We start from the raw sequence: 138826 nt of genomic DNA, 5'->3' as shown, positions 1-138826 counted from the left end.
TTCCCAAGGTTTCCAAGTCAAGAAATAAGTGTCATCTTGCTACCCATGTGTTAGGCACGATCATAGCTAGCCTTCCCTAACCCGGATCGCTCCCACATTTTTAGCAATCAATAACTTTTAACTATCTTCAATTGAGTTCTTGAAATTTTTTTAAGATTTTGTTTTCATTTAGCTATGTCGTTCATGCCTTTAAATGGAACATTTATATGATATTATATGCTCATTTAGTACATGTTTACTATTTGTCACATCATACGAATTCAACCAAAATTATTTAATGTACATGTCATGTTGTTAATGGCATTAATGAAATATTTTATAGAGTAATTTTCTTCAATTTTAAACTAATTAGGTTTTAGGGATTAAATTGTTCACCTCATTAATGCCAACATGGTCAATAATATATCAACATTTTTATCAATAACATTGTCCATAATAGTTGTTATACGCAAAATATATAAATATATATATATATAAGCAAAAAATAATTGTCAATAATATATCAATTCGAGCATATAGCTTAGTAAATAAGACACCAATTAGCAATTACAATCCTTGAGAGTTTGTTCAATCTCTGAACCCATATTTGTTATAGTAGTAATAATAAATAATAAATTTTTATTTTTAAAAAATATATTTGGCTCCATATTCAATTCGAGCATATAGTTTAGTGAATAAGACACCAATTAGCAATTACAATCCTTGAGAGTTTGTTCGATCTCTAAACCCATATTTGTTACAGTAGTAATAATAAATAATAAATTTTTGTTTTTAAAAAATATATTTGGCTCCATGCGATAAGTAAAAAGAAAATGCTAACATTTTACTTTTAATTAATTATAATGTAGGTTTAACCGTTTTAAATTTAGTTTAAATATATTAAGTACTTTAAATTAATTTAAATTATATTGGTATATAGAGAGAAAAAGAAATAAAAGAGAGAAGAAAACCCAAGCATGGGAGAAAACCCACATATATTTGAGAGGGGCATACAATAGTCTTACCAATGGGTAATATGAAATGCTACGAAATGAGTTATTTCTCATCCCAAACTTACAAACCTTGTTTTCAAACGAAGCAATAGCAAACTTATTGTTGAATAACTCGAGTGGATAAGATGCTTATTATTATTATTATGAGTGTTCGGGTAGGAGCCGTTTTTTCTATCATAGGTATATATATGACGAACTGATGGAAAAAAATCTCCTACTTCTACTATAGGAATAAACATAAAATAACTAAGAAATTCAAGAATAATTAACGTGGAAAACTCCACGACCTACAAAGGTAAAAATTATTACAATCACATATATTTCTCTCATCGACCCCAATTACACAAAACACTCTGTCAAAGTAAATACCGTTCAGTTACCTAGAGCTGATATACCAGGCTTAAATATTTCAATTGGATTATTAAAACCCAAGTCATGAGCTCCTTTTATAGTAGTTGGAATACACATTTTCCTTGTACTTTTCGATGTGGGACAACTTCTAGTACTTATAAATCATTTTTGTACTCTTCCAACGTGGGACAACTTTCATTTCAATAATTTACCAAAACCCAACAAGGACAATATATCTTGGTGAGAGTCTTTCAGGTGAAATAAAAAAAAAAAAGAAAAAAGGCCATGAGGGGTCCCTTGTCTAGATAGACTCACAACAGATTCATTCTTCATGTCAATATTGAATCCGTGGTGATGAAAATAACTGAGACATCCACCAAAATTTTGATACCTTATATATCAAACCGCTCCTAACATACAGGTAGAACGGGAGAGCTCAGTAGAATGCTAAAGGGAGCATGTGCTGAAGTTGAAAACAAAATAGAGCATTAAATAACACAAATAATCCATCTGTCAACTTAATAGAATTTAAAGAACACAAACCCATCAATTTCTTCAGATCTGCAGACACTTTTAGTTGGGGTGTACATCCATATTTAAAACCCAACCATATTTCTGTCTCAAAATCGAATAGAGAGTATGGTTTTTGTAAATCCATTTAATTTTCTTTCACTATTTTTATAAAATTTTACCTTTTTGTAAAGCTAATTGAATTTGTTCTTTCACCTTCTTTAAAGTGAGAAATTGTTTTTCAATTTGGTTTGCAACGCTTTTAAGAGTTTTGATTCTACTTTAAAGTACTATAGTTTTTCGCGCAAAATTTTACCTTCCATGACATGGTTGAAATTGAATAAGATAATGGTACTTTGATATTTAAAAAATATTATTTCTTACGAACTGAGCTTTTCAAACTAATCATTCATGCTAACTATGTTAGACAAATAAATAAATTAATTAATTAATTAGAGTTTAGAGATGGAATTGTACATGATCACATTCAAGTGATAAATTAAAAATTGAAGTCTCATCATTTTCTTTTCTTTTGAATATATTGAAGTCTCATCGTAATTATTTCTTCCAATAATATTATGATTTTGGGTCTATCTAAATTCTAGAAAATTCATATGCTCTATGGACAGGTAAAAAGTGGAGTCCTAGTCAAAGCGAGCCGCCCTATAGATCTATTATCAGGTATAATTGAAAAAAGTTCATTGGAAACTCGAGCTAGAAACGCCACATTTTGAATTTTTACAAAACTTTGAAATTAGCTATAAAAATTTACTACACTACATGTTTCTGTCGAACTTCCCAACGGTCTTCTTTAAAAAGTGAGTTGAAATAATTAAAAGGCCGTCAAAAAGTAGATTTGAAAATTTGAAAATTTTAAGGGTAAATTTTTAAAATGGATCCATAATTATATTAAACAACACTATAAACTTAGCCTGATTTCTGTGCCCTGAAATTTTCCCACCCCACATGGTAGGTGGATATGGATCAAATATTTTCTCTCTCTTTTGTTGGTAGATGGACCATCTGAACAATCTCTTTGATTAGATATCTCAATTTTCCATTTTAAGAAGTTAGGCCATATTGATTGAAATTAATTGGCGAAGAAAAATCACCTCATTTAGCTTCAATTAAAAATGAATCCGTCAAATCGAACTAACGTTAAGTGGTTAAGACACTTATCTCTAATAAAAAAGTCATTAATTCAAATCTCACCTCTTATATCTAAAAATAAAAATTAAATTAAATTATAAATGAAGCCTTTTGAGTAATGATTAAAAGAAATATTTAAAAAATAAAAGTAAACCGCCATGTTCAATTCTGGTTCGCTTAAGAATTTCATGGGACAAAATTTTTGAAAGTAGTGTATCAAATCAGCTATTTGTAGCCCTATATTTTGGTTGTGTTCGGGGATGGTCGGGCAATGGCAATGGCAATGGCTGATTTGATTGGAATAAATTAAAGGATCAGCTGTCAATTTAATATCTATCCTCTTACCAGTCCGTGGCTCTGTGAGCTATTAGATAGCAATTAATTATTAAGGCCTTTATTGTCATAAATGTCAAACCAATCAAATTTTTTTCCTTCCTACTAGATTCTCTTAATTAATAAGGTAAACTACTGTTCATCGATATTAGGAATATAAAATTCCAAATTTAAATCCAAGAGGGATGCGTATCATCGTAAGATTATACTATAAGTTTCATTTCAAAATCAATTAATAATGAAAGAAGTACTTATTTATATTATAAATATTTGAGCGACTCTCGTTGATTCTTTGTAACTCGATCAAATATTCCGACGAGTGTATCAAAGAATATTTTGACTTCAAGTCCAAAGTAATGGCCTCGGGTCAACAGCTTTCAGATTTTTACCTAGGATCATTTTTGTCATTTACACTTTAAAGTACTTCAGTTTAATTTTAGTGTTTTTTAAGAAAAATCTATTTTGAAATAACCAAATTGGTCTAGTTTAAGAAGGAACCTTTTATAGTTAATTCTACAAAAAGGTGAGGGGTGATCTTGAATCACTTTAGAATTACATTCTAGTAATTTAACTTTTTTAAAGAATCATTTTAGGAAGTAATATTAACTAGAAGTACATTATCAAAATCACATTTAAAAAAAAACATTTTTATTAAAATTGTTTTAGGAAAAGTATGTTTGAAAAAAAAATCCTAAACTAAAAGACATGTAAAACTCACCTTTGGTTAACAAAGAAGATAGGCCAGTCTCATGCCTCTCTTCATCTCCTCGATCTCCATTCTACCACAAACACAATCAAGCGCCTCTCTTCGTCGCTCCCCTCTCTATTGTCGTGTCGTTTGTATTTCGTTCAATATGACACCAAACCGTAAAATTGAACCAAACAAATAGCCGATTTTGTTGATCTATACTGTAGTTCAGTTTCCAAAAATTTGGCAATTCGATATGGTTTAATCTTTTTCTTTTTGAAAAATACACTTCAATTTCAGTTTGACAGTAAAACCAATCAAAATCGAACATCAACACCCCTACATAAAGATTTACCTTACCAAATTTAAATTAGGCTAAAAAATAGGGATAAACTTTGTTTATGCAAAGATTTGCACAACAGTGTGTTTCTGGTTGTAGTCGAACCCGGCCTCCGGACCGACCTGACCACTTGGGCGGACCTGCACAAAAAGGTGAGCACTCCGACGATCAAGTCAGTATAGGTCGGATTCCAAGTCTAGTTTGAAGCCAGAAATCATCGTACCTGATCGGGGGGTGAGGTTCTCTACTTATGGGTGGTAGTCCCGCTAATCTCGCGACCGTTACATTCGGTAATCTCGGGACCGTCGGTTACATCTGGTAATCTCGGGACCGACGGTTACGCCCGATAATCACGCCGCAGACAGTTGCGCATCTCGGCCCATACCGGGCTCCCCGGTGGGTCGGACCTGAGCCGGGCTCACCTCGGCCCTCACACTTGGCATTTGTCGGCGTTGGTGGCGGGCATCTCGGCCTTCCGAGCTGGGCGTGATTCATGAGTCATCTTGGGGCACCAATAGGGGTCTTCCACGTGTCCCGAGTATACCCTTCCCCAAACATTGGCCCCCTCTCTGTCTGGTCCGATCTCGACCTGGCAGAGAAGTTCATTCGACCTGCTTTGGACACGTGGCGACTTCCTATTCGTGGGAAAATACAACCGTTGCGGAAGATTTATCGTCGGAATATTCAAATATTCCGACGCTTCGGGTCTCAGAGGAGATCTCAGCCACTCGTTGATTACACGTGTACGGTGGGGAAGTTCCTCCGACGGGCTATAAATGCTCCCAATCCTTCAGGTCATACCTTGCATTCTTGGAGTTCGATCTGAAGGCAGCTCGAACCCTTGGTAGGTCGGTCTCTTCCCTCTCTCTTTCGAACATAATTGCCATGTCGTCCTCTATTAGCAACAACCTAGGATCCGATCTAGCTCGTAGGTTAGAGGCCGAGCTCGAGGAGATAGAACACTTCAGAATCTCCGATGACGGGGAGGATAGCGATGCCTCCACTTCAGGTCAGGGTTTGGAATATCCTTCCAGGATACCTGAGCACTACCTCGGATCCCTTCGTAGGGGATTCGCTATTCCTGAGAACATCCTCCTCAGGCTTCCGGAGGAGGGGGAGAGAGTTGATCATCCTCCAGAGGGATGGGTCACTCTCTACTTCAAGATGTTTGAGTACGGCCTCAGACTTCCCCTTCACCCTTTTGTCCAAGAATTTCTCTTCCGGACTGGGTTGGCTCCGGTTCAAGTGGCCCCCAATGGGTGGGGTGTCATTTTCGCTTTGGCCATCCTCTTTTGGCTTCGAGCTCGGGATAGTGAGGAGGCCGAGCTGCTGGACGTAGACCAGCTCCTCGCGTGCTTCGAGGCGAAAAGGATAGCTAAGAAGCCTGGTCGGTTCTATATGTACGCAAGGAAAGGCGCAGGTGGTATAGTTAAGGGGCCGACCTCCATCAAGGGATGGGTGAGGAAGTGGTTCTACGCTTCGGGGGAATGGCTCGCAAAGGACGAGTCAGGTCGTTCCTTCTTTGACGTCCCCACTAGGTTTGGGAACCTAGGTACGGAGTAGCTCTTACTTTTCGTAATTTTCTTCTGTCATTCAGGTCTAACTCGGATTTTGTCTTCGTGCAGTTTCAATCCGACCAGTCCCCGAGCTTATGCAGGCCTCCTTCGATACTCTGAAATACTACAAGGAGCGCTTTCCGAGGGGTAGGAAGGTCGGAACCCTGGTGACTGACGAACTGCTGCTCGAGTCCGGGCTGCTAGATTACAACCCTGCAGTTCGTCCCATCGAATCCTCTAGGCCGAACTCTGAACTCGGTATGCCGAACTTGCCTCCCCCCTTTTTCCTCTAACCTTGTGTTGACCCTTGTTTTATCTTGTAGCCATGGTTTGCGGATTTGCAAGCGGCGTGAAGCGCAAGTCCAAGGGCCGAGCCCATGCTCTTGAGGCTGCCCAGAGTTCGAAACCGCCCACCCCTGCCGTGGCAGGGCCTGCCTCGGAAGATCCAGCCCCGGTGATCGAGCTGGAGTCTTCCGGGGGTCCCTCGAGGGAGAAGCGCCCCAGGGATCAGGCCGAGGCGGTGGACGCCCAGACCGAGGCGGCGGACGCCCCGCCTTTGGGCGAGGAGGCGAGGGAGGAAGCCCCTCTAAAGCGAAGAAGGAAGAAAAAGAAGGCGATCTCTCCCTCGGAGGTCGGAGCTTGCAGGGTCTTGCCTGCAAGTTGGGCTGATCGGGTGGACGATCCTGCGGCCAGGATGGGCGGGACTTCCGATGTGACGGCGCGGTTCAGAATTGAGCCGTCAAGTCTCGGGGTGAGGGAGCAGGTGACCCGCATCTCAGCTGCGAGTTTGGACCGCTGCATAAGGAGGGCGTCCAAATTTGTGAGCGCTCCTGGGTCCGTTCTGCAGAGGACCATTGACTACGCTGCCGAGTAAGACTAGTGCCCCATTTTTTTTTGCTTGATTTCGCCCAACAGATAGTTCGACCTTACTGTTTCCTTGTACCATTTCTCAGGCGTTTGTTGCTTCCATTCAATCGGCTCTGGTTATAAAGGCCGAGCTGGATGGGAGAGAAGCTTTGGCAGCGAGGGAGAAAGAGGAGTTCTCCGCTGCCTTGGAGGCTGCTTCCTCCACCATGAAGGATGAGCTGCTGAAGGCTCACTCCGAGGTGGAGACTTTGAAGGCCGAAGTGGAGTCTCAGGCCGAGCTACTGAAGAAGGAGGAGGACAGACGCAAGGCTCAACTCCGAGCTGCCCACGCCATCACCAGGGGCTTGGAGAGGGAGAAGTTCCAGCTCCTGAAGGAGAAGGACGACATGCTCCAGGCGCTCGAAGCGAAGGATAAGGAGTTGGAGCATGCGACTGCCGAGCTGGAGACGGCGAAGGAGCGCCTCAACAATGGAGTCCTGCTGGAAGAATCGTTCAGGCAACATCCTGACTTCGATGGATTTGCCAAAGACATTTCTGACGCGGGCTTCAAGTTCCTCATGAAGGGCATTGCTTCCGACATGCCCGACCTTCAGATCGATTTAAGTGGTCTGAAAAGAAGGTATGCCGAGAAGTGGGCGTCTGGGCCTAGCGGCACCCCTGGCCCCCAAGCGTTGGTGGATCGGTATGTCAGGGATCTGGATTCTGACTACTCCGATCCCGAAGAGGACCAGGTCGACTCCACTCAGGAGGGCGCTCCCCCAGCAGGCTCTTAGGCGACCACCCTTCATGAGGCTTTTCGCTGTTCTCCCTCCCTTTTTCTTTTTGTTTGTAAGTGTCAGGGCAGAGCTGCAAGGTCTATAAGCCTTGGCTCTGTTCTTCATTCAATAAAGAGACTCTCATTCGCTTCTACTTTGTTGTTAGTGACCTTTTCCTTCGCTTTTCCTTTGAACTGCAGCTAATGTCACCTCGCACCTCTTTACTTTTGAGGTCGCACCTTTAATTAAAATAATTTGAAAGCTTGAGTTTGAATCTCTTAATGTTTAATCACATTGCACCAACTCTGGATTGTAACATTCCACCCTTAACTTAAAAAGGTAAAAAGGCCAAAATCCTAAGTCCGTAGCTGTTTTTCATATCATTCCTCGTACCCCCAAGTTCGGAGGCTTGATCACCTTGAACTTTCCACATCGCCCCTTTGCCTTAAAGGTTTGAATTTTAAGTTCGTTAATGGTTTCGGCATCGCACCTCGTACCCTTAGGCTTCGAAGGATTGAATTTGAACCAACTGCTGGAACGCGATCGCGTGGGAGTCCGTGGCCCCCATTTAATTTCTGGTCGAACTCGGAAGCACGAAATTAAATCATCACATTTATTCCGATCATAATGCTTTTGGAACAGCCGTTACAAATTCATTGAAAACCCTTTTGGCATTTCAAGGATAATAACGCTTCAGGTGTTTCGCGTTCCACGGGTGCGCGAGGACATCTCCTTCCAGATCGGCCAATACGTACGTCCCAAGTCGGACTATGCCCTTGATCTCAAATGGGCCTTCCCAGGCCGGATCGAGGGCCCCCACATGCGTTTGGACCCTCCTTAAGACCAGATGGCCGACCTGAAAGTCCCGAGGTCGAACGCGGGCACTGTAATGTCTGGCCATCCTGCCCTGATATTCCGCCAGGCGTAGCTGGGCCAGTGCTCTTCTTTCTTCCAACAAGTCGAGGTTGAGGAGCAGCTCTTCCTCATTCGTCAAAGGCTCGTAACGCTCTACTCTATCAGATGGCATGCCGATCTCAACCGGGACCACAGCTTCGGAGCCGAAGGCCAGGGAGAATGAGGTCTCACCCGTCGACCCCCGTTGGGTGGTCCGGTACGACCATAGGACTTCTGGTAACTCCTCGGCCCACCTGCCTTTCTTGGAGTCCAATCTAAGTTTGATGCCTCGCTTGATGATCTTGTTGACCGCCTCCACCTGCCCATTCGCTTGCGGATGTGCGGGGGACGAGCTGAGGTGACTTATGCCAAGTTTGCTGCAAAAGTCTTTGAACTTGGCGTTGTCAAACTGCTTCCCATTGTCTGTCACTATGGCCTGTGGTATACCAAAGCGACATATAATGCTTGTCCATACGAAGGACGTGACCCTGGATTCCGTTATGTGGGAGAGCGCTTCGGCCTCGGCCCACTTGGTGAAGTAATCCACAGCAACCACCGCGAACTTGGTCTGGCCCTTGCCCAAAGGGAAAGGGCCAATGATATCCACCCCCCACTGCGCGAATGGCCACGGGGCCGAGATGGGGGTGAGCAGCTCGGGAGGTTGGTGGATTATGGTTCCGTAGCGTTGGCAATTGTCGCAAGTTCTAACGAACTTCTTGGCGTCCTGGCTGAGGGTCGGCCAATAGTATCCTTGTCGGATCACTTTGGCTGACAGCGACCGGGCGCCTGAGTGATTGCCGCACACTCCTTCGTGGATCTCTCTGAGGACGTACAGGCCCTCTTCAGAGGTTAGGCATTTCAACAGAGGCAGGGAAAAGCCACGTCGGTACAATGCCCCATCTCGGATCACGAACCGAGCTGCCCTTCTTGCCAACTTTCTGCGCTCCTTGGGGTCTTGTGGTGAGTTGCCCCTAATGAAGTCCGCGATCGGGTCCATCCATGAGGGTTCTGGAGCGCTGATCTCCATCAGATCTGGCTCTAAGATCGAGGGATTATCTAGGATCTCGACGGGGACCGACCTGGCCAAGTCGGTCTCGTACGCCGATGCTAACTTGGCCAAGGCGTCAGCATTAGAATTTTCCGCCCGCGGAATCCGGCTTACTTCGTAAGTTCGGAACTGGGCGAGGTATGATCTGACCTTGCCCAAATACTTCTCCATTCGGGTGTCTTTGGCTTGGTATTCCTCCTTGATCTGGCTCACAACCAGCTGGGAGTCACTGAAGACCTTAACACAAGAGGCCCCCAATGCTCGAGCGATTCGCAGGCCAGCAATAAATGCTTCATACTCAGCCTCGTTGTTAGAAGTCCGGAAGTTGAACCGCAAGGCATACTCAAATCGTTCACCCCCTGGTCCGAGCAAGAGGACCCCGGCTTCGCACCCCTTCTCATTGGAGGATCCGTCGACGTAGACTGTCCAAGGCAGGTCGGACCCGCTCAGCTCGGAAGGTGGTGTGAGCTCGGCTATGAAATCTGCCGCTGCTTGCCCTTTCAACGCAGTTCTGGGTTCGAATTGGATGTCGTACTCACTTAGCTCTATCACCCACTTCATTAGGCATCCGGAAGCTTCCGGCTTGTGGAAGATACTTTTAAGGGGCGAGTTAGTGAGCACCACCACCGAATGGGCTTGGAAGTATGGTCTAAGTCGTCGGGCCGAGGTGACCAAAGCGAGAGCCAACTTCTCCATCTGAGGGTATCTAGCCTCGGCTTCGGTCATAGCCTTGCTTTTGTAGTAGACCGGGTTTTGCTGCGCTTCCTCTTACCGGACTAGGGCCGAGCTGACGGCACTGTCAGACACTGCTAGGTATAATTGGAGCTTGTCCCCCGGCATAGGCTTGGCAAGCAAGGGTGCCGAACAGAGGTAGTTCTTCAATTGCTGAAACGCTTGCTCGCACTCCGCCGTCCATTCAAACGGCCCTTTCTTTCGTAAGACCTTGAAGAAAGGGATGCACTTGTCCGTTGCCCTTGAAACAAACCGGTTCAGGGCCGCAATCCTGCCATTGAGGCTCTGAAGCTGTTTCAGCGTTTTAGGTGCCTCCATCTCGATCACGGCTTTAATCTTTTCGGGGTTGGCCTCGATTCCCCGGTTGTTTACCATGAAGCCAAGGAATTTTCCCGAAGAGACTCCAAAGGCACACTTAGCAGGGTTGAGCTTCATTTGATATGTCCTCAGAACCTCGAAGGCTTCGGCCAGGTCGGAGAGATGCGACTTAGACTGCTTGCTCTTGACAAGCATGTCGTCCACATACACTTCCATATTCCGGCCGATCTGCTTGGCGAACATTTTGTTCACCATTCTCTGGTAGGTCGCTCCTGCGTTTTTTAACCCGAAGGGCATGACCTTGTAGCAATACAGACCTTGGTCTGTTATGAAAGCGGTATGACCTTCATCTGGGACATGCATCTTGATTTGGTTATACCCAGAGTAGGCGTCCATGAAAGTGAGCAGTTCGTGCCCGGCTGTGGCGTCCACGAGCTGATCGATCCTCGGCAGTGGGAAGCAATCTTTCGGGCATGCCTTATTTAAGTTCGTAAAATCTACGCACATTCTCCACTTGCCGTTAGATTTTTTAACTAATACAACATTGGAGAGCCACTCGGGATACAAAATTTCTCTTATGTATTCAGCTTTCAAAAGTTTGTTAACTTCCTCAATAATTACATCACTCCTCTCCTTGTTTATAGGTCTTCTCTTTTGTTTCACAGGTCGGAATGATGGATCTATGCTGAGGCGATGCGTCATAATTCGCGGGTCGATGCCAGGCATGTCCTCATGGGACCATTCAAAGACGTCCGAGTTGGATCTGAGGAAGTGGATTAGCTCCTCTCTGTCGGTGGCCCCCAGCTTGGTTCCTATGCTTACCTGCTTCTCGGGACTAAGCAGAGGAACAAGCTCGAGCTCCTCAGTGGGTGCGGCAAACTCCTTCCTCGGCAGGTCGGCCTCGAACTCGAGCGTCCCATCCCTGAGAGTTTCGAGGGCGCAGACCGATGGGCCTTTGAGGGCGGCGGCATAACACTCCCTCGAAGCGGCTTGTTCTCCTCGGACCGTGCCCACGCCGTTGGGGGTGGGATACTTCAAAACTTGATGAAGTGTTGAAGGAATGGCCCGAAAGGAGTGGATGATGGGTCTCCCAAAGATGGCGTTATAGGCCGACCTACCGTCGACTACCACGAACTCGGCCATTTGAGTGATCCGGGTTTGGTTCTGCCCCAGCGTGACCGGTAAGTCGATGCAACCCTCTGGGATGACCGACTCTCCAGAGAACCCAACCAGCGGCGTCGGGCTTCTCTTCAATTGCGACCTCGTCCAGCCCAAGGCGAGGTAGGTCGGTAAGGACAGGATGTTGGCGGATGCGCCCCCGTCTACCAGCACTCTCCTGACCACCACATGATCAATCAAGGGAGCAATCACAAGGGCATCATTGTGGGGCAGGTGTACCTCCTCCAAGTCTACACCGTCGAAGGTGATTGGGCAGGTCGGCCCCTGCTCCCTGATGACGCACACCTCGCGTCTGGCTGCACGGGCTAACTCCTTTCTTTTATGTCCGGATTGACCCCCGCTTGGCCCTCCAAAGATGGTATTAATGACCGCAGGTCGGTCGGTGCGCCGGGGTGGCGTCCTTGAACGCTTTCGCTCCTCCTTTTTCTCTGCTGAGCCGGTCCCGGGCTTTCCCACAAACTTCTTGAAGTAGCCGTCTTGAATCAGATCTTCAATTTGGCGCTTTAATTCCCAGCAGTCCGACGTGTTGTGGCCGTGCTCCCGATGAAAGCGGCAATACTTGTCCTTGCTGCGCCTCTCCGGGGCTCCCCGAAGTTTCTCCGGACGCTTGAGTAGTTTTTCCATTCCAGAATCCTCGATTTTCGTTAGGATCTCGGAGATTGGAATCGTTCTTGGGGTGAAGCGCTCGTAGGGTCGGCTCCTGGTAGGTCCGTTCTCCGCCCTTCGATACTCAGCTCGGCCGCTGGAGAAGGATCCCTTGTCCTTGGACTTGGGATCTGCCCTTTCATCTTTTCCACTTCTGCCCCGGCCGATCTTTCGTTCAGGTCGGCCGGTTTTGGTTCGGAGGAGCTCCTGTCCATCGATGACTTTCTTTGCCTTCTGGAGCACCTCGGCGAAGGTGGTCGGGGCCTCCTCTCCAAGTTTCACCGTGAGGGCCTCATCGGCTAGACCTGTGAGGAAATAGCACATGGCCGAGTCATCGGAGCAGTGTGCGACCTTCAATTGCTCCTCCTGGAATCTGGTGACATACTCCCGCAGCGTCTCCCCCTCCTTCTGCCTGATGGTGGCGAGATGGGTCGCTGTCTTTTTGTCGTAGTGCCGAGAAGAGAACTGGGCAAAGAACTCCCTTCTCAGCTGGGAGTAGGTCGAGATCGACCTGGCTGGCAGTCTCTGGTACCACAATCGCGCGCTGCCAGTAAGCGCGATCTGGTAGGCGCGACATTTGATTGCGTCTGATGCCGCTTGGAAGTCCATGAGGCCTTCAAAGACTTCAACATAGTCCTTGGGGTCCTTCGTCCCGTCATAAGGCTTCACGGTAGGAGCTTTGAACTTCGGGGGGATCGGTGCTTCCAAAACGTCCGAGGTGAAAGGCGATTCTCCCAAGTCGCCATCGTTCAGTGAATCGTCTTTCTGCTCACATTTGGCCTTTAAGGCCTCCACTTGAGCATCGAGCTCCCCCTTCAGCTGGTCGAACTCCTCCCTTGTGATTATCCCTGCGGGGTTGTGAGAGGATTCAGCCTGCTGGTTGGAGCTCATGTGGGAGCGGGATGGCGACTGCCCTTTTTGGAGAGACGAGCCTCTCTTTCAGTTGAGATGCTCGCGGAGGTCTCCCCTCTGGCGAGTGTACCCCTCACTCCCGTTGTCTTCGGGACGTTCCTCCTCGGCCGGGCCCATATCGGGCTCCCCGGTGGGTCGGACCTGAGCCGAGCTCACCTCGGCCCTCACACTTGGCATTTGTCGACGTTGGTGGCGGGCATCTCGGCCTTCCGAGCTGGGCGTGATTCATGAGTCATCTTGGGGCACCAATAGGGGTCTTCTACGTGTCCCGAGTATACCCTTCCCCAAACAAACTTGGTAATTTAATCTAAATTTTTATTAAAGAAATAAAAACAATAACTTAAATTACCAACTCTAATCGCTAATCATTTAAATTCTACACATGAATTTAGCCACCTCACACTTTCGGTTAAATCTAACTAATTTTTAATCACAGTGACTAATTTATAAGAAATTTTAAAGCATAAATCACATAACTAAATTATTATTTGAAAGTCTAGGGACAAATGTATGTTAATTCAATTATTATTTATTGAACCACGGCCACGTGGAGTACATGACGAAGAGGACGGCGTCACCTCAAACTCCAATATATGAGGAGGCGAAACCGGTGGGACCATTGGGGACGTGAATTCCACGCGCGCGAAAGCCAGAAAAGGTAGCCAATGGTACCTCGCCACGTTTACGGCGTCCACAGCCTCCCTTTAGAAACCACCGCCACAGTCACCGGCACAGTTCTTGGACATTCTTGCAATTTAGTCTTCACTAGCACCTGCCGGCGGAAAAATCTCCGCCTAAAGCCGGTGGCGATCGCATGCCATTGGAGAATCGGAGATGAGATTTCTTTTGCGATAAAATTATTTCCGTCGGACTTGGGACTGGAGGAGGTAGAGGAGGGTATAAGTGTAATTCCATCAATCATGGAGGGTTCGCGAATAAAAAATTCTTTCTTAAGCTTAATTTGTCACGTTCAGTCCCTCTATTTCTTAAATTTTCATTTTAGTATATCTTTTCAAATCTGACCAATAGCATCTTTTTAATGTGCACTTTTTGCTAAGGGAAGGGGTTGGTTACATAATATTTATTTTGCCAACTTGTTAAATAATTATTTGGAAAATATGGAGCCATGGATCAAATATTTTATCCCAGTTTAAGATGTGGCAAGATTATGGCCACTAGATTATATACTTTTTTTTTTCAAATTCAAGATGTGTCAAATTTATGACCATGAAATCTTACCCTTTGTCCAAGATCGACACATGGCAAAAGTGTGGCCATTAGATCTTACTAAGACCTTTAATATGTGGTAAATTTGTGGCTATACAAATTTACCTTATAGATAAATATTTTTGGACTATAAATAGGTGAGGACCCATAATTTGAAATCTATCCCACAATTCTTAAGTACGAGATTTTCTGTGATAAAAATAAAAAGAGTTTCTTCTCTCGAGAGATTTTGTTTTAGATAGATTTAATGTTAACTAATCAAAACATTGTTAGAAGAAAAACCTTGGTGTGAAGATAAAAATAAAAAATAAAAGAAAACACTTTTATTTAATATATTTAAAGACCATGATATTTAAATGTGTTCCCATATAAACTTTATTTTGAAATCTTGAAATAACAAAGGCGAGTCTAGGTTGGGTTGGGCCGCTTGTGGTCCAGTGGTAGAGGCCCCTGCTTCTCTATCTATTGTGAGCATATAATTCAATTCTTTAAAAACTCTACCAATTTTTATTGTACTAAAAATTAATAAAATTATAAAAATAAAATAACCATTGCACTTTTTATATTTTTCTTGGAAGATCACAACAAATAATTGTAACTCATACTTTTATGGTAAAAAAAATATGATTTATTGAATTCAACAAATTTAAAAGGTAGGACTTGTTAGACCCTTTTTCTTTTGTTTTTTTCAATTTATGGACCTATTTGACAATTAATTAAAAGCTTAGAAAACTATACAATCGTTTTAAAATTTAGAGACCTTACCAGACAAAGACATAATATTGGAAGTATAATGATAAAACTCGTAATATAACCTATTTAACATCAAAACATATGTAGTAATTACATACCAATTTGTTCAAAATGACGCTTATACAACCTCTAACATAAAATTTAGATCCATACAACAAATAGTTTTCGATATATCCCTAGTCCTATTAGGCTCCTAGCAAAAATAAAAAATAAAAATAATAATTAGAGAAGTAGTTCTAAATAATTATTTAAAAGAACACACATTTAGGATACTTAAAAGAACGTTGTCAAAGTCCAAGACACTAATGGAAAAGTTTCCATTGATGGGGCTCTAGGGTGTAGCCTAATCTGTCCTTTTTGGGTTAAGCAATTAAGCAAAAGTTTTAGGTAACTGAGTATCAAGGTTCTTGGAGTTCTGTGTGGCTTCATAGTGTCCGGCAAGGGAATCGAAAAGAATTCCGGCGCCAACGCCGACGGCCAAGTCAATGGTGTAGTGACCTCTGGTACCCAACAACCTAATAGCTTGGAGGAGGTTGAGGAAGTCGAATGTCCAGGCGAGCCCCCACCGCTGCATCCGCCGCATGTCCAACGATGCTATCACCGATCCGGCCACGTGCCCGGAGAAGAATAAGAAGAAGGATACGTTACCGACCGGAAAATCCATCTCCGATCCCAAAAAACCCTAAAAAGGTCATAGGAGCTAGCTCATTCAGAAAACTCAAATCATGCCAACAAGTAGAAGGTGAAAGGGCTGCACCTGAGGGAGTGGAAGTTGAGTGGAATAGCCAAGAATGCCACGGCAAGTGAACATGAACAAGGCGGAGATGGTGGCCCGTGGTCTCCCTTCGATGAGCCATGCCCATAATATGTAGCTCGTTTGCATTCCCACGAATACCTACAATTTTTCACTTCTTTTATTACCATTCAAACAACACTCAACATTCCAAACTACATGTAATATGTTAACTATTGAGCATGCTCCATCTGGCGGATTCTCTTTTGGTCGCTCATTTTTTGGTTCATTGGTTTGCCTACATTTCAAAATGGTGCATTTTTGCTCTTGAATTTTCAGAAATAAGTTTAAATGGTAGATATGTTATTTTCGATAGATTCTGAACCTGAATTGATTCATGTAACTGAACAAAGATGTAGAAATAGGTTGTTTTCGTGATTTTGGATGGGTGGTGTTCTTGAGTAGCCATTACTACGACAAGGTTTTATATCGCAGTGTTCATCACATAATGCAACATGAGAATGAACACCATGATATATCCTATTTCGGTTATACTATAAATCAAAATCACAGTGTTCACAAGGCAATAACATTACTATGGTCAATGCATAACCAATTGTAGATTAACCAGGATCTTAAATCCTATCTTGATATTATCCGAATAAAAGATCTTAGTGTAACTCGATCGAATGGAAAAACATCATGATGCTATTGTAAGATCACAATTTTATCCATCCGATTGTATTACACGATAGTCACGGTCTTGTAACTCATATTTGTCACATCAATCTAATCAGGTCAGTTGGTGGAGAGGTTATTTAAACCTATTTTTGAAAATTCAAGAACAAAAAATGCACAATTTTGAAATATATGGAACAAATGAAACTATAGCTGAAAATTCAAGAAACAGAACAGTTTTTATTTTTCAAAATACAAATAAAAGGCCAACAATAACTAAAGAAAAGAAACTTTATTTTTTTTTGGGAAAATGAGAAATAGTAAAGAAAGTTCGTTATTTAATGGGTCTTGATGATTGAGATTTTTGTTTTCTGAACACAGTAGTTGGATGATTGAGAAAGTAGAACGTTAACAAATTCCCTTTGTCATATAACTAATTCCTAGCCAATAAAAAATAAAAGTACAAATTTATTTCCTGGTTTTGTATATACATACTTTATTTTAGTACAATATATGAGGGAGGGTAGAAGATCGAACTCACAACCTCTTGGTTGGAGGTATATGTCGATTATCACTGAGCTAAATTCTCTTTGGCCTGGTGTTGGATATACTAATTATTTTTTTTGACACATATAAAAAAAATACTTTTGATCAATTAAAAACACTCTGTAAACTTTTTATTATGTTAAAAATAGCATTTTTGAATTAAGACGACAATGTTTGAATAATGTGATAGAATTTAAGAAAAATTTTGAAAATTTTTAAATAAACCTTTTCCAATTTCAAAAGGTTAAGTCCAAAAGCAAATAATAATAATAATAATAATAATAAAAGGTCATACATATTAGAGAAAATTAAATTGAGAATTTCTCCCCAAAAAATAATTAAAATTGCATAGTAATCAAGACCGATGAACTTCTATATACATATTCTCATTCTCACTAAAAAAATCATAATAATTGATAAAATGGCTTCATATGCCGTGATTTATTCAATATTTCAAGGGCACAAATGTCAAAATAAAAAATTTTACCCAACTAATTAATTTTCATTTATAAGAGTTGTAAGTCTAATTTAAAGACCTCATTTAATAAATTACTTCTTTTAAGAAAATATAATAAATGCGAAGTATCATCATTTATTATCCCTATATGTTATATATATAGACATCATCATTTTTATAATTAGGGATGAATTGTGGAGCTTAATGAAATTTATAATAGTAAAAGGATCCAAACAAAAAAGCCTACAAATGTTTGCAACTAAAATTAAAAGCTTATTCGAAAATCGATTAAAAAAAGTATTTTAGCAGGTTAAATTAACTTTAATTTCTAAACTTATAAATTTGGTGCAATAAGTTTTTCATCCTCTAATAAATTCTTAAACTTTTAGTTTTGTATCTAACAAGTTGCACAATTTTAAAACTTTTAGTTTTGTATCTAACAAGTTGCACAATTTTAAAAGTGTCTAATAAATTCATAAGGACTAATTTAGTAACCATTTTTTTTCAAAGATTATGCTGGTTTGTTTTCACCTTTTAAAAAAATCCATTTAAACTCTTGGTCAAATTTCTGAAAACTACTATTTTTTTTTAATTCTCAAAATTTGGATTAGATTTTGAAAATAGTTTCTAAAAGCAAAGGCCAAACAACAAATACATGGATAAAGGAGTGTTTACAAATTTAATTTTCAAAAATAGAAAATCAAATAACTGAAAAATTCATCTCTCACTAGTCTTAACTTTTAAATTTGCGTCCAATTTAGACTGATTGAAAATTTAGAAAACTTATTAAACATGTCAGTCACAGAATTAAAAATTTAGAAATTTATTCAAATATCTTTTAAAAATCAAAAACTTATTAAAAAAGAATTTGATGGGTCCTCGATTCAATTTTTTATCTAATAAATTTTACGCCTAGGATTCTTACCTTTTAATTTCGTGTGGTTACTAAATTTCAAAAAGAAAAAATTGTGTGGTTGTTTATTTTTCAAAAAAAAATGTCTGACACAAAATAAAAAATTCGTGGGGGAAAAAAAAACTGTCAAGTTCCAGAAATAATTAAAAAAATGAATTCAGATAAACAATAAACCTACGCTGAGAGTATTCATTGGAGGAGTAAAGTTGGGAAGAAGTTACCGTATTGAGAGCGGCCAGCAGCGTGTTGAGCTGGGGCCAGGAGGAGAGCACGCGATGGAGCGGGCGCGTCATCACAAACCCCAAATCGAACGGTGGAGAAGCCGGCGGAACCATCCGGAGCGTGTACTCCACGCCCATAAAAAACAGCAAACCCATGGCGAATACGCAGGGTATCCAATGGTACCTCGCCACGTGCACCACATCCTCCGCCGTCCATCTCATACACGACGCCTTCCCGATCCCTTGGTAGCAGTAGCCACGGCCGCCGCCGCTGCCGCACTCCTTCTTCGCCATCTTTCCTCCGTCGTCGCCGTGTCTACGCCTGAGATTGCCGGATAAGGTAGCGGCACCGTCGAATGCCATCGGAGAGACGCATTAGAGGAAGGATCGGAGCGGAGGAGGCCGGAGAGAAGTTTAGCGGCGGAGATTTCGATGAACGGCGATGAAGATTTTTCAGAGATCTGAGATTTTGCAGTGTGTGGTGTAAAACGTGAAGGAAAACGAAAAGAAAAAAAAGGGATCCTTAATGACAGAGTAGGTGGGGCGATGGTTGCTCTGTGGTTGAGCGATGTATACCTAAAATAAGCGCTTCACAAAAAAATCAATTAAATTTTAATTTCGTATTAAACTATTTAATTAATAAATATAAGTGGTCATTTTAACTTAACTTTGGTGGGGTATGGATTTAATCCCTCGACTTTTAAATAGGTAAAAATTAAGTCCATGAACTTTATTATGTAACAATTTAGTCTGTGTTGTTAAAAATTTGTAACAATTTAATCTATATTGTAAAAAATTTTGTTAAATTTTAATAAAATTTCTTATACGTGTAGATCAAGTTAATGAGAGACTAAATGTGTTTATAAATTACAAATACTAAATCCTTATGCGATAGAAATCAACACTTAGTTTTGATGAGACTTTTTACAGGACTAAATTTTTACAAATTTTAAAATTAGAAGAACTAAATCAAGATACTGAAGTTCAGAACCTACTCTTACCAATTTGAAATTTTAAGGACTAAAGCGTTACAAAGTTAAGTTTAAGGACTAAATTGTTACTCTAATAAAAAAGAGTAGAAACTAAATTTTCTTTTTTTCACTTGGATATAAATTACTAACTATACGTTTTAATGTCTATTATTTAGAAGTTTTTCTTTTCATTTTAGTCCCCCAAATTATTCAAAAAAAAAAAAAGGACAAAATAGACGTCTAAAATTTTGATTAAAACTGAGATGAAATAAAAAGAACAAACAGTCACTTAAAAAAAATTGCAAAAATCAAAATGAACCAAAATTGAAAATACATTAACCAAAATGAATGTTCTAAAAGCACGACCACAAAAATGAGCAAACTATATTAATTTCTATTAGATAACTATTTTATTTTTGATTTTCTATTTTTAAAATATTAATTTATAACTACTACTTCCATCTACATGTTTTTTACTTTTGTTATCTTTACTTCAAAAAAATCTAATTTAAAAAATAAAAAGAAAAAATAGTAATCATTGAAAAATAGTTTTTTTTTTCTTTACTATGCTAAGAATTAAAATTTGTGTTGAAACCAGGTGAAAAACATACCAAAAATGTTGAGAAGAAGTGGATATAACTTTCAAAAGCAAAAATTAATAATAAAGTCATCCAAATCCTTTAGTAATCATTTTGTAATGCTTATATTATTAATTCTGCACAATTTTAGAAACGTTTCTTAAAAGTAAAAAATGAGGAACATAAATAATTATAAGATACTTAAATTTTTTAAAAACTATAAATAATAAACAAAAATAATAGACTTTAAATTCTTGTAAACGTGATTTAACTTTTCATTTGGGGTCCCCATCCTCAAAATTAAAATGTAAAAGAAAATTATTCGTTGGCTTTATTCTTCCTCTTTTCTTTTGGTGATTTTATGTGGTGTTTGGAATTGGAGGGCTCCACCGGCCACCACACGGAAGAAAAATGACATTCAAAATAGTGAATTGTAGTACGGAAAAAACTTTATCATAATGTGGGAATATTTATGACACCTCATACGCTGATATATACATGTGGAATTTTTGTACTTTTCCATTTCTCTGAAATTTAAAGATAAAAAATTTAATTCAAAACAATCTTCATAATTTTAAGAAAAATGTTCAATTTTAACCACTTAATTAGGGTGGATGAATGAATTTTAACCTTAAAACTTCCCATTTCATTAATCTAAACCCCAGACCAAGCTCAATTGTTTAAGATATATATTTCGACTAAAAAATTTGAGGTTCGAATCTCCATCACCCTGTATTATTAGGCTAATAAAATAAAAACAAACTTGATCGATAATTATAGTTTAAACACTATACTTAAATAAGTAATGCAATTAATACCTCAACTTTTGAAGATTAAGCTTATAACATTAGTTCCAATTCCATAGTGTGTTTTTTTATTTTATCATTACTTCATTAAAAACGTTAGTAAAATCTAAGTTAAATTTTGAAAACTAAACGAAGTTATTTCTTTTTCAAAATTTTGTTAGAAATTAAAATGTGTTCTTAATGTTAAGGATTCCACATTAAAAAGAAAAGGATCTAACAATGGTTTATAATAGACTGAACTACTCCTCCCATTGTGAATTGATTTTGAGATAGAACCTCTAGTATTATAGTCCAACAAACTCAGAACCAAAAAAATCATGACAACACAAGCATAGCATAATTAACATTAGTTGGATGAGCCCATTTTTGTGGCCTGTGGGTATTAATTTTTTCTAATGGTGTTAAATGCTTTTATTAAAGTTAGATTTTGGACATTTTGTTGTTAAGTTTTATTTATTTATTATTATTTTCTGCTTGATTTTGTGACTGAATTTGGACATTTCTTTACCATGATTTTAAGTATTTTGAGGGTTGAATTTTATATGATTTATTGGTAGATAATTTTTAATATTAGTACTAAAGAATTATAAATTTTGACACTGATTCAAGTTGCAGAAGTTTTGAATGGAATAATCCAGGGGCAAAATTGAACTTCTCTGAAATATTAAAAATTATCTGTAAATTAAGAATCAAAATATTATTCCAATTTAATGGGCGGACATTCCGAAGGGTGCACGTGACAAATAAATTATTATTATATGATTTCTTTGTTTTTTTCCTTTTTTTTTAATAAAAAATGGATCATTTCTTTGTATTGCTTGGCATACAACTTCCCCTCAAATTACGCTTCTATCCGATTTTGGATAACACACTACTATTTCTTTTTTCTATTTGTTGTGTGTGTAATTCTATCTTTTTCTGGTGCCATAGTATTTCTTAAGAAAATGAAACAAAACAAAAAGAAAAAAATCTAGTCATTGTGGATACATGTTGGGATTTTCATTCCTTTCCATTTTTCATAGGTACTTCCAAATTTTAGAAAATAAAAATTGAAGTCGAAATAACTTTAGCAACATATATAACTATATAATAATGACTTTTCTAGAAAAATAACAAAAATTTATTGGTTTTACTAATACTTTGGTCTATGTATTTTTGCTTTGATTTATTTTAATTCTTATAATTTCCGCTTCAAAAAAAATCTTATAATTTTAAAATGTTCGATTTTTTCCTTTATTTTCAACTTTTGTTCATTTTAATGTCTTGGTACCTATACTTTTTGAATATTTGAGATTAAAATATTCTTCTATGTATTTCATATGTATACACACATGTGGTACACTTAACTAGCCACACTAACAGAATTAATAAAACTTAAATACATCTAATAATACTCTTAAATAAGCGATTATTTTAATCCATTCATTTTTATTTTTATCTATCTTTCATTCCATCGTAGTTTTAAATTGATACTTCACTCATTAAATTTCTTGAAATGTAATTATAAATTTATATTTAAGAGTTTCTTTCTATGTATAAAATATTGTAAATTTTGCAAAGATTGATTAAACTGGTTACTTTTTTTAGAAATAATAGATTTAAAATTGATGTTTTAAAGTAGAAAAACTAAAATCAACACAATAATTTTTTTAAAAAGTATAGCAACTGCACTAAATCAAGCTTTCAGAAACTTAGTATTTAAATTTATAATATTGCTCCTTATAAAAACTATTTGTGAATTATTGTCCAAATATATATATTTTGTGAAATGGGCATCAAATATATTATTCCAATCTAATGGGTGGGCACTTCAAAGCTCAGAGAGTGCACGTGAAGATTAATTATTATTATGTTGACTTCTTTTTTTTAATTCTTTTTTGTAAGTTTTTTTTTTTTAAATGGATCGTTTCTTGGTAAGCTTGGCATACGACTTCCCCAAAAATTTTGGTCTATCCGATTTTGGATAACATATTATGAGTTCCGTTTCCATCTCTATTTTTCTTTTTCTTTTTTTTCCATTTCAGTGTCCAACTAAAAATAAATAAATTAAATTATAGAAATTATGTAAAAAGAGAACGTTCGTTACTTGGTTAGTCGGTTTGAATTGAACTAAAACAATATTTCAGATCAAACTCGAATATTTGGGTTGAAAATATTCCAACTCAAATGTGTTAGTCGGTTTGAATTGAACTAAAACAATATTTCAGATCAAACTCAAATATTTGTGTTGAAAATGTTCCAACTCAAATGTGCAGAATTTAGATGATACATCTAATTTTTCTTGCACATCTATGTGTAATATTTGTTTAGGATGAATAAATCAACACTAAAGATGAATAAAACATTATTAGAGTTGAAAATGTTACAACTCAAATGTGCAAGGAAAATTAGATGGCACACCTATGTAATCTTTGTTTAGGATGAATAAATTATCACTAAAGATGAATAAAACATTATCCGAGTTGAAAATTTTCCAACTCAAATGTGCAGAATTTGGATAATACATCTAATTTTTCTTGCACACCTGTGTAATATTTGTTTAGGATGAATAAATCATCACTAAAGATGAATAAAATATATAAATAAACCACCACTCAATCCAAAAGGTTAATTAGATGGATTAAACAAATTTAATTCATATCTAGATGGATTCTAGATGGATTCTCAAACCTCCCCTCGAAAGCAAAAATCAATTGACAATGAGAGAAGTAGTCCACTTAAATTATAAGTCATTGTTAGTTCTCGTATCTTTTCAATATAAGATCCTTAACATGTCCTTCAAAATGATGTCTCTTTTAAGTTCACCAATCTTAAATCGGATCCTATTTTTGATCAGATACTCATTTGACCTTTTAGACTCTAATATCATGTTCAGGATAAATAAATCATCACAAGCTTAGGTGGATAGATCGGATAAATATAATTCATTTATATGGATAATTTTCAACAATATTTATAAGATAGATAGGTTTAGTTTGTCAATGTATTTATTTGAAAATTATTTTTATTAAAAAGTGGCATCTCATATCATATGAAGTAAAAAAAAAAAAAACAAAACAAAAAACCAACCAATTCAAGAGTGGATGCATCACAAAATTCCACTATATAGTTCACAAAACAAAACAAAATCCTACAAAAACCTCACAATTACATTAACCAAAACAAAATAATATAAACGAACACATTAAACATAATATAGGGAGAGACAGAGCTAATAGGTTCCCAGTTGAGAGAGAAGCTGAAGCCTTATAACTCTAATCATGTCGGAAAGGGAGACGAGGCCAAGAAGCAGGCCATGTTCATCAATAACCCAAATTCTGTGAACATGTTTTGACACAACCTTCTCCATCACTTCCCCCATACTACTTTCTGGCCCGCACGTCACCAGTTCTCTCTTCGACGCCTCCTCCCCGAACAAAGGGCTTGTCCCGACTGCCTCAGTAAAGCCCAGGGCCGTCCGGTGCAGCCATGTCTGCAGCGTCGCAAGCTGGCACCCCCTCAGATCCGTCGCTGAAAACGTCCCCACTAGCTTCCTCCCTCTCCCCTATAAGAGAAGAGATGAAAGAAAAGCTTACTTGTGGTTTTAAAACTAACCCAATCATAGGGAAGAAAGGGTATTACTGGAGTTAGGCTCTAATATCGTGTTAAATCTCTTAATCTTAATCTTTTAATATTCCCAGATTCCGTCTCAAAACCAAATTTACAATAAGAGCCGTTCATATCTATTATAAACCCTTGTTAGATCACTTATTTTTTCAATGTATGATCCTTAACATGTCCCCTTCAAAATTGTGGCTCTTTTGATTCATCAATATGATCTATTTTTCAGTCGGATGCTCGTTTAAGCGTTCTCGACTAATACCATATTATTTAAATGTTCTCGACTAATACCATATTATTAATATTTATGAATTCCATCTCAATTAACCAGAATAGTTCATATCTATTATAAACTCTTGTTAGGTTCTTTATCCTTTCTAATGTCTATTTAAGTAAATTGATTAGAGTAAACTTAATATTTCTACCCATAGTTTAAGAGATTAACGGATGGAAACTAACATATAGCTAGGAGTGTTCAAAAAATCCAATAACCAGATTTTATCGGTTCGAGTTGGGTTAAAGATTTTTTGAACCGACCAAATAGGTTCGGTGCTCGAGTTTAGAAAAATAAAGTTCGGTTCAACTAGGAGTAGCTCATGTTTATTATAAACCATGCCCCCTCAAGATCGTGGTTGATACCATATTAATATTCATAGGATTTCATCTCAAAACCAATTAGTAATGAGAGGAGTAGCCCATGTTTATTATAAGCCATTGTTAGGTCCCTTTTCTTTTCAATGTGGGATCCTTAACAAACCACAATTCTCTATTCTGACCAACCCGTCCAAAAATCCCCTAACCCCAACCCAATCCGTGAACACCCTGCTAACATATAAAACTATGAACAGTTTCAAAATGAAGTGTGAATGTAAAGAGAGGGAAATTAAATAGGGTTGTTGGTTGACATACAGTAAAAAGTTGTCTGTGGCTTTCCTCAGCGGCCTGTGTGCTTCTAACAATGGGAACAGCATTGAGAAAACCAGATTTCATGCACTTTATTGCTTCAATAACTTTGGTTTTATCTGTAATCCCCATAACGCTCTCGTTAATGGCTTCCATTTCCTTCACACTTCGTCTCAATATTCCTTGCATTTCACCTTCCTGTGCCTTTTCGCTGAGAAACCTCAACACATCCATCTGAGTCAGCATTCTGTAACTCGCCGCCGACTCTACCAGCTCGACGCCCACCGCCTCCCCGACCTGCCCGTCCTCCGGCACCAGCGCCCGGTGGATCCCCTTGCTGAATATCTCCATACACTCTAATATGCTGCCACCACATCATAAACTCATTAAGGTGCCTCAAAATTTTGTCTCTTTCCAAGGAAAACAAAATTATGCATCTTTACCCTTTGAATTTGGTGTATATATATCCATTTTTACCTAAATCTTTCAATTTCAATTTCACCTCTAAACAAATTTTACCTTTGAGGTGAATATCTCCCCAAACCAAATTAACCTCATAATTCCAAAAAAAAAATGCATAAAATTAAGATCAAATAAGGCAAAAATATTCTGTTAAAAGGACCATGGACCCCACCACACCACATGTCCTGTTGGATATCAATAGCATAATACTCCTCATCACCAAAACGAGCAGCTCAACGTATCTCGTGGCTAGAGCAGCTCAACGTACCTCCAACCTTAGCATGAGGTTGTTGCCATGGCCATGAGGTTGAAAATTCGATGAGTGTGAATTTGATTCTCCACCTTAATTTACATGCACTCAGGGTACCTCCAACCCTAACCAACCATGAGGTTGAGAATTCGATCCCCTACCTTCACACCTAATCATAAGGTTGGGAATTTGATCTCCTACCTTCACATGTTGCACTCGGAGAAAAAAATCCAATGGTCTCTAGTGTCTAATTTTTTTTATGAATTTACTTTTTGATTTTACCACATGATTATCCTCACTTATATTATATCACAAAGACTCTTTGCAATTCGGTTGATCTTCAATTCTAAAAATTTATGAGGTCAACAATAAAATAAAATATTCTTAACCCTTTCTTCGGTTTTGGCCTGCCCTTTAGATCAATGAAGAAGAATTAAGATGTGAAGTGAGGCCACCTGGTGTTGGGATTTAGAGTCCATAGACTGAGACCTTCGACGTTATGTCCGATGATCAACGACACCGGAACTGCCATCCTACGGTCGAGATCGACGAGATCATAATCATGATCATCATCGCCCGCGATATGAGCCAAGATATCAAGCATGGTGACCATGCCAATATAGTGCTTCCGGAGGAGCCCGGTCCGCTTATCGGACTCCATGATCATGGAGCCGCCGGCCCCGATCCAGTGGCCGGGCGGGGCCGCCACGGGGACCGCCAGAACCCGGTTCGCCACCAGCACGTTCATGGTGTGCGCAAGAGACGCCGTGTACGGCACCTCCACCAGCCGCCGCTTCTCCGCCATCAGATCCCTCACCTTCTTCTCTCCCACCCGCTGGATCTCGCCGGACTTCTCCACCCTCGCTTGCATTTTTTTTCTCTTTTTTTTCCTTTTTTTTCCTCTGATCGGCTGAAACTCTTTTTGATTTTTTATCCTTTTGTGGGGTGTGATATTAAGAACTGATAAGGGAAGCTTTTAATTAGGTGGCGCGCTCTGGAGTGGGCTGGTTTGCATGGGGGTGGCTTTATCAGACACGTACCAAAAACCTAATATTAGTATTACTAATTATATAATCTTATTTCATCCCTTCTAATTCCCATCGTTGCATTATATGACTTTTTTTTGTTGTTTTTTCATATCAACCATCTTAAATTTTATACTCATTATCAAGATTTAGGATTGAAATTTATAGCCGCAGTTACAGATGACAAAAATAAAATAATAACCCCATCTAGTTTTTTTAAAATATTAATATACCTATAAATATAATATATTTCAATGTTGATATATATGTGATATACCTCTATTATGATATATTACTGGTATGAGTACCAGATATTCTTCTAATAGGTACGTGATATACATTTGATATACTACTAATATGAATATATGTGCAATTGATATAAGTGTCTGATATATGCTAATAATACTACGAGTATCTATTATACTACTATATGGGTGAAAATTTATGTTGTACTTAAAAATTAAAAAAAAAACAAGTGACATATTTTGAAATACATAAATAATTTTTGTTACTCACTGGAATTTTCTAATTTTAAATAGATTTTTATGGTCTTTTTTTTTCTTTGGGCGAGGACGATGGTGTATCCTTGCCTCCTATTTCATCTTCTATCTCCACAAAATTTTTCACAAAATTCAGTGGATATTGCACAAAATTCTTTGTAATTATTCCCTCATTTATTTGAAAGAAAAAATTAAAATTAAAAGTTAATTATTCCGAGTATATATTTTTTTTCAGAGGAAAGCTCAAAATACAAGAAACTAAAGAGTAATAAAGCGGGGCATAGAGACCCCTCCACAATCTTTATTAAAATAGTTAAATTTCGCACGAAAAATTCCATTGTTAAATTTCCATATTATAATTCATAATAGAAATTATAAATTAAAAAAAAATCTTAAAAGTATACATTTCAATTTTTGGTAAATTAGAAGCGTGGTTTGGTTAGAGTTTGGATTAGCCTTAATCTAACCCATCTCCAAAGGAACATACTCTGTAAATGTCAAATGATTTGTAGAGATGAAGTTGGGCCCACGTGCAGAGAGAGCCCACATAATCAAAGCCCAGGCCCAAGGCGAAAATCCCGTGACCCCCATAAATGCAAATATTCGTTTGTCCCAATTTTTACTTCCATCAACAAATCCTCCTCATTCTCGTGACCCAATAAATACCCTCACTTCACTCTCTCCACCAAACTCTCTCTCTCTAAACCCTATAAATATTCCCCAAATCCCCAAATTCCCAATTCCCCAACTTCTTCTTCTTCTCCAATGGCCTTTTTCAAATTCAAAATCAAAATCAAAATCAAAATCTCACTGCTACTCGCATTTCTCCACCTCACATACCACGCCGCCTCCTTCACCGTCATCATGTCGGACTCCGGCGTCCCCTCCGCCCTCGTCGACGGCCCCCAATCCGGGTTCTCCCACAACACCGCCGGCGTCCGCACCGACCCGGCCGAGCAATCCGCCGTCTACGACATCATGACCGCCACCGGCAACGACTGGGCCGTCCAAATCCCCGACGTCTGCCGCGGCCGCTGGCACGGCATCGAGTGCATGCCCGACAAGGACAATCTCTACCACGTCGTCTCCCTCTCATTCGGATCCCTCTCCGACGACACCGCTTTCCCCACCTGCGACCCGACCCGATCCGTAATCTCCCCTTCCATCACAAAACTCCCCCACCTCCGATCCCTCTTCTTCTACCGCTGCTTCTCCGGCATCCCCCAGCCCATCCCTCCCTTTTTGGGCCGTTTGGGCCCTTCTCTGCAGACGCTCGTCCTTAGAGAAAACGGCCATGTAGGCCCCATCCCACTTGAATTGACCAATTTGACCCGCCTCAAGCTTCTGGACCTTCACGAAAACAGCCTCAACGGTTCCATTCCGGCTTCGCTCAACTGTTTAGCCGGCCTGCGGTCTTTGGACTTGAGCCGGAACAAGCTCTCCGGCTCGATCCCGACTTCTCTGGGGCTGCCTAACTTGAGGGTACTAGACCTGAGTCAGAATCTTCTCACCGGTTCGGTTCCGGCCGGGATCGCCACGTGTCGTTCTCTGATTAAATTGGATTTGAGTCGTAATCGTTTGACCGGGTTGATAACGGAGTCTATTGGTGGGCTTAGAGACCTTGTGCTTTTGGATCTCAGCTATAATCGAATCTCCGGCCCACTTCCGACGTCGTTTGGGCTTTTGGGCTCTCTGGAAGTTTTGATTCTCGAGGGAAATTCAATGGGCTGTGTTATTTCTGGCGATCTCTTTGATGGTATGATGGGCCTGATGACGTTGATTCTTTCCAACATGGGCTTCCACGGCTCAATTCCTGGCTCTTTGGGCCGAGTACCGAATCTTCGAGTACTACATCTTGATGGCAATCACTTCAATGGTTCAATTCCCTCCAGCTTTCAAGACTTGAAGAATCTAAATGACTTGAAACTCAACGACAATTTGCTAACCGGACCGATACCATTACGAAAGGAGATGATTTGGCAGATGAAGAGGAAGCTTAGATTGGATAATAACTTGGGGTTGTGTTACAACTCTGAGAGCGGGGTTGTGGACGTGTCGGGCTCGACGTATAATGTCGGTATTGGCCCATGTGATGTCCCGAGATTTGAACCGACTCGAACCACACAACATGTTTCCATGGATGGAGAAAATGTTGTAAGGAGTGATAATGCATCGCGAGGGACAGTTCATAGAACTTCGGTTCTTATTGGGTTGTTCCAACTAACAACTTGTATTTGGTTTTTTATTAAATTATACTAAGAGAGACAAAAAAATATGAAGATTTAAAAAATTTGTAACATAACTCAAGGTCTATTTTGTTCTTCTTTCTTTAAAGTTCAAAGGGAATATTGAAAATAAATATTTCTTTTATAGCGACTCTTTTTAAAATATATATATATATATGGCTGTGTAGGGGAAATTTAGGCCCAGTAACGTTTGTCTCACGAGGGCCTGGCCCACTTGGTTATAATTTAATTGAATAAAAATAGTGCAACGGGCAAGCAGCTCTGACAACATTGAAATCAACTTAATTAGTGGTATTTTATTTTCAAATATTCCGTTTTTAGGCGTGACGGTATTTGGAATCTTTTTTTCTTCTTTTCGGAATAAAATTAATTACTATTTTTTTTAGTACAATAAAATGTGAAAATGGAACCTCCATGAGAAGCAACGAGATATTTTAACTCTTTTGATGTTATTTTTTAAATTAAGTTTTAGCCTAAAATTTATTATGAATTTTTTAATTAGTGTAACTATAACTAAGCATACCATTTTTTTTAAAAAAAAATTCTTTTATATTTTAAAAAATTTGCAATTAAATTTGGTAACCGGATGAATAGATGGATTTTAGAAGATTTAAGACATGGATCATGTGGTCTATGAGTGAATATCCAAACAATGTAACTGCTTTGAAAACATATGTTTTATTTTTTCCAATATAAGTAGTACATTACAAACAATGAATTGACGATTTAACCATCCTATTTTATAATTCTTATATTTTGATTAGTGTAACTATAATCTAAGCATACTATTTTTTTTTTCTTAGGCAGAGCCAAACACTTACCACATAATTTTTTTTATTTTTTAAATTCATAATATATGTCTTATTCGGAGATGATTGTTTTAAATTCAAAACACGTTGTGAAACTACCATGAGGGTTAATAGAGAAATGAAAAATAAAAATCAGTTCCTACTTTGAAAATTGCAAATATTAAATGAATATTTGCCACCACTTCACTTACAATAACTTACATTACTAAAAATGGACTACTACTATAGTGTTATGATTCCTAGGATTAACAATCTCTTCATCAAATTTAAATATATATTAATTTCTGCTTTCATAGTTTTTTTTGATGAATAACAAAAGTTTGATTAGTAGGGCTGCATGAACCTAATTTAGCGATAATTAGCAGTTACTCATTACTTTGAAGTCGGAGATTCAAACCTTCTAAATGCGAAAAGGAAGAATGAGTGAATTGTTGCATACATTTAGAGATTTGTAGATGGTAGAGCGTTGCGACCATTTCAATCAAGTGAAATGTTCATAGCTCTTTGGGTTTTCTAACTAGTTTTTGGAGTTCTTATTGCCTCAAAGTCATCCATCTTTCTTTTTTAGCATATGGAAGTGTTGAACGAGACTAATAACAAGATAAGCTCAAAATGCATAAAATAATTGTGATATTGTCCGATTCATGCATTGTTCCTGCAATGTCTCGGACTACCATAGTTTAGCAATAGATACAATTTTTTCTAATTTGGTTTAACCAATATTCTCATTGTTTTCAATACCATGGAGGATTATATGAATTTTGAAATGTATCAAAACTGGTATTTACCATTATTTTTTTAATTAGGTGCTTGGTCTATAAAAATAACAGATAATTTAAGCAAGTTCGGTGAATGAGATGCTGATTCTTCAAATGATTTAGAACAAAAAGATCTAATTTATATAATTACAACAATAGACCTGAAAATTTTGAATACAATTCAAGGGATTTCATTGTGTCATTGTAAGTACCATGTAAGAAACTATATGATTCCTCAAAAACTAATATTTGTTTCAATGTTTGAGCAATTACCTGGCTTTCTCTCTCCTGACAACCAATCATTGGATTGATTGGCCATTTTTAGAGAGAGAGAGAGAGAGAGAGAGAGGTGGAGTTTGAAACTTTATGCCCATTTCATCAATCCAATCATATGGTCCTCTTCTTTTGTTTACATTTCTTAAGGTGATTGGTTGAAATTAATGAAACTCACCCACTTATATTTTCTTTCTAATTATTAATCAAAACTTCAAATGGTCTTCAATTATCATATGATTGTTTGAATCTTGAGTGACAAAACCTAGAGAGATAATATTTAATTTTGATAATGGTAACCAAATTAAATTGTGAGTGGTAGAAAATCGATAAATTTTGTGTATCATTATAGTCAATGACTTTGTCCCATGTCTTTTCATCATTATCATATTTTCTATCTTCTCCTATTTATTCCTTTTCTCTTAGTCCAACTTTTGTATTTTTGTATCTTTAGTATTTATGTTGTGACTTTTGAAATAATAACAAAAGTATTTTATGAGTACGTGACCAATTAGAAACGTTGCTATCAATATCTCTCTATTTTTTGCCCTTTTTCCTTTGGCTATGATTCATTAAACTTTTTAAACATTTCTTTAAATTTTATAAAAGATACATATATAACGCAATGTTGCTTTTATCTAATGATGAATGAGAGATCCAAGGCTCGGTTTTGAAAACTCTACACTCACAAAATTATAAAATTGCTTCCTCGTCCGATGTAATTTATAATTAATGAAATCAATAAATCACATAATCAAAGTAAAGGTTCTAAAAAAAATCTTTTTTAGTATAGAACAAAATAAAGATTCGAACCGCCAATTTTTTGATTGAAAATATAGGACTTAATCAAGTTGATCATTCGATATAGGGACATTTTTTAGTATTACTAAAATTATGTCTATCTTTTAAAAGTATTATAAACCCGAAACTTCTTTTAAAAATGATGTGTGTTTTATCCACCGTTACCTTTTTCACCATTCAAAATAATGTGTTTAATGTTTCCATCATTTATTTTCCTTGGAAGTTCCTTTTTGCACCATTCAATTGCAAAAACAATTTAATTCGACAATTTACCTTATAATCTTTTCATTATTCATAAATCTAGAAGATCATTAACGATAGAAATAGCTTATGTTGTCGACATAATGGCATAAATATTAAAAACACATTATTTAAAAATAAGTTTAAATTTAAGAAATATTTTAAAAATATTTGAAACCGAATGGCAAATGTAGAGTAGTGGATTCGAATTCAAGAATAAATTTAATCAACATTGTGTAATTATAAAAAGAATTATGGAATTGTCTCTTCTCTCATGTCGTTCCAGTTCGGAATTTGAACACAGCTGGAATATTTGAAATAGAAAATTACAAACACAAAAAAAAAAAAAAAGATAGAGAGAGAGTCAGCCATGGAGGCGTGAAGAAGACTACAGGCCCTCTCTCTCTCTCTCTCTCTCTCTCTCTACAAAACGCATTGCCTCGGTCTGACCCCAAACCCCAACATTCGGCGAAACTCTCATTCAACTTTTTGCCAGCGAAATCAAAACGCAAACCCATTTCTTTCCCCTTTTCAAATGTTTGTTTCTTCCCTCAAAGCCTTTACGCTTCGCATCTCTCTCTTTCCTCATCTTCTCCCTTCTGTAACTCGCCCCAAGGCACCCCAAATTCCCAACGAACAGTTGACACTCTGAGTTTCAGCAGATAGACAAAGAAGAAGATAAGTTTGAGGAAGTGGGTCTTATTTGGCGCGGTTTTGATGGCCTTTCGCCCGATGTTTTGCTGTGGAATTGGTTCCGATCGGTACGTTTTGAACTTACTGTTTGTTTCCTTTAATCAATATACGTGGTTTTCGGCTGGGTCTGATATGATTCTTGTTGGGCTCCCCTGTTTGGGTAATCCGAAAGATTTAGCTTCTGGGTTGAGGTTGAAATCTTGTTGGCTTCTCAAAATCTGATATAAGTTGTGTTGGATTCCAATTTTGGGCTCGGGTCTGACTATGGTTGTTCGGACTTCAAAGGGGGATTTTATCAAGCACTTTGTCGGCATATTAAGTTTTAGTTATTGGAGTTTGAATTTGGCATAATATGAGAGTTCCAGTGAACTCTACTTCATTTTGTTGATCTGATTCCAAAGCCGGACGATTTACTTTGTTTTTTGTTCCCCTGATCCTGAGTCATATGATTGAAAGAGTTTGTAATTTTCTGGGAGGGTGTTTGTTGACTGTTTTATTGTGCAGGAAAGAAAGAGGGAAGAAACAGCAAACGTGGAGGGTCTTCTCGTTGAAGGAATTACACTCTGCCACAAACAATTTTAATTATGATAACAAGCTTGGAGAAGGAGGATTTGGTAGTGTTTATTGGGGTCAGCTGTGGGATGGATCACAAGTAATCAACGCCTTTACTTTTCTTAATTTACGATCCCTAGTAATTATTTGTTCAATAGTGATCAAAGGACTACTTGATGTGACATAGATTCGTTTATTTAAGTTTTAAAATTGGATTTTTTTCCCTTTTTTCAATTTGTTTCGTGGAAATTATGCCACCATTCTTGGTTTTTCTTGAACTTACCAAGTCATTTGAGCTCCATTGGAATACTTATTTTATTAGTTTTAGTCTTCTAAGCTGATTAATTTAAGATCTCTCTTGTGCTGAATAATCTGTTGGGTGTACTAGAATCTTTTAAATTCACGAGGTGGAGTTTACACTTACTTGAAACTTCATGTTCATGCTCTGTATATCGTAAAATTCTCAAGATGTTTCTCATATGATTGTGAAAGGATGCTGGCCAGGGCTGTTTGGTGCTCCTTATATCGATAAGATTCTTCTTGGGTTCTGTTTAGTTACCATCCAGCATAATGTTACTATTCGTGAGAATTCTAGTGCTTTGAAGCATCGGAATCTGTTGGTATTGAATTATTGTAGACCCAGAAACATAATCATGCCCTATAAACTTGGCTGTTTCGGATTTACCTCGTATTTATAGATTATGGTAAGAAATAGTATATTTGTTAGCGTAAGTTCGGTCTAGTTTGTTTTAGGTCTAAATTTAAGCGTTTACACAGTATTCCATAAGGACATCTGTCTTCTCTTCTCAATTTGGAATTTTTTGGGGGTGTATGAAGGTTTGGTAGATTTGTAATGAATGCAGTGTAGAGCAAATGCCCGTACTAAGGGAAAGTTAGAATTTGCAATAAATTGTTGCGAGTTTAGCACGCTTTAAGTAGCTTGAGATGCTCGGGCGTTCATGACAAGGAGATAGTACTATAAAGTTCAAAGAGGGAATCTTGTTTGTAAATGACTAAATCTCCTCATTTGTATACTTCAAGAATTGAAATTCCATATCAGATCTTCTGAGTTTTGGTCTCACTTGAAGAAGTTATCATTTATTTAAAAACTGCGACCTCTCTGAACTGAATGTTTTTGCAGATTGCAGTTAAGAGGTTGAAGGTTTGGAGCAACAAAGCGGATATGGAATTTTCCGTGGAAGTTGAGATACTGGCCCGAGTTAGGCACAAGAATCTATTGAGTTTACGTGGTTACTGTGCCGAAGGGCAGGAGCGTTTGATCGTGTATGACTACATGCCCAATCTAAGTCTACTCTCTCATCTACATGGACATCACTCGGCAGAAAGTCTTCTCGATTGGAAACGCCGAATGAAAATCGTTATTGGGTCTGCCGAGGGAATTGCGTAAGTAAACACATCTTTATTTTATCTTCACATTTTTCAAAGTGGTTTGATAGGTCCTAATTTTGTTCTTTCCAGCTATCTGCACCACCAAGCAACTCCACATATCATTCATCGAGACATCAAAGCTAGTAACGTTTTGCTCGATCCAGATTTTCAAGCTCGTGTAGCCGACTTCGGGTTCGCGAAACTCATCCCCGATGGTGCAACACATGTAACTACAAGAGTCAAGGGCACACTTGGATACCTCGCTCCGGAATATGCCATGCTAGGGAAGGCATCAGAGAGTTGTGACGTATACAGCTTTGGCATTCTCCTGCTCGAGCTGGCCACCGGCAAGAAACCCCTCGAGAAATTAAGCGCAACAATGAAACGCACAATCACGGACTGGGCATTGCCAATGGTAGTGGAGAAGAAGTTTGATGAACTTGCAGACCCAAAGCTAAATGGAGACTACAATGCAGGAGAGCTAAAGAGAGTCATCCTTGTCGCACTCATCTGTGCCCATTCACGACCCGAGAAACGACCCACAATGCTCGAGGTGGTGGAGCTGCTGAAAGGAGAATCAAAAGAGAAGGTAGCCAAGTTAGAAGACGATGAGATGTTCAAGAGCCATCAGGTAGGTGCTCAAGCTAAAGAAACAGCAGCTGGTGAAGATAGCTCAGACTTCATTTCAGAAGAAAAGGATTCAACACAAAACCCACATGACAGCAGCTTATCAGTCTACTAGCATAGAAAGAAGTTTCAGACAGCTCTGTTTTTTTTTTTCTTTTTTTTTGGGGAGTCCAAGGTTAGCTCTGGCTGTCCTTTACAAAAGCATGCCAGGGGCAGGTGGTAGTAATTTGGCTATTGATTCTCAAGCATTGTTTTTTATGAGTGCAGCTGAGAGATTGTATGATTTGTGGTTGCCCTTTTAGACTTTTTTTATTATTATTATTTTTTTGGGTTCAAATTTATGTTTGAATATATATTGTAAGTGACATCAAAACAAACTGTATTCAACCTGGTGGTTCTCTCTATATGCATGTATAGACTTCTTTTTGTTTCCATTTTGTTTGCCTTTTGTAGGAGGGACAAGATTCTTTGCACCAACTATAAGAGAATGATAAAGATGGATGAGAGCAGAGAGTAGCATGAAATATATGATTATTTTATAATTTTTATTAAATATATATTAGCAAGTTGTTTATTTATTTATTTTTTTATAGAAAGCAAATTGTTTATTCAATAGAGCCCAACCACCACTAATTCACTTTGATATCTTTTTTTTTTTTCTTTTTTATCACAGAAATACTGGATCACTAGAAGTTATATCATAAAGTGATGCTCATAAAGCACAATCATAATTTATTGGGGAAAAAACAGTTTGCCTATTAAAAAACCAGAAACATTAACAAATTTATTGTCTTATTTTCCATCCACCATGATAGGTAAGGAAGGATTAGGTAAATTTCTTAGATCATGATCTCAATACAATTAAAACTGATAGCCTCCACACATTTCAAATGGTGTTCGAGTCGTCGCAGACAGTTGCCCTCTCCAATATGATTAAGTTTAGGACATGACTCTTGATACTATTTATTAAGATCTTTTTATTTATTTTTTGTTAATTTTACAATGATATGATATTGCCTACTTTAGACCTATATTTACATGGATTTCAATTAGTCTTTTTAATCATCTTCATGTGTTCTGGTCGATGCAAGACTGCTTGCAACTTTGCATCCCAACACATAAACTTCAAGAAATACAAGATTATATCTAATATATAAACTTTTAAAAATTGCAGGGGTACAAAATAAAAAATTAGGTTTAAATATTTTTGCTCTATAAATTTAAAACGCGAATTTTAATTACATACTTTTGACTTTTATTCACTTTAGTCATGTACTTTTGAAACGTTAGTTCTGATCCTTATATTTTAGAAAATTGATAATTTTGGTTCCTTTATTTTCATTTTTATCAAATTTATTTCGATCATAATTTTAACATAACACTTCACTCTGCAAAGTTTTTTTGAGAGGTAGTCATAAATTTGTATTAAAAGATTTCTATTGTGTAAAAATTTTGTGTTAAATTTTTTATTTATAGATATCGAAATTATTATTTTTTAAAAGCACAGATACCTAGAAAAGTAAGAAAACAATACAAAAATTCAAATGAATATTTTGGAAGCACAAAATACTAAAATAAACCATGGCTAGAGCAGTGAAGGGCCCACCTTTGTACACATGGCGAGAGAAGGGCGCGAGTAGTTTAAGCATTTGGAGTCGCGAGTGGCAATTGGTGGATTTAAAAATACAATTCTTAGCGCGAGTCCATTTGTAACGGTCCTCTCCATTTCAAAGCTCAAGAACCAAACCAACAAACTCCCCAAAAATCCCTTCGTTTTCCCTCCCTCTCCCCTTCTTCAAATTCACTCAAACCCTAGCTGCTGCAACAGCCTTATAATGCCAAGGATCGGCGGCCGAGAGAGGAGTAAGATCGGTAACTTATGGCGTTTCAACCGCTTCATTGATACCCGGTGTTTGGCTCCGCCGACTCTCGACGGAGACGGCGATGTCGACGCTCTCAGCCGGATGCCTTATCGCTTGCTTCCTCGCCAAGACCTCATTGATCTCTTCGTCTTGAAGCTCGATGGCTCTGTATTTGGTGATTCCTTCGCCGTTCTCGACCTTTTCTTTTTTCTTCTTTTCTGTCCATCACACCTGAGAACTCTGAATTAGATGATTTTCGCTTTTGCTCGAAAATTACTATCGGTCTCTTTTTTCGAGATGAGAGGTGAAAGTGCTTAAACGTAACTTGCTTAAGAGAATAGAATTGAATACTTTCTTGAGAACACTGTGCCGGAAAGCATTTAAAATGCGCGCCTAATTAAAGTGTTATGATATAGAAAAGTACAACATCGCGAAAATTAACTCTCGCGATTCCTCCACATTATTCCCCATTTTCCCCTGTTTATCGCTGTGGAGGACAAACGTACCAAGAAAATAACCTAAATTTTGATGCTACTTGCTCCCACTATCGTGTTAATTATAAATTTAATTGATTCTGTATGATTTGGCGCTCCAGGTGTTCGTGTAGCGCGCAATGGTACAGTAGCAGAACTCAAACGAGCGATAGAGGAAGTTTTTGTTTCACCCGGGGGGGATGAACATTGCAAGATTACATGGTAGTTTTGACACTAATGATTTTTTTTTTTTTGTTATGAGATTCTTGATTAATTTCGCTACCAATGATTTTGTTTTTGTTCCTTTTGGAGCTTAGTAAGTTTATTTTAGTTTTTTCGTGAATTTTTCTATTTCAACTATTAAATTTTATTGCTCTTAGGTCACTTGTATGGGGACATTTCTGTTTATGTTACGAAGGCCAAAATCTTATCGATGACAAAGCATGCATTAGAGTTTTTGGCATTAAAGATGGTGATCAGGTTTGTTGTGATGTGTCTCTTGCTTGTGCATTGAGTTAAATGCTGCTGCTCTCTAGCTTTTAATGTGTTGCTCTGTTATGTGACGCAGCTTCAGTTTATTAGGCATATGTCCATCAGCTGTTTACCAGTTAAGAGAGATAGAAAGAGCCAAACTGTTTCTTGCAGAACAGTGTTGTTGTAAGTTGTTCTCTCTAATGACTGCAGTTGCACATGAGTTTGTTTCAAGTAAAACAGTGTCGTTTTAGGTTGTTCTTTCTAATGGCTGCAGGAGCACATGTATGCCACTTCACGGGCAGATACCATTATAACTTCTGAACACAATGCTCAAAAGCTTACTTTAGGTTGTATCCATTACCAAGAAAGCAATGCACGTTGATAGAGATAGAGTCGGGAAAAAAAAGAAAAAAAAAAAAGATAAGCCCAATAAATAAGGACACCTGTCTATTAGTGCTTGTTACATGACATCTTTCACCAATTTGTGAAATATGGTTATTTCCACTGATTAAAAAATTGTACAAAGCTTCCTCCGAAAAAAATTGTACAAAAACCTTTAAATAGAAAGTTCATACAATGGGTGAAACCAAAAAACTGAAAAATAACTAAAATTCAATACACATGACACTATTTAAACTAAACATAATTAAACCATAACTATTTCTAACTGCTTAATACTTATTCAGATAACAGTTTTGAGTTCCATTGAGTTGGTGGCAGTCTGAAAAGTAAGAAAAATGTACAATTTGGAGGGCCTCCCCTGGGTTTGTGGAGGGGAAGTCAACATATTGCTTTGTAAATTCTTCAACTTTTTTTTAGAATCATATCCAAGATCGATTTTCCAGTGTTTCCACTTTACGTTGTCAGAAGTGCTGTTATCATATGTTAGGATCTACATTCACCATCCGATTAGCCTTTTATCATCTAGGACTATCATTCTCAATATACAATTTTTAATATTGAACAACTTTGTTCCAATATACAATTTTTAATATTGAACAATTTTATTCCTTTTCATTATCTTAATGAGAAGTTTGTATCGGGTTAAAAAAAATATATACAATTTTTAGTAACACGAAAACGTACTTCAATAGGCATATTTCAACAAACGGTGGGGAAGGCAAATATCTCAATATTTGCTTTTTTCTCCGCACCTTGATCCATGGTTTATTCTTGTACTGTTTACTCTGTTAGATAGTAAACTTATACTTCCTGTAAAAGTCTGCCACCAGAATCAAAATGTGTTGAAGACAATCAACTAGCCGGTCCAGATGATCCCGAGACTTATGAGGAAGTTCACGAGGATGGTTCCAATCAGGAGGAAGTTCCTATCCCTGGATTTCATCTAGCAAATTTCTTCAGAGGACGGTTCTTATATTCCAGGATATGGGGTTTTCTTAAGAGTGCATCAGAAGGCAGGAATCGGCCTTCTGGCTTCGGCATTACTTGACAATTGAACTTAGAGATGGACATGGAATAATACAGACTGCAAGGTAACTTAGCCTACCCATATGAAGTTATGAAACAACTTGTGCTATTCTCTGTTTTTTGCCACTAACTAAGAACAGGGCCTCGCCATTTTCTTAAACTAGGAGGTGCAGGGATTGAAACTCTAGGATTTGATTTATGGACATGACAACTTAGATTCTCTAAGCCTGGAAGAAGAATGCAAGGAGAGGGAAGATTGGCTCTGAATGTAAATATCAGCCTTGATTTGTTGTTGGATGATTCTGTAAAAAGTTGTTTTTCTTCCCTTCAAATTCACTTCTCTCTTTCCATCTTCTGTGTTAGCACTGAACTTAGGAAAATACTCTTCTTAAATATGGATAGGAAGTAAGTAAGTTTAAGGGCTTTGCGAGTCTGTTTTCAAAATAACTTTTTTGCTCTTAGAACAATGAATCTTTGTTTTGCGAACTTCTTTTCCCCAGTTCTTTTATTGTATTTAGTTTATTTTCGTTCATGAATAAGTTTTTTTTTCTCGTAAAATTAATGTATAAGCGTGGGGGTGACCAATTTTGTAACTCACAACACTGTACAGTTTTTTTTTTTTTTTTTTTTAATATGGGAGGATGGAGATTTGAACTTACTATTTTTTGGTCGATGAATTAGGTTCAAATTAACTATATATGTATCTTCTTAATTGAAAATTTTGACATTATTGTGCAGTTTTTTTATACAATGTGTGGGGATCAAGATTAGAACTTCGATTTTTTGATCGATGATATATAACTTAACCAATTGAGAACTATATTTCAATTGACTACATATGTATTCTTATTAGTTTGGAAACTTCAACATTATAGGATGAAAGCTGAAGTGATATGTGAAAAACGTGCTCTCAAGATATATTGAAAAATTACATTATAGACTCCTACTCATTCTAAACTTTAAGCATACTAAAATATGAAGTTTATTATGGCATGAAGAAGTTATTACAAAGCCCATATTAACATTTTTAATTTATGGATTATGAATGGTAAAAATTTACAAGCATAGAGCATGCATCAATTGAAGCTATATAATAGTCTATAGTATTGGACCATGTAAAGAAATTATAGTATTTATAGGCGTGTTACTTTTCTCGTGGGATGGACATAATCCCTCGTTTAAGAGTGTCGCACACAATGGTGGAGGATAATTTTTTCAATGAGGGACGAGGATGTTCCCTACCCCATATATATATAATCGACATTTAAATATTTGTATGTTGAATTTATTAAATATTGTTGTGGTATTTATGTTTCAAGACTTATTTGTATTGATAACTTAAATTACAAAATTTAAATTTTAGGATTTGTTTTTCTTATATATATAAACTAAGAGACTATTTTTTCACCATCAATTATGAGACATTTTCATTTAATTTAAGATTTTTCTAGTTTAAATGAAAAATCATAATCCCATTGAGAATTAACATTTAACACATAATTTTAAAAAAGTAGGGGTTCACAAGTTGGGTTGTCGAGTGTTATATATATATATATATATATATATATATATATATATATAATTATCATGACTTCGATCAGAGTTAGGATTAAAATTAAATGGACGACTGAGATTAAAATATAGAATGGAAAAAGATAATATGAAAACTTTAAATAAAAGGTTAGGGTTAAAACTAAACGAATGAATGGTTGACATTGGAGGTAAAAAATATTAAAATTATATATATAATTAAAAAATACACATATATGTATAAATTCGAGTTGGGTTGAGTTGACCCGATTTTTAAAAGTTGAACACGATACTCAACCCAATCCGATCAGGTTGGAAAAATCACAACTCAACCCGACCCGATGCTTCATGTTACAGTTTGGGTTGAATTCGTTGGATTGTCGAATTTTTTGAACACCCCTAAAAAAGGAAATAGGAAATAATTTTCCATGTGAATGAAATAGGGGGTGAGACAACTACGTCCCGACAATACTCCAAATTACACACTAATTTGGTCGAATAGTACATTTAATGGACTCATGCATCACTTTAAGTTAACCCTAACTTAGCTAATAAAACAATGAACATGTTACTAATGCATCACTTTAACTGGTTCAAATATTTCAACGTCTAAAAAGTGTCATAAATTTAAATATCTACCAATATTTATAATATAATATTTTTAGGAACTTGATGATTCACAATCCAAATAAATTTATATGTATACACGTTCATTTATTTATTTCTAAGTTAAAAATTTTAAAAATATATATGACTTAATGGGATTAAGATTGCTTCCACCGTTCAACTTCAAACATTTAGCTCGTCTCCATATAAGTTGTTTGTATTAGAAAAAAAATTAAGATTTTAAATAAAATAAAATTGAATAGTCATATAACTATTATTACGCGCGTGAAGCTCTCGTTTTATCTGCCGTTTGATTATTCAATTTTCCAAAATGTGTCTATTCACACCCACTTCAGCTCTATATAAACCCTTCAGAATGCCAATTGACGCTCCTCTTGGTGGAATGTATTAGAAAAAGGGGGAAACGGAGACCAGAAGAAACCTAACCCCAAAGAAACCAAAATCTTTCTCTCTGTTCTTCTTCTTCTTCTTCTTCCTGCCCAAGCAAACTTCCGTCCCGAACCCTAACCCTAACGCTACTCTTTTTTTTTTTTCTTTTCTCTGTGTTCTGGATTTCAATCGGATTGAATCGGCGTTTGCTCCGGGGACGAAGGCGATTTTAGGAATTAGAATCTGCGACCGACAAGCGGGAGACGATGTCTGCTGTGGTGTGCGGAACCAAGAGATCCTTCTTTGAAGAACTCCCGCCTTCGCCTCCCATAGCAAAGCGGCTCCGCTGCTCCACTTCTACTTCGCCGATTAGGTTCGCTGCGCCGTCTCTTATTGATCAGCTTCACGATTTGTTTCCGCACATGGATCATCAGGTTTCATTCTTCTTCTTCTTCTTCTTCTTCTTTGTGGGTTTAGTTATAGTTTTGTTTGAATTGGAGAAACAAACACTCGTACTCCGTTTGAAGACGAGGATGCTGGTTGTTTTTGCTTTCCTTTTGTACGTTTAGTTCGTGCTTTTTTAGTCTAGCAGGAAGGATATGTAGTATCTAATATGATAATTCTTGTTAGGATTAGAACCTGATTCTCTATGGAATTTTCTGATATAATAGATCCTAGGGAGATAGAATTACTATATTCCTAATTGTTATATACGCCTCTGGATTGTGAATTATCAACTTATTTGACTTTGTTGCGGCATGAAATTGGAGTGGTCCTATTCGGTTTTAATGTGCAATGCATCTCTTTCGGTGTCTTGTTTGATAACTGCTGCATGTATGCTATAATTAACGTTGCAAGTTTGTTTCCCCCGGTTTTCTGGATCATGCTTTGATTTTGCCTTTCAGCTTCTTGCGAGAGCCCTTGAAGAATGTGGCAACGACTTGGATGCTGCCATCAAATGCTTGAGTGACCTCTGTTTGGGATCTGCTGCTGAGAATCCGGGTGCTACTGCTGAACCAGAGACAAATTTGGATCAAGGTATCATGAAATTCTAAATGACAAAGGAGATGCTTCATATGTATTTTCCTTGTTTCTGTTCGTTCACTCATGATCTTAGCTATATCATGATGACGAATTCATTACATTAATGAATTCGTGGAACTAAATTCCTCCTTCAAGGAAAGGAAGGTTTAATTTTGTTCACGAGATTCGAGAAAATAGTTCTCAATTAGAATGTGATGCTTATTTCATGGAAGATATCCAATGGGTCCCCCTAAATTGCTGTCACTAGTTTGGATCACTAATCATACCCGTGCCTCGTCCATGTTAAAGAAGGTTTAAATTTTGATTAAAAAACGAGAATTAGAGTTCTCATTTGAAGTACTATGTATTCATTCGCTTAGAGTACAATGTATTGTTTTTTCATGGAAGATACTCAATGGTTCCCTACCTACCTTGCTGTTTGTAGTTTGGTTTCATAAGCATTACAGAATTGGCTGGTACATTTACACAAACAGTTGGAAAGAAACTTTAAATTAAAATTGTTGGAGATTTAGTTCTGCAAGGGATTATAATCTTCTTTAATCTTCTATTGTTGATGCTGTATTGCCCGACCATTTTGGAATATGTTTCTTTCAAGTCCGGCATCTATTTCTATGCCTTTCAGCATGCATTTAATGTAGAACTTTCATATGAATGTTGAACTCTGCATCATGCGATTTTCTGTGAAGGCCACTGTTCTCAACCTTTTGTTATCCTTGAACTTGCATTATTTTTTTCTTTTGTAAAGTTCAATAATTCAACATATGTTTAAAAAAATTGACAGGTTCATTTGTCAACGATGGGGAGGCTGCTGCTTCTGAGAATTTGTCAGCACCAAGCAGTGTTTCTCTTGATGGTAGAGAATGGGTTGACTTGTTTGTAAGGGAAATGATGAGCGCTACCAGTGTAGATGATGCTAGGACCCGTGCAGCAAGAGCTTTAGAAGCTTTAGAAAACTCAATTAGTGCACGTGCTGGTGCTGATGCGGTACAAAATTTCCACAAGGTACTTCCATTTGAATGTTTTATGGTTCCAATAAATTTCCATGTCCTTGGTGGAAAATTTGGTATACTAGTAGGTTTTTGGAGTATTCGGGAGCAGTTAGAATTTGTGGCCTTACTCTCTTGTCAAAGATGTTGCTATAAAAATATCAAGGTAGGCATATAAACTTTTGACGTTTTCACTGTTATTCAGGAAAATATACAACTGAAGGAACAAATTGAAGTACTGATACGAGAAAATACTATTCTTAAGCGAGCAGTTTCCATACAACATGAACGTCAGAAGGAGTTCGACGACAAGAACCTAGAGTTGCAGCACCTTAAACAGTTGGTATCTCAATATCAGGAGCAGCTGAGAACGCTAGAGGTCAGAATAAATTTTATAACTATTCTAATTATCTTCCCCAGTATTAATGGACCTGTTTGAAGTTCTTAGATACATCTTCATTTTGATATTACATTTCTCACCGGTGGAAAAAAAACTTGTCACTTTGTTACAGATAAACAACTATGCATTGACAATGCATTTGAAGCAGGCTCAGCAAAGCAGCTCGATTCCAGGGCGCTTCCATCCCGATGTGTTCTAACGACGAGGAATTTAAAGATCTAAATTATTGGTTGCAGGAAGATACTAGGAGAGCGTGAGTGAGAGGAGGAAAGGGAGAGCCAGGGTCTCAGTTTCGTATGAATACAGGTACCGCTTTAATCAGTGTGTTTGTTTCTGTAGTTTGGGTTTGGTCATATTGCCAACCTTGGATGGTGACTAAGACCACAGCTCCGTTGTTGAACTTTCTATTGTTTCCCCATAGCTTTCAATAAAAGTTTTTGTTCAAATTTGAAGATTTTGATGGTTTCATTATTCTCTTTTGTTTTTTTTCCTAAGAAGACCTTTTTGCGGATCAATTTCTGTCTGAAGTGGGACGACGGCCATGGTCTTTTGTCCTAGTTTTCTTCTGGCCATTGATTTTTGCGCTGCATATTGCACAGCTCGAGGCCTATCGCGCGGCCTTGTGCCATTTTTTAATTAGTTTTTGATATCTGTAATTTAGTTCATCTTCATTACTTTAAATGGTTTCTGGTCTGATGAAAAGACAAAATTATTAGTATTCTTTTTAGGCTAAATTAATGTATCTTTCGACATTTCATAAAAATTTCAAAAATATCTCAAACAACTATTCATTTAAATACAAAAAAAAAACTAATGTCCCCATCGTTTATTCTTTTTTAATTTTGTACAATAACAACGGGAAAAGCAAAGTTGTCCCATTAAGCAATGTCTTTAGTTTGGTGCAACGGCTATACGTTGATAACAATGAGAGAGTGGGAATTTAAATCTCTATTTTTTCTAAATGTCTTTACTAGTTCTTATGCTAGGTTGACATTCTCATGTACTAGTTATTTCATATTTTCATAACATGTGAGGGTGAAACTATAGTCATCTAAGAGAGTAGAGATTTTTCTAATATTGCATTCCAAAAAAAGAACCATGAAAAACTACACTATTTTAAAAATTAGTCTTGAAAATTATATTTAAATAATTAATTTTTAATACAATATTTAGAAAAGTTCCCTAATATGGTATAACATACGGATAAAATTACCATTTATTTCAAAATTAAAAATTTCCTTCTTCATTGTACTAAAAAAAAACATTAGATTTTACCACTTAGAAGGTAAGCCGATGCCACATATTCATTATTATCAACCGTGCTTTAGCAATACTAAAAGGTACATGAAACAAACAATATTAAAAAAAATGTTTTTCATTTTTCATTTCGCATGTTGTATTAAAAAAAAACATGCTTTAACAAAAATATTAATCTATTAAATATTTTGGATCGACATTTTATAAAATGATATTGTCGTCTTAGAGTACATTGAAATTATTCGTCCTAGATTAAATTGAAACCTAACCACTAAGATAAGTATAGTTTCATTAATGAATGCATAACCTAACTTTTTTTTTCTTTTTTTTTTTAGTACATAACTTAACTTCCATTAATCTCTTGTTGAAATTTTAAAAAAAAAACATAGACTCAATCATAATGTAAAAATTTACTTAAGAGTTTTTTAAAATTTACATAGTGTAGGTTAGTTTTAGAAAATCATATTACAAAGAATAATATTTCATGTTGGCCACTACTCTGATTTAGTAAGTATTTACTTCTTTTTTTCTTTTAAGGACTTTACAGTGGGTACAAACTTCATATGTAAAAAAAAAAAAAAAAAATTAATGAGGCCCAACATCTTCTAGTCAGAATCAAGAGTAGAGATTGGTGGCATAGACTGTGGAAATTGAAGATATCAACAAAAATGAAATTGTTTATTTGGAGAGCTTATAATTTTATAATGAATGCTTACCAAGTAGAAGGAACCTTGGTGCAGCTAATGAAAATTGTTGGCACCCTCCTCCGCGGAGGCAATTTTCGTCAAACTTAACATTTATTTGGCCCTCTCAATTCTCAATTGCAAGAAGCAAGAAGGGAGATTATCCCACTTGTAGCCCACGCGGCAGTTTACATTCTTTAGTAAATTACGTTTTCTACCCTGAAAAGATAAATGTTTCTTTTTTTCTCACTGTACTTGTAAAAAACAGAGTGATGTGTCTAGTGTCCAATCAATAGAGAAATATTGTATATATTGTCAAGATTTTTTTTCTCTTTGAAAGAAAAGAAACACTGCATTAAAAAGAATAGGACCACTAAGGGTTACCACCTTGTTTTCGAAAGAGATCGGGGTACAGGTTTCAACAACAGCAGATCTAAGCTCTGGACATTCTTAGAAATTTGTCAAAGGGTAGAGAAAAGATAAAAAATGACACACTTGACTAATAAAATAGCTTGAACAAATCTTGTCCCACTAAACACCTTCTTCAAAGTCATAACATCTTCAACCTCATTCAATGATGTCGGGGGAAGACTCCTCGATTAATTGAGGTATCTTGTCAATTATGACACCCCTATTCACAATTGGAAGAGAAATAATTGTCTCCAAAGTTGCTTTATTCTCCACCATGACAACTAATGAAGCATTAGGCAAATTCTACAAATCACGCTGGTCACGGATCTCAACACAATTGAGATTGATAGCCTCCCCAGATTCCAAAACGATGATCGAGTCGATTGCTGTCGCACCTCCACGATCGCCCACCTTCTACTCTCTTTTCCTTGCCCCTAGAGCATGGAAGTTATCTGAACCAAGATGCAGCATATATGAAGAGTCATCTCAAGAGATCACAGGCAGGTGTCTTATCCAATTATATGCTTGATAACTCTTCAAAATGTCCAGAATCGGAGTCACATACCATACATAAATAGTGTTGTCTTTGATTTTGTCATCTTCAACAACACTATCAGCATCTGACGGGGAGATCCTCGACACCCGACCATCGTCTTCCATCACATAAACCAATGAGGAAGAAGAATCATCTCTGGAAATCGCCTCATCATAGATGAACTGGAACAAAACAAAGAGAAACATCATTTGAAAAAACTAGATTGAAAGAAAACGCTCATCCCTAGGCTACTGGCCGCCCCTCCCACTTTTGGCTCTAACTCCTCTAAAAATACATAAAGGAGAGAAAACATATTCTAGCTTGATGGTAAATAAAAATGAAGATTTTTTTTAATAATAACAATTTGAAGATATAGGGGATCGAACTTGAAGAAGTACATACCAATTATCACCGCTCATGTTCATAAAAATGAAGATTTGAACCTCGCTGGAAGAAAGAATTAAAATTTTATGTTGTTTGAGACTTTGAGATTTAGAAAATAGGTACTAAAAGTCTAAAAGATATTTTTTAAAAAAAAGAAAGAGGAGAAAAAAGAAGACCTAAAATCTCCCATTGGACAGCATAAACAAAATTAAAGAATTAAAACAGTGGCATTACGTGTAATAACAAAAATCACACCACATCTCTCGAGTTTCGATCCCCTTCGTCTGCTCTTCTGCTCCTCCTGCCCTCCACTGTCTCGGAAGCGAGCCTAAACTTCCAGTTCCCACCAAAACGATGAACAATCGCACCCATTTCTCCTCAATTTAGCATTCTCAGCAAACCCATTTCCTTTAATGGCCGCTGCATCTCTTTCCCTCCTTCCTTCTCCCCTCACCTTCCCCCCCTCCGACCGTTTCTCCGCTTCTTCTTCTTCCGCTTCCTCTTCTTCCTTCTTCTCCGCCGGAACCCACCTCAGGTTCAACAACAACTTCCTCTCTGCGCATTCTTCCCCTTCTTCTTCCAATCCCCAATTTAATAAACGGGTCTTGCCAAGACGGGGCCTGCGATTCGTTGTTAGAGCTTCTGGGGACTATTATGCCACTCTCGGGATCCCCAAGTCTGCCAATAGCAAGGAAATTAAGGCCGCTTATCGGAGATTGGCACGTCAGGTACTGAATTTTGTCAGGCTCTTTTTTTCTTTATCTAATTTGATTATCTTGATCAAGCGGGAGGGTAGTTGCCAAGAATTTCATCTCAAGGGAAATGAATTTCTGGGAAAATGTGTTTCTGTAAGTTTGAGCTCTCGATGCCATCTTTGGAGTTGGACTACTTCGTCTACTATTACGTCTAATAGCGATTAATGATCCTAATGCTTCATGAGAATATGGGTTGTGGAGAATATACAAATTGGGGTGGATTTCTTTGTGAATCTTTGGCGTCATTGCCCTACCCATATATATGGACGATCGCTTTGTGGTTCCCTGCTTCTTAGTATTGTTTCTTTTAACCGTGGGCAGGAATAGCTTTCTTGAACTGAGTTCAAAGTTCCAGGAAAAAAAGTAACGGCTTACAAAAAAAATTAGTATATTTGTAGTGTTATAAATAATGAGATAATGAAAATTTAACGAAATGAGGGCTTGTTGAAAAAAATAAATAAATAAAGCTTCAACGTAATCACCTTATAGAGGGCACCTTGCCTCTGGTGAGGCGAGGCACCTTCATCAAGCCTTGTGCATTGGTGCACTTTTCATAACAATGCTTCCTTATATTCATCATTTTAGGTTTAAATTAAACAGTTAACATATTTTTAAAAACTTTTCCAACTCGAGAAGTAACCGTTCACTTATTATCAGCCAAAAGTTTTGTTGTTTGGTTACTTGTTCCCTTATTTTGACTGAAAATAAGAAACCAATGACAATTATATTTGTGCACATTCCTCTTATTTGGTGCTTAACAACTAAATTTTTAGATAAGCTCAATATCAAGGGAATTTGTGAATCCTATAACTCTGTTATTAATAGTTTGTTCTTAATAAGGTTGCTTGCCATCTTGACTTTTTTTTTCTATTTCTTTTTTTAATTATCTCTCTCTTCTCTCAAGTATCACCCTGATGTCAACAAAGAACCAGGAGCAACTGAGAAATTTAAAGAGATCAGTGCTGCTTATGAGGTATGGTTGAGGAAAAAAGTTAATCATATTGCATGTGGTGCACGTTCTCAGAAATTTCATTTCAAGTTACAAGTATATCTGAAATGTTTAATCTTCCAGTCTTCTTTTTTAATATTTAAATCTATGGAATGTTTTTTAACTATCTGTGTTTACTGTCTCCTCCAAATTGATTGTTTCTGAAAGTTGGTTTCTTCACTTGGAGCACTCTATCCTTCCATATTTTCATACTTATCATATTGTCCTTTGAATCTCAAGTACCATGCTGTCAGGTTCTTTCAGATGATAAGAAGCGGGCTTTGTATGACCAATATGGTGAAGCTGGAATTAAGAGTACAGTAGGGGGATCAAGTGCTTATACGGTATTGGTTGATATTTATCTTCTCTAATTCCTTAGGGAAATAAAGCTTCCTGCTTGATGCACTTTTGCATCAAGAAATATTGGGGCTTATATAATATATTATTGTTGCAGACTAATCCATTTGATTTATTTGAGACGTTCTTTGGCCCAAGCATGGGAGGATTTGGTGGTATGGATCCAAATGCGTTCCGCACACGGCGTAGTAGTACTGTTACTAAGGGTGAAGACATTCGGTGAGTCAGTGTGACAAATGCTTGAAACATACAAGGCATTGTTTTATTTACTTGGGAAAATTTTACAATGCATGATATAACCTGAATTCCCTTCTCTCCTACCACTTCCTACCTCCATAAGAATCAGGAAGTGACCTATTAATTTTTAAAAATTTTCAGAAACTCATTCTTAATTATCTTTGGTACTTGCTGGATTGATTTGTCACTTGATCTCCCTCTTTCTTAAATTTATGTAGTAAGTTGAATGATATTTTGATGCTAAGTGCTAACATAGATTTGAGGTAAATGCCTATATAAAAAAGGTCGGGCATGGCAAGCCACGCTAACCTGTGCTCTTGCCAAATTGGGTAGTTGCCATGGTTGCCAATTTGTCATATTTGCATGTGATTGGCTTTTGCTCATAAAAAGAGTGTATGAAGCAAATGCGTTTTGACGGCTTAAAGTTTTCTTATTATCTGGCATAATACAGAGGGACATTTAAGAAAATATACATGGAAAAAAGCCATCAAACCATCTTCTTCCTCTCTTCCTTAAAATTCTGCTCCAAAGTTGAAACTTGAAACAGGGAACTTCTTTTACATTGACAGTATCAGACTTGATTTTAGTATATTGTAATTTCTCTATTGCCAAGCGAACAATTCTAGCATGGTTTTTTGTTGTCATAATTTTCCAACATCCACTAAATTTTTTTGGGAAAGAAATAGTCATTCATAATAATGAATTATAACAAATTGGTGACTAGAATAACATCTACTTCAATTGGTTACATGTTTCTTGATTCTGTCTTCAATCAGTAGGAAATTATTCCTTTATAATTCAATAAACTGTTTTAACCTATAAAATTGACTATTAAATGACTGCTCAATATTTTGAGTCCAGTTATGACATCAATTTAGGATATTCCGAAGCCATATTTGGATCGGAGAAAGAATTTGAGCTCTCCCATCTGGAAACGTGTGAAGTCTGCTCAGGTACTGGATCTAAGGTAGGCTCCAAAATGAGGATATGCTCAACATGTGGGGGGAGAGGTCAAGTTATGAGAACCGAGCAAACACCATTTGGCTTGTTTTCACAGGTATAGGTGGCACTGTTGCTTGAGAATTTGCAAATTTGTTTATATTCTATCTTTCGCTCTATCAGTGTTCCGTTTTACATGATTGGAATCCCTTATCTACTGTTGACTATCAGGGATAGTTTTGTGTATGTTTACACCAACTTTTTTTTTTTTTTTTTAATGATCTTTTCTAATCACTGATCAAAATAGTGCGTTGGTACAATGCTTATGTCAGGTTTCTGTATGTCCAAATTGTGGTGGCAATGGTGAAGTCATATCTGAATTCTGTCGGAAGTGTTCTGGTGAAGGGCGTGTTCGGGTTAAGAAAAGCATCAAGGTTAAAGTTCCTCCTGGTGTTAGTGCAGGCAGTATCCTAAGAGTTGCAGGAGAGGGTGATGCTGGACCCAAAGGGTATGAGGATAAGTTTTTCACTTTTGATTAAATATTTTAGGGCAATGTATATCTTTTTCCTCTTATAAATATCTGTTCGCCTAGATGCTATGCTTCCAATTCATAGCCTTGTGAGGCACTAACTTGTCCTCATGTGTCCTTGAAATGTAATATTTGTATGAACTTCCTGCATATATTTGCATGGCCTTGAGATACCTTTATTTGATGATCAAGAACGGCCCCTTCATTTTGGTTGTTTGTGGCTTTCTTTTGAGGTTTTATTCTCAAGTTCTCATTCAAATAAGTAAGCCATCTAGCCTTTTTCTTTGCCAGGGGCCCTCCAGGAGATCTCTTTGTGTATCTTGATGTCGAAGAGATTCCCGGAATTCAAAGAGATGGCATCAATCTTTACTCAACAATATCTATTAGTTATCTGGATGCCATTATGGGATCTGTTGTCAAGGTGGACTATTACTAATTTTTTTTCATAACAAATGATTTATGCATTTTGTTTAACTTTTTTCTCTAAAGGGTTTAATCTTATTCTAGCTAGATATAAGTTTATAATTAAACTCCAGAAGTATTTGGATGGGTAGCCATTGTTCAGTGTGTAATTGTGCATTGGCCTCCTGCAAGCGTGTACAAGTGAATAGATGTTTGTGATACCTTTAGATTGAGACGCTTACTAATAATGATTTCCCTTCGAGTGTCACTGTCTATTATGAGCTTTTCTTTGTCGTGTTCGATATCATTACAACCTTTGTTTTGTAAAATTAACTACTGGTTAATCACTTTGTTCCTATAGGACTTCATTATCTGGTGTATAAGTGCAGCAATGTCATGGGATTTCGTATGAAATATTCTTTTTTTATGATCTACAGGTAAAGACTGTTGAAGGAATGGCTGAACTGCAAATTCCGCCTGGTACTCAGCCTGGCGATGTTCTTGTCCTTGCAAAGAAAGGTGTTCCGAAGCTGAATAAGCCATCTATTCGGGGCGACCACTTATTCACAATCAAAGTAACCATACCAAACCGTATCAGGTAAAAAGATAAAAGTCGTGTTGAAAGATAGAATTTTCTTGGATATGACACATGTTCTTAAATAGTTGGATACAATGGAAACGTTTGACATTGGTTCGTACTGATTTGGAAATGAATGAGATCTGCTGAGCCATTTATAGCAAGTTCGTGGTGACTTTTTAAAAAAATATATTTTTAGAAAAAAGTGCTATTACTATGCAGCTAATTTTTGAAAAGTGATTTTAGTGGACTAAAATCACTTTTTATCCTTCCAAAAGTCATCCCAAACTCACCCTTAAACTTCTAAAACCATTTCATAATTTAGTCGGGTGGAAAAACCGTTAGACCTTGATATAATTCACCACATGCGTGTTTTCCTGCTCTGAGTCTTGTTTTCTGAAATATCATTGGGGGCTATATGTACACTTACTAGGCTATGCGACGTAAATCTTATTTATCCTTGCTAATACTATTCAGCCTGCTTATTTCTCCCTTCTCATTTGTTAGCCCTTCTCATTTGTTAGTGTTTATAAACGATGCCCATTTTTGTTTTGTTTCCAGTGAAAAAGAGCGCGAATTGCTTGAAGAGCTTGCTTCGCTGAACAACACTGCTGGGAGCCGTTTCAAAACTCGCCAAAAATCCCAACCACAACCAACTAGTAAGCAATATTTACAGTTTTTTACTGCAATTTTTTGTACGACCTCATACCCAGAAATTTCATGTATATAATCGAATAGGAAGCCAGAGAAGTTTGAACCTCAAACATAAAGGTGTCCTTTGATAACTATTTTTAATTTTTAATTTTTTAATTTTAAAAACTATGTTGGGTTTTGTTCATTTTCATTAGTAAGTTTTTTTTTTTACTCCAAAATATATTTTAGTTCTTAGCCAAATTTCAAAAACAATTTTTTTTTTGTCTTCAGATTTCGCCCTTAGATTTTGAAAATGTTTATTAAAACTATATAACAAAACAAAGGAACAGATAGGCAAAAGTAATATTTCAAAACTTAATTTTTTAAAGATAAAAAAGAAAACAAAGGAACACATGAAGTATTATTTCTAAGCTTAATTTTTTAAAGACAAAAAATAAAAAAACGAGATGGTTATTAAACGGGACCAAAACCTTTGAATGTCATGGTGTGCAATTTAGCTATTGGGTGTTTGATTGCTAATTGATATTTTTCTTCCCTTCCTCTCCTTATTAGTTTACCTTTCCATAGACTATAATTACTGGCAATAAATTTTCACTTTCACACACATTATCAATATTGGAGTTCTTAGAATTGATTACATTTACAGATAAAATTACAGAAAGTGAGGTAAAATCAGCTGCCGATAGTACTGATGAGGAGGACTCAAATGATCTATGGAAGAAAGTGCAAGATTTTGCTGGGTATTCTCTCTTTTATATGCTTTGAACTACACCTTTCTTCTTGAATCTGATTATAACTAGTAAACTAGGGAACTTGTTTTACTTTTAAATTTAAACATGCTGCCCTCATGGGCTATTATCCTGCCAATTGCAATTTCTGGGAAATATTTATCTCATTTGTTCTTTTCCTTCTAAGGAAATCATTCTGGACCTCTGGTTATTTAGTCCATCTGCAAGTTCATTATATTTCGAGTAAAATGTTTGTATTCATGCTGGATCTTCATGTTTTAGTAGAAAGAAGGTCCAATATGACATGTTGCTGCAGCATGGTGTGAAGAATAAATTCGTGCTTTTCCATCATTCGTGCAAATATATTGCTAATTGCTACTGCTGATACTTAGACTGTCTTATTCATGGGTAGGCATACATGGTAGCCATTAAATTATGGACCTTTTTTTACTTGAAGCCTAATGATAGTAAATATTTACCTTTCTCAATCTTTTTCGTTTTATTTTTTTTATGTTTGGATTTAAATGGCAATGATACGAAAGAGGAAAAGGGGAGAAAAATTCAAATCCACCTGAGTTTATACTTTGTGCCTAAAATATTTATTTGTTTGCCTTGCTGAATTGGTGCCCAACTGGATGGTCATCTTTCTGGTTTTACTTGTAAGTGCCCAGGTTTGCCTTCTGAAAGAACAATTGGGCACTGTCATCTTTGCTATGTTTGAGTAAAATTGTTTAAAGACCAAAAATGTGGTTGCTTACACTTCAAACTTCATGAGTGATGTTGTATTTAAGCAAAAATAAATTGGAACTTGCAGGTCTGTAGCTAATGGAGCTCTAAAATGGCTGAAAGACAACCTTTAGCCTTATGTGTATAATTTGGCTTGGTTGAAAGCGAACGATGTTTATGAGTTCTTGTTCAACCTCTTCGGCTCTAGATTTTACTCCTACCCAATAATGGCTCAAAGACACCATCTGGCCATTTTCTTTGAGGTGTTTTCTTCAGGCTCTACCAGGGGTGACATTGTCCTCAGAGTGAATGTTCTTTAACTTTTTTGAAGTGAAGTGAAGTTTTTGTAAGTCTCTCAAGTTTATGGTAATGATTAGAATTACATTTTCAGACTCACATTCATTTGTAACCATTCAAGGTATAAGAATAACGTTCATTTTGACCTGTTAAGATTGGGAGTCTGGAGAAAATCGAGGAGAGTCCATTCTGAAGTTAAAATTGAGGTATCTAGTTCTGTCTTCTTAACGTTGACAATCAAATATCAATGATGTAAGGGTATGATTTCGACTCTTAGTTTACAAATGGAGATGATCAAGCAAACAGGACAGCAAAACTGTAAACAAGTGCTTCATTAATTTTCAATTTCAAAGTGCTTTTGGATGGTTTTTAAACACTTCATGTTAAATATTTGTATATGCTCACAATTCAGAAGCACTTTCCAAAAAAAAAAAATGGAAGCACTAGATTGTTAGCTTTGTCTCTCTTCACGACTTTGCTTGATCAAAAGCCATATGGCTAGAACAACAGGAGTTGATATCATAATAAGAGCTTGTACCAAGTTGGGTTTAGCTATATCTGGAAAGATTATGCTTCCATACTTGATTCCAGCTCCCCCTGCTATGGAACCAGCCACCAGTTTCAACAAAAATTGCACATCCTCCTGCATGGTACAGAGTCAAGTGAGACAAGGGAAGAACCCAGAAACTATGCATGATTTCAGGTACAAAATGTTACAAATTGAGTAACTACGTTATGAAGAAACCAAATGGCATTATCCTGACTCAATATGCCATGTTTTCCTCATAAATTTGATTTAACTGAACTGTTGGTTTCGTCTTGAGTACCGAGAAAAAAGTTTCCAAGGGGTTGTCAGGTCATACGCTTGAACTTGATTCGAGGCAAGTCTATGTTTAGTATGCATGTTTGCTTATTCCAAATTGCCACTTTGCTAATCTCATGGAGAACAAAATTTATACTTTAGTTTTCGTAAATTTAGACATCTCCATCTTGAATCAAGTAGACTTCGAATCAGCACTTATTTTCTCTAGAAGGTAACATGAAGTATTAGTATCCTTTTCAAGTCAAAGTTTGAATCTCTGTCCCCACGTTTGGAATGCTATTACAAAATCTATTACTCAACGTTTGGAATGCTATTACAAAATCTATTACTCAAAGTATTTGGTTATTGAAAATCTTAAATATATTATGGCATTAGCAAGTAACTTAACATGTTAACCTCTTGCCACATGGAACTAATCTGGTTCCCTCAAATTTTGGGTCATTTGGATGCAGTATTCATAGATTCCAGCCAAGAAAGATTAAAATCTAGAATTCCTATGTCAAAGATCATATACCTACCAAACCGATGGGGCTAATACAACTAAAAGTGAACTATTTTTAAAAAATGATAACAATAAATTCAATTAAAGTAAATTACTGTTCAAACTAATCGAAACCCTATCAGATAATAAGAGGTTGATTTGATTTGATATGCTTAGTTAATTATAATTCAAGCAGAAGTTAACCCCACAAAATAAGATTTGGAAAATAGTAGTTTTAGATCTTACCCCGTTATAACATAGCCAAGAACATATAAATAAGAGGGGTCCTCCATGATTATTTCGAATTAATTGAATTATGAAGATAGTCTTGAACGAACTTGTTGAAAAACTAATTGGACACGTTATCAAGTTAAGAGAGACTGAATTAGATAAACCATCACCTAAGTTGAATGCATTTCTTCATTTATGAGCCAACGTTATCAATATGAAATCCATGATTTTTCCAGGTTCGACATTTGACAAGATGAACTCGAACAACAAGTAAATAATGTAGCTGGTTAACACAATTCCAGATCTCGTTGTCCAATTCAATACTAAAATTTGGTTAACCAGAGAATTTTATCGATTTCTCCCCAATTCAGTCTAAATTCAGCTATTTAGCCCTCAAATTACCAGGTAGAATTGAAGAAAACTGAAGTTTCTTTAAATGCCAAACCAACAATTCGCAAAGGGTATGTTCTTATTTCGAGAGACAAACGACAAGTAGCGGAAACGCGAACCTGATTGATGAAATCGCCGGCGCCGGTGTCGTCGCTGCCGCTCGAATTTCCTCCTTCTCCTCTGGTTTCGGGATCGAGTGCTCGAATGGCAGAAACTTTCGGCCATGTATTGAGAGTGCAATTGGGATAGCGAACTGTTAGTCTGGTGAAGTTCGTCGCCTTCTTTTCTGGTTTGACCGGAGCCGGAATGCCGATCTTCAAGGCTCCCGTCGCCGTCGCCGCCGTCGCTGCCATCTTCTCTAATCTCTTCCTTTCTTTTAACGGCGACCGCGAAATTATCTATGCTCTGCTTCAGTCTGTTCCCGTCGGGGTGCCACGTCTTCAAACTTCTGTTTGGTTCACTCCTTTTCCATCAAATGAGATATTTTATTTTAATTTTTATAATAAAAGTTTGGATTTTATTTATTATTATTTTTGTTACATCATATTCAAACTCACAAACTTAGAGATAGATATTTTAATAGTTTTTATTTGGCCTAATTATATTTCTAAAAATTTATAATAAGTTATTAAATTTTTAATTTTATATCGAATTAATTACTAAATGATTATGCCAAAACGAGCATAGTTCAGCGGTAACTGACGTATACCTCCAACCAAGAGGTCATCACGTCTACATGTTGTACTAAAATAAATTGAGCGGTTAATTCTTTAGTTTTTAGTGGATTTTTGTCACTTTCCTGGTTAAAATTATTTAATTACATGAAATAACTTTGTATATGTTAATGTAATTTTAATTTTAATTGTTTTTAAAACATTACTAACCATAGTTTTAAAAAGTTTCTAAATACGGATGAAATTTATGTTTTCAGATTTTTAATTTAAAACTTTAAAATATGTAGTTACATTTAAAATATGAAAACTTTAATAAGTATACTATTTATTTTTATAAATTCTTTCACTTTCTTTTTAAAGTTAAAATATGTAAAATACAATATATTATAAGAATTATGATTGAAGAGAAAAATAAAAAATTAAACCATGTAAAATATAATATATCATAAATTAATACGAATTATGAAGAAAATAAAAATATTTACAATAAAGAGGTTGTCAATTATACCATCCCACAGGTTGTATTAAAAAAGAAAATAAAAATAAAAATAAATTTATTATTTTTAAATTCAATTTCAAAATATGAAATACAATTCCGTTTTGGAACCGAATTTGAAAAGATTAAAGATAAAACTTGAGAAAAACCACAAAGATTAGGAATACTATCCAAAGAGAAATAGTAAATAAATCTAAGGCACAAGGCTGCGATCCCGTGCGGGCAGGCCCATCATATAAATATGATAAAACATTTGGTTTTGTTTTTCTGCAATCGGATTTTCATTCCACCACTCCGCATCGGACCGGAAGGCGAACGTCGTTCAATTGCTGTGAAACCCCCAAATCGGAACCCTATTTTCAAAACCTCGCTTAATTGACCAACAATTCGAATTCGGGGTTCGAAGAATCAGCGAAGATGGTGTTAGCACAGCTAGGGGGGAGCATCTCTCGTGCTCTCCAGCAGATGAGCAATGCGACGGTGATCGACGAGAAGGTTCTGAACGAATGTCTCAACGAGATCACCCGCGCTCTTCTTCAATCCGATGTCCAATTCAAGCTCGTCCGCGACATGCAGACCAATATTAAGAAAATCGTCAATCTAGATGACCTTGCCGCCGGTCACAACAAGCGCAAGATCATTCAACAAGTATGTTTCGTTTACTATTTTCTCCATCTTCACGTTTCGAGCCAGGAGTTATTGTATTCTTTGTTGTTTTTATTTCTGATTATTTGGTGTTGTAGAGGTAATTTATGAATTAAAGTTGGTTATGAGAGTTGTAGCTGAATTCAGAACTACTTTCTAAATTCATGACCCCAAGGTGGGGGATCATGTACTCGAGAATTTAAGGGAAACGCAAAATCTTGCTGAGCTTAACTAATGATTTCTTTCTTTTTTTTTTTTTTTGGTCGAAGTTTATTAAATGACATGTTTCGAGCTCAGTATACTTTAGGGTTGCTGTTCCGATTTTTGTTCAGTTCTCCAAATTTTCAAAGTAAAACAAAAATTCTGCTGTAGTGATACTTCCGGGGGCATCATTGTTCGACTCTTGAGTTTTGTTCTATTTTAGAGATGGTTTTAGGCTGTTTCAACTTATCCATTCACTTTGGCTGCTTGGATGATCGGCCTGTTTGGATTACTGGTGTTTATGGCCTTGCCACCCACAGGATGAGAGATGTATTTTGGAATGAGTTGGGTAGCCTTTTTGGTTTTCATGGTCATTGTTGGTGTTTAGTTGGGGATTGCAATGTTACTAGACTTTCTTTCCTTTAGGGGATCGAACCACCAAGTCTATGAGGGCTCTCGATAGGTTTATTGAAGATTAGATCATCCTCTCCTGAATGAGTCTTTCACTTGGTCTTGTCTTTGCTCAACGTTGGTGAGCTGTATACTAGACCTATTTCGTATTCTAGATGTTGGATGGACGTTTTTAAGAATGCTAAACAATCTTTAAATTAACTTCATATTATTGGCCTATATTTTTCTGTACTTGTTTTGTTAAAAGGGTCTTGTTCCCTTTTGAATGACTTGGATGAAAGGAGTGGTCTCTCAAAAAGTAAGAAAGTAGAGGGTTAATCACTGCAATGAGTATGACCTTTTGATTAAAAAGGAGGAAACAAGTTGGAGGTAAAAGAAAAACTGAAGGGGATAAAGGAAGTTGATTGCAATACTTCCTTTTTTTTTTTTACAGAGAAACTGATTTTTATTACTAACCAAGGTTCATTTGCAACTGTCATTGCGGGAAGATGATACATACCTTATCATTTTTTACAACTATTTCTAATATTAAAACCATACTGATAATTACTCTATCTGCTGGTTACTTTTACCATATTATAATTCCACCTTTTTCATTGAACATTACATTTGTTTTGGCAGACATCTTTTAAAACTCGTGCTTTGTACAGAATCCATCTAATGCAACTCTTATCTCATCTATTTTAAAATTACCTATTTTGTACTAGTTATTTGTAAGCTGGTTTTATATAGGTTTTCTTTTCTCCCTCCGTAGGCTGTATTTAACGAATTGTGCAAAATGCTGGATCCTGGAAAGCCTTCTTTTACGCCAAAGAAAGGAAAAACAAGTGTTGTCATGTTTGTTGGATTGCAAGGTATGTCAGCTGTAGGATTGTTATTTGATTTCAGTATCTGTTTTATTATCTACTTAAATGTGCGTGATTAGTAGAGGTGCGCGCAAGCTGGCCCGTACACATGGATATTAAAAAAAAAAATTATCCACTTAAATGTGGCACCATAGCATTATGAATGACATAGGGTTGGTTGGTATTATCATCATTCATCACTATTTGAGTTTGACAAGATGAAATCTAAAGTTGTTATCTGGAGTTTTCCTAACCACGATGGAGTATTTGAAAGATTTCTTGTTATATGTTCATTTGGATGAATTATATTTGTTTAATTTGTAAAATAATTTCTTTTACTCTCTTCACTTTTTCATGTATGTAATTGATTAGCCTGTACTTTTTAAATTTTCTAAAATTCAGGGTCTGGGAAAACCACAACATGTACGAAGTATGCTTTTTATCATCAGAAGAAAGGCTGGAAGCCGGCTTTGGTGTGTGCAGATACATTTAGAGCTGGTGCTTTTGATCAATTGAAGCAGAATGCGACCAAAGCAAAGATTCCCTTCTATGGAAGGTATTACACTTATATTATTGAGTTGACTTTGTATTTCATTGATCATAAAGAATAGAAACTATATATGAGGGGGTGGTTTTACCAAACTAATAATTTAGTAATTCTTCTACTGCATCCTCTTTGCTTGCATTGCTCCTTGTGTTTGGTAATATTGGATCTTCTAGGTTTCATGTTTCTATGTTGTTTGTCTTCTGGTAGAGGGTGGGTGAGGTATGGAAGAATATATAGTTCTAGTTTATGGTTCCTCAGTGTATCCTGGAATTTTAAAATGTGTATTCGTCTGTGTCTGTTTCCTCTCTCGTTTTAGTTTTTACTCTGACATTAAAGTTTTCTTTATCTCTGCAGCGTGCTTGATTTATTCATCAAGGTGTCATTCAATATTTCAATTATTTTTTTCTTCCCCCTTTTGTAGCTACATGGAGTCAGATCCTGTAAAAATTGCGGTGGAAGGTGTGGAGAGATTCAAGAAAGAAAATTGTGATCTCATAATTGTTGATACCAGTGGGCGTCACAAACAAGAAGCTGCTCTATTTGAAGAAATGCGTCAAGTTTCTGAAGCAACGGTATTTTTTTGTACTTGTTACTTCATTGCCATTTGACTATGATTTGTAAAATTTCCTGATTGCTCTTTTTGCCTTGTCCAGAAACCGGACCTTGTTATATTTGTCATGGATAGCAGTATTGGTCAAGCAGCGTTTGATCAAGCTCAAGCATTCAAACAAAGTGTTGCAGTTGGTGCTGTGATTGTAACCAAAATGGATGGTCACGCAAAGGGAGGTGGTGCTCTTAGTGCGTAAGTTTCAAAGCTCTTTTTCTTTTTGATGAGAAATCATACTGAAGGTCGGGAACTCCATGCAGATTGTTTTGCTAAAGCTTTATTTTGCTTTGTAGTTTGTGAGCCTCATGGAACATATCTGTTGAAATTCATCAGATTTATATTATTAAGTGCCTGAACACCTTATATGGCTTAGTAAAATTGAAGCGTAGGAAGATATCTGTCAAAATTTGTTTTACACTCAGTGCTTGATACACTGTTGTATATCCATTACATTAATGAAGTCTGTTCTCTTAAAAAAAAAGATACACTGTTGTATATTCTATCTTGATCAATGAAAGATATATGCATGAACGATAAACCATTGAGCTATATTTCTTTCTTTGTTTTCCATTTATGGTTGCAGTGTTGCCGCAACAAAGAGTCCAGTAATTTTCATCGGAACAGGAGAACATATGGATGAGTTTGAAGTTTTTGATGTTAAACCATTTGTCAGCCGTCTCCTAGGTTTTTTGTCTATTGAACCCGAACTTGTTTGCTACAGTTACCTCATGTTTCCTGTTCATTAAGCAACTGTGTTATTTGTTTAGGCATGGGAGACTGGTCTGGATTCATGGATAAAATTCATGAAGTCGTGCCAATGGATCAACAACCAGAGCTTTTGCAAAAGCTTTCAGAAGGAAATTTTACTTTGAGAATTATGTATGAGCAGTTTCAGAGCTTGCTTAAGATGGGTCCAATTAGTCAGGTATTATTCACACACGATATGATATGCACATTCTGAGAATAAGTAGGTTAACCTTTTAAAAATTTCTGAGGGAGTTTTGTGGGTATTGTGACTTAAAGGTTCGTCATAGTAAGAGATGTTTCTCTGGTTGTAATCCTTGCACTACTAACTACTAAGGTTAATGATATTGACTTGAAGCTTAGAAATACGGTCTGTTTCTTGCAAGATGATGCTCTATAGGGGAAGTGAGAGGCGTACTGTTATAATTGCTTAAGCAAGTTCACAATATGTTTTGCTTTGCATTTTTACTCAGCTCAGCAGAAGCGTTCTTTCAAGTTTCTGCAACTTTCATAGCAAATAGGTTTAAAATTTAGTCAAGCGAAGATATCGAGGTCCAAATTATTACAAGTGCTTGCTAGCCCAGTTGACAATATAAAAATTGAGAAAAACATGTGTTCTTTGAACTTATGTCTAATCTAAATACTTGGAATTCTCTGATTCCTTGCTCTGGCAAGTACATGGTCAAGCTTTTTATTCTCTGATTGCAGTTTTACTTCACATCGATTACTTCTTAAAACAGGCATAGCATTATTCTAAGAATTGGTTCATTTAGGTATTTTCAATGCTTCCTGGATTTGGTGGTGCTGAATTGATGCCAAAAGGGCGCGAAAAGGAAAGCCAGGCTAAACTAAAGCGCTACATGACCATGATGGACTCAATGACTGATGAAGGCATGTAAAAACTATCCTCGTCTGCTTCCCTTCTTTTCTTGCTACAGATGCTCAGTACCTATTGATTTGGTCGTTTATGATCCTGATACATGGATTTAATATTTCAACAGAATTGGATAGCTCAAACCCAAAGCTCATGAATGAGTCACGAATGATGCGAATAGCACGAGGTTCAGGTCGCCGTATTCAAGAAGTAATGGAAATGATGGAAGAGTACAAACGTCTTGCGAAGGTATGGAGCAAGATGAAAGGGCTGAAGATCCCAAAGAAGGGTGAAATGAGTGCGCTATCTCGAAACATGAATGCACAGCACATGAGTAAGGTCCTTCCTCCCCAGATTTTGAAGCAAATCGGCGGGATGGGCGGCCTACAGAGCTTGATGAAACAAATGGGTTCAAGTAAAGATATGATGGGAATGTTTGGGGGCGGAGACAAGTAGAGTGTTTTGATCAGAAGTTGGTTCGAGCTCTATGATTCCAACAGTTCGGGTCATCTTGCAGAATGTGTGGCAATGCCGAGCTTCTTCGTGGAAGAAGATGATGGCAACGGAGACTCTTTCACTGGATTGATTAAGCCATCGGACAAATATGTATACTTCATTTATTCACTCTAAACACGGTCGCAATGGTTCGAGCTAATTATTTTTACCCCTCTTTTGACTCGGGAATTCCACCCTCCTCCCCACAATCCCGCCGCTATGTACTTTGTTGAAGATGTTTGAAATGGAATAGAGATTTTACGCTTCTATGTCAACTAATAAAATAGAGATTTTGTTCATTTTCTACTGCATTTGTCAAAACTTCAATAGGTTTATTATTTGGGATCTTCATAACTCGGGAAGGAGCTTGTTTGTGATAGCTTTTTGTTACAGTAAAGCTTGAAAATCTTGTTCAATCTTTTTTTCTTCTTGTGGAGCTTGATTTCGTTTTTAGATATTAAACAATATTGAGCTTGTTTAGTAAAATTTCCTATTTTTTAAAATTTTTTGTTTCTTATTTTTCCTTTTTAATAAAGAAAAATAAAACTACTTTTTTGTAATTGATTTTTGTTTTTTGTTCCATAACTAACTTTTGTTTTTGTAAAATTAAAAATTTTGAATGAAGATTAAAATTTTTTAATCAAACATTAAAAAATTGTACGTTTTATTTATTTTTAAAATGTATTTTATAAGTTACAATCAAGTTTTTATTTATGTTTTAAATAAAATTAAATATAGGAGTTTCCAAAATTTATACGAACAAGTTTATTTTTAATTTTTGATTTTTAAATATTAAGTTTACAATATCATCTACTTATACAGTTATACTTGCATTAAGAAGTTTGGTTTTTCCTCTTAAAAAAAACTTTTGAAGTTTCAAAAAAAAAGGAAAACAAACTTTTGAAACTTTAACTAAATTTCAAATACAAAAAAATAAAATTTTAAAAAGTACTTCTTTCTTTCTAGTTTTGATTTAGCTATGAATTTGAAAATAGTTTTGAAACTATACTAAAACATAAACAAATAAATAAGCTTGAATAGTTAAAATTAGAAAATTAAAAAAAAAACAAAAACAAAAGCAAAAACAAAACGTTGCCAAAGGAATACTGGTTTTTTTTTTTTTTTTTGAGTCACCAAAGGAAGGCTAATTAATTGTATTTAAATAAATATAAGGAAAAATATCCCTTATTAACATTAGTTTGTTTTTTCTTTGGTATCGTGTGCTTATTTATATGAATTTTTAATTGACATCAATAAAACTAATAATATTAATAAAATTACCACATAAACTATATAAAAAATAAAAATATATTATTTAATACTAATTAATATTACAAAAATAATAAAGAAATATAATAATAATAATAATAAAGAAGTTAAAAAATTTACTTTTAGTCCCTGTGCTCTGGTCGAAAACTTTAGTTTATAACGATTAGGATCCCTGTACTTTTAAATTTGTAACAACCTAATCTATAAATTTTAATATATAACTGTTAATTCTTTGTATTTTCAATTTTTTTAGGATTTAGTATCTATCATGAAAGATATTGTTAAGATTTAGTGAGATTTCCATAAGTAGGTAAGTAGATAAGTAAACTGACGAACTATTAAATGTGTGTATAAATTACAAGGACTAAATTTTGCATAATAAAAATGGAGATTTTGATCAGATTTTTCACGAGATAAAAGATTAAATTATAATTAATGAACTTTTGTTATTAATTTGAAGTATAAAAGCTAACTCATTACAATCTAAAGTTCATAGACTGAATTGTTAAAGTTCAATTACCAAAAATTGTTTTTTAAGTTGATAATAACAATGATAGAAAAACTATTTAAAATTATTTTTGAAAAACTTCAAGTTCAAATCATAAGATTTTAAAATTTAGAACGAAAAATATAACTTTCCAAGATATATATCTCTTAATCTTTTATTTTAACTCACATAGAAACTATTCAAAAGTAGATATAATAATCAAATTTGTCATAATAAAAAAAAACAATTATTATAAAAAAAATTTGTCATGAAAGAAAATTTCTTAATCATCCTAGACAGAGAGAGGATTACTAGGGAAAAAAATGTAAATATAAATATAAACTTTTTTTAGATATATTATTTCTCATATGGTAAAAAGTCCTTTTCTTGCACCCTACGCCTCTAATATATTAATTTCCTAAATCCAAAAGGCAAAGGAAAAGAAGGATAAAAATCAACGGTCCAGATTAAAAAATTGGAATTGGGCTGAAGATTGACCACAGAGATAAGAAATTCGCGGGTCTTTGAAAATAAACCTATAAATAGTGGATTTGAGGTCCACGGCCGGTCCAATTCCCCTAATTTTCTTCCTTCATTATTCACGTTTCCATTTGGTCCAGTTAGGGTTTATGATTCTGAAGCTCTGAACGTTGAACCGCAAAAGCCCATTAAACTTCGTCTTCTACCTCTGGAACTGGAGCCAACGTTGCGCCAAATTTTCAAATTTCTGCAACTTTTTTTCAAACTTTCTGAAACAGTGGAAGACAATACGAAACTGGAAGTTGTTTTTCTTATGCGATGGAGTTGCAGAACGGGGATACTGATAATCGAATTCATCAGTCTCGGTATGTCTTTTTCTTTGTTCTTTTCCTTATTTGCGGCTTTCTAAGAGAGGGTCTTCTTGTTGAACGAATGGTTCCTGCGAATTTTTTGGTACTCTGTTTGGGGTTTATCTGTTACTAGGGTCTGTAGCTTCACAGTCAGCTTGGGAAATCTGGAAAGGAGTATTCGAATTGTAATTTTCTTCCTTTTATAACCTGTGAAGGAACTGGGCTCGTTAACATATTTAACAGGCTTTGTTGTTCGAGCCATGTGCGTAGGATGGGCTTTATTTTGCTGTTACGTTATGTTCATTGAGATTTTTACTTCTTTTTATCTTTTTGAGGACTTGTTCTGCTTTGTTATGTGATTAGGTATTAAGTGCCAAAGTAGAATGAACACTGTATAATGTATATGATGAAGGTTTATTAAACTTCTTCTTTTTGGTGCAGTATTACTCCTAAGATAGAGTTGGATATTCCTTTAGAATTTGCTGAAAATGTTGAGCCATTAAGATTGGAAGGACAGCCAAATAAGCGTAGAAGAAAGAAGTCTATTGTTTGGGATTATTTCACAGTTCAAACGGTTGAAGATGGATGTATTAGAGCCTGCTGCAACCAGTGCAATAAATCTTTTGCTTATGTTACTGGTTCAAAATTAGCAGGCACCAGCCACCTAAAACGTCACATAGCTCTAGGCATCTGCCCTGTAAGCCGTGAGCAAAATCAGTCAAATGGTCACACGCGTGGCCCCACAACCTTCACTAATGGGAAGGTTACTAATCCACCTAGGAAACGTTGCAGAGCGACTCCTGCATTTGCGAGCATGCCCTTTGATACAAACCGCTCCAATCATGATATTGTCGTTATGATGATTAAGAATGAGATTCCACTTGACATAGTGCACGAGTCTTGTTTTGTTAATGCTTTCAAAGGTCTTCAACCGCAGTTCAATATGATGAGTTTCAGCATGGTAGAGAAAGAATGTGCATCCATATACCTTAGGGAAAAAGAAAGCCTCTTGACTTTTCTGTGTGGAATTTCCGGTCGAGTAAGCTTGTCGTTAGATATTTGGACTTCTGGTGACACCTTTGGCTATGCTTTCCTAAGAGGACACTTCATTGACAACAACTGGAACTCTCAATGTCGAATCCTGAATGTTGTTAGGATACCTTCTCCTTATGCCTATGATGCCCTTAATCTAGCCGTCCTCACTTGCTTATCTAATTGGCGGTTGGATGGTCGCGTCTTTTCCCTCACAGTTGATGTTGATCAGTCCTTTTTGAGCGATGCCATTGCTAAGAACCTTAGAGCTTTTCTAGTTGCTAATGATGCAAAATTTCTTAACGGTCAGTTATTATTAGGAAATTGCTTAGCTCAAGTTCTCTGTCAGCTCGCACAAGAAGCAATATCGTCAACAGGTGAAGTCGTATGGAAGATTCGTGAAAGCGTGAAGTATGTGAAAAGTTCAATCATGCGAGAGGAGAAGTTTCTTGAGCTGAAGCATCACCTTCAAGTACCCTGTGCCAGGGAGCTTTCAATGGATAATCAAACAAGATGGGACACAACATATCGTATGTTGGCAGCAGCCTGTGAGTTGAAAGAGGTTTTTTCTTGCTTGGAGGCATCTGATCCCGATTTCAAATTAAGTCTATCAATGGATGATTGGAAGATGGCAGAAACTCTTTGCACATACTTGAAGTACTTTTATGATGTGGCCGACATTTTAACTTCCCCCTCTTATCCAACTGCGAATGTGTTCTTCCCAGAAGTGTCAAGAATTCAAATGGAGCTCACTCGTGCAAGCATGAGTGAGGATCCACTTGTCCATGGCCTGACAAATCCTTTGAAAGAGAAGTTCGATAGATATTGGAAAGATTGCTGCTTAGTTTTAGGAATGGCAGTAGTAATGGATCCGAGGTTCAAACTGAAGTTTGTTGAATTTACCTTCTCCAAAGTGTTTGTTGAGAATGCAGAAGACTGGACCAGAACTGTTGACTATGGCCTTCGTGATCTTTTTCTCCAGTATACCATGGAAACACTAACCCTATCCGATACCTTTGGAGAAGATGGGAGTGTTGGTATCTCCCTTACGGAGGTGCATCAAGAAGAACACCATGGAGAAATATTTCTTACAACCGGTGATGGGCTCTCAGATTTTGATGTATATATCTCTGAGACCTCTGAAAACCAACAAACAAAATCAGAGTTAGATTGTTACTTGGAGGAGGTGCTAACGCCCCGATCGCCAGAGTTCGACGTCTTGAGTTGGTGGAGACTACACAAAGATCAGTATCCTACCTTGTCAAAGATGGCCTGTGATATCCTGTCCATACCGGTGTCGAGCGTTGCTCGTGACTTGGTTTTCGACACTGAAATCAGAAGAATAGATTACCACCGGAGTCAATTGGGGCCGGAAACACTTGAGGCCCTCATTTGCACCAAAGATTGGTTACAGTATGGATCATTATTAACCCCATCTACTCAGATGTCTGATGCCATTGTGAAAAAGGAGTTCTAAATTTTGTTAGTTTAGATTTTGATTTTTTTATGTAGGTAAAAATGATCTTTTGGGATTAACAGGAATTGAATAGCGTCCTTAGTTTCTGGATTTACTTTCGTATAGATATATTCTTTCTGATTATTGATTAATATAGCCTCACATTGATTCATTTGCAACATATTGATATGGCTTCTCTTCTAGTTTGCTCCCTGTTGAAGTTTTTTCAAATGGAATGGAAATTTTATGATTATATATCAACTAATAAATATAATTTATTTTTTTCCAAATTCTCATTTTAGTTGATTTGTTCCTATTTAAATTTTACTCTTCCAATAGCTTCATTTGTAGAATTTAGAATTTAGGGGTTCTCGTGTAGATTGGAAATATCTAGAAAATGATTTTTTTACTGGTTTCTTGTTTCACAAAATTATACTTAATATTTATTTGTATCTATATTATTTTTAATTAAAAGTTTCACTTTTTAAAAGCAGTTGTGAAATCATGACTAATTTTAGAAACAAAAACTTAATTTTTTTAATTTTCATTTTCTGATTGATTTTAGAAAAAGTGGATCAGAATAGAAAATAAGCACAATTTTTAAAAATTAAAAAAATATATATATATGAAACAAGCTCTAATGTTTGTGTTTAAACAAATATCTCATACATAAACCTTACAAAAATGGACTTTTTTTTTTCAGCTTAATTAATTAAGCTGAGCACAATGGTAACGAGGTGGACTTTTTGATATAACAAGTAAAACTTTGAGTCACAATGAAAATTCTCTCCATTCCATAGTTTTTTTTCAGATTTAAATCTTCGACTTTTTGATTAATGAGCAATTAATTATGGATTTGGTTTTAATACCTTTCCATTTTTGTTGTTTTTCTTTCCCCATAATTACTTTTATAGGGATTTTTCAAAAAAACACTTGTAATCATAAGTTAAGAAGCTATACTAAGCACACTTTGAATTAGTAATTGCCTTAAAAGGTGCTTTAGAAAAAGCATTTTAATTTATTTTAAAAATATTCTTTTCCAAAAACTATCCAAAATATACTATTAGCCTAATCATGCTCGACCTTTAAAAGTGTGCTCCAACTTTGAGTATAATTTAACTGGTTAAGACATATATTATCGACAGAAAGTTTTAGGTTCGAATTTTCACTCTCACGTGTTGTATTAAAAAAAAATTATGACAACTATACCATTTGATATACGTATGACACCCACTATTTTTCAGAGGAAATAAAACGAAAATGAATGTCTAAAAATGGTGAAAGAATGAGTGTTACAAAAAATATTAGAAGAGAATGTACAAAAACTTATAAAACCTCATAAAATTGAATTACAACTTAAAACCAGCCTCAACCAGTTTATGCATTTGTCCTAAAAGTCAGATTGAATCTCTATTGAACTAACTAAAAAAGAAAAAAGAAAAAGAAATTCCAATTTTTGTAGATGTTGGATTTTTCTGAAATGTAAAATGGATTTATTTAAAGATATGGAATGTTTGGAAACCTAAATAATACAATCTCTCTGTAACGGTGGGTCCTAATTGTCTATAAAACCACATTTTAAACAAAACCTCCACATTTTTAATAAATATTGTGTGCTAAAATTGTTATATATCTAATTAAATATATATATTTTTTATTTCAATTTGATTTCTATGGTTTTAAAAATTTTTAATTTAGTCTTTAGAGTTTTTTTAGTACAATAAAGGAGAGATATGAGAATTTGAACCCAACAAAGAATAAATAAATGTTAATTACTGTGCAGCTACGCTCATATTGACGGTTGTTATGTTTTAAATATTTAAAATTGATATCATCTCATACATTACAATATTAAATTTGAGTATGTGACACACGTTGACCGCATTAAGGATTAAGGTTTACAGATAAGTAAAACACACTCTCTCAGTCTCGTCTCTTTCACCCAACAACGCACTCTCTCCTCATTTGCCTATTCTAAGTGTCGTATACTCCTCTTATACTCTATCACACTCCCGTGGCTGACGTTCCTCTCATACTCCATCACACTCTGGTGGCGTGCAACTAAAAAAAAAGGTCCGACCACCGTACCCTTTTGTTCCGGCCACCTTTCACGAATCTCTCTCCATTCTATTATTATTCTCTCTATTGGTGAGTAAGGTGGTTTAAATCTTTGTTTTTTTTCTATACATCTTGGTATAGGTTTTAGACTGATTTGTGAGTTTTTGCTAAAAATTTTAACAAATTCGGGACTCCTTTTTTAAAAAAAAAAAAAAAAAAAAATTGGGCCATTTTGGACTGCACTGCGAAAATTAACACTTTTGAGACTGTTTTGGACTGAAAATTGAATTTTTTGGGCTGTTTTTTGGTATTTTCATGGCTGAAAATTGAATGTTTTGGACTGTTCTTGGTGTGAAATTTAATGACTTTGGGACTGTTTTCAACTTTAAATTGAATGAGACTGGTTTTTAGTAGTATTTTTTTTTAGCAAAATTAAGGATTTTAGGTTCAAATTTTTAATTGACTATGTCAAATTCTATAACATGAGGACTAAGTGTACTTTGCTGAGTTAAAACATAAATATAAATATTATTTTATCATCCTTTGAAATTATACAATTATAGGAAATAGATACGGAACTAACCTACCAAACCTGCCATAAATTTCTTTCATATATACCCCTAATCCACATCTTGTAAATTATTAATAAAGTTCAATGGATTGTACGTCAAATACCACTATTAAAATTTGTTTTTACGTGTTGTCCAAGAACGTGACCAAACAAGCCTAACTTTCAAAAAGATGAAATAGATATTAAATGAGATTTAAATAATATATAATATGCCAATTGGCCTTAACTGACTTAAATAGTCATTTCTATCTAAAGTTCAATTGGACTCTTCCTATGTAAAAAAAGGAAGAAAGTCGTAAGTTCAAACTCCATCATAAAAATATGGTTCGAAAAAGTCAGAGATGTATACATCAAAAGCTGATAGCCTGAGAATAAGCAGCAACTCTCCCATGTTATCGAACAAAAATCTATATTTCTCAGTCTTTACGTTTAGTTATGTAGAAATAACGAATGGTTTTCGACATGGTATTAAATATCTCGAGTAAATCGATACTTGCACAATATTTAAAAAATCGACAAAATAAGAAAAATATCAAAACAAATATTTACAATATGATATTTTAAATTATTTCGAAATAATAAAATACTTATTTATTAATTTGTATATTTGTATATTTTTATTATTTTTAGAAATATCAATTGATATTAATACATTTAACTATATTTCCATAAAATTGAAATCTCGATATTTTCCTTCACATCAACGCTGAAAACCTTGGTTTAAATATAAAATGTTTTTAAATTAATTTATCTAAATAAAGTCAGGAGTAATCAATTACCGTATTTATGAAGATTTTTACCTCCAATACTAGAGGACAACTTTTCTGTCATCGTCTATATAACAGCAAAAGTTATTCTCCTTCTCCCTTCTTCTTTTTCTTTTTTAAGGGAGAGTTTTTAGCTCTTAACAACATAATTATACAGATTAATCAAGATATTTGCATTAGGAGTATAACAACAAAGCAAACTTTTTTTTTTTTTTTTCTGTTTTGAAGAATTTGATTTTTTGACATGATCTTTTACATTGCTAGTCAAGATATTTACCTTTTTTTTTTCTCTTAGTTATTATGGAGAGAGATTTGAACTTTTGATGATATATTTTACCCTGATAAATTCACCCAAATAAGAATATGCAGCACTTTCTTTCCTAGTTATTCAAAGAAGTAATTGAAGTAGCCAACCATATCAGAAGCCCAACAGATCACAGATGTTAATTTAATAAAATAACAAATAGAATCCAATTATAATAGTTATATTTTTAAAAACTAACTAAAAACAAAATCATTATCAAACCGAACAAATACTCGGACTTTAATTTCACTTTTTGAGTAGTTGAACAAATGAGTTACAATGTACAGAAAAATGTCAGATTTTTTACAGGATTGGTATTGGGCCATATATTATTATACATGTCTATCAGCAATGAGACGCACCTTATTCAAAGACTCCTTAAGTGCTTGCCAAGAAACCATGTAATGGTCTTGAGATGTCATGCCTTCTTGAACAACTTGAATTGCTCTTCTGTACAAGTGATCAAACCACTGAACTGGGTTTGTAATGTCTATATTATTGCAGCCAAGATCCGGAACATAAACGCGCTTAAAATCCTTCCTCCAGCGTGATAGTATATACTGATATGGGATTTCGTCTACTCCGTTGTACCGTAGGATGAACAGTGCATGTCGACACAGATAGCCTTTGAAGTTGAAGCAGTTGCAAATGCATCGGATTTCTCCTCCTGCTTTATCGTACATAACCTCGAAAGACCTTCCATCTCCAGGAGTCTCCTCGGTTTCATGTTCTTTGACCACAAATGTAGCGACTGGTCCGCTACTTGTCTCAATCTGAGGAAGGCTAAAACAAGAAGAAATCATCACTGCTTCATCTTGGAATTTGCTGAAAATTTCCTTCGTATATAATTTGGAGAGCTGCAACTCGAAGAGGCATCTTGATTTCAACACGGGGCTGAATTCAGTAGACTCCAAGTCCTGCAGAGCTTCAATCTCTTGCTTTTTCTGAAGAACTAATTCATAATAGTCGAAGAATTCTTTCAGAGAAGTTTGTCGGTGCACGTAGCCATGGAAAAAAGGAATCATCCAGTCACCTTTCTCGCAATTGTACATTCCAGCAAAGAATGTCTCTTTTGAGAAAACAGGCGCCCACCGCTCTCTGTCGTCGTACAAACTCTGAAGCCACTCATGATTTTTTATCCCAAAATGCTGGATCATATCTTCCCAAGCCATTTCAAACTCTTCCACTTTCACACAATCGTATATTGTCCTACTTAGCACCACATGAAATGCTTCGGACTCCTGCAACTCTCCCACATTCTCGAAAATGCTTTGCATTACATACGATAGACAAAGCCGATGATGAGCCCTTGGAAAAACCTCAGCTATGGCACTTTGCAAAGGCTTGCATTGGTCTGAGATGATAGTCTGGGGGGGACGGCCAGACATACATGTAAGCCATGCCCTTAATAACCAAATATACGTTTCCAACGTCTCATCCGCAAGCAATCCACACCCAAGTAAAACCGATTGTCCATGATGATTTATTCCAACAAATGCAAAGAGTGGAATCTCAAAGTTGCTGGACAAGCACATGGTGTCAAATGCTACTACATCATTGAAATAACCATATGCAGCTCTACACCTGGAATTGATCCAAAAGACGTTTCTCAAAAGACCTTCTTCATAAAGATCCATCACATAGAAAAAATTTGGATCTGTAAGCTGAACTCGATGAAAAAAATCATGAATAGCTTGGGTATCACCTTTCTTGAGGGGCAGGCACCTAGGCTTGTTAACATGTGTTTTGGATTCTCCATTTGAATTTAAGCCCTGATAGCCCATTGCATCCAATTCAGAACTTCGATATAGCTTGATCGTTCGTACCTCCACATCAATCGATGGTTCGACCTTTCTTTTAGCCCCAACGTCCATCCTCTTGTGTGACTTGGAGTTCTGAGCTCTTTCAGGATCAAAAGAATGGTTGTGCTCAAGCTTCACCTCATCAACTCTCCATCTGTTAGAATCTACTAACCTTAACCTAATCATTGCTAAACACCCTGTACGAGTTTCTTTTCTTCGACTATTAACTTCTTTAACTGTTTTGAAACCCTCACAGTTGCAACAGAGAACTGCCCCACGCTTCTCTTTGCTATTACGTTTAGTCCATGAAGATTTCACTCGAATGGCAAAGCCAAGTTCCTTGGCATAGCAATTGTAATAGTTGTAAGCATCATCATATGACTCGAATTCCATCCCGGCAACTGGCGGGAGATAATCCTTCCCTCCAGATAAATCAATTTGGCAATCAATCAGAGGACTTTCATCTCTGTCATGCTCATGGTCAGCATTTATGCTTATATCATCACCAAAGCTTTCATTGCCATCGGTTATGTTTACATCATTTCTATGATTCCGGTGGCCATCTAACAGGAATTTTTCATCTCTTTCGTCATCAAGATCATTGTCATCAATCCGAAACAATTGCTCACACTCATTCTCAAGATTATTGCCTTCTTCCTCAAGCAATTCTCCACTGTTTTGAGAGCCTTCTTCTATCTAAATAAAAAACAACTCATCAATAACACAGTAATTCTTCTCATTGTTGGAGAAAAAGTTAAAAAAGAAACATATCCAGAATAAAAGAACTCCATATCCATACATTCTTCACTTCATGATATAGTAGCTTACAGAATCTCCTCACCACCACATATAAAGCTGTATTCAAATTTCAGAAAGCAGAGAGAAAACTGACTCTCAAATTCCCGGATTTCTTAAAGTTTCGAAGTAAAAAAAATCACTCAATTCCCTTAATGTGCCTAGTGGAGGGACGGGTAACAAATTTGAGAAGGTAAATTGAAGGTTTTAAAACCCTAGCAATGGCAATGACAGTGACAGCAGAGAGAAACTCTAATCTCACACAGCAAAACAAATAATTGAAGAAGACTAAGGAGCAGAAAAGGACTTACGGAGATGTCGAAGCTAGGGTTCGTAGAGAAGGCGTCGTCGTTCGGAGAAAACGAGTCATCGCCGGTCATGGTGGGTGCACGGCCTTCAGCTTCGGTGCGTCAAAGTCTGATACATTAGCCTTTCCCCTACCCCACTCACTGGGCTTTGCCTTGGGCTTCAGTTTGGGCTTGGGCCCTAATTTTTGCAAAATTCTTCTGTTTTGCTCCTCCTTTGATACTTAATTCTAGTTTTAATTTTAACTATCTAATCTAATAAATATTTTAATTTAATCATTGAATGTATGATAAACACAATAAAATTTAATTACTTTAAACATTCTAATGCCATTTGTTTATATGAAAACAGGACGAGGTGAAACCTAGTCAAGATCGGAGACGTGAACCTGTACAAAAGGTTAAACTCTCTGATGCTAAAGTCAATAAGTAGCTCAAACTTAATATAAGATTCGAGTAAAAATTTAATACCTAGTGTGAAAATAGTACCCTCTATTTATAGGTTCAGAATTCGACATATCTACCGACGGATGATTATTAGTGTTGGATGGCAGGTCGGACATGTTCGAATTTTCCGTCCGCCAATGAATAAAGAAAATCACTAGCATTAATTTTAAAATTGTTGGACGAAATTTCTTTCCTTTTTTCCCACAGATTTTAAAACATATGACTGTTAAATATTATTTAAAAATATATCTATAAATATATGGAATAAAGGTATAGAATCTACCTAGTATATACAGAATCTGTAAAATAAATTTTTAAAGAATCTGTTTTGATTATCTATAAATTTAAATATTGTTCTAAAAAGTGGAGAAAATTGAAAATACAAAATAGGTTTTTCATCTTTCATCACTTTAGGTATGATTTCCTTCTTTCTGCGGCTCTTTGATGGTCTTCTGAATATAAAATCTTTTCCAAACTCTCTGTTCTCCGTTTGAGATATACTGGAAATATATTTGTTCTTACAGTTCTCTTAATAAGGAGCATTTGAATCTTGATTTTCTTGTATTTTTTATTTGGTTCCTAAATTTAAAAACTATATTTTTTTGTACAAACCAAATTTAATTTTTAATTGGTCCGGACCTTTGGAATTTGATTTTTAATTGGTCCATGAATTGATGTTTTTTTTTGAATGAGTCTACAAATTTTATTATTTTTTATTCTCTTCTCCCTCCCTCATTTTCTCTTTCTTTCTCATTTATAATGCTAGTGTATTAACACTAAATAAATTTTATATGGAGTTATTTGAGAGATCTCTCGTATATTAATTAAGAAATCTCAAACTTTATGAATTAATTAAAAAATAAATTCAAACTTCAGCTACCTTTTCTCAAGAACCAAAAGTAATGGACCTGAATGGCGGTGGAAAGTGTATTTATTTTTTGTCGTCTTTGTTCATTCAGATTTGGAATTGTATAGGTCTCTCTATGAGTCTGGAAACTAAGAGAGAGATTTTTCATGCAGTGGCATGGAATCGGATCTTGCATTAGTTGGTGACAATGTTGAACCAGAAGGACAATCAAGGAAGCGTAGAAGAGAGGGATCTGTTGTTTCGGATCAGAGCCAATATATTCATGAACTTGCCATTATGCTTATTAAGATGAACTTTCCACTCTACATTGTGGAGCAACATAGTTTTGTCAATTTGGTTAGAAGTTTGCAACCCCAGGTGGAGATGGTGAGCTTGCCAAGGATACAGAAGGAATGTGTGTCCATATACCTCGAGGAAAAGAGAAGCATGTCGGATTTTCTGAGCGAAGTTCTGGGTCGAATAAGCTTGTCATTGGATATCTGGACTTGCAGTTGCACCTTTGGATATGTCTTCGTTAGAGGACATTTCATTGACAACAATTGGAACTCTCATTGCAGAATTTTGAATGTTGTCAGAATAATCTTTCCTGATGGTAGGGAAGATTTTCCTATTACTCGAGCCGTGATCACTTGCTTGAAGGATTGGCAGTTGAATGGACGGGTCTTTAACGTCACAGTCCATCCATCCCTTGTGAATAATGATACCATTTTTGGAAATCTTAGAGCTGTCCTAGTTGCTAATGGTCAAAGTTTTGTTAATGATCAACTGTTATTAGTAAATTGTTTGGCTCGAACTCTTTCGCAGCTTGCACGAGATGCATTGACGTCGACTAGTGAAGTCGTGAAGAAGATTCGAGAAAGTGTGAAGTATGTTAAAACTCCATCAGCGCATTGGGACAAGTTTTGTGATTTGAAGGATCAACTACAAGTACCTGATTCTTGCGATGATCTTTCACTCGATCAAGAGACCAGATGGGATACAACATATCAGATGTTGGCAGCAGCTTGTGAGCTAAAAGAAGTCATTTCGTGCTTTGATGCATCCGATCCCGATCCTGATGACAAGATAACTCTATCGATGAATGAATGGAAGCAAGCGGATACTGTTTGTAGATACTTGAAGTACTTTCTTGATGTGGCTAACATTTTAACTTCCTCTTCTTACCTGACTGCGAGTGTGTTCTTCGTACAAGCGTCGATAATTCAAATCAATCTCGCTTGGGCAAGCATGAGCCAGGATCCGTTTGTCCATGACCTCACAAAGCCTTTGAAAGAAACGTTTGACAAATATTGGAGGGATAATTACTTGCCTTTAGCAATTGCAACAGCAATAGATCCAAGCTTCAAACTGGAGCATGTTGAACTTACCTTCTCCAAAGTGTGTGTCGAGAGAGCAAAGGAATGGACACACATGGTTGACTATACTCTCCACAACCTTTTTCTCGAGTATACCGGGAAAACGTTTACCGTACCCGAGGTCTTGGGAGAAGATGTGGTCTTGGATTTTGAAGTATGTACCATTGGTGACGAGCAAACTAAATCCGAGTTGGATCGTTATTTGGAAGAGCAGTTAGTAGTGTCTCGATCACGAGAATTCGAGAGTTGGATCGTTATTTGGAAGAGCAGTTAGTAGTGTCTCGATCACGAGAATTCGATGTTTTGAGTTGGTGGAGAGAGAATGAATATAGGTATCCTACCCTCTCGAAAATGGCCTGTGATATTCTGTCCATGCCGATGTCGACCGTTGCTCATGACTCGATTTTCGACACCGAATCCAGAAGAATGGATAGCTACCGGAGTTCATTGCCGCCAGCAACACTTGAGGCCCTCATATGCACCAGAGATTGGTTAGAGTTTGGATCATCAGTATCCTCATCTACTGAGATGGAGTTTTAAACTAGTTTAGTTTAGATTTTAATTTTTTATTTATTGTTCTACATTGCAGTCTTAGTGAATTCCTGTGGAAAAACTTCCCATTGTTCACGAAGTAATTCTAATTAACACAATTTTGAGTTTCCAAATATGGTTTACTAATAGTAATCCATTTCAGTTCATGAAAATCACAAAACTGTGTAAAAGATTCATATCTTTTATCATAAGATAAGGAGAAACTATACCATTATTAGAACTTAGAATGCTCATTATAATTGCATTACAATATCTTACGGTGGATTAAATTTCTTGTTCTCGTTTCTAATAAAAAAAAAAAAATTTTATATAATTTTTTTAAAATTTAAATAGAGTGAAAGACCAGAAATTGTGACCAAAGTTCCCTTTTTTTAATTAAAAAAAAACATAAATTATTAAACACAGTTCTGTTTTGATAAAAGAGAGAAAAAACAAGAAATAGAAACAGGTACAAAGTGAAAATGAAGATATATAACTCAAAACAAGTATTTATTTATAAGTAAAAAAAACGAGTATTTAATGATATGGTCATCAAACTATTCAATCATGGAATCTCCAATAAAATTATTGGGGAGAAAAAAAAACAAAAATGAGTAACTCTTAACTCAGAACCAAGCAATGAAGTTCAAATCAAATCTAGAACAAACTGTACACAAAAAGTGATTGATGATATGTACAAGTATCTGCTCAAATGTCTATTCTGCATATCCATAGCCTTAAATCTGCAAACTAATTGGAAGGGTTTGTCCCAAGACGAAGCTTGCTCAGTATATCGTTGATTCCCTGAATCGCAATATCGTACCTATCTTTCGATTTTCTCCCTTCTTCAATTACTTGCACAATAGATTTGTATATGTGGTCATACCTGTGAATTTGGCTGTTAATATCAATACCAGTGCAACAGTAATCGAGGACGTAATTTCTCTTGACGTCTTTTCTCCATCGTGGAAGGATATACTGAGGCGGGATTTCCTCGATACCGTTCTGGGTAAGAACTGATAAAGCATGTCTGCATAAATATCCTTTCAAGTTGAACAAACCACAAGTGCACTGGATTTCCATCTCAGATTCATTATATAAAACTTCAAAGTCTCTTGCATCCCTCCTACTTCCCTCCATTTCTACATGTTCCTCCACAACATATGTCAGTAGTGGCCCCTCAGCATTCAACTTCCTGGAGCTAAAACAAGCATACATTCCCTCCACCTCTTTCTCAAACTTCCTAAGAATCTCATTGGTATATAATTTAGAAAGCTGCAGTTCAAAATAGCATCTTGATTTTAGCATGAAACTTGAATTTTTTGAATCTAAATCTGCCAAAGCTTCTAGCTGATGATGTGATTGCAGAGCTTGATCATACTTCTCTAGGAATTCTCTTAAAGAAGTATGCACAGCCAAATATTCTTGAAAAAAAGACAAAACTACATCACCAGATTGTATTGGCAACATTCCAGCCAAAAATATATCCTTCATGAAAACCGGAACCCACCGTCTCCGATCTTCATAAAGTCCTTGGAGCCATTTATGATCTCCAAGTCCTTGCTGCAGGATCATTCCCTCCCATGCTGCCTCAAATTGTTCCTGCTTCTGGGAGTGGTAAACTGCTCTATAGATTGCTGCTTTAATTGCTTCATATTCAAGCAATCCTCCCAGCTTCTGTGGAATTTTTCTCATAATATCAGGTAAAGAAATGCAATGAGAAGCTCTGGGGAGGACATCAGCAAGAGCAATTTGCATGGCTCCACATTGGTCTGCAATGATAACTCGCGGAGGTCTTCCTAGCACAGAGGTAAGCCATGCCCTAAACAACCATATATATGATTCTACCGTCTCCATGGCAAGTAAACCACATCCAAATAATACAGACTGCCCATGATGGTTTATTCCAACAATCGAGACCAATGGGACTTGGTACTTGTTTGTTAAACATGACGTGTCGATGGACACAACATCACCAAAATAAGTATACGCTGCCCTGGACCTCGAAGAAACCCAAAACAAATTCCTCAGAGATCCTTTCTCATTTAGATCCACAACATAAAAGAAGTTTGAATCTGTAAGTTGTGCTTGACATAAAAATTCTTCAACAGCTACAGCATCTCCTTCATTAAGTTTCAATTTATTGGAATGGTCAACACTATTTCCAGATTCTCCTTCATCAACATCCAAGTACCCATTGTGATCAGCATCAATTACAACTGTTCGGAATAGCCGAACTTTGTGCCCCTCTTCAGAACTATCTAGTTGCAACAGTCTTTTGGTTCCAACACCCAAGTTCCTATGAGATTTGTAAAATTTTCCACCAGTTGGGTTGATCAGGTGATTGTGGTCAAGCTCAACTTCAATTATTCTCCATCTTCTGGTATCCATCAACCTAAATTTTATCATAGCTGGGCAACCAGTTCTCGTTTCTGGTCTTGGACGATTCGCTTCACTTCTCTTCTTGAAACCTGCACTGCTGCAGCTAAGTTTTCCTCGGTATCTTTCCTTACTCTTTCTATACCATGTGTTACTGACTCGGACTCCAAATCCTTGTTCTTTTGCATAGCAACTATAGAAATAGTACACATCCTCATAAGACTCAAACTCCATTCCAACAGCTGGAGGCAGGGGATTCTCCCCTTGAAATATCCCAGCTTGATCAACATATTCTGCAATTACAGAGTCCCCTTCAATCTCAAAATAATCCGCATCATCATCACCCACTGGCTCAGTGTTGAGAGAAACTCCATCCATATACTCTAGATGGGAGATTAAGGATTTCTATGGAAACAAAAAGATTCATCAGAAAAATAAATCCTATAGAAAATTGAACTAACACTAAATGCAGAATGCAAGAAAAGATTCCTAATCCCAGAAAAGGATAATTGCATCCATCAATTATGTCATTCCAAATGCTCCAGAAATGCTTTCTTCTACCGCTAAGTAAAAATTTGAAAGTTAAAAACCACTGCATTTGAAGCTCTAATTGTTGGTTTCGTTCGTCGTTTGGTATGGATCCACAGACTTCGGTAAGTTTGAATCTGGCTTTCGGCTTCTATATCCCAAATTGTAGCTTAGTCGAATTTCAGTGCGATAAAAAGAGTAAATCATATCAACACGAGATTGAGAAGTGCAATTGATCGGTTCCATCGGCTGAACAAGAAAAAAATCTAAAAAGCAACATATCCCAACAGGTTAAGAATCTCCGGAAACCAACTGGCATTGAAGCTATGAAAGAACTCCATATCCATACGGATCGGATACTCATATTCCCGGACCATACAATCCTGTTACATGAAATGCCCTTCACTCCATGATAGATAGCTTCTAGTATCTCCTCACCACCACATATGAAGTTGTATTCAAATTTCAGAAACCAGAGAGCAAATTCACTCACAATTTCTCGGATTTCTACAAGTTCGACGTAAAAAAAGCACTCAATTTCCTTAATGTGCCTTCTAGAAGGATGGATAACAAAATTCACAAGATGATTCAAGCTTTAAACCCTAGCAATGACAGTGACAGAAGAGAGGAACTGTAATCTCACACGGGAAAACAAAGAGTTCAAGAAGAAGAAGGAGCAGGAAAGGACTTACGGGGATGTCGAAGTTAGGGTTCGTAGTCGTAGGGAAGGCGTCGTCGGTCGGAGAAACGGAGTCATCGCCGGTGGTGGGTGCACAGAAATCGGCTTCGGCGTGTCAAGAGACTGATAGACTAGCGGGCTCGGGCCGTTAATTTTGCACGATTCGTCCTGAAGCAAACGACATGTCGTTTAGGTGTGCGATGGCAAAACGACAGGTATTGTGTCTATTTTTTTACCCTTTCTTTAAAAAAATAAATAAGTTATACTTGTTTAAAAAAAACTAAATAAATTACATTTCACTATATTTCAAGCCGATGGATAGACTTTATTAAAAAAAAACGTAGAAAAAGAACCATGTATTTGGCTAACTCTTAATAATATTTTGATCTACGTGCATGTTTTAAATAAGGATTTGTTCTTTCTACTTAATTATTAAGTCTCTAATTATAATACTTTTATTAAAAATCTCACCACAAACTCATTTATAGGTGAAATTTGAGTGTACATGTTGCTGAAGCAATAACAATCAGATATTGTTTGGGTGCAGCGATTGAAGCAGGGATTGGTAGCATTTTGGTGGAGACAGATTCGTGTAGGGTCTTTGCAATTCTTCGAGCTATGAAGGAGGAGAGATTAGAGGTGGGATTCATCTGAAATGACATTCAATTAATGGATGAGATGAGAGAAATTACCTTCATGCCTTTTGGAGAGATGGAAACAAAACTGCTCATGCGGCTGCAAAAAGTGCAGTGGAAGTAGATGCAGATGGTGTTTGGTTGGAAGAGGCTCCGTCGGGGTTGGAAGTGGTCCGGTCAACCCCTATTGAATTCAATTCTATTTAGCTTTTTCGTATTATTTGCAGTTTTGAGAAAGAAAGAAAAAAAATTGGCCCAAATTAATGAATTAAATAAGTATTCGAAATAAATAAATTAAGTAGATAAATCTTCTATAGTTTAGTAGTTAAATATACTACTTTCTTTCAGTTTGGAATTCAAATTAGCACCTGCACTTTATTGGATGTCCTCGGAGGGATTAAATTATCACCTACCCTTTGTGCACTAAAATATAAATCTTATATTATCCAAACCAGTACTTAGATTGTTACATGGTTATTTTTAAAATATAAAAACTTATTATTACATTTGGAGGTAAAGTGTATTTCTATCCATTAATTTGATTGTTTAATATTTTTAAAATAGAGAAACTTATTATTACATTTGGAGGTGAAGTGTATTTTTATCTATTAACTTGATTGTTTAAATTTAGAACTTGATTGTTTAAATTTAGAAATGATTTAAACACTGCTTCATAATTACATTTTCTTACGTTATCTTTTTCATATTTTATATACATATTTTTCAATATTAGCAAACACATTAATTATTATAATATCATTACAATTCAAGGGGCCATATTCAAATTATCATTCTAAAATCACCCAGTTGATTCTACTTTTCCTCTGTTTAACCTATGCATAATTTATCGGTTTTGTTAAACTATTCTTTAAAAAATTAGATTAGAGAATAGAGAAATAAAATAAATATCAAATAGACCCTACAGAATCGTGCTTAGAGAGATGAATAAACAGAAGTGCATTCAGAAAACGAGCCGAACCAAGAAGGGTAGATTTGCCTTTTCCTAAACTTGTCAACATTCTTCAAAATGATAGGGGCAGAACACATGATACAAAAGCCATCTACGGCCAGGATTAACAGTAATGACAAAAGGGCAAGTTCGCAACATAATCAACTGTTAGTACATAAACTTACTTTGCTTTCTTCCTCTGCCTGCCATTTCCACGGCTTTGAACCGTTTGCTTCAAGGACTTATCTTCTTCAGAAGCATCACGTATTCGCCCAATGTTCGTTTTCTTTCCCGCTTTCTTCTTTCCAACATCGTGACCATCATCGTCAGCACAAGCATCATCGTTTTCACCTTCTTCATCAGACTCATCGGTCTCGATGCTTTTGGATTTTCTTTTTGTTTTCTTAGAGCGACCGTTAGGCTTTGGCTTTTTCTTTGTGTCAGTTGTATCTGCAGTTTCCTTTGTCTTGCTCACTAGTTCACCAACACCCTCATCATCCATTTGTTTGCCACCATCAATTTTTCTCTTTGAATTTTGAGTTTTCGGTTCTGCTCCGATAAGCTTTTGCAACTCAGGTACAAAGGCTGATGTCTAAGGCGAGAAAATAATATATGTCATCAGGTGAGGTCCTTAAATGATAATGTAATAATGCGAGATGAATTTGCAAAACTAGCTTTCATGTTCTATAGCAACTTACCCTGCCGCCTGTTGTGATAAAATGGATTTCCTTACCTGCCACCACGTAAGGCAGACATGTTTGAGAGAACGCAAAAACAATAACAAAAGCATAAGGAAGCAAGCCAAGAATACCACGTCTTTTGAACATTAATGACTATCATCTAATCAAACATAATCTACAAAGTAACAAGATAATCTAGGGGAAGATCAAAATCCAAGCCTCCAAGGAATCATTTGCTTCTTTCACAAGAACCGAGCTTTCATTCAGGAATATGAAAGAATATACAAGGGGCATACAAAAAACAAGCCTCCAAAAAGGGAAGGACTACACTTCAAAAGAATAACATCTAACTAGTAATTACAAAAAACCTTAGAAACCAACACCAAAAGGAGGCACTAAGTCTAACTAGATCCCAGACTTATTGATTATCGATTCTTATACACTACTCCTTTTTCTGTTGCAGAAGATAAACGGGAATTATAGTTGAGAGTTATTTTTTGTTTATTGTTTTGAAGGAAGAAAACAACCTTGAGAAGGTTTGGCTGGTCAAAGAAAGATTGGATTTTCTTATCTTTCAAACATGAAATTACTTAACCCGCGTAGAAAGCCTGAAATGGTCAAATAAAAGCAGCACAAACTTTCCTTAAAAAACAGTACAAACAAGGTCATGATCTTATATTCTTCAAACAGAAATTAATTGGATTTGAACAATTCATGTCTAAATAATCTCAGAAACAGTAAGAAATGATAAAACTGATGGAAGTATAAGAAAAAGTCTTAGAGTGTCAAGAGCAGACCATCAACAAAAGCCTTCCCAGGTTTCTTTTCACGTGAATGAAAAATCCAATTATTAGGGAACTGACTACTATCTGCTCCAACTTCAAGTGCTTTTTCAATTACCTGTGAATACAGTTACTTCATCAAAATGATCAAATATCTAACTGAGCTTACCATTGACCTGTCCAGGCCTTTTGCCCCACCGAAAATGAAACAACCATTCTTCAGGAAAGCTGTTGGACTCGGCATCAACTTCAACAGCTCGTTCGAGGACCTACAGGTGGTTCCTCTATATTTTCCATGAAGAATGAATGGGATGTGTTTTGGTTTGGAGGGAGGAAAAGATCAAACTTGTACCTCTTGTATGCACTTGTGCAAAGTTGCACAACTTTCCTTGGATAGGGTTGCAGCACTTTGACTTGGATGAATTCTCGCCTGAGAACAATATTTAAATGGATTTTTTTAACTGATTACTCCTCATCTGAAGCCCCAAAAGTAGTCTCCACAAACGGAAGAGAAAAGGAAGCTGTATCCATATTTTAACACATAGAGTAGCATCATGAAATACATATCATCCCTATGGTTTTAATCACATTACATTTCAGGCTGAAAAAGTAAGGTGAACTTACTTGATAAAGCACTTCATCTGCAACCCAATTGCCGATACCTGAAATATAGCTCTGCAAAGATAAGTGGAGATTCATACAAATCATCATTTTAACCTGGAAAATAAAATTAATTTCTAATCCTTCGAAGCATTGAAGTTGATAATACTCTGTGATACTGCAAGTTGCAACTTATACAGAGTTAGTTCTTTAATCCAACACCAAGATGAACAAACACTGAACAGATACAAAACAGTGCAATCTTGTTGTTCTTCTGTAGAAATTTTTACCTGATCAAGCAATAGAGTCTTAATTGCCAGTTTCTTCTTGCCCAAGGATTCAATAAACACATCCAGTTTCATAGGCTCTAAAAGAGCATCTGGGCCAAGCTTAGAAATTGGGGGCACTGAAGGTGGCTGTAAAAAACAGAGTTGTTAGAAAGCTATCAAGAGTGTCCATCTATTAAAAGAATGCATGAAATTGGTGGTGATTCATTTCTAAAATGTCCAATCCATCAAATAAAAGAATCAATGAAATTGATGGTGGTTCACAAGTCATTTAAGTTACATCTTTGAGCAAGCAGACTTTCGCAAACCGCCTTTTGTCTGTGAAGGATAGGTCTACCCCATCGTCGAGCTGCAGAAGGAGATTTATGGGATTATGTTGTGATGACACAAGTTACAAAGAACTGAAGAAATTTATTATGTTATAGATATTAGTGTGAAGTAAGAAGGTAAATTAATATAAGACAAATATACACTTCAGCTATACAGAGCAAAGAAATAGTTAGAAGCCTTTTACTAAATGTGGAAACACATTATCTTACCTCAACAAAGAACTTAGAGTACTTAGAAGGCCACTCATCATCATCCTTAACCATAGACCTGTGTGTATCACCATTTTTCAAACAAAAATCACAGTCAGAAATTTCTCTTTGTAATTAATGAGGAAAGCACATTGATATATTTGTAAGAGACTGCATAATTTGAGCGGTCTAAATCATGTTCAGAAAATATTCAGTGAAAAAACCTGGACAATTGAACAAGGGTACAAACAATAAAATCTACCATTTTATATTCTGTGTTTCAATATACCGTTCAGTATGATGATATAAAAATCCTTCCCTTGACATCAATGATAGTAGTTGACTTTTATAAGAAAACGTACTTAAGAAATTAGCAAAGAATTGTTCTCTGTCTAGTCCGCTCGCATAACTCAAAGTAGGTATTATAACTAATAGCAGTTCATCAATTTCTTATACTTCCATTATTTTGGATTATTTATATGAGCTCTCAACATGAAGAATAGCCAAATTAAAATCTTGAAACAAGTAATTTGATTCCTTCCAACACTTGAAACGGGGTAACTTTTCATTTAGGTGTAAACTATGTTAACAAGAACCATCAGCTAACACCCAGTGCCAATCCAAAAACCTACAAATAAGCACGACTTTCTAGGTGTAATTGCAGAGAGCATGAACCACGAATTTAGTCTAATCACGTCTGACCTTTTATAGTTTGTAACAGCTACACCCTTGATATGAATGGCACCCGCCATCCCTGAAGTAAATCAACACGAAAAGGAATGAGATCAAAGGGAGTCTAAAAGAATAAAAGAATGAGTTTTAATGTTATATATATACATGAGAAGTTCCCAAACAACGGGGAAAACATAAGAGAATGTCAACTTAAGGTAAACCTTGATCACCGGTAAATAAAAGAGTTTTGTTGGTTAACGAACTAAATACTTGAGCACAGCAGTCTCCAAGCAGCCCACTTCAAATGGGGACAAATTTAGTACTTCCAACGTAGAAAGAAACCAAAATAGAGGCAGCCGCATCGTGAATTAGAAAACTAGAACTAGAAGCACCATTAACAATAATTCTAAAATCCAAATAGTTGAAGTAACTATTCGTATTCACTCAGTTCTAAATACAGCATAAATTTCACAATTTTCCTACACATACATTGTTCGCGTGAAACCAATTAAAATCCAAATTTCACTTGATTTCCACCCGAATAAACAAGTGGTTCTACGACAAATAAGGTAAAACAATCCATTGTCAGTAGCAAAATACCAAACGTGAATATGAAATACCACATGCAGTTCAAAAGAGCAGGGATAGAAGAGGGATTGGAAGCGTACCAAAGTGAAATGCAGGGAAAGGAGGAGAATCGAGGCGGAGCCACAGGTGCTTGCCCTTGCGATGAGCGGAAAGAATGGTCTTGCCTACGAGAGAAGCCTCAAAGTCGGAGGGCGATACGCCGTCGATGACCTTCGGATCGTCGGCTATCAGCGCCTTCTTGATCATTTTACCGACACAATGCTCTTCTATGGCTCTCCTCGCCGCCTCCACCTCCGGTAACTCCGGCATCGTGCGGTGGCCGGAAAACAGACGTGAAGTTTGGCGCGCTTTTTCTTGCAGGTGTGAAGTGTGGGTCGTGGCGGACGATGTTTATGCAGGAAAAAGTAGGACTGGATACTACATTTTACCGCTGACCGGGAGCGGGGGAGAGGAGGGGTTTTGACGTGAATTTGCAGCCTTTTTTTTTTCTTTCTTTTTTAATAATTAATACGTGAATTTTATATATTTATAGATTCAGTTTTGCTATTTTTTTTAGTAACAAATTCGGGGGAAGGAGTCTCGAACTCATGACTGGGTAGTCAGTAGTATGTGATAATTACCTTAGACTCCTGATGACTCAATTTTGCTATATTTAAATCTTTTTACATAAAACAAAAATTTGATTTTTCCACTCGTGTTGGCATAGCTTGACCATAAAAGTTGAAGAAGGTTGAAGGGATGTCGTAGTACTAATAAAATTATTTGATTTTCCAAGTTTCACTTTTTAAATATATGTATATATAAGGTGGGAAAGTTGAGTTATCTATCATAAAGGTGTCCTTTCAATCGAAATATTTTTTTTGACTGATTTTAAAGATGCTTTTTAATTAAAATTATTCCTAATAGGACTTGATAATAACTCAATTGATTACATAATATATTCTGAATTTTAATGAAAAAAAAATTATGGTGACCATTTATTCTTCCCCTGCAAACTCACACTTCCTTTTTTTTTCCTTGTCGACCTTAAGTGACGTGAACTAACACAATTGACTAAATAAAAAATATTTTATTAAACAAAATAGAAAATACCAATTCATTATTATTTTTAATTGGAAATGAATCTCAAAGTCATTATTGGTCAAAATCATAATTAAAATTAAATTCAAATACTATTTTAGTTGATGCAATCTTGAATTTGTTTGATTATATTCTATAGATTTAAATCTATATTTTGAGTATTTGTTTTTTAACTTTTATTTATTTTAGTCTCAATATCTTGCAAATAGAAATTAAAATGGTCAATTTTAAAAGTGAATAAACTAAAAAGAACATTTCATAAGTACATAGACAAATAGATGCTATAAAATTAAAATGACAAAAATGAATAAAAAGAAAAGAGCAGGACGAAAATAGTATTTAAATCTTGAAATTACCTCTAGGTTATTTTGTATAATTCAACCCATCAAACCATTTCAATGGGCCTGAGGTGTTAATTGGCTGGCCTAGGCCCAATATCTAAATCGAGTAATTGGGCCGAAGTGGGCCTACCTCTCCCGAGATCTCATGACTGTATGCAGTTGCAGGCAGCTGCTTCCTCCGACTCCATTTCCAGGCCCTGAATTCAACTCTCTCTCTCTCTCTCTCTCTCTCTCTCTCTCTCTCTCTCTCTCCCCCCTCCAGAAAATGCTAGCTCGCGTGGCTGCCAATCGTCTCGCCGGAATCCGTCAAAGTTTCCGTCAGGTTTTCTTCCACTTTATCTTTCACTCTCTTCCCTTCCAATTCCCTTCTCTAATTTGTGTTCATGTCTGCTGCAGACATCGCGATGCTTCTCCACTGCCCTCAACTATGTGAGTCCATCACTGTTATTTCTTCATTTTCGCTGTTTTGCGCATTAATTTAATGAAATGCCCAATTTATGTTGAGCTAATCAATCGAAATTTTATCGCGGAGCAGCATATTGATACCCCAGATAACAGTCCCGATCTTCCATGGGAATTCTCTGAGGCAAACAAAAAGAAGGTAAACCGTTTCGAATGCTCTCGGAATTTTCGAATTTCTGGCGTTCTGGTTCCGAAATGTGAATATTTTAGTCTCTATTGATCTGGGATATCTGAATGGAAACTTCATCTTTCCAGATCGGTATCGTTCTGTATTTGGCTTGTCTTATGACACTTTATGAGAAAAATAACTATCCTGCTAAGGTGATCGAGCAACTCGATAGGATGGATGAGAATTGCTACGATATTAACTTTCCTTACGCCTTGCTTCGAGCTCATCAATTTCATGTCACACCCTGTCATCTAAATAAAAAGGGAAAAGAATAACGTAAGCGTGATACCAATGTATATAGCCAGAATGATGCATTGTATACCAATGCACATTTTTTTGCGGTTTTTTATGGTTGGTATGTTGCTTTAGACTTTAGAGGATTTAACCGAACTAATGCCCAACATTCGTGATGCCACAAAATAATTGATAATATTCTTGAAAGATTTTTGCCCCACTTTACATGAAATCATAATATCTTAAACTATCATTGTGGGATCAGTATTGGTGAGTGATACAATGAACTAGTGTCTGCAGACATTGTATTCATCACTTGCTTAGCTTTTTTAGAAACCTCATTCTCACAAAGTCAAACGCGATAAAAGTTTAAAATCTATTTCATCATATATTATGGGTGGAAGCTTAATTCTCTTTTTTGTTCGAGTAGAGATAGATCTTCTGCTGTGCTTAATATTATTGGGATGCTGTCATACTTGGTCTTACAATCATTTCTGCTGATTTTGCTTGATTGTTTTTTAATCTTACAGTTTAGTGGATCGTATTTATGTACAGGTTGCAGAGATAATATCCCACTATCCCTCCAACTATAAACAATCTGCAGTCATTCCTTTGTTAGATCTTGCACAACAGCAGCATGGAGGATGGCTTCCTGTTTCTGCAATGAATGCGGTATGTTGGGCTATGCTTTTAAGATGCTCTTAGATTGAATTCTGTGTCAGTACTGGGAAGCATTACCCCGAAAAATTAATGAAAAATCTACTACGTTCAATAGTGAAAATCTGATGAGATCATTCCCACTATCTGGCAACCCCCCCCCAAGATTCATGCTCTCCAAATATTTAGATTGCTGGTGAGTCTTTAAATCTGAAGTCATTCCTTTGGTTCTTTTTTTTTGGAAACTATGAGTTGAATGTTAAACTCTGCAGTCTGCACAATAGTTTGGTTGGTTGGAAGTTGATTCAGAGTGTACTAATGGAGAAACTTAATTAAGCCTTTGGTTATGATGGATGTTATGTGAATATTTCGATGTAAAGGTGCTTTTATGTTTGACTCAGGTAGCTAAGGTTATAGAGGTTGCTCCTATCCGTGTGTATGAGGTTGCAACATTTTATTCAATGTTCAATCGAGCCAAGGTGAGAGAGAATAAAATAAGTTCATATTGTGTCTTCATTTATATTCAGATTTCTGGTATATATATTCAAAATTGTGTGGCTCCCAGCTTACCTGCCGAACTTCATCAATTGATTTTCAGGTGGGCAAGTACCACTTATTAGTTTGTGGCACTACTCCATGTATGATTCGTGGCTCTCGAGAAATTGAAGATACTTTATTGAAACATTTGGGAGTGAAGCGCAACGGTAAATCTTGAGCTTATCAAGTCATTACTTTTCATCTGGTTCATATACATGCACAATATTTGATCTCATGATCAACAATCTGAAGTTCTATAGCACAGCTGTTACAATAATAATCAAACTTTGTCGACACATTTTTTCTTATTCTACATTTTATTAAAACTTTGAAGGTAAATAAATTTGAAGATAAGCCCATAATATTTGTGATGTGCAGAAGTAACAAAGGATGGTTTGTTCTCTGTTGGAGAAATGGAATGCATGGTGAGATTTCTTTCTTTTTCTATCTGTTCTCTTTCCTTGGCATCAATCTTGACCTTTATACTGTTTTTGCTTAACTAATAGCATGGCTGATTGGAGCTGTCTCATTCCTGGCCTTGCTCTTAAGTAATTTTATGGATATATATTTTCCCCTCTTCTTTATTTCTCTCTTATTCGGATGAAGAAATTCTAGATGTGTGTTTATGTAAGTTGGCATTGCCCGAACTGCTTTTGAATTTATTTTTCGTTGTCCTTGCATTAGATAAATTCCTGATTCTTTTCCATGTTTTCAACCTCTAATTCCATCTCTCCTCTTTTGGAATACCCCTCTGACTTGTTGAATGACCTAAGTGATGAGCTGATATCTGCTGATCTTCTGCAGGGATGTTGTGTTAACGCTCCAATGATTACAGTCGCAGATTACTCGAACGGATCTGAAGGATACACCTACAATTACTATGTAGGTGCAGCATAATATTTTCATTTTACCATGGAAAACGGACTAATATTTTCATTCTAACAAGCAAAATAGACTCCTTGTATTCAAATCATAAGTGTTCTGTTGAATTCACATGTATTTTGCCATTTTCAGGAAGATGTCACTCCTAAACGCATCGTTGAGATAGTAGAGATGTTGAGAAGGGGGGAGAAACCACCGGTAACGAAACTGACTCATCTATGTCGAGTTCCCATATTAGTTCTCAGATTTCTCTTTTGCAATTTTATCCCGATGCTGCTTCATGATCTAAAATGTGGCATCCTTGTCCCATATTTCAGCATGGAACACAAAACCCTGGACGCATACGGTGTGGACCAGAAGGAGGAAACACGACCTTGCTAAGCGACCCAAAACCACCACCATGCCGGGACCTCGATGCTTGCTAAAAAACCCTCCATGTACTTCCTCCAATAATGCAAATCTGGACTGTAATCGATCCAAGCTTCCATAGATGGTTTGGTTCTTATTATTTTGTCAAATTCTCAACCACTCCCAGAGAAAAGAAAAAATGTTTTATTTCAATTTTACTGCCTGAATGGATTCTGATTCTGGTGGATTTTTCTAATAACACACGATGCTTCGTTTTTGGACTTTGTATTTCTTTTGCGTAACCGATTAAGATATATATCCTCAGTTAAAAAAGTCGGAGGTTCGAATACTCACTCCCACACTTGAAGTTTTTGAAATGTTTGGTGCCAAATCATGGAAGAGGGTAACTAATGCAATTTATCTATGGGAAACTGGTATTTTAGTACAGGTTTCAATTGTTTATCAATCTAATGTAATTTCAAATTCCTGACTGGATTTCGTTGAATGTGATGAGAACATAATTTGTTCTCCATAACTTAAAAAGCGAAGGAACTCTTGAACCCTTTATCAAATGGTGGGATCTTAGGGTGTGTATGAGAGTAATTTTATCATGATCAAAATTATTTTTGACATTCTCAAATCACTTCTTTTCCATTGATTATATTTGACAAATTAAAATATTGATTTTAAATAAGCTTAAAATCACTTTAAATTGATTTTTAAAATATTAATAACCATCATCTTTATAATATTTTAAAGTAAATATATTTTTTTAAGTAGATAGGTGTCAAGCAAATAAATTACTTATTTAACTCTATTATATTATAATTTTAATTAATAAATTAAGGTCAAAAATCTATATCTATAAATTTTTCTTTTCAGCAAGTCTATTAATAAATATATTTAATTATATTTATTTCAAATAGTTCTATAAAAAAATTAAGGTTAAAAAACACATTTGATTGCTGTATTTTTGCTAAAGTAACAATTTAATCCTTGAATTTTAGTTCGTAATAATTTAGTACCTGAACTTTGATTTGTAACGATTTAGTCTTTGCATTTTTAAATTTGTAACAATTTAGTCCTTATCGTAAGAAATTTTATTAAAATTAAGTATCAAATTTTATCCTATAATAATTTAATATTTCTAATTTATAAACCTGCTTGGTTCTCTATAGTCTATCCATCTATATACAAGAAACTTAACAAAAAAAATTTACCAAAAACTAAATCGTTACCCATTTGAAATTACAGACACTAAAAGTAGGTAGACAAAAAGTGTTTTTTAACCAAAAATTAATTATTTTCTGACCTTCAAATCACAACATTTAAAACCATTTCTTGCATCTTGTGTACGAGTAACTCATATCACAGCAAATTCCCGGCCAGTAACTCAAGCCAGTTTCATGCAAAAACAGCTCCTCAGTCCCAGATCGGCAGTCCACAGATTGCTCATATCATATCATTTTTTCACATCCTGTTTGGTTTCCTGGAAAATTTTCTGATAAATCAGCGACCAGACAGAATTAGTTCGTTCTCTTGAGTTTGACAAGGTATTGATTTTCAGTGTTCCTGAAGTTGTTTTGATTTATCCCCTTTCCCTTGCAAATTCCCGGCAATCCGTAGATTTGATTTGCGCGTATTGAATCTCACCGATCAAAATGGGGAACTCCTCCTCGATGCTCACTCAATATGATATTGAAGAAGTTCAATGCCACTGCAATAACCTATGTGGGTATTATCGATCTCTTAAATTATTTCTTTGGGTAATCTTCACTTCTAATTTTACCAGTTCTTATTCATTTTTGATATGCAATTCAGTTACGCAACAAGAAATAGTGTCACTGTATGAGAGATTTTGTCAACTTGATCGGAACTCGAAGGGATACATTTTGGCTGACGAGTTCTTGTCAGTCCCAGAATTCGCAATGAATCCCCTTTCGCAGGTTATCTGAACGAATTCTATGATTAATTTCTTGAAAATAATTAGTTTCTGAGCCTGATTTTGTGAAGTGTGTGTACTTCAACCGGTGAATGATAGCTTTTCCTTTCCTTTTGGTATTCCCAGAGGCTGCTGAAAATGGTTGATGGCTTGAACTTTAAGGATTTCGTGGCATTTTTGTCTGCATTTAGTGCTAAAGCTAGCATCCAACGTAAAATTGAACGTATGTATAAAATGTATATTTGCGAGTATTAGATCCTATCTGATGAAACTCGAAATTCGCTAGTTTGGCAGTGTTCTGTAGTTATGATAAAATTTGTCTTTAAAATTCGAAGCGATTCTGGTCTATATTTCCCACTTTTATTTCCCAATTTTAGAGAAATTTTTCGAGAACCATTACCTGATTTAGGCATTTCAAATCAATTGTAGTATTTAAAAAAGAATGTGTTCCTTTGAAAAACGTTTTTCATTTTGCACTTCTGTCAAACTAGGCTCTTATTCTTTTGTTTTTGAATTTTAAGGAATTAGAAAATTCATGGAATGGTTAATAAGTTATCAAATATGATTCTAGTTTTCCTGAAATGTGAAATAACAAAAGACTAAAGAGATAATGAAATGGGGGAAGTCTTGTCAAGCCTCGATCTATTGTACTTGGATCAGTAGGGCTTAATAGGTGGATATAGCACTTTAGTGAATTTGGTTTTTCAGTTTTTGGTAGCCATTTTGATATCTTCTTGGATACTGTACAGTTTTGGGTCAAAATGTTTATTAAACTTCTCTATTCTATAGCGTTCTTCATTCCAAATGGAGGGAGAGGGGACTCACTTCAGTAGTTATATCTACTTCTGCCTATCAGAAACATGACACTCTCTTCTCTTGTTTTCTTTTCTTGTCTTCTTTTGTCGTTTCATTGTGTTTTTTTATTACAGGCTTTACAGCCACTGACATTATACTATTTTAACTACAAATTTGACGAGCTAAAATCTTGGTCTACATTATGCTGATTTAATGGGCTTTGTGATCTGGAAAAAGTTTGAACTCATCAGTTATTGTTATTCTCATTCCACCAGTCATGTTCAAAGTTTACGATGTGGACTTACATGGGAAGGTGTCTTTCAATGCAATGATAGAAGTGCTACGGGATTTGTCTGGTCCTTTCATGTCTGATGACCAAAGAAAGGTACGTAAAACTCTACATCAAACCTCATGAGCCTTAGGGATTTTTTAAGCACATGGCATGTTCTATTAGTTTTGTCCCTTCATCTGTTTTGCAGCAAGTCCTGAGCAAACTTCTAGAGGAAGCAGGTTACTCAAAGGAATCTCATTTAACCCAGGACGATTTTGTCAAGGTTTGTTTCATCCTATCATAAAATCTCATTCTTACTCTTTTGGACCGACAAGAAAAAGTGACTTGCTTTGACACTCTTATTATAAATCCCGTTTTGGTCCCTGAACTTTAACGTTTATTTCATTTTGGTCTTTGAACTATTCAAATGTCCATTTTGGTCTCCGAACTCTAAAGTTTGTTCCATTTTTATCCCTAAACTTTGGAAAAATGACCATTTTTATTCTTACCTTTAGTTCTATTTTTAACAAATTGCTAGTGTGGCTTTAGGTATCTATATTAACATATTAATGTGAGCATGTACTCAAACCACATATGTTGAAGACAAGTATTAGGAAAGTGAATATTGGACGACAAATAATATATCAAGACCTAGACAGTTGCTTTTTAAAAGTTTAGGGACCAAATAATTATTTTCTAAAAGTTTAGAGACTAAAATAGACATTTTGAAAGTTTAGAGACCAAAATGGAACCAACCTAAAAGTTTAGGAACCAAAATGAGATTTAAACCAGATAATTAATACTTATTTGGAAACTTAGATTAATTAAGTTGAGAAAATGGTTTACATAAATCGTTTAAAACTAGCCAAATATCACAGCAAAGATGAAGTAGCTTGTGTTCTCATATTTGCCATCTCAAGAAAATTTGTGAAACAATAGTCATTAACATTTGCAATCATATTTGAAATCTCCTAGACAACCGCAAATAACAGAAGTTTATTGTTGAGATTTAGACTTCACTGCTGAAATATCATAACAGATTTCAAAGTTACTGATTCTTTAGCATCTGAACGACAACCTCCCGCACAATCATGGTTGAGTAGCTTATTTTCTACACTTCGAAACGACTTCATTATTGATCACTTGGTGTCCTGCACCGTGTAACTTTTCCATGAATTTTCCTATAAGCCATCTAGTTCATTTCTGTGATCTCTTACAAACTATTATTGTATTGACTTCTGTCATCTGAACTTACTGTGAACTGCACATTATTTTCTGGCTTCATTGATTCTCTGTGCTCCAATATTATTTATTTGAGGTATTTACATGAGTATTATAAAATAAAATATGTATTTTCAAGTAGAGAAGAAGTTAAAATTTTACAAAAATAGAGTCAAACTAGAATGTAATGTAAAATACATTTGGAAAAGTCAAAAGTTATGCTACGTTTGAAAAAAAAAAAAAAAGTTGTGTCATTTTTTAAAATACATATCAAATTTATGTCATGAAATGAATTGTTTTTCCTTCTGTTCTTTTGCAGATTCTGGGAAATTCTGGACTGAAAATGGAGGTTGAGGTGCCAGTCGATTGAGATGACTATTTAAGCTACTCTTTTGGCTCCTACATCTTTCCCTTTCTCAACAAAGAGGAACACAATGAAACCAAAATGAAGTTCGGAAATGATCAATTTTCAGTGGAAGCATCAAATATCAACGTCTTGATGAACAACTTCAATTCTTCAGACATGTTCATTTATGCAATCATATACTCAATTTAATTTTATGGCTCATCTTTTTGTAGAAAGATGTTAGATCTCAAAGATTACAGGCCATCTTATCGAAAATTTTCTCAAAAAAACATTATCTTTTGTCGAATTTGCCCCAACTTTTTAGAATTTTCTGCTCTGTTACTAGTCGTGGTGAATTTGATCTTTTTAATAGACGGAATCTGATTAGCCATTTAGATGGTGGTATGTGTAAATGGGTCATGTGAGTTAGTTATGGATAATTCCTTGAACTGTAAATATTCAATCAGAAGCATTCAAAGGTCTCTTATTTATCTTCACCCTTTCACTTCATTGCTTTCTTACAAGGTGAAGATAAGGTTGATGGTTTTAAAAAGCTACAGGATTTTACATGACGCCAAAGCTTCTGCAGAAAAGGAGCCAAAACCTGCCTACTTGATACAGCAATCCTCCAAAAGCCGCCATTAGAGACTCATGGGATCAACCGACTTACAATCTTCATCCTAATAACAGGTTTACACTAAAAACTTCACCTTGAGAAATGTGCAACTCTCTCTCTCTGGAAAATAAAATTTGGAGTGTTCTGTTGAGTCCATTTCTTGTATCTTTAAAGCATGATTACTTGCCACTGCAACCCTCTCAGGTAAGCAACATTCATTCACATGTCACAATGATGTCTCCAACCCAACCCAACCTCTCCTCTCTTTCTTCTTCTTTTTTCTTTTTTTTTTTCATCTGTTTTTAGTGAGGCTAAACTTCTAGAGTTGTATCTGATACGTCCATGAACTTTAAGTTGCCTCTGAACCTTTAATGTTGCGTCTCAGTGGCCTTTTGAACTTTAAAAATATTGTGCCTAATGGTTGGTTTAGTACTTGTTAAAAATGTTCTAAAATTTAGATTAGTTTAACCTTTTTTTGTTATTTTTAACCTAAATCTCATTTATGTTGAGAACATAAAAAGACTATAAAGCTTTTCATCGTGTTTTCTTTTTCCAACACTGTTGAAGCTAAACTTTATTATCGTCCTCTTCACATTCTCCATATGGCACCCTTTCCCAAGTATAAAATTCCTCTTTCTCTCTCTCTCTACGGAGCCCAAAAGTTGGAAATTTTTTACAGTCCAAGTAAGAAAGTTTTCCTTGTGCTTCAAAAAGTTCACACAACAGGCAAGAAAACTTACAAACTGGCCTCAGAAGGTGACTCTTTTCTGAGGCAGTTACAATGGCAGAACACCAAGAATTCCCTCATAGTCATAGAATGGAAGCAGATGGTTCACGTCATGAGATGGTTTTAAGAGCATTTGATCAAAATGGGGTTGCGAAAAAACCGTCGAAAGACACACCTGGTTCAAGAGTTAAAGCTTGTGAAGTCGAGAAGATCAGTAGAAGACTGAACATCCTTGAAGAAGATACAAGAGACATGAAGAAAGCTTTGTTTGACAGTTTGGAGGAAAGCAGAAATCTGGTGTATGAGATAAACCAGCAATTTCAGAGCATAAACAAAAGCCATCAACTTTGTAATGAAGTAGCTTCTGGTTTCATGGCTCCTCTTGAAGATCATGATGAGACACTCAATTCTCCCAAGGTAAGATTCTTGAATCTTGGCATATATACTTCAAATTACTTGAGTTGTGAATCGATTTTCGGAACCATTTTATGAACATTCTTTTGAGAATAACCTTTTACACTTGTAAGATTATTGTTCATGATGTGTTTTTTTTTTTTTTGAAATGCAAGTTAAAATTGAAAATAAAAACATTGATCAGATCATTTGTATTGAATCTTTTAAAACCAAAACTATTTTGTTTAGCACTCTCTCTATGACTGATGATCTTATATGGTGTGGATTTTTGTGGAGAAAACAGGTATGGAGGAATGGTGTTGGCCTATCAGAAATCTTTCATCACCAACCAAATTTATCTCTCGTCTTCAAACATTTCAAAGCAACTTTGTTAGCATTACAACATTCTGCCAAATCTAGGGATCTTTGAAGAGAAAAATGAACTTTTTTTTTTCTTTTTAACTTTTACAAAGGTACTTGTAAATTGAAGAGATTCAAATTTGGGATGAATATTTAAGGCAGCAGAAGTTTACTAGTTAATTCACTAGTGAAAAAAAATAATAATAAAATCACTGTTAATTTTTCCTATTGGATTATTACCATTTTGTTATTAATTACGTTGGGGGAAAAGAAACATTAATCTCTCTTCTTTTTGGATATTTGATCCTCTATATTGTTTACTTTTACTATATATATATATGTGTGTTTTTTTTTTACCAATGATCTTTTAAAGTCTTGATTTTGGTCTCTTTGTTTTTATCTATCCTTTTAAGTTTAAAAAGTTGATTTTAATTCTACAGCTTTTAATAAATTTCACATTTATTCTTGGTTATAAAAGTCTTGTCCTAAATTGGTAGAGAATAAGAAGAGATCAAGTTTGAGGACTAAAACTAAAATTAAATTGTACTAAAAAAAAAACAAATTAATTTTTCTTTTTTAAAAAAGTGTAAAAGTTCAAGTAACAAAATCACTCAAATGATTCCTAATCTTTAAGATTTTTTTCAATTTGATCCTTTATTCTTTTTGGAATTCTCGATTTTGCCCTCAATGTATTGAAAATTTTCAATTAGGTTATATACAGAAAATTTGCTAGAACTTTGTTCACATAAACCTAATTTAAATATGTTTTTCTTAGTACACATATTTAATAAGTTGATAAAATAATAATACAATAAAACTAAATTTGAGAATTTTAAATTTTAAATTTTTGTTAAACGGATAATTTTAAAAGATTTGAAGATTAAATTGAGAGTGAATTAAAAGAAGATTAGGAAGTTCTTGTTTCACTCGCTTTCCAGTTGAAGGTGTGTTCCTATTTATCTAATCTGTAAAATCATCCGGAAAATTCATCGGATCGTCCGTGGTTCACAAATTCAAACCCTAATCCAATCTTTTCTCTGCCCTCAACCACCAAAATGAGTCTCCGATTGATTCCCAATTCCGGCGATTGCTGTCTCCTTCGTCGTACCACCGTCGTCTCGAAGAACAATCTCCAGAAAAAGAATCGCGTTACCGTTTCCTCAGCAGCCAAACACAATCCTTCTCTTTCCCTCCGCATTGAATCGAGAATCAGAAGCCATGTTTCGGAGGTAAATGTACCAGTGGAGGTGGAGATAAAGCTTCGCCTCGCAGATTCTTCATCTCACCAGAAACTCTCCGATCTGCTCTCCTCATATCACCTCAAAACGCACGTTCAAGAGAACGTCTTCTTCGACGGCGCGAACGCCGAGCTCTACTCCAACCTCGCCGTCCTCAGGATCCGATTCTACGACGACGACAGCCACTGCGTACTCTCTCTCAAAGCGAAACCTGTAATCTCCGGCGGAATCAGCCGCATCGAGGAGCACGAAGAGCCGCTCGAGCCGACGGTCGGCCGCGCCTGCGTCGCCGATCCGGATCGCCTGCAATCAATTGAATCATCGAAGATAATGGAGAGAGTGAGGGAAGAGTATGGGATTGGGAAAATTGGATTTGTTTGTTTAGGAGGATTCAGGAACGTGAGGCAGGTTTATGAATGGAAGGGATTGAAACTGGAATTGGATGAAACGATTTTCGATTTCGGAATAAATTACGAGATCGAATGCGAGAGTGAGGAGCCGGAGCGGGATAGAAATTTGTTGGAAGAACTTTTGAAGGAGAATGGGATTGATTATTCGTATTCGGAGACTTCGAAATTCGCAGTTTTTCGATCGGGGAAGTTGCCACAATTCTGAAACTTTCTACCAGTGGGAGTTACGAATTTATATGGTTTTTTTTTCTTGTCATTTAATTTTATTTTTCGTTGAATTATAAAAAGTTTAATAAATGAGTTGTTTTTAGGGTTTTAACAATATTGGAGGATCCAACTTTTTGGTTGAAGTTCCCAACATTTTTTTGTTGAGGTTATATAACCAATTGAGCTATATGACATTATTTTAGTTAGTAAATTGAGGAGGCAGTCATCGAGAGTTTAGATTTTAAATGTCGATCTTGATGATGAAAATGTCAAATAAAAATATCGAGATATTTATAGAAAGGTTATAAAATTCATAAAATATATATAAATTAACCAATAAACATTTCAACTAATAAATTAAAATGGATTAATATTAATATTCTATCTATATTAATAATTTTTTATTGATATTTTTCACATTTTATCGATTTTTTTGTAATATTATAGAAATATCGCTTTGCCGCTTGTGTCGATGTCGAACTCAAGGGTACATGAACATGTCGACGGATATTTAATACCATAGTAATATCGAAGGAGAACACAATGAAGGGGAAAAAATCTCTGTATTAATGTTTCAAATGCAGTTTCTTCCAAAAATCATGTTCTGTTGCCATATAGGAAGAACAGAGAAGGCAATCACAGTAAACAGGCTTTGAACCCAGCCTCCAACTCTTCTGCATCCAAGTTTTTTCCTATAAACACAATCTTGTTGATTCTCGGCTCATCCTTGCCCCATAATCGATCGGGCGAACCTTGGAATATATCATGAACACCCTGCCACACCCAACAGCCAAAAAAAAACTTATTATCGAACTCGAGAAAAATCCCGACAAGAAAATGAAGGGAAGGGCTCCGGAAGTTCAACAAGTTCTGTTGGGTGGCTTAGTGAAGCATTTGATTTGGTTTCATTGATTTTTCTTTCACTCACCTGAAAGACGAATCTCTCATCCATGCCCTGAACTGATAGAAGTCCTTTCATCCGGTATATGTCTTCGCTTCGGTCCAACAATAATGTACCGAGCCACAGGTTTGCCTGAACAAGACCAACAAAAAGGTGAGAATCATTTGCACGGGCAAAACTCGACGTATAGCCATGAAGAAACAATGGTAGAAGTAGAAGAAAATACTCTTGTGGCATTCTTAATATGGTTGGCTTGATAAAATACCACATCTATGAAGGATTATAGAGTTCGTTTTGATAACAGAAAAAACCCATTTCCACACCAACCTTCTCAAGATCCAAGATTCCTTCACAGACAATACTGACAGAAGAAACGCCTGGATCGTGCACGTGATCGTGTGAATGGTGGTCTGCATAAAAGAGTTGAAAAATGACGTTAGATCGAAAAAGTAACAATGTACCAATGAAATGACTTGTTACAACAATCCCATGATCAAGATGCTGAAGCAATCTATTCAAGCATCCTAAATTGGCAAAATATCAACAACAAATCTGAATGATGCACCATTTTCATGAGAATAGAAAGCAAGAACCATGAAGCTATAATCCATGAATGAACGGAATCATCAAATTGCAGAGTCACCAAAAGACAATTGGACTGAAGAGTGGCATGGCTCTATATAAAACATAACATTTAAAAAACGCAGAATGGATGTGACATGATTATATGAACACATAATTTTACCATGATTGTGGTCATGTTCATGATGATGATGATGGTCATGGTCGTGATCGTGGTCATGGTCGTGATCGTCATGGTGGCTATGATTGGCATGTTCTTCCCTCGATTCAGTATCAACAGCACTATCTATCCTGTAAACATGAAATACGGATGAGAAGGAGATCCAAACTTAACCAAACAAATTCATGCAGGAGTGAGCCAAACTGAATACTTTTATCTAACAAGACTTATTTTTTCCCCCTTAAATTATTGGTGACAGGAGTCTATTATTGTTTACATACTGAAAAAGTGACAACAAAAGAATCAGTTCTTTCAATGACAATTCAAATAGTTGTCAATGGGAAGGAACCACCTCTCCAAATCAAAGCCTCCTATCCCAAGAACATAATCCAAGTCAACCTTGCCAAACTTTGTCCTCTTCAGTTGAGCCATCCCATTTATTTTCTATTCTCGGAAGGAAAAAGAAATATAAATGATGTATTCAGAAGCTAATGAATCAATGAAATAAGATAATGCTAAGATAAAGATACCAACCTTTATCCGCTGGACCAGATCGGCAATTTGTGGCTCGCCAACAAGATCAGTCTAGTGTCATACAGTTCATGAATTAGCCAAGCATTTTGAGCTAAAACTGAAATTAATCTAAAGTAGAATATTCAAGGTTGCTGAATTTTTTTTGGTTAATACGATACCGAAAAGAGGCATAATAGCATGTTAGGAAGGAAGCTCGGTGCCTAGCTTAGAATGCCAGAGCCAAATTTCTAAGTTGCACTATCAGTTGGGAGGACAGACATTAACCTTGAATGCACAATCCTTAAAAACAAAGTAACAAGCAGACATTCTATCAAGTTACCACCAAACAGGAAAATGATGGCTTTGAATTTTTTGTGCATAAATTGTGAACAAGCTTGGGTTTGAGAAAACCTTACTCTCAAATTAAGACGAGTTGTTTGAATATTAGATTTCTAGGGGCTAAAAAAGTCATCAATCATGAATACCTTGTTTACTATGATTCGATCGGCATAAGCAATTTGTTCTACAGCCTCATTCACAACTCCTTCTGGCTTAACTTCGTCCAAGTGGAATGCAGCATGTTTGGCATCAACTAAAGTGACAACACCATCCAACTTCACATCATTAAAAACCGAGTCCTCAGCGTAAAACGTCTGAATGATTGGTGATGGATTTGCCAATCCTACATATTCCAATGAGGTAATAGAACATAAAAGAAAATGTCACATCCAGTTACTATAACATTACACATCCTAAGGAAAGTAACTAGTCCATGCAGCTAACTTTAAGAGCACAAGACCACGGGAAATGGAAATCTTCATGGATAGGACCAACATGCATTAATTACTACATAACGAATTCCTAATTGGGGACTCTTCGAGTTCGTACCTGTAGTCTCAATCACAATATGGTCAAATTTCCCTTTCTTCTTATTAACCAGCTCCGATATCATCCGAACAAGATCGCCCCTCACAGTGCAGCAAAGACATCCATTATTCAACATGATAATGTCCTCAGCACCAGTAGTTTTTGCAGCAACCAAAGAACCATCAATATCTACTTCTCCAAACTGTGGTGTAAAACACAATGCAACATTTATATACAATCCAGAAGGAACCGCACGATCAGACATGGAAAGTTCTATATTGTACCTCATTTTCAATTACTGCAATTCGCTTCCCGTGCTCTGCTGTCAAGATATGGTTAAGTAACGTTGTCTGCAAAGTTCCAGATGCAAGCAGAACCAAAATTACTCTTAGATATTTCCAAAGAATCATTCAATTCACAGTCCATTGGAAGAAACTAAAAGAAACTATAACTTATTCTCCCCAAAGTAGTTGACAGAAAATTTCATTTCCGAGGCATTTTTTCTTCTTCAAAGACGAAAGGCATATTGGCAAAAACCCAAAACAAGGATCTACAAGACACAGATGGAAATAAACAGAAACTTCAGGAATGCCAAGTGAAATCCATCATCATCAGTAAGCTCCGTTCTTAAGATTTGAACTATGCTTTCTGAACTGTTATTTTAACAAAAACACTCCCTCAATCACAGTCCAAATAGCGTAAGACACTAAAACATCGCTGCCAATTCTACTTAATTTTCCCTAGTTTTCACAGAGAACTAAAACGGCCCAATACAGCCGGGAAAAGAGAGAAAATCCATACCTTCCCAGAACCCAAAAATCCGGTAATAATCGTAGCCGGAATCCGGTCGTCGGGCGGAATCTTCGTCAAAACATCAGAATCATCGCTCTCGGACGTCGGTGCGGCCGTCGAAGCGACCGAGAATCTTCGCAAGCCCCGCCTCGACGCGACAGGAAAATTGACGGCCACAGTTCTCGATTGAAAAGACCTCAGAGTGAAGCTCAAGGAGCGAGATGTAAAGTTAGAAGAAATCTGGTTCGCGCGCCTTGAAGTGAGGCTCAAAAAGCTGGTAGCTGTGTTAAGAGAAATGGAACCCATTGCCATGGCAGCAGCGAAAGGGGATTTCTGAACCTTTTGGGGGTTCTTCAGAGCGAAGAAGATAAAGGGTTATCAGAATTTTGAAGGTTTAATTCAGGACGCTTCTCAATTGGCGCATTCCATTGCGTACAAGAAGTCTGCCTCTAGATACTTCCTTCCATTTTCTTGGGAAAGTTTCCAATTTCTTAATCCTTTTTTCCTTTTTCTTTTCTGAATTGTAAAATTCTGCAGGCCGGCGACTGGGACTGGAATCTGGATTCACTCGTAGAATGTTTCATTCTGGGTTTTGTTTTAATTACTTAATCAAAATTAACTTTACAATCTTTTTTTCTTTCTTCTCCAATGTCCAAGAACATTTACCCAAAATCAATTTGTTTAGTTTAATATATGAGGGTGAATATTCGGACTTTCTATCTTTTGGGTCAAAAATATATGTTTTTCGAGCTAAACTGCCTGTTAACACCTATAAATTAGAGAGGAGCGATATCTTAATTTTAAAGAGTAAATAGATATAATGGCTGGGTAAACAAATATAATGCTAAAAAATATAAAGACACAGAACTAAAGTGTATGAAGACATCAAATGAGATAGAGAAATGTAAGGTCTATTCCAATGTCATTTTTAAAACAAATTTTTTCTTGTTTTCTTTTTAAATAAAATATCGTAATGAAGCCAACCGAGCATAGCTCACGTTAGCATTATTTCATATGTCTAGTTCACCTTTCTCTCTTGTTGAGACGAGCTTACTTTTCTTCTATCGTCATGTATCTTTCATTTGTAACATTCATATTCATTGCAACTTCCAACTTTTATGTCAATTTTACTCATCTGAGTATTTTCCAATACACTTATTTGGCTTGTTCGAGTTAAATAAACAAATTTGCAATCCAAACAATTAGGTCGAGTAAAAAAAAATCTCAACCCTAGACCAAAGTTAAAAAGTACAAAGTGGGAAAAATAAATCAAAAGTAAATAATATAAAACATAGCAGTAAATGTAAATGTAAAGGTGGAGCTGTCTGTAAATGGTAATTGAAGGAAGAGAAGAAATTTGAGAGAAGATTTTATGAGTAAGAAGGGTCATTTGACTATTAGTAATACTCCTGCAGAATGTGAAGTTACATAGAATCTGAGGAAAGAAGATAAAATCTACACCTTTTGCTGTTTCCTTGAGTAAAACTACATATCATGAACAACAAACTGGGAAATGGAAAAATCAACCACCAAAAGAAAGAAGAAAAATTACAGCATACAAACAACATGGCTAACAAATTGTTCCAAGGAGAAAAATAAGGGGTCAACCAGTTAAATTCTGAAGTATACCTAAAGTTGGAAGGAGGGCCAGCAACCAAGCATGTAAAAGTACTCGTGCCAGCTTCTCGATCATCTTGGGGCTTGATCTGAACCTGAAGCTCCCACTGATGGGGTCGTTGGCACGCTTGATGCTGACCCGTTTTCGACGGGTGGAGGCACGCCCCATTTCCCTTCTGATTCGAGAGGCTCGAAGACATGAACCCCGCCATCCGACAGCCCTAAAGCAAATTGGTTTGCTTCTTGGGGATGTGCTGCAATCACTAGTGGTTGTACGGAAGCATTGCTGAAAAGAACAGGTGGAATCAAAAGTCAGCAAATATTGACATAACGGGTTTGAAATTTGAATAGCACAGTCGATCTGATCTCTCTTCCATTTTTGGAACATGAAAATGAGAAATAAGAATGGAAACCTTTCCGAAACAAGTAGAAAAGAAAAGTAGTATCACATCATTATTTCATACTTTTTTATCACATCAAGCATCAGCTACTGTGAACCGAGAAATAGTATCACATCATCCATATACTTTTTACTCATCCTAAGTTTTCAAAAATAAAAGAAATATACAGCAACGACTTCTATTAATCAATATTCGATATGTCGAACAGGTGATCGTACAAGTGGAAATCATCTAACAGACTTAAGTCATCATGCCCATTCCAAGAGCTCATCATTAGAGAAAACCTTCCTCAGCTTATGTGTTCCCTTAAAAGGAGGTATGTACCAAAACTGCAAAGTAGAGAGAGAAATACCTCACGCTAGCAGGAAGATAAGCCGAAGGACTAATTCGACACCGTAATCTGAGACTAGCAACGCTAAACACACAGACCGTTGCATCCAAGAAGCTAGCGTATATCATTTGACTGTCGCAAGAGAACGTCGCATGAGAGATTGGTGCAGATGATTCCCGTGGCATCCACTAAAATGTGAATCAACAAAAGAAAAGGAGGTAAGGCATTGCTTCCAAAACAAAAACAGACGAACAGACAGGAAAGGAGGGTAAAAATAAGAACCTGCTTTACACACTCCAGTTTTGTCGTCTCATATATAGCAATCTGCGTCTCATGCACAACTAGAAAGTGTATCTGGTCCTGATGAAACTGTACACGAGTGTCGGACTGTGATGATGGTGGCCTCCCACTTGGAAGTTGCAAGAATCTCGTTTTCTGCTTCTCCCATCCATCAGAGTTCCACACGCAAAGCTGAATGAACGACAAATAAATAAATAGCTATAATCTAAGGAGTCAAATATTGATAGGCTTAGACATGAGGGAAGCATTATCGCATGTATCTATGAAATGAACCAAGTAACAAAGTCTTCAAAATTCTCTAAGAAGCTGAAATAAATGGCAGAGCAAGAATTACAAGTACATTCGTACTGGGTCGATCTTCAGTCGAAGTGCAATTTGCCACATAATCAGATTGCTACTTTTCTTCCTAGTATCATGATCTCACGGAGCAACAACTTACCATTGCCAAAAAACAATAGAAAATGGCCACCATGGGATTTGAACCCTTGCCCCCAATGCCACCATCGCTACTTATCAGAACAGCAAAACCACACAACAAAAAGCTATCCACAGAACAGATGCGATGGGATTAGCAATACCTGTGCGTCAGCTCCGGATGAAACTAGCACATTCAGTACATGAGAGAAGGCCAAGCCAGTTATTCTCTTAGAGTGGCCTTTAAGCTTGCTCTTTACCTGAATTAACCAAAGGTTGATTAACAAAACAAAGTGTCACAGGGTTTAAGAGAATAGGTGGTTATAGACGGTACTATACCTCATCCACGCGGACATTATAAATTTGAATTGTGGAATCATCCATGCCAATGGCAATTATATTGTTATCTTGTGGGTGGAAAGCAAGGAATGTGGCAGCAGGAGGAGGCGGCATGAAAGTTGTCATTGTCTGCAGTTAACAAGGTTAAGATAGGTAGGTATAACTGAAAAGGCAAAAAACGACCACTCCATTGAAGATTAGTAAGTTACCTTAAATGTCATCATATTGAAGAGGGAAATCTTTCCACCAGATGCTGACATGACGTAAGAATCGTTTTTGGATAAAGCAAAACAGGGCACAGCCTCTTCCGGACTAGTGTCAGCAACGTCATTGGTCATTAGAATGCCACTGGAGGGTTGCCATAATTGAGGCAAAACGTTTGCAGTTGCCTACAAGATGAAAAGTTACTGATTATATAGATACACAGAAATTTAGACTCTGATGTCTAAATAAAAGGGCTAAAGATAGCAGACAGAAAATTAAGAACATAATATTTTATTACACCTTGCCGGTTGAATTACGTTCACTTCGAGCCCACTTCCATAGCAGGTGAATTGCATTTGATGCCAATGCTAAGATTGCACTTCCAGAATTTGTGTAGATCAACCTAGATATCTATGAGTATCAAGGCGGCATAGTTAGAGACGGAAGAAACACAAAGGATTCCCTAGCAAATCTTAAACTGCCAAAAGCAAATAATGAGCCACTCTACTGTGAAAATAAAGAAATAAGAATAATAATAAACTCTGTTTTCTTTTAGAAGCACATAGAATAGCTAATTCTAGAAGCATATTGGTTATGCCAAGCCAACTAATTAAACTCTTAAATCCACTTACAATCAAATTCTTTCAGGAATCGTGATATGAGGTTCTCCAATTCATCCTTATTAGCCAATAATTGGCGACATGATGAAGTGCTTTTTTTAGATTGAGCAGATTGGAGGGGGGGTTGTCCTATAGTGAGAATGACTTATTACCTTATTTACTCTTAGATTCTCAGGAAGCCTCAAAGATCTACATTGAGATGGTTCATTAATTTCAGTGAGCTTCCAAATCTTTGACTTGTCATTGGAATCTTCAGGAAGTCTAGGTTTCACATCCCCCAAACTTCGTGCATCTCCGGCCTGGCAGGTTAATATGCTTGATGTTAAATGAATTAGAAATATAAATATGAACTCATCGTGTCATAATCTATTCTATAGAAAAACATTAATATGCTATTAATCAACACTAACCACTCCAGCTATACTGACGACAGAGGCACCTCTATCGGCAAGACTGGCACTACCAGCTGCTGCTGCTGCTGCTACGGCTGCAGCAGCTGAAATTGGATTTATTGTGGGCTGCAAATTTTGATCAAAATTAATTAGAAATTTAAGCAAAACGGTTAACAATATGGGTGAGGAGTCATATTAATTTACCAAACAATGGAACTACCTTTGTTCCAGCCTCTGACGTTCTAGATGCATCATATGAAAGATTCTCAAATGTTCGCAATAGCCGGATTCCATCCACATTTGCCAAGATTTTAATTCCATTCTCGTTGCCAGAAACAGCTAGAAGGGTGCCATCCTTGTTAAAGCGGATGCGTGGACTTGCCTTTGATATTAAGGGAATGAACAGGAAACAGTAAGAAAATGTCAATTACAATCTGTTTTTTTTTTCAATTGATTTGCAAGAGAACTTACTGGGAGTCCTCCCTCAGCATCTACAGTTGTCAAAAGTTGAACATTGTCCATGTCCCAGAATTTAATGGAGAAATCATCACCAGCAGCCAAAAACCGGTTTTTGGTTGTATCAAATTGTACAACGCCTAGAGACCGCTTGCGGAACCCTTGATAAGTTCTCTTAACGGCTCCTTCGCTCTCATTCCACTCAACAATATAAGACTCTCCATCTTTACTTGTCCCACATGAAAAGAGCCTAATACATCCATCACCAAACCATTAAAGCGAGATAGAAATAAAGATGCCGTATAACTCTTTACCATGCACCGACAATTGCTAAGTGCAAGTATTCCCGATACAGTTGAATAATTATTGCTTACCTCGTTCCATCTGCACTGTAAGCCATGGTGGTGCACCAACGTCCAGGAGCATCATAATCAACTCGCGAGCCCATATTATCATACAGCCATGCCTTTATCTTTCCATCCAGTGCTGTTGAAAAGATGAACTAAGAGAAACGAAACATATATGCATCAGATTAAGCAGGATATGTCAAGAAGCCTTGCAAAAACACAGGTTGCACATCAAGGGCTAACCTGAATGTTTTCCTTGTAATGAGGACAAACAGAGTAAACCGGAGCCTCATGGCCTTCAAATGTATACTGTCTTGTACCATTGCCAGCATCCCAGACCTAACAACATCCAAGAAGAAAAGAATCATCAACAAATGGAATCCCTTTCCCCACCCATAAATTTGAAATAGTTAACTTTAGACCTCAAGGACACAATCATACAACTTCAAGAATAGATGTTGGTCAAGTAAGGTCGTAAAAACAAATAAATAACTTACTTTAATGGTTTTGTCATCCCCACACGTTATGACACAAAGTTGTTTATTGGGATTGGAGAATGCTAGATCATTGACTCCGCCAATATGAGCATCAATCTGATTCACAAATTCCCGTGTCATATTTTAAGAAGGGAAGAGTAAACTATAGATACAGTACTCTTAATCATACACACCTCCAGGTGCTGTCGCAAGTCATCACCCCCATGATAAGAGTATATTTGAACAATGTGCCTTGAATAGGCAACACCTATACATGATCACCATTCATTCAACAATCAACACACATTTCATTGACATAAAATTTACAGGGAAACTAACAATCTTACCAAATAATGAACCATCAGGGCTCCAAATAACACGGTTAACCGATACATCGGGCTCTTTAAGTAGAGCTGACTGGAATTCATCAAGATAAACTCAGATTTCATTATTTGTGATATAATTTATTCTGCAATGTTAACAAACAAAACAACTAATACCTGCAAAGGCATTGAACATGCATTGAGATCCCAGACTTTGAAACTCTTTGAAACAAGTCGCTCCCTAGATCCAACTTCCCACAACCCTATTTCACCCACATTTGTGCCAACTGGAAACAGAATTTTCTTCATTATTCGTCAATTTTCATGTGAATACCAAAATAAAGAAACATACCATCTACATGGATTATACAAAATAAATTTAAATATACCAAGAAGCAAAGTTTGTTGGACAGGATGAAAATCCATGCTCATCGGAGATGACCCTTGATTCAGTGTTCGTATAACAGTCTTTGGCAAATCATCCGGTGCATTAAAAGCTTGTGCATGACCATGACCAGCAAATGATACTGGCAGAACATTAACTGGTAGATTTACCTTCATAATATGAAAGTAAGCGGCAGTTAGAACATGGCAATAAGCTGGGCACTGAGAGACATGCCAGTATTCAGATTAGAATTCGTGCAAGTAAAATAAAAGCAAAACCGAAGTACCTCATCAGACATCCCAATAGGTTTTGGCCTTTTAGAAACATGATCAGAGTCCGCAGAAGGATAGTCTACAGAAGGGTTAGTTGGAGGAGTCCGCGGGTGTTTCAAAGCAGCTACCAAAGGAATGAAAAATCTCAATTATACAAGACCGTTATAGTAGCTAACATCAGCATGGTAAGACAAAAACTTCATAGCACCAACAAAATACTTGGGAAATAAAGTTACCTGGGATAGATGGAGCACCAAGACCAATGGCACCTCCACCGGAAACTGCAGGATGAGTAACAGCTGAGGGATTGGACATCCAACCAGCAAGTGGTGCTGGAACTGGTGCTGCTGTAGGCTGAAAAGGCTGAACAGAAAAACACAATACTTTAAGGTGCATGTTTCAATACTCAGAAAAAAGTCAATGAGATTAGCAATTACAACAGATAACGAACCCCATGAGCACCAAGAGGAGGAAATCCTCCAGGTTTGGGTAAGGATCCAAGAAGTGGGTTGTTTGCAGGTGACGGAGCCCGAGCACCATTTGGTTGTCCACAAGAATGATCCACAAAAAGGGTTTTAATATCTGGATTTGGTCTAGGGTTTTTACAAAGTTGATGCTGCCAATTTAAGCTGCAATTTACAGATTGACTTAGTGTTTGGTTTATACATTAAATACAAATGATAAATAGTTTTGAGTTTTGAACACGAAAATGTCATTGAGGAATGATAGAAAGTTAACAAAAAATTGTAAGTCCACAATTTCAATAAGTCTTGAACCAAAAAATGTGTGTACATTGGGGAATTGGGGGAGGAATACACTACATTAAACTATTTTAAGAATTCCAATAGTTGGTGGAATAAGAACTGGAAATACGGGATAAATCACCTCTGATTAATAAGAGTACGCAGTCTCGAATTTTTAAGGTGGGGAAACTGCAATTTATCACGGAATAAAGGATTTGCTTCAATTAGCTTCTTCAGCTCAACCAACATAATTGCTCGAGCAGACTTCGTATCACCATACTTCGACAGTTGTTCATTTTCCCTGTAATAAGGCAAGGCATAACCAACTAGCTCTTCTGCAAAAATCATATCCCATTGAAGTAACAATGCCAATACCTAAAATTCTCCAACGTCAATAGCTGAGTAATCTCCTTGAAAAGTTCTTCATTAAACGTGGAAAAAACTTTTAAATCCTTCACTAAAATATCTACTGCCTTGGAGCGGTCGTGCCTGATACAATTGAGAAAACTCACTAAAATGGAACCCAGGAAAGCTAACTCCAAATATAGAACCACAGAATACCACCAAAATGGGAAATGTGAGCTTACTTGTCCAATGCCTCAAGATACTTCTGCTTCCTAATCTCAAAAAATATTTTCATAGAATAGCGATTATCATCTACTTTCGTAAACCCAGAGAGGTATCTCTCAACTTCGTCCCAGTTCCCGTTGTGAACCTCATCCTCAAAATATTTCATATTGAAGTAAAACCCAGATTCCTGTTCAAGCCTATTTTCAAAAATAAAAGCAATTAATGCTGCAAATTTAAGCACCAAATTCTGAAAGACAAATTAATCCAGAAAAAAAAATAAAAAAAAGGCACAAACAAAAATAAATATAAATATAAAAACTAAAATAACCCACTTGTGAACTGTCTCCTTAAATTTTTCCTCATCGAGAAACTGTAAGATCAAGAATACCAGCTCCCTACTGAGGGACGACATCACTACCGCCTCCGTCTTGATCAGTATTAGCAGAAAAAACCGCTAGATCTGGGGAAAATCAAAATTAAACAAAATAAACAGAGAAATGTTAGAGATCGAGTAAAATACCTCAAGAATCAAACAACGAAAAAAAAACCCAGTAAATCTTGAAAAATCCCAGACCGATTATCAGAACGATGCCATAAATTACCTCCAGCAACCAACCAATAGAAACAAAATCCGAGAGGTAATTATGACAAAAACAGCTAAGAGTCATTGCAGCGACTTAAAATTGGTCCAAAAGTAAAAATAATTTTAGGGTTTCTATGTACAGATAAAGCGGCTTTAAACCCTACGAGAATCGAAGATGCACCTAAAAAAAAATGAAGAGGGAGAAAAAAGAGAGAGAGAGGATTATAGCAGGTCAAGCATAAAAAGAAAAAAAAAATTACACATCCAGAAAAAAGCAAATTATCTTAAAGTAATAGATTCAACGAACAGAGAGAAGGGAAAATTGAAAGAGAGAGAGAGAGAGAGAGAGAGAGGCTCCTCCTACCTTGAAGCCGAAACGAGAACAAACCATAGAAGGGCCGCTTCAGACTTCAGAGAACAAAAAAAAAAAAAACAGAAACTCAGAAACAGAGAGAGCTTAGAGAAGCTTTCTCTCTCTAAAATTTTTCCCCCTTCTCTCTCTCTCTCTAAGAATGAAGACTTTCACTTTCTTCTCCAATTTCTCTCTCCTAGCTTCTCTCTTTCTCTCTCTCTCTCTCAAATTACATGAACTTGCAGAAATGGTGATTTTATATAGGGACCAGGAGACAGCTAAAGCAGATGATAAGCACAGTGGCTTATCAACGGATAAAATAAGAAAAATTATTCGATAAGCTATCGGTATAACTACAGTCGCAAGGTGTAATAAGTGCAGTTCCGGTGGGCCCCACTTAGCCGGCTTCATTTTGTCGAGTTCATCGGCGCGGAATCTGTAAGCTGTGTAAGAAAAGTAGAAAAAGGAAATTTTTTTAAATAATTAAAAAAAATAAAAGAAAAAGAAAGAAAAACAGTTCTCGAGGAGGCGATTTTCACTCGCGAGGGATTTTATCCGGTGTGGCACCTGCCTACGATAATTTATTTGAAAAGGCAATATTAAAATATGTCAAACATTTATATCAATATTGAAATCAACATTTTCATAATATCTCGAATCGATAAATAATAAAAATTATTACTAATGTAGACGTAATAAATGTCAACCTCAATATAGTTTAAATAACTCAGACACTTATCTCGACCAAAATTCCATAGCTCCCGAAACTATAAACTCAATAATGATAAAACAATATTTATATTTATGTTAAAAAAATTTTGAAAACGAGAACAATAAACCAGAGATTTGTTTTCATTATTTTTAAAATTTTTATACAATTTTAAGAATGTTTCTAACATAATTTAGAAATAATGAAATTTAATAATTGTCGAAGACTTAAATTTTATAATAAAACTACAAATGAGAGGGTTCAAATATGTTTATAAAAATGACTCGAGAGCATAGTTAAAAGAATTTGAGAAAATAAATGTTGGTAGAATAAAGTTTTCATTTATTTTCTTCTCGCCCAAGAGTTGCCTAAGAAAGTGTTACACTAAAAAGTACTTTAAAAAAAATATCCCAAATTTACCCGATCTCTATATTTTGTATTTGGAACATCTACCAATTATTAGAAGTAGAAAGATTTTGAACCTAAATTAAATAATTTTCCAGATCTGTCTTGCTCACTTTCCTAACCGTTGGATTCGTCCAAATGTCAACCATCTCCGTCAAATCCTCCGTTCATCGGACGGTGGCGGCGAATTATCAATAGCTTCCCAGCTTTCAAAATTAAGAAAAATAAATAAATAAAAACACATTTTAAAATTAAAATTAAATCACTCGCTCAGATCCCCCAATAAACGACAAGATTTCTTGGAAGAGTGACCCTACAATTTGGCCCTCAGATTTTTCCAAATATTACACAGCCTGCCACTGGGGCCCACTCGGGGAGATGCGTTACTTATTATATCACGTGATACAGTATTACGGTTCATGATTGCGATATGAGAGGATATATACCAATTATCGAGCTTCTATTCATTTTATCTCGTGGAACGCGATATCTTGTGCTCCGAATGAGAAATCTATTAGAATCGGCGGTAATCTTGGTGGCAAAACTGTAATTACAAAACATGGGTAGGGGCTGTTTGGTCAGAGAGGTGGTGGGTGGGCCCCTTGTCCCTTTCAGCGGTACGTACGTTTGCCTGAAATTATTTTCAAGGCTTTTGCCCCATCTATGACTTGTGATTGGCTAGGAAAGATTTTCAATATATATATCTTTTAATAAGTAGTTATATGATATTAAAAAAAAAGAAAGTAGTTAGATAATAAATATTGATTTCATTATTTCACTTAATTAAATAAGATTTAAATTTCATCCTACTCTCTAAGCTTTGACATTTATTTAGGTGAGAGATTTTCATTGAATATCTCAATTTCTAAATATATATTTTTTATTTTTTGTTAATAACATACGAGGTTTTGTTTCTTGCTTTTTATTTGATTTTTTCTTACGCACTTCGATTCTCATGGGACAACATGAGATTTAAACTCATTCCATTTTAATTAATCCTAGTACATTTGTACTAATAAGCCACCCATAATAGTTATATTTATTATGCCGTTTATAAATAAAAATATTAAAATAATGCATTTTTTATCCATGTTTTTAAAAAATATATAGAAACAATCAACCAGAAACTATTGATTTCTTTCCAGAATTTGTATCAAATTTTAGAAAGGAGAAGAAAATTAATTAACAAATATTTATGTTTTTCAAAAATTAGAAATGAGAAATAAAAATCATTAAATAATAAATTAAAATACTTGGCTCCTTAAGATGTACCTTGTCATCCTCACCCTTAAATATTTGACAATGATGAGATAAAAATACAAAAAAAGTAAACTTTTTTTAAATAATAATGAGTTGTCAAATATTTAATAGTGAGGAGGATCATGTTTTTCTTCATTACTGAAAGAACCAAGTATTTTTCAACTATAAATAATAAATGCTAACTAAAGTAAAGGAAAGTAGGTGATCGTGAAAATATTATATCTATTATACATATATTAAAAAGTACGAAGGTGGAAGAAATATTTATGGGATGATTGTAACCTTGATTATTTATATAATATCTAATTTATCCTTAGTTTCATTTTTGTTCTCCCGTCAATCAAAATTTCTCTCTCTAATGAAACCCTCTCTCCCCTCTATCATCACCTCATCAAATTTCATCTCTCCCATTAATGTTACTTTTCATTAACTCTATCTCTCACCTCTCTCTACCCATCTAAGTTCCTTATTTTTTTAGTGTCTCCCAATAATCTTATTGTTCAAACCGTTCCAATTATCTCTCTTATTTATTTTGATGCATCTCTTTTAATTAATTAGCACTTTAAAAATTCTTAAAATTACTAAAAAATCTTCTATTGTCTATTTCAATTAATTAGATTAATAAAAAGTTAGGCTTAAAAAATTATTGAACTCCACGTGACAAATAGTTAATAATATAATAAAATAAATAATTATTCTAGATTTTAATATTAAAAATATTAATGATACAAAACTACTTCCAACTATCTCTTAATTAATTTGACTATAAATATAATTGATTTTAAATGTTCTCACACCCTCCTGGTGTAACAATAATGGTAATACGTATTCTAATAATTTAAATAGAGTTAATAGAAAACTATCTTAGTCTATTTTAAAATTAAGTATAAAACTATCGCCAAAGTGAGTATAGTTTATCGGTATTTGACATATATCTCTAATCCACGAGGTCATGAGTTTGATTCACACCCTCACACGTTGTATAAAAAAAAGTATAAAACTATCTTATCCTATTTTTAAATTTATTATATATTTATTAAAAATATACTTTATTCGGATAATCCATCAAAAGAGACACATCACATAAAATAAATAAGATAGACAATTTTTAAATAGGTTTGAGAGATGAAGATAATGAGAAGAAAATTAACGAGTGATGAAATTTTTATGAGGCGGAGAAACTTCATGTGAGAGAGAAAAAAATAGAATTTACAAAGGTGGGAGAACATCAAAACTTAGATAAATAATGACTTTTCATTTTTTTTATTTTCAACTAAAATTATTACTATATATTAAAGCCAAATAACATTCTTCGTTTTTTTTTCTATTTTATATATTCAGATTTAATTTTTATTTCTTCTACATTGTCAATTGTTATATCATTATATGTTTTGAATATTACATGAAGGAAATGTACAAAATTCATCTGGATGAATCTTTATTCGGTAAGAAATTGGTTTCTAAACAATTTTTTCGTTTCTCTCAGAGCAAAATACAACAAAAATAATGCAAAGTTGTATTGTTTGCAAGCAAATGAACCATTTGGATTTGAAACTTGGGCCAAGTATATTTGGGTATGACTTGAATTATTGAAAATATTTTACTTTTTTTTTTAATTTTAGGTTTAATTCTAGAGATAGTAGCAACAATCAATCTTATAGGGAAAAGGGGGCTACGAGCCCTCTCTCGTTGTTGTTTCCGGATCACCCATTCCTTCCTTCCCCTTCGCCCGAAAAATAAGTTAGCTATTAATTGGATGAGAGCTTTCTTGATCTATCGTGTTTCTCTTGACAACCTCTCTTAAAAATGAATCGCTCTTAAATTGAAATACAATGTGAAAATACATGTTAGAATACTACTATATTTAAAAGTATTGGGGCTTTTATTTCTTTTAAAAAAAGTCGCAGTTTTTATTTTCTTTCTTTTTTTTTCCTCGTATTAGAGCTTTTGTGTCTGTGAAATTCCAATCACGTTATGTATTTGTGTAAAATTTTAAACTTCCTAAAAAATACATATTCTTATTTTGTATGTATGAGGAATTTCATTTCTTAGCATAAAATGTCAGAACTTTTTATTTTTCAACACGACATAAACTTGACTTTTCTTGGGATGTAATACATTATATGTAAAACTTTGATTTGTATCATTCTATTTTACAAAATTTTGAAGTTTATGCTATATTTAAAATTCATATTTATTATATTTTTCTTTGTATTCTTAATTAATTAAGTGTATGCTCAACATGCTTTTAAAAGTTTTAGACAATTAAAATTATTTTTCACTTTTTAAATTGGTAGTTTTCTACAGAAAATTTAAGCGTTTTGACCAATTAAAAAAAAAATCAATAATAGAGATTTGTTTTAAAAAGCTCTAAAAGCAATTGAAAATACTTATAGGTTTAGTATAAAAATTTAACTAATTTTACAACTTGGACTTAGTTCAACTTGTTAGAGCTGCAAATTCAAAAAGATAAATACTAATTTTCTAATATAATAAGCAGTTCAGTCAAAAGTTTTGATTTTTTTTTTAATATAATAAATACAAGCATAATTGATGTTTTTTTTTCTTTCTTTTTTCTTTAGCAGATATAATTGATTATTTACTTGTAGGTTGATTGAGTTAAAGGTAATTTCCAGTAATCATTAATTGATTGTAGCCTACTTTTTGTTATACTTATAATTACTTCTTTAATTGGTTTTTTTTCCAATATTGCCCCTGATTATGTTTTATTTGTAGTTACCTAGCCCTATCCTATTTTGGCATCTATATTTTAAATTTTGCCTATTTTTCCTTCTTATGGTCATTAAATTTGTATGGTACATTTTTCATAATTCCTATGACGCGTGGATTTGACCATATTGTACTAAAGCTATGAACTATAATAATTGAGTTTAGCGTTTATGAATTCGGACACGAATTCTATTTCTATAAATATGAGAAAAGTCTGGTTTTTTGGAAGATATATCTCGTGTACCAAACAGCTAATATTTTATGATAGCAAATTCAAATATAACTCAAATGGATAAAGAACATTTATATCATCTAAAAATAAATGATTTGATCATCCCGTAATTCTTGTACTTAAAAAAAAACTAAGATTTATGATAAATGCATAAATACAATGAGAAAATATAACTATAATATTATAGATAAATTTTTGTGAGAAAAATAATGATCAAAATATAAAAACTAAAAACTAACTTAGGAACGAGTTCAAATCTCATGACGACCACCTACCTTATAAATTAGTAATTCCTTTGTGTTTCTAACACCAAATATTGTACGGTCGGACGGTTGTTTCATGAGACTAGTCGATGTGCTGAGCTAGTACGTTCACATACGGATATCAAAATATAGATATATATAAAAACTAAAGGTAAAAAATCAAAGTAAGCTTTTGAAAGACTAAATAAATTTTTTTTTATCTAGGAAGACCTTTGATTTTTACTCCCATAATTAGGTGGTGATTTAATTTGAATCTTGAAATTTTCTATTTCATAAATTTAAATATATATTTTGATAGGTGTTAAAATAAATACCTCATTACAACTAAATTTAAAAATTATTCACGAATAAGTTAATGAATCAATAAAAAAAAATACTCAAAACAATGTCAAAGAAACCCCTGACTCAATCACAATAATTTTCAAACTCAGATAAAATTTACTCAAATTTAGCAATACAACTAAAATAATCAATACTAAAGAGTCTCGTCTAACCAATAGATGGTAAAAAAATTTTCCAAAGAAAACAAAATCTTAATTAATTTTGAGTATAAATTACACAATTTACTTAAATATAAGATTTAAACTACAACCTTTATTCAAGAGTCGATAAAATTGAAGAGTGAATCATTAGTTAATTTAAGGTTAACTCAACTAATTAAGATAAAATTGTAAGTTGAGAGAAAATAAGAAATCATTTTTAAAATTTATTTATTACCATTTTTTTTAAGGCTCTTTAAAGTTTATAATTTATTGTCAAATTAATTGGCTGTCAGTGGAGTTTGAGTATTTGATAAACGTGGGAGTAGAAACTGCGGAATCGGTTTTTGAACCCACCCTATTGACAAACATTTATTGTTTCCCACGTGGAATTCCAATTATAGAAAAATCAATGCCATTTTCTTTTCTAATATATTAATATCGATATAAACGTTCATTAATTTTATTGAAATGAGGTTTCCAATTCTACACCCTAATATTTATTTTATATATAATATATTATAAACAAAGGGATATATATTTCTCAAAAAAGAAAAACAAAACAAAGGTATACTTTTAAATAAAAAATTATAATATTATATTATATATTTAGTCTATATATAACAATCTATCAATTTTAAAAAATTAAATTATATCTTGCATTATTCTAATTCAACCAAAATTGATCAGTGGGCTAAAATTGATTCATTATTACAAAATAATAGATATTTTTAAAATTCCATCAACAAGAAAGAAGATACTAAAAATTGATTTTCTCATTTGGTATGGACTTGGGACCAAGTTTTTTATTGGAGAGAACCACGAATATTATTCTAACTATAATAATAATAACAATAATGACAGTAATTATTATTTACTATTTATTTAAATATTATTTTAGCCTATATATTTTTACTCCTTTTGTTTTTGTCCATTACTTTTAAGAATTTTCATTTTGGTGTTTCGTAGATTTTATTCATTATACTTTTAAAACGTTTGTTTTAGTTATTGTATTTTTAAAAAGTGATAAATTTTTTCTTATTTACAAAATTTTATATAGAATGAAAACTACTTACAAATTTATGGTTGTATTTGATGAAATTTAGGGCCTATCTGGTAACATTGCCGTTTATTATTTATCGTTTCCAAATTTTATTAAAAAAATCCAAGTATTTTGCAACTAATTATATTTCTTATTTCTCTTTTTTTTTTTTAGTTTAGGAAACATTCTCATATAAATTTTGTAAATAATCAAAACAAGTTTATTGTTCTTTTTTTTTTCATTTCAAATATATTACAAAACATAAATATCAATATTGTTTGATCATCCGTAAATTCATGGTGGGTTGGAGTCATACAATTCTATTTTTCTTTATTGAGAGTGAGGAAACATAAACAAAAACGCAAACGTTAACAAAATGGCCATAAGTGAGTGAAATGTCATTCTAAAATTATGATGGAAATAAATGAGATAAATATGATAATTTTTAAAACTACAGAAATCAAAAGGTATATTTTTAAAAGATGGGAACAAAAATTAACAAAAGTTTAAACTACTTAAACTAAAAAAAAAAAAGAGTTAAAAGTACACAAATTGAAAAATTTTAAAATGTAAGGACTAAAATTAATTAAAGTTATAAATATATTAATTAAAATAAAGGACGAACCAAAATGAAACAAAATCCAAATTAAAAACGAAGAAACAGTATAGAAAAATTTATTATTATTGTTTAACATTCCTGCCGAACAGACAACATTAAAAAGAAAGTGTTGACGCGCCGAATAGGAGCGTGGTTGCACGGATTGACTGACAGGGGGAACAAAAATGACCGGACGACTTTGTGTCAGGTGGGGCCCGCGGGACCCAGACGGCATTTTTCGGAAAGATAATTACAAAATTGGGAAAAGAAATCGGGTGGATGTCTGGTGCGGGCGTAAGCAGATTCGATACCTTCGTGGCCAACCGCTAACCGTACGATCTAAATACTGATCTATCTCTCTCTCTTCCTCTGCGATTGTTGGATCTTTCTCAGTCAGTCAGCGCGTGGGATTTTCTGAGTCTCTGTTTCGTGGGTCCCATTTTTTCCAAAATACATTTTTAGTCTTAAAATTACATTTTTAGTCTCGAATTTTTAAAAAGTTCGTGTTCAGAAAATAGTTCTAAGTTAAAATTTAGGGGTAGAATGCTGAGGTGACATTGGTGAGTTGTCAGGTGCACGAGTATTTATTAATTTTCACAAGATCTATTACCATTAATTTTTACTACAAAAATAATATGGGAACCCAAATTTGAACGTACTAGAATTAACAAAAATGGTAAATTAACCGTATAGTATTCTTTATGACGTTAAAATACTCCCAATCAATAAACAAACATGTGCTGGAGTAGAGCATTTATTAAATAATTTATTTAAAAAGTGAATAAAAATGGTTAAAATTAATATTTATACTTAGACTTATGAACTAAAGAAAAACATTTAAAGTTTAGAATCTAAAATAGAAATAGAGCATTGCTCGATGAGTTAGCGTATTATCTTCGATCAAAAGTCGATCCTATCTATTGTACTAAAAGAATAATAAAATAAAATAGAGATAAAATTGACCTCATAACTTTTCATCGTTAGAATATTTGATTGAATGAATATATTTAATCTTCATATTTATTATTATTATTATTCAATTTCGATATTTCTTGGGCTTTTAGTGAATTTTAATGGCACTATTAAAAAATCATTGACCGTAATAATTCTACGTCAATCTATATTAATGGTGTGGGACAACTTTATTTTATTTTATAAATAGTATGGGAGAACTTTATTTTTGAAATGTAGTGGGAGAACACATTTGATACCACTTATTAATTGATAGGACCATTGGAACAAATAATTTAAAAGTAAAATGACGAAATATATAAACTCTAGAAAATATAAAGATAAAATTGACATAAACGTGAAAGTACACAGATAAATAATATAATATAATTTATTACTTAATTATAACTTTCAAGTTTTAAATTTACCCAAAACAAATCATTACCATAAATAACGGAGCAAAATTTAAATAAAAAAATCGACCAATAATAATATAATATCATATGGGGTCAATTTAATTGATTGTTTTTATTATTATTTTCTTCAGTTTGCAATGGGTGATGACAAGACCTTAAATGTATAAAATTAAAACACAATTTTAATCCCTCTACTTTTAAAAACGGACCATCTTAATTCCTATTTATAAAATGTTCGTACACAATAGGAATCCTCAAATACATATTAATGGCTCCATTTCAAAAAAATTGCTAACATTTTGATATAAATAAATGAGATAAAAATATAAATGAATGGACTACACATGAATTAAATTAGAAAATACAAGAATCAAAATAATATCTAAAGCCATTGTAACATGAAAAAGTAGAAAGAACATGTAAAAAGAGACATTTTTTTTCACTAAAAAATGGCAAAACAGAAAAAGAAATGGATGGAGGATGAAGAAGAAAGTTGGCATTGAATGAATGTAAGAAAAGAGAGTACTTGGGAGTGTCATTTTCTTGGGGAGGTAAACAAAAACCTACCCAAAAAGTTGTACTATTTCTGTCTAAATGGGTAACCTTAACCTCATCATTAATTTCTCTCACACACACAAACATGTCTATCCAACATTTCTTTTTCTTTTTCTTTTTTCAAATGTCAAATCAAACATCTATTTTACTTCCTTTACATTTAAAATGTCTGTATTCGTCCTACATTTTTAGTTTACTCCAATATTTTTAAAATGTTCTTTTTTATGTCGATACTTATTTTTTAAAAAATTGATCACTGTAGTCTCTGTAATTTTATTTTTATCTCAATTAATAATTTTTTGAAATGTAGGCCTACATTTATGTTAAACTGTTTATATTTGTGTAAATTTTGTGTTAAAATTCTTTAGATATTAATCAAATTTGTTACTTTTTAAAAGTACAATGACCAGAACATACTTTTTTGAAATACGACGATTAAGATGGACAAAAATTAAAAATATATGACTCAAAGTAAAAAATAAACTCACCATCTCTTCGTTAGAAGTATAGGTTAATTACAGCTGAACTATGTTCTTCTTTTTTTTTAACTTCAAAACTTATGGGATCTGATTAAAAGAAATCAAGAGTAAATAACCTAATCAACACATGTTTATTAATAATTTATTTTTTATTTGTTTAACGAACAGACCTTCCATCATAAAAAATGCCAATCCGGAAATCCAAACCCTCCAATTATTAGCTAGAAGTTTAATAAATTTTTGACAGAAATATATTTGGATATAAATTATTGTTTAAAGTAATTTTTTATGTTCAAACTTATTTAACAACTGTTAGGGTATATAGTTGACTTTTATCTTTACTTTTATTTTTTCAAAACAAACCATTGAATTTGGACTAAGTTTTATACTTTTTTGTATTGTGGGATTTATAACTAAACAATTGAGTTTATTGATTTGGTGGCTAAGATATAGAAATAAATATTCTTTAATCAAATAAGAAGAAATAATTTTTCTTTGTGTAGTAAATGAAAATTAATTAGACTACTTTAATATATATCTAAAATATAATATCATGAGAGTGACAAACAATAATGATTAGTTGAATGTTACTTTAGATTTTGGTTACATTATGCAATGTATCTAAAGTTTCCAGAAATTAAAATTAAAGATTAAATTGGAGATGGAGACCCATTGGTCAAACTTTACCTAAAAAATCTAAATATATTTGGTATATGTGATGTTCACAATAACTTCAACATTAAGAGAAAAAGTTTTGTGGGTTTTGTATGCATTAAGCAAATCTAAAGCTTTATCTCATAAGTATTTGGGTACTATTTCCCATTTCTCTTTTTTTTTTTTTTTTAATTTCAGAATTTGTAAAAATTTTAGAAATAACATAATCAAGTTTTTTATTCCTTTTCTTATCTCAATTATTTTTCAAAATATAAATAAAATAATTTTTTTTATCACTTTTTGGTTTATACGATACATAAAAAATATTTAAAAAATAAATATACCGTAAAAATTAATTTGAAAATTATCTAAATAAATAAAATGCAATTTTGTTTTTATAGAACGGAAAAGATGAAACAAGAAACAAAAAGTAAGAATTAGAAATGTTACCGGATAAGCTCTTAAGTGTTACTATTTCATCGTTTGGGTTGTATAGGTCTCTTTCTCTCCAGTGTTAGTTTAAAAAGTTAAAAACACACTACAAAACTCTGATATATAGTACTATTGTAGTATGGAAAATTTCTTATACGTCGCAAAAGGATATTTTAGAAAATTGACATTCAAAGGAAAAAAAAAGACCCATTAAAGGTATGTAGATGGAGATATATCTAAAGGAAACTTGTTTGGCTTCATGCCAATTTAAACATTGGAGGCTGTAAGATAGCTACACTAACACTTGCTAAAGGAAGCAAACAAGTGGTTTTTTTATTTTATTTTTATTTTTAACTTTCCTTTTCTCCAAATGTCTATTTCCTTTATTATTGTTTATCATGTGAATATCTATGCTTTCCATGAAATTTTGTAGTTGAGAAGACATTTGATTAACAAAGAGATGTTCTTTCTCAGAAAGCAAAAAAGGAAAGAAATAAAAGAAAAAGAAGAAATAAATTCTTGCAATTTTTTTCTTTTTAAAAAATTAATATCAATCATCAAAATTCTTGTATTGTAGCTCAAATGTAGTTCGAGTGGATGAGATGTTAATTACCACCTTAAAAATTGATAAATAACGTAAAGAAGTATATTGTGACTACATAAATATTACTTTTTTAACTTTTAAACAAAGTGTTATATTATAACAAATTAAGGAAGATATTGAATTTAGGTCAATTTGGTAATGTAATTGTTTTTTGTTTTTTGTTTTTCGTTTATCTCTTCTAATTTTTGAAAAACATAAGTGTTGAGTAACTGGTCACGTTTCTCATTTCTGTTTTTTTAAAAAATGTTTTCAAAATTGTGTAGAAATTTAAGAAACAACAAAATCAAGTTTCTTATTACTCTTTCTCATTTTTTCCAAAAGATAAAAAGCATTATCTTATCATTTTTTAATATCAAAACAAAAATATAACATACCTGGCCAAACACAGTTAAATTTTCTTGGTTGAAAAAAGGAAATAAAAAGCAAAAAAACAAAAAACAAAATATAGTGTATTAACTAGATTGGTTAAATAAATAATTTCGCTACTTAATTTTTTTTTATTTTACTAATACTATATCCAATAATTACTCAGTCCTAATTACTAATAGAATATATGTAATTGAGAATGTCAATAACCATTCAAAACTATCAAATGATTTGTAATATTTTATAAATTATGAAAATGGTAGTTATACATAAAAAGGGTTGTATGGTTACATTTTGTTATTCTTTAAAGGGATCATATTTTCTATGCCCCTAGTTTCAATTTTAAAACCAATTCAATCTTATATGATAAAATTAACTACTGTTTGTTGAAAAGTCATAATTTTTATTAATTGTTGTTTGAATTTTCATTTACAGTAATAGTGATAGAAGAGAGAATAAAATGAATAAAATTTATTGCAATGGTCCAACCGTTAAAATTAAAGTCAGAATAAAATTCAGTCTGACTGATCAAGAAATATTAGAGTGACAGACAGGTTAATGTGTCATGTACTAAATCAATCGACATTTAATTTATTGATTTCGTTAGCAGTATGAACGATATTGATTAAATAGAATCATAGGAACGATATTGATTAAATAGAATCATACTTGAAAGTCGGGTTTGATGATAAATTTGTAATTTAATTTAGATAAAGTAAGAGATTATGAAATTTTGATAAAATATTCTTTAAAAAAATAGGAAGTAGTAGGGCATAGTGGTCCTATTAAAGTAGTAATAATTACTTTTCCAAACAAAGGGATAGAAGAAAAAGCAAGCAAAAGATATTCCTGGTTTTTGTTTAAAAAGATTTAACTCTTTTTTCTTAATTTTTCTCATTTTTTTTTCTTCTTTTATTATTTAGGGTTTGTATTTCTACCTAAGTTCAATACACTTTTTCTCCTTACACTTTGTTTGATACCATTATTTTTTTATTTTTCTATTTTTTTAATACAATATGTGATCCAACTTATCACTCTTAATTTGAGATATATGTCAGAATTATGTTGGTTTTGACTTTTTTTTCTCCATTTTTTTAAAGATGATATTAGCAACTTTGAAAATCTTAACAATTTTTTTCCAAAAAGAAAAAGTTATCAGTAAATAAAGATGAAAATTTAAGAGAGAATAAAATCGTAAAAATATTTAACAATCTCGATTATTCATAAAATCTAGGCATTTTTATTTTTAGTTAAAAATTGGTTAAAAGATATGGTACTTACAATTTAGTTCATTAATTTTAGCTTGTCGAATCATTAGTTATTTTATAAATATTATTATTTTTGTAGAAATGAGGGGTGTTCAAGGAATCCGAAAACTCGACGAACCTAAGTTGGATTGGGTTGGAAAAATCCCAACCCAATCGAATTGGGTCGGGTCTCGGGTTAACCCTTGAAAATCCCGGGTCAACCTGACCCGATCCGAGATTATAAGTTTTTATTTTATTTTATTTATATCTTACTAATAATCTAATATTACATATATATAATAAATTATTAATTATTAATTAAAATCTTATTTTTTTTTTATATTCAATCTCATCCAACCATTTCATTAAATCTCAACTATTAATTTTAGGTTTCAATTCAATCCTCCCCATCATGAATGTTTGATTCTCTCTCTTTTCTAACATTTTTAATTTCATCTTCCTCTCTCTCATCTCTCTATAATAAGGTGTAAGCTTTTAATATTGTTGAATTAGGGCTTACATGTTGATTTCAATTTTGATTTGGACTTTAGATAAATTTTGGATAATGTAAAATTTTAAAATTTGTATTAAATTAGGACTTACATGTTAGTTTCAATTAGGATTTGAATTTGTGCTTTAATGAAGATTTTGATTTTTCAATAATTTTTTTTGTCCATGTTATAAACAAAACAAAAGTAAATTAATTAATCAATTAAAAAAAGAACCCGACAACCCCAACCCGAGCCCAACCCGAATTTATTGGATTGAGTTGGCCATCATTTTACAACCCGACTGTTCTCACAAATTCCCAACCCGAAAATTTGGGTTGGTCCCAAAAATACCCCTAACCCAACCCGTGAACACCTCTGGTAGAAATGACCCCACCTTTTTTATAAATAGAATTTTCCCAACAAGTAAAAAGTTACTTTTTAAAAAATAGAGTGAATAATTTTTATATATCGTTTGCAATTTTAGACCATAAATGTGATAATAACAAAATAATAATACGATCAATATTCCTTTTTGTTCTTTTAATTAAATATATTTGTTCTATTCTAAAATTTTGATAATTTTTTTTAGTATAACAAACATGGATGGGAAGACATCTTCTCATCTCAAAATAATGAGTAGATGACATTTACATCTTAGTTGTGTTTATATTGGCTTTCAAATTTTAAACTTATATTAAATTACAAGTGCATCAACTTGTTGTATCTACTGGGACAAAGAACTTTAAAAAGTGTTTAACAGTTCAATATTGCGTCTTATATATCCACAAAATTTCATTTTTGTATTTAATTAACCCCCTCGTATGTTATATTATATCTAATTAAGGGACCCAGTAGATATCAATTTAAATTTTGTATTTAATAGTCTCTAGTTTCTCAAATTTGGATCTAATAGGACTTTAGATTTTAAAAATTTTTGAACAATTTATTCAACTGAAAATTGAAAGTTAAAGGACTTGTTAGATGCAATATTGAAAGTTTGACTCAGTCGATATAAGATTGGAAATTTATTGACTAAGATTATAAATTTTGTCCTGAATTCAACATGTGATGGTAGAGATTTAAACCTCAAGATCCTTTGTTGATGATATACATCTGAATCAATTAAGTTCTTTTTGAGTCAAGAGTAAGTTTGTAATTTATAAATAAATAAAGAAAAACAAAGGATTTATGCTAAAATAATAATAAATAAAAATTTTGAAAAGAAAGAGGAAAAAAAAAAGAATAAAAATTGATTAGTGATTTGACGATGATTAAATTGAGTGTTGGGAGTTAAAAGTTCAGCACAATCGACAAGAGAATTGATGAGATGGGATGTCACTTTCGGCAATATCTAATTTTCTTTCTTTCTTTTTTAATTTGTTTTAATTCTTAATTTTTTATAAGCAGCGTGAAATATAAATAAATAAATAAATTAGTTAATTAATGCTCCGTTCTGCTTGGCGAGAAGTTAACGTGTGGCGATATTATCGCGGGAATATGAATTTACCGTAAGACTCATTTCCCGGAGCTAAGAGTTGTCAGTTGTCAGACACCGGGTCTAATTTCCTTTTATTTGGAAAGCGACCTCACTCTATCAATGACCCCTTCTACTTTTTATTTTTTAAATTTTTTTTTCCTCTCTCCCTTCTATGACCATGGACGTTTATCTAAGAATGGTTTCAGGAGTCAAAAACGAACTTAATTCAGCAGTAATTGGCTCCTCATGTCTTAATCAATAGATTATGATTTTGAATTTCTATTTCGTGCAACACGTGATGGTGGGAGATCGATCCCACAATCTCTTGGTTGGAATATATACCAATCACCATTTGAACAATGCTCAAATTTGACAAATGCAAGCTAGTTAGAATGTTAGTACATGTGTCTAAAAACAACATTATCTGTTTTATTAAATAGTTGACAATAAAATATAATAACATAAGTTGAAATTGTTCATTTTTGGAAAAAGTTCTCACACCAAAGTACACATTTTGAAAATTGAATGATAAAGTTGGATAAATCTAAAAGTGCATAAACTAAAATAAACATTTTTAAAACCTAAGTACCAGTTAAATTAAAATGCTATAATTGAATATTTTATGGTACAACAGTAATTATAATGAAGAGTCGAATTCATGATCTTTTGATCAATATTGAAGGTAAGTTTTAAGTAATTAAACTAAGTTCAGATTTACAATATACATACACCTACGTATGCACGCAATTAAAATAAATTAATACAGACGCCAAAACTACTTAAAATAAATAAATAATAATTTTGGAAGGACACACTCTTTTTTAATACGGATTTTAATATACATGATGTGAGTTTTTCATTAGAAAAAAAATAAAAATCAATAATTTCTTTTTATTTGAGAAACACTGAGAAATACTATAATTTATATCATGTTCTCTATCTATTTTTTATTTTCTTACTTAAAATATAAAAAAGTAAAATAAATAAAAACTAACGGAGCACGAATATTATACTCAATTAACATTTTTACTTCCTAGCTATAAAAAAGTCATTTTGTTTTTCTTGAAAAAAAATCATTTTGTTTGCTTTTTTTTTTTATTTCTTAATTAAGCAACAAGTTTAAACCCTACCTTCTTAACGTCGTACGGTTTTTTGTCTACTTAAAAATTTTCTCATAAACTTCCAAGTAACATTACATTCGACGAGTAAAAATTTATAATAGATTCGTTTAATTCTAAATTTCGTGTTAAATAAATTATAGCATGTTCAACTAAATTTAAAATTTATGGAAACTAATAAGTTCCTAATCTTTCAATTTTATGTTTAATAAGTTTATAAATTTTAAAAAACTATCTTATAAATCAACCAAAACTAATTTTAGGAAAGTAACAAGATTTTAAAGTTTCAAATTTTAATTTTAATTCAACAAATATTTTATTGTCCGTCAACATCAGTACAGCATCTGATTCCACATGGTGGAATTTTTCAGAAACAAAAAATGCCAAAGAAACGTGGTCAAGACAAGGCCATTGGTTTCCAATAATTAATTACATTTATAAATATTAAATTAATGCGTGGCAAAAGAAAAGATATAAAGGATGGCTATGAATATATAAATATATATATTGACCAAAAACTATTATTATAAAAGATAAGGTTGATTTTTTTAAAATATTATTTGTTTTTTTTTTTTTTGGATTTTCCATCTTGTATTAAATGCTTGAAATTCACACTATTCATAGGGTAGGATGTGATGGAATTACTGTAGAGATTTGGACTTCTTTTTTTTTTCTTTTTATTTTTTGAGAAAAGACAAAAGTATTGGGTGAATATGATTGATGTATTAAATAGATGTGGGCCAAGCTTTACATCATTATATTTTATTATTGTGTTGTATTTAATTTAATAATTATCTTTTGAGTGAGTAATATTTTTTTTAGCACAAACCTTTAAGTGAGTAACATATTAAAGCATACTAATGTTAACAATAGTTTATTAGGGGCATGCTAAGTGATCTATGTATTTATAAAACTTTAAATTCAAAATTCACCGTCAAACTTTATATATAACTCATTTGCTCAAATATTAATAATCGAGATAAATCTTATACGTGATTCATATAATTAGAGACCTGTCAATTCGTTACATTTGCTACTTTATTATATTTAATTTGTGCACTTGTTTCTTGATTTACTTGTTATTTCACGTCACATCAACTAATTTTATATATATCTTCTTATCATTTAAGAAAGATTAAAATTGTTCTTTAAAAAAAATTGAGGTTAAAAATATTTTACCGTTGTTGAACGATAAGTTTAAACTAATCATTAAATTAGTATTATTTTAGATTGAACTAAATATTTAGGTGTAACTATCCTGGTCTATCAATATATTATTAAATACTTTGAAGAATTTTTAAAATTTAAATTTAATTCTAAATCTGGTATTAAACACGCAATTCACTTTCACCAAACTAGCTTTAATGGAAAAAAATAAATAAACAAAAATTCAATAGACAGAGCATGTACAAGTGGGACCCACTTGGGATACCTTAATTAGTGGAGCTTTTGGCAGTGCAGTGCGGAGGACTAGATTCCAAAAAATATATATTATTTTACTTTAAACAAAAAAAAAAAGAAAAACTTAAGTTCTGCAACAATTCCCGTAGAAACATTTATATTTTTGGGTTCAATTTGTCTTTTCAATCCATAAATTTTTTGTGTTGGTCTAGTATGCAATAATTAACCAGTATTTTTATTAATATAACAAGTAAGATGAGAAATTCAGGCTTTAATCTTTCGATTATAGACAAGTATCGATTATCGTTTTTAGTAAAAATAAATAAATAACAAGTATTAATTAAGTTGAAAAATTAAAATTTTAAACAAATCATTATACCAATGTATTATTTAAACATTGACTTAGTAAGTTGATTGAATTAACGTAATTTTTTTACTAGACATGAAAATAAACGATTCAAGGAAGTTAATCAGCTCGATAAAAAAAGAGAGAGTGAACAAATTTACAATAGAGTCTAAATCATTATAAATTTAAACTTTATGGAATAAATTGTTACGTACTAAAGCTCAGGGATTAAATTGTTACCAATTTGAAATTAAAAAATCTAAATGGTTACTTCAAAGTTCAAATATATTTATCAAAATAATTTTAATATAATTTTACAATTTATAGTTTCAAAACTTAAAAACACTGAAAAAATGTTATATGCAAAACAATATTCATAAAAGAAGAAACATATTCAACTCTTTGAATCACATAATAAAAAATGTGTTAAAAAATGAGTATACCAAATATATATTCACCGATTCCATTAAATTCAGTGAGTATAAAACCAAGAAATAGATATTATATTGCATTTAAAACAGGCCATAAAGTAATTAGTCAATTGAATACCTATTATTATTCTTAAAATTGATGTTATTCTCCACCCACTTAAAAAAAATAAAAAGTGACCAGTTGGATGGTACTTCACCCCAAAAATAAATAATAATAATAAAATTTGGGAAAGTTGAAATGTAAAATAGAATAAAATTTAACAAAAAAGAAAAGAAAAAAAGTAAACCGTATCTTTCGATCTATTTCTATATTTGCCCCTCAAATGTTATTTATTTACCGGGCCACCGTGCGTCAATGTCTGAAATCATTCCCGAAAGAAATTAATAAAAAAGGAATTCCCATTGGAAAACCCGAAGGCGTTGGAGTTCACTCACGCGCTCTGTCTTTGGATTTCTACTCACGCGTTCTCACCCAATTTGGAAAAGCCAAACGTCACTTTCTGCCCAATTTTTTTCTCTCTCTTCCTTTTCCCTCTTATAATTTGTACATTTTTTCCAAAATTATATCTTTTATATTATATTTATGCGGTTAGAAATAAAATACTATTTTTGTTTTAGTACTTTTAGTTTCCCATCTCACTTATGCACTTAATCTCGAAGTTCTACTGATATGTTCTTACATATCTTACTAGTGATGAGTAAAAGTCAACGGTTAATACATCTTGTTCCTTCTTTAAAAAGTGGGGCTTTCAAATTTTCATTCCCACATTTGTTGTATTAAAACAATTATTTTTATCATAATATTTTTAGTTTTTGTTCATTTTAGTCTTTGTACATTCAATATATTCATTTTGATCTCTATAAGTGGCACCTAACTCTTTTTGAATCCTATCTTTGCCCAACTCTTCGAATCTATCTTCTTTTCCTTAGATGAAGCCTACACAAACGAGGCAAACACTAATCACAACAATCTTTAGGAATTTTGAATACACTCTGAAGCATAGGAGGGAATAGTTCAGCCCACGCGTTTGATGAGTATCTCATTGTCAGCCATTGAGGAAAATTACCTCTTCCACTCTTGCATCACTCTCCAAACCTTATCTTTTAGAAATTTCCAATCCTCTTATGGCAATCCTAGATAACGATTTAAGTAGCACTCCAAACGAATCCCAGTAAAAGACTGAAGATAATGCATTCGGTCTATCACAATATTTGAGGAGAAACAAACAATAGACTTATCAGAATGCAGTTTCATAAACAAATAATATTATACCATTATCAAGATACTTTGTGGTACGAGGATACCGTTGTCCTTGAGTCATGGTAGTATAATTCTCTCCAAATAAGTCTCGTATACCATATAGATTTTAAAAGCTTTCTTTTTTTCTGATTTGAGTATGATTTAAAAATTAGACAAATTTTGAAAGTATGATTTGTAGGCACGATTTTTGAGAAGTATGATTGAATATAGTTCATCATACATCGTTGAACATAGAAGATCTATGTTTAAAATAGTTTGACGAAATTTTAACATGAAATGAATATTTAAATATTTTTGCTTCTTATCATTATATATATAATGAGTCAATACTTAAAAGAAAAATTATATATCTTAACTAATTAAATTATTGTCAGCTATAATATAGGTAAGAGTTAGGCACATGTATGCACATATTATACTTAAAAAAACTAATTAAGTTATTATTCAAATTAACAAAAAAGAATTACGAGCATCTAATTAATCATAATTTTTTTACAACATAGGGGATGGAGATTGAATTTACAACTTCTAGATTGGAAATATATGTTAACTACCTGTTGAACTATGCTCGCTTTACCTAATTTAATCATACTTAAATGAGATTGGAATCTAAAGTTCATGTACAAACATATATAGGTTTTTTAAAGGAATCATTAAACATATTTTCCAAAAAAAAGAAAAAAGAAAAAGAATCATTTAAACGTATTAAAATCTATAACAATCTATCTCGACGTTATGATGGTACAATACGTTATATCCTCATCAATAAATTAATGATTCAATTAAAAAAAAAAGGAAATGTCATTTATATGACGTCACTTTGCTGTTTGTCCTTAATATCATTTTATCTATTTTTTCTATGAGCCAGCTGCGAGATTACGGGAGAAAGTGATAAATTAGAGATTATGGGGAGAAGTTGATGCGAGAAGTTGACTAAGGAAAATGGGTGGGGAGTTGAGGAAACGACACGGTTTTTTAAGGTAATTTGTCAGCGACTTGGAACCGATGGGACAGGTTTGGAGTGGGGACCACTCCTATTTCTTTGTGCACAAAAAAATAAAAAAATAAAAACCACTCAGTTCCGTAAACCAGTTGTCACCGACGAAATGATGTAACACAAATCCACCTCACCTTCTCTTTTTCTTTGGATTAAAATATTACTTTTGTATTTTGCAATTTTGTTCATTTTTGTTCTCGTTCTTTGGAAATGTTTATTTTCGTTTTGTTACTTTCAATTTTACTTCATTTTAGTCTTTGTAATTTTAAAACGTTTGTTTCGTCACTACATATTTATAAGTGACCATTTTGATCTATATTTTAAAATTTTAACACAAATTCTACGTATAACAAAATATTTTTAATATAAAATCATGGATACAATTCAAAAAAGATATTAAATGTAGTATCGTATTGAAATTATGATAGAAAAATGATATTAAAAAATAAAATTAGGAGACTATAGTGATTAATTTTTAAAAGTATAGAGATTAAAATTAAACCTTTTTAAAGTACAGGAAACAATATGAATATTTTACAAGTAAAAGTGAAAGAACCAAAAGTAATATTCTTTTAATTTAAAATTAAATGTTTCAATGCTATTTTTGTTCTGGGTTTACTTTTATTTTTAAGATTTATTTTTAATCTTAAACTTTTAAAACATCCAATTTTTTTTTTGTTATGGATATTGTACTTTCAAACACAAATGTCTACTTTTAGAAAGTGACAATTTTTATTTTTATTTACAAAATTTTAACAGATTTTTTACCTGATAAAAATTCTTTAATATAAATTTATGGCCACATTTAAATAAATTTATTAAGTAAAGTATAATGCTAAAATTACCATTGAAATAAATGAAAATAAAGATATCAAATGTAGAGAGACCAAAGTGAACCAAAATAAAAAATATAGTAACCCAACTAGTATTTAAACCTAAATTTAGATATTACCACTCTTAACCATTTGAATTTTTAACTTTGTTTTGTCATGATCTTCCTATTTTGAAATATTTTGTTTTAAGTTTAAATTCTTATTTGATTTTCTTTCATTTTTACAGCGTCCATCTATTTTCATATCTATACTTCCAATCTGTGCACTTTCTACTTTGATCTATTTTGATGAATGCACTTCAAAAATCGTCATTTTAATTACGTAGATTTATAAGTTCACCATTTTTTCTCTATGTATAAAATTCAAACGTAAATTTTATAAATAATAAAAAAACTTAGTACAAAGCAATAAAAAATAGCTATATAAATTTAGTGTGTTATGCTCCACGGTGATGGGAAAAAAAGAGATAAATTAAATGAAAAAAAAAGATCAATTTTAAAAAATACACAGACCAACGCACACATCTCAAAAATAACATTTTGACCAACAAAACAAAAATTAATTATTTGTTTTAGTTATCCATAAGAGATTTTGAGAATTTTGTGTCATAGTTGTATTAAAGTTTCCATTATCGCATTTAACAAGTTTTATATAAGTTATCGATAATTTTAAATTATTTAACAGAAGCCTAATGCAAGGGTTTTTTTTTTTTTTTAATAAAGAAAAGGACATTTTAGAAACTAAGTTGTATAATATTTTTAGTAGAGAGAAAAAAATAAAACATTTGGGTGAAACAAAACAAGAACGAAAGTTTTAGGACTAACAAAAATTTGCTTTTCAAACCAAAAGAAAGAAAAAAAAATTGTTATTTATCAAATGATTTTTTAACTATAAAAGTCACAATCAATTTTTACCACTTTTTTTTTTGGGATCAATTGTGTGAGGATAGAACCTTTATCTATTTTCCACATCCATTCATTTAATATTGGCAAGGTGCACCACTTTCCTCCCTTGTCCTTTTGTATCGAAAAGTTAGTTTTTCTTTCTTTTTTTATTTTTTATAAATAATTTTCTTTCCACATATATTCGAAAAAAAAAGAAGGAAAGAAAAGTAAAAAGAAAAAGTTTAAAGAGATATTGAATTATTTTTCTTGAGAAAACTCGATATATCGCGATTTATTGAATGAATAAAAAATGTTTTGGGAAATACAAATGTCACTTTCATACTTTCAAATACCAACAATTCTCCCTTCATCACTTTCAAGTTTTAAACACCAACCAAAAAATAAAAAAATAAAAGAAAGAAAAAAGAAAAAGAAAACACTTTAATCTAATTCTCAGTTTCTCTCTCATCTCTCATTGTTAATTGAGATATATATCTCATTGTGATTTGACAATTCATCTTAATTCCCACTTTGACTAAATTTTAACTCCTTTCATTGATAACAATAATTTTTATTGGTAAGAAAGAAACTTAGGATAGGTTTGATTAGCAAGTGATTCAATTAAAATTATACTTATATTCTTTTATTTTCGGTGCTTTCAGATACGTGTTTGGTACCAAATTTGATAATAGAATTTCAATTTTAAAAATTGGTCAATCCTTGTTTATTAGTATTTTTGTAAACTAAAAATAGTTACAAACTAAATATTTAGTTTAATCTAACGTTATATTAATTAATTTATTAACATTTTTCTTATAAAGTTTGTATAATTATTACTTTACAACGTTATATAATTTAGAATACATTATATTTTACATGTTTTAATTTTATCAAACATAAAATAAGTTTATAACATGAAATAATATATTTATCAAAGATTTGCATCTTAAAAATTTCAAATTATGAATGTGAAAGTACTGGAAACATAAAAAAGTCGTTTTCAGAATTTCTAGGGTTTGGATCACACAATCCGAAAATAGTTTTAAAAAATGAATTTCCCAAATCCCACCAAACATGTATTAACTAAAACTATTTGATTCAATAAATCTGAAAACAAAAAACAGAATCCGAGTTTTCAACCCAATTTAGTTCTACTTTTAAACCCAATTTAGTTCTTAGGTTCCCAAGATTGAGTTTCTTGTACTTTTATTTGATCCACTTACGTATTATATATGTTTATTCCTAGATTCCATTCTAATTGCAATATTTAAGTGGCCAATATGACCATAACTCAACGATAATTGACGGGTACTCATCTCATCGAAGTTGGAGGTTCGATTTCTTAGATCCCCATATTATTGTACTGAAAAATTACAATATTTAAGTTCACGATTTTGAATTAGGTAAGATTACATGCTT

General features: G+C 34.5%; 18 protein-coding genes and 2 pseudogenes across 29 annotated transcripts; 12 read left to right on the top strand and 8 right to left on the bottom strand.

Moving 5' to 3' along the window:
• Positions 1-15290: 15290 nt before the first annotated feature.
• On the bottom strand, positions 15291-19394 carry LOC111020904 (phosphatidylcholine:diacylglycerol cholinephosphotransferase 1). The gene is made up of 3 exons (XM_022297702.2): positions 18798-19394; positions 16007-16144; positions 15291-15931 (listed from the first exon to the last, which is right to left on the bottom strand). Exons 1-3 carry the CDS (start codon positions 19158-19160, stop codon positions 15620-15622), a joined length of 813 nt encoding a protein of 270 aa, XP_022153394.1. The 5' UTR covers positions 19161-19394; the 3' UTR covers positions 15291-15619.
• A 4812-nt stretch (positions 19395-24206) lies between these two features.
• LOC111020916 (SNF1-related protein kinase regulatory subunit gamma-like PV42a) lies at positions 24207-27330 on the bottom strand. The gene is made up of 3 exons (XM_022297712.2): positions 26823-27330; positions 25662-26019; positions 24207-24696 (listed from the first exon to the last, which is right to left on the bottom strand). Exons 1-3 carry the CDS (start codon positions 27236-27238, stop codon positions 24364-24366), a joined length of 1107 nt encoding a protein of 368 aa, XP_022153404.1. The 5' UTR covers positions 27239-27330; the 3' UTR covers positions 24207-24363.
• Positions 27331-28626: 1296 nt separating this feature from the next.
• Positions 28627-30264, top strand: TMM (Leucine-rich repeat (LRR) family protein). Its single transcript, XM_022297777.2, has one exon. The coding sequence runs from the start codon at positions 28658-28660 to the stop codon at positions 30149-30151; it is 1494 nt and encodes a 497-aa protein (XP_022153469.1). The 5' UTR covers positions 28627-28657; the 3' UTR covers positions 30152-30264.
• Positions 30265-33367: 3103 nt separating this feature from the next.
• LOC111020976 (PTI1-like tyrosine-protein kinase At3g15890) lies at positions 33368-36714 on the top strand. The gene is made up of 4 exons (XM_022297787.2): positions 33368-33780; positions 34217-34364; positions 35406-35668; positions 35744-36714. The coding sequence occupies exons 1-4, from the start codon at positions 33737-33739 to the stop codon at positions 36393-36395; spliced, it is 1107 nt and encodes a 368-aa protein (XP_022153479.1). The 5' UTR covers positions 33368-33736; the 3' UTR covers positions 36396-36714.
• Positions 36715-37885: 1171 nt separating this feature from the next.
• On the top strand, positions 37886-41056 carry LOC111020973 (Ubiquitin-like superfamily protein). Its single transcript, XM_022297778.2, has 6 exons — positions 37886-38317; positions 38738-38837; positions 38996-39095; positions 39184-39272; positions 40311-40582; positions 40682-41056. The coding sequence occupies exons 1-5, from the start codon at positions 38116-38118 to the stop codon at positions 40537-40539; spliced, it is 720 nt and encodes a 239-aa protein (XP_022153470.1). The 5' UTR covers positions 37886-38115; the 3' UTR covers positions 40540-40582; positions 40682-41056.
• Positions 41057-43032: 1976 nt separating this feature from the next.
• On the top strand, positions 43033-46257 carry LOC111020986 (uncharacterized). 3 transcript variants are annotated; one of them, XR_002602771.2, is made up of 6 exons: positions 43033-43477; positions 43949-44081; positions 44869-45089; positions 45279-45452; positions 45586-45779; positions 45972-46257. XR_002602771.2 is itself a non-coding variant. In XM_022297800.2 (5 exons), exons 1-5 carry the CDS (start codon positions 43310-43312, stop codon positions 45670-45672), a joined length of 783 nt encoding a protein of 260 aa, XP_022153492.1. In that variant the 5' UTR covers positions 43033-43309; the 3' UTR covers positions 45673-45927. The 3 variants fall into 3 exon arrangements, 1 of the variants encoding a protein (XP_022153492.1); XR_015793218.1 differs by having other exon boundaries at positions 45969-46257; XM_022297800.2 differs by lacking the exon at positions 45972-46257 and having other exon boundaries at positions 45586-45927.
• Positions 46258-48988: 2731 nt separating this feature from the next.
• On the top strand, positions 48989-56085 carry LOC111020962 (Molecular chaperone Hsp40/DnaJ family protein). The gene is made up of 11 exons (XM_022297768.2): positions 48989-49471; positions 50403-50471; positions 50741-50830; positions 50941-51062; positions 51942-52137; positions 52352-52527; positions 52840-52969; positions 53388-53548; positions 54089-54186; positions 54828-54921; positions 55724-56085. The coding sequence occupies exons 1-11, from the start codon at positions 49157-49159 to the stop codon at positions 55767-55769; spliced, it is 1497 nt and encodes a 498-aa protein (XP_022153460.1). The 5' UTR covers positions 48989-49156; the 3' UTR covers positions 55770-56085.
• Positions 56086-56249: 164 nt separating this feature from the next.
• Positions 56250-58328, bottom strand: LOC111020963 (homoserine O-acetyltransferase). Its single transcript, XM_022297769.2, has 2 exons — positions 57977-58328; positions 56250-56575 (listed from the first exon to the last, which is right to left on the bottom strand). Exons 1-2 carry the CDS (start codon positions 58208-58210, stop codon positions 56384-56386), a joined length of 426 nt encoding a protein of 141 aa, XP_022153461.1. The 5' UTR covers positions 58211-58328; the 3' UTR covers positions 56250-56383.
• A 969-nt stretch (positions 58329-59297) lies between these two features.
• Positions 59298-64695, top strand: LOC111020969 (signal recognition particle subunit SRP54 2). The gene is made up of 9 exons (XM_022297774.2): positions 59298-59675; positions 61039-61138; positions 61532-61685; positions 62098-62248; positions 62330-62478; positions 62867-62967; positions 63051-63208; positions 63801-63918; positions 64029-64695. Exons 1-9 carry the CDS (start codon positions 59445-59447, stop codon positions 64355-64357), a joined length of 1491 nt encoding a protein of 496 aa, XP_022153466.1. The 5' UTR covers positions 59298-59444; the 3' UTR covers positions 64358-64695.
• A 2023-nt stretch (positions 64696-66718) lies between these two features.
• Positions 66719-69653, top strand: LOC111020905 (zinc finger BED domain-containing protein DAYSLEEPER-like). Its single transcript, XM_022297703.2, has 2 exons — positions 66719-66997; positions 67424-69653. The coding sequence occupies exons 1-2, from the start codon at positions 66951-66953 to the stop codon at positions 69489-69491; spliced, it is 2115 nt and encodes a 704-aa protein (XP_022153395.1). The 5' UTR covers positions 66719-66950; the 3' UTR covers positions 69492-69653.
• Positions 69654-73383: 3730 nt separating this feature from the next.
• FRS8 (FAR1-related sequence 8) lies at positions 73384-76196 on the bottom strand. Its single transcript, XM_022297751.2, has 2 exons — positions 76079-76196; positions 73384-75668 (listed from the first exon to the last, which is right to left on the bottom strand). Exons 1-2 carry the CDS (start codon positions 76145-76147, stop codon positions 73503-73505), a joined length of 2235 nt encoding a protein of 744 aa, XP_022153443.2. The 5' UTR covers positions 76148-76196; the 3' UTR covers positions 73384-73502.
• A 1347-nt stretch (positions 76197-77543) lies between these two features.
• On the top strand, positions 77544-79341 carry LOC148209457 (zinc finger BED domain-containing protein DAYSLEEPER pseudogene; annotated as a pseudogene).
• Positions 79342-79764: 423 nt separating this feature from the next.
• On the bottom strand, positions 79765-83665 carry LOC148209456 (protein FAR1-RELATED SEQUENCE 6 pseudogene; annotated as a pseudogene). The gene is made up of 4 exons (XR_015792922.1): positions 83552-83665; positions 83331-83475; positions 82873-83027; positions 79765-82057 (listed from the first exon to the last, which is right to left on the bottom strand). The product of XR_015792922.1 is annotated as a protein FAR1-RELATED SEQUENCE 6 pseudogene (transcript).
• A 771-nt stretch (positions 83666-84436) lies between these two features.
• Positions 84437-89076, bottom strand: MMH-1 (MUTM homolog-1). Of its 4 annotated transcripts, none has more exons than XM_022297783.2 (10): positions 88651-89076; positions 88013-88064; positions 87332-87389; positions 87073-87141; positions 86796-86921; positions 86530-86622; positions 86258-86335; positions 86075-86174; positions 85142-85176; positions 84437-85035 (listed from the first exon to the last, which is right to left on the bottom strand). In XM_022297783.2, exons 1-10 carry the CDS (start codon positions 88877-88879, stop codon positions 84625-84627), a joined length of 1251 nt encoding a protein of 416 aa, XP_022153475.1. In that variant the 5' UTR covers positions 88880-89076; the 3' UTR covers positions 84437-84624. The 4 variants fall into 4 exon arrangements, with proteins under 4 accessions (XP_022153475.1, XP_022153474.1, XP_022153477.1 ...); XM_022297782.2 differs by lacking the exon at positions 86075-86174 and adding an exon at positions 85921-86023 and having other exon boundaries at positions 88651-89075; XM_022297785.2 differs by having other exon boundaries at positions 86530-86580; positions 88651-89075.
• A 1174-nt stretch (positions 89077-90250) lies between these two features.
• On the top strand, positions 90251-93568 carry LOC111020992 (NADH-ubiquinone oxidoreductase 24 kDa subunit). The gene is made up of 10 exons (XM_022297809.2): positions 90251-90313; positions 90388-90420; positions 90527-90592; positions 91412-91528; positions 91915-91992; positions 92112-92217; positions 92429-92475; positions 92855-92932; positions 93065-93130; positions 93250-93568. The coding sequence occupies exons 1-10, from the start codon at positions 90257-90259 to the stop codon at positions 93355-93357; spliced, it is 756 nt and encodes a 251-aa protein (XP_022153501.1). The 5' UTR covers positions 90251-90256; the 3' UTR covers positions 93358-93568.
• Positions 93569-94620: 1052 nt separating this feature from the next.
• Positions 94621-98162, top strand: LOC111020981 (uncharacterized). 2 transcript variants are annotated; one of them, XM_022297792.2, is made up of 6 exons: positions 94625-95011; positions 95102-95226; positions 95349-95445; positions 96293-96402; positions 96497-96571; positions 97829-98162. In XM_022297792.2, the coding sequence occupies exons 1-6, from the start codon at positions 94942-94944 to the stop codon at positions 97877-97879; spliced, it is 528 nt and encodes a 175-aa protein (XP_022153484.1). In that variant the 5' UTR covers positions 94625-94941; the 3' UTR covers positions 97880-98162. The 2 variants fall into 2 exon arrangements, with proteins under 2 accessions (XP_087983920.1, XP_022153484.1); XM_088127794.1 differs by having other exon boundaries at positions 94621-95226.
• A 241-nt stretch (positions 98163-98403) lies between these two features.
• On the top strand, positions 98404-100187 carry LOC111020982 (uncharacterized). Of its 4 annotated transcripts, none has more exons than XM_022297795.2 (3): positions 98404-98545; positions 99225-99615; positions 99896-100187. In XM_022297795.2, exons 2-3 carry the CDS (start codon positions 99253-99255, stop codon positions 100019-100021), a joined length of 489 nt encoding a protein of 162 aa, XP_022153487.1. In that variant the 5' UTR covers positions 98404-98545; positions 99225-99252; the 3' UTR covers positions 100022-100187. The 4 variants fall into 4 exon arrangements, with proteins under 4 accessions (XP_022153487.1, XP_022153486.1, XP_022153488.1 ...); XM_022297794.2 differs by having other exon boundaries at positions 98405-98545; positions 99186-99615; XM_022297796.2 differs by having other exon boundaries at positions 98407-98545; positions 99228-99615.
• A 488-nt stretch (positions 100188-100675) lies between these two features.
• On the top strand, positions 100676-101921 carry LOC111020925 (triphosphate tunnel metalloenzyme 3). The gene has a single exon (XM_022297721.2). The coding sequence runs from the start codon at positions 101007-101009 to the stop codon at positions 101802-101804; it is 798 nt and encodes a 265-aa protein (XP_022153413.1). The 5' UTR covers positions 100676-101006; the 3' UTR covers positions 101805-101921.
• A 429-nt stretch (positions 101922-102350) lies between these two features.
• Positions 102351-106198, bottom strand: PTAC17 (plastid transcriptionally active 17). The gene is made up of 10 exons (XM_022297797.2): positions 105631-106198; positions 105114-105179; positions 104851-105031; positions 104448-104644; positions 103984-104034; positions 103802-103893; positions 103453-103580; positions 103035-103117; positions 102735-102839; positions 102351-102580 (listed from the first exon to the last, which is right to left on the bottom strand). Exons 1-10 carry the CDS (start codon positions 105931-105933, stop codon positions 102443-102445), a joined length of 1344 nt encoding a protein of 447 aa, XP_022153489.1. The 5' UTR covers positions 105934-106198; the 3' UTR covers positions 102351-102442.
• A 791-nt stretch (positions 106199-106989) lies between these two features.
• On the bottom strand, positions 106990-114985 carry LOC111020907 (protein TOPLESS). 2 transcript variants are annotated; one of them, XM_088126866.1, is made up of 27 exons: positions 114759-114985; positions 114144-114271; positions 113829-114008; positions 113617-113730; positions 113384-113542; positions 112950-113127; positions 112735-112861; positions 112513-112622; positions 112231-112396; positions 112019-112128; positions 111866-111935; positions 111713-111786; positions 111540-111635; positions 111286-111381; positions 111070-111197; positions 110711-110945; positions 110460-110621; positions 110258-110365; positions 110000-110146; positions 109528-109638; positions 109233-109412; positions 109024-109152; positions 108849-108944; positions 108710-108754; positions 108253-108441; positions 107992-108158; positions 106990-107524 (listed from the first exon to the last, which is right to left on the bottom strand). In XM_088126866.1, the coding sequence occupies exons 2-27, from the start codon at positions 114221-114223 to the stop codon at positions 107311-107313; spliced, it is 3471 nt and encodes a 1156-aa protein (XP_087982992.1). In that variant the 5' UTR covers positions 114224-114271; positions 114759-114985; the 3' UTR covers positions 106990-107310. The 2 variants fall into 2 exon arrangements, with proteins under 2 accessions (XP_087982992.1, XP_022153396.1); XM_022297704.2 differs by lacking the exon at positions 108710-108754.
• Positions 114986-138826: the final 23841 nt, after the last annotated feature.

The sequence above is a fragment of the Momordica charantia genome (genome assembly GCF_013281855.1).
Source record: "Momordica charantia cultivar OHB3-1 chromosome 8 unlocalized genomic scaffold, Mcharantia_2.0 BLBB01000008.1, whole genome shotgun sequence".
Taxonomy (NCBI): domain Eukaryota; kingdom Viridiplantae; phylum Streptophyta; class Magnoliopsida; order Cucurbitales; family Cucurbitaceae; genus Momordica; species Momordica charantia.
This window is presented reverse-complemented; position numbering and strand designations above follow the sequence as displayed.

Excerpts from the sequence above, each read along its gene's own strand:
- LOC111020925 (XM_022297721.2), top strand. The coding sequence starts at position 101,007 with ATGAGTCTCCGATTGATTCCCAATTCCGGCGATTGCTGTCTCCTTCGT.
- LOC111020976 (XM_022297787.2), top strand. The coding sequence starts at position 33,737 with ATGGCCTTTCGCCCGATGTTTTGCTGTGGAATTGGTTCCGATCG. Across the intron at positions 33,781-34,216 it reads TGTGGAATTGGTTCCGATCG|GAAAGAAAGAGGGAAGAAAC; the intron begins GTACGTTTTGAA and ends TTTATTGTGCAG. Across the intron at positions 35,669-35,743 it reads GGGTCTGCCGAGGGAATTGC|CTATCTGCACCACCAAGCAA; the intron begins GTAAGTAAACAC and ends TGTTCTTTCCAG.
- LOC111020981 (XM_088127794.1), top strand. The coding sequence starts at position 94,942 with ATGGGGAACTCCTCCTCGATGCTCACTCAATATGATATTGAAGAAGTT. Across the intron at positions 95,227-95,348 it reads CAATGAATCCCCTTTCGCAG|AGGCTGCTGAAAATGGTTGA; the intron begins GTTATCTGAACG and ends TGGTATTCCCAG. Across the intron at positions 96,572-97,828 it reads CCCAGGACGATTTTGTCAAG|ATTCTGGGAAATTCTGGACT; the intron begins GTTTGTTTCATC and ends GTTCTTTTGCAG.
- PTAC17 (XM_022297797.2), bottom strand. The coding sequence starts at position 105,933 with ATGGCAATGGGTTCCATTTCTCTTAACACAGCTACCAGCTTTTTGAGC. Across the intron at positions 103,581-103,801 it reads GGAGGCTTTGATTTGGAGAG|GATAGATAGTGCTGTTGATA; the intron begins GTGGTTCCTTCC and ends TCATGTTTACAG. Across the intron at positions 103,118-103,452 it reads TGAACATGACCACAATCATG|ACCACCATTCACACGATCAC; the intron begins GTAAAATTATGT and ends TCTTTTATGCAG.
- LOC111020986 (XM_022297800.2), top strand. The coding sequence starts at position 43,310 with ATGTCTGCTGTGGTGTGCGGAACCAAGAGATCCTTCTTTGAAGAACTC. Across the intron at positions 43,478-43,948 it reads TTCCGCACATGGATCATCAG|CTTCTTGCGAGAGCCCTTGA; the intron begins GTTTCATTCTTC and ends TTTGCCTTTCAG. Across the intron at positions 45,453-45,585 it reads AGCAGCTGAGAACGCTAGAG|ATAAACAACTATGCATTGAC; the intron begins GTCAGAATAAAT and ends ACTTTGTTACAG.
- LOC111020969 (XM_022297774.2), top strand. The coding sequence starts at position 59,445 with ATGGTGTTAGCACAGCTAGGGGGGAGCATCTCTCGTGCTCTCCAGCAG. Across the intron at positions 61,139-61,531 it reads CATGTTTGTTGGATTGCAAG|GGTCTGGGAAAACCACAACA; the intron begins GTATGTCAGCTG and ends TCTAAAATTCAG. Across the intron at positions 63,919-64,028 it reads GGACTCAATGACTGATGAAG|AATTGGATAGCTCAAACCCA; the intron begins GCATGTAAAAAC and ends ATATTTCAACAG.
- LOC111020907 (XM_088126866.1), bottom strand. The coding sequence starts at position 114,223 with ATGTCGTCCCTCAGTAGGGAGCTGGTATTCTTGATCTTACAGTTTCTC. Across the intron at positions 111,636-111,712 it reads ACTTGCGACAGCACCTGGAG|ATTGATGCTCATATTGGCGG; the intron begins GTGTGTATGATT and ends TTTGTGAATCAG. Across the intron at positions 108,755-108,848 it reads CATCCGGAGCTGACGCACAG|GGTTCAAATCCCATGGTGGC; the intron begins GTATTGCTAATC and ends ATTGGGGGCAAG.
- LOC111020982 (XM_022297795.2), top strand. The coding sequence starts at position 99,253 with ATGGCAGAACACCAAGAATTCCCTCATAGTCATAGAATGGAAGCAGAT. Across the intron at positions 99,616-99,895 it reads AGACACTCAATTCTCCCAAG|GTATGGAGGAATGGTGTTGG; the intron begins GTAAGATTCTTG and ends TGGAGAAAACAG.
- LOC111020905 (XM_022297703.2), top strand. The coding sequence starts at position 66,951 with ATGGAGTTGCAGAACGGGGATACTGATAATCGAATTCATCAGTCTCG. Across the intron at positions 66,998-67,423 it reads AATCGAATTCATCAGTCTCG|TATTACTCCTAAGATAGAGT; the intron begins GTATGTCTTTTT and ends TTTTTGGTGCAG.
- FRS8 (XM_022297751.2), bottom strand. The coding sequence starts at position 76,147 with ATGACCGGCGATGACTCGTTTTCTCCGAACGACGACGCCTTCTCTACG. Across the intron at positions 75,669-76,078 it reads ACCCTAGCTTCGACATCTCC|ATAGAAGAAGGCTCTCAAAA; the intron begins GTAAGTCCTTTT and ends TTTTTTATTTAG.
- LOC111020904 (XM_022297702.2), bottom strand. The coding sequence starts at position 19,160 with ATGGCATTCGACGGTGCCGCTACCTTATCCGGCAATCTCAGGCGTAGA. Across the intron at positions 16,145-18,797 it reads TGCTGGCCGCTCTCAATACG|GTATTCGTGGGAATGCAAAC; the intron begins GTAACTTCTTCC and ends GAAAAATTGTAG. Across the intron at positions 15,932-16,006 it reads CTCAACTTCCACTCCCTCAG|GGTTTTTTGGGATCGGAGAT; the intron begins GTGCAGCCCTTT and ends TGACCTTTTTAG.
- MMH-1 (XM_022297782.2), bottom strand. The coding sequence starts at position 88,879 with ATGCCGGAGTTACCGGAGGTGGAGGCGGCGAGGAGAGCCATAGAAGAG. Across the intron at positions 87,142-87,331 it reads ACTCTAAGTTCTTTGTTGAG|CTCGACGATGGGGTAGACCT; the intron begins GTAAGATAATGT and ends CTCCTTCTGCAG. Across the intron at positions 86,024-86,257 it reads TGCACAAGTGCATACAAGAG|GTAATTGAAAAAGCACTTGA; the intron begins GTACAAGTTTGA and ends CTGTATTCACAG.
- LOC111020916 (XM_022297712.2), bottom strand. The coding sequence starts at position 27,238 with ATGCAAGCGAGGGTGGAGAAGTCCGGCGAGATCCAGCGGGTGGGAGAG. Across the intron at positions 26,020-26,822 it reads ACTCTAAATCCCAACACCAG|CATATTAGAGTGTATGGAGA; the intron begins GTGGCCTCACTT and ends ATGTGGTGGCAG. Across the intron at positions 24,697-25,661 it reads GCCACAGACAACTTTTTACT|GGGAGAGGGAGGAAGCTAGT; the intron begins GTATGTCAACCA and ends CTTCTCTTATAG.
- TMM (XM_022297777.2), top strand. The coding sequence starts at position 28,658 with ATGGCCTTTTTCAAATTCAAAATCAAAATCAAAATCAAAATCTCACTG.
- LOC111020962 (XM_022297768.2), top strand. The coding sequence starts at position 49,157 with ATGGCCGCTGCATCTCTTTCCCTCCTTCCTTCTCCCCTCACCTTCCCC. Across the intron at positions 49,472-50,402 it reads ATCGGAGATTGGCACGTCAG|TATCACCCTGATGTCAACAA; the intron begins GTACTGAATTTT and ends TCTTCTCTCAAG. Across the intron at positions 50,472-50,740 it reads AGATCAGTGCTGCTTATGAG|GTTCTTTCAGATGATAAGAA; the intron begins GTATGGTTGAGG and ends CCATGCTGTCAG.
- LOC111020992 (XM_022297809.2), top strand. The coding sequence starts at position 90,257 with ATGCTAGCTCGCGTGGCTGCCAATCGTCTCGCCGGAATCCGTCAAAGT. Across the intron at positions 90,421-90,526 it reads TCTCCACTGCCCTCAACTAT|CATATTGATACCCCAGATAA; the intron begins GTGAGTCCATCA and ends ATCGCGGAGCAG. Across the intron at positions 91,529-91,914 it reads CTGTTTCTGCAATGAATGCG|GTAGCTAAGGTTATAGAGGT; the intron begins GTATGTTGGGCT and ends TGTTTGACTCAG.
- LOC111020963 (XM_022297769.2), bottom strand. The coding sequence starts at position 58,210 with ATGGCAGCGACGGCGGCGACGGCGACGGGAGCCTTGAAGATCGGCATT. Across the intron at positions 56,576-57,976 it reads CCGGCGATTTCATCAATCAG|GAGGATGTGCAATTTTTGTT; the intron begins GTTCGCGTTTCC and ends TGTACCATGCAG.
- LOC111020973 (XM_022297778.2), top strand. The coding sequence starts at position 38,116 with ATGCCAAGGATCGGCGGCCGAGAGAGGAGTAAGATCGGTAACTTATGG. Across the intron at positions 38,318-38,737 it reads GCTCGATGGCTCTGTATTTG|GTGTTCGTGTAGCGCGCAAT; the intron begins GTGATTCCTTCG and ends TTGGCGCTCCAG. Across the intron at positions 39,096-39,183 it reads GCATTAAAGATGGTGATCAG|CTTCAGTTTATTAGGCATAT; the intron begins GTTTGTTGTGAT and ends TATGTGACGCAG.